Source organism: Corvus moneduloides, chromosome 2 (assembly GCF_009650955.1).
Source record: "Corvus moneduloides isolate bCorMon1 chromosome 2, bCorMon1.pri, whole genome shotgun sequence".
NCBI lineage: Eukaryota > Metazoa > Chordata > Aves > Passeriformes > Corvidae > Corvus > Corvus moneduloides.
The window spans coordinates 57100620-57242173 of NC_045477.1; the positions used below are offsets into that span (position 1 = coordinate 57100620).

The window sequence follows — 141554 nt, forward strand, 5'->3', positions numbered from 1 at the left end:
GTTCTGCCTCCTCTGTTATGTGTTAATGGTGCCCTTCTTTTAGATCTACTAATAAAAGAAACTTAAACCTCAATGTGAAAGTCCTTGTAAAGTTACAAATCAAACACATTTGTTCTGGTTCTCCCTAATATACAAGACACCGGGGTGGCTGCTGCATCGGGGGTAAGTGTCAGACCTTTGCCAGGGAGCTTACCAGCTCAGCTGCAAGGCCTGTCTGTATTCAGGATCACCGCCTCTACCTACAGGGCAGAGCTGGAAAGGAGTGTTTTACATAGCAAAAGTTCTCCTAAATGAGAAGGGAAGAGGTGGGGAAACTTCAGACAAATTAGAGATAATGGAGAATATGACATCTGGAATATGGATAGAATGATTCATAATCTGTATCACACTTTGATCATCTCTTTAATGTAACTTTTGAATCAACCCAATGGAATAAATTCATACACAGTTTCTCTCCCTGCAAGTGAATTATCCACGCTTGTTCACAGGTCTATGGAAAACTCTCAGTTACAGCCTGTAATTCTCTATACTGCCATTTTACAAAGTAGGAAAAGAGGGATGAATCTGATTTTCCCAAACTGTCCAGGGTGTCACCTACATACCGTGCAGACAGCCCAGTCCTCAAGGCACTAGAGTCCTGTTATCTTTTCATAGAGGTGATAAGTGCGTGTAGATTGTTAGAGTCTGGGCATTTTTGTAGAAAATGCGGTTCACATCACATCTTGAGAAGTCTCCCAGCTTCATATTTCCTACGGTTTCTGTGAGCAATTGCCTATTGGGAAAATTAATGAAAGAAAAATCTATAGGTGAGTGGGAAGTATGGGCTGATTTCTGGAGAAAAGTACAGTGGAAAAAACAGTAAGGCTGAATTTAGACAGATCTAGAAAATATAAAAATGATGCCAACTCTTTCTTTCCTATTGCCAAGACAGTGTGATTTTATAAATAGAAAGAGTGAGGGTCTCTGTAAGTCATTAAGAGGTGGTAGTTTGGCTCACCTAATCTTGTCTTTATGTGCTTTTGTGCAAAAGAAAGGACTGTTTGTCCCCTGTGAACACCACAGAGGTCAACTCTGCTTGTCACTAAGTGCACTCAAAAGGTGAAGTCTCAAGCTAACTTCTTCAGACAGACAGGATCTTGCTGCGGAGATCCTTGGAGCTTCTGAGGGCTGACAGGTTTCCATATGGTGTCCCCTTTGGAGCAGATAAAACAGGGGTGGTCTCAGTTTTTGTATTAATGGATGGGAGATCAAGTTTGACCCCTAATGATGTTCCAAACCCTCAGGAAAGGTTAAAGTACAGGTGCTGGTGTTCTGGGATGATGGGGCTTGAGTCTGGTGTTAAGCCCTTCTGCGTGTGTCAAACGATGTGGCAGCCCTGGGGACGTGCTGTTCATGTGTTTGGGTATGAAGTGGTATATGTTCCCAAGGACCAGCCAGGCAAAAGCAGCTGGCCACTTGAAACAGGCTTTAGGGCCAAATCCAACCCATCGGTCCTCATTTGAGCCATGCTGGTGAAGGTGGTGTGAGGTCATAGACCTGGTGTCTCTCTGAGATGGAAAGGATGTGCCCATCTGGGCCATGAAATGAGCTGCTGGAGGCAGAATCCAGTTCCCACATATGCTGTGCTTTTCTTAGGGTGGCGGAAGGAATAAAAACTTTCAAAAATGGGACAGAAAGATAAAAAAAAGAAATTATTTTTGTAGTTGGGAAAAGGCAGAGAAAGTACGAGAGAGACCTTGAATAGATCTTTATTTTTGCTGCCAGTGGTCCCAGGATGAAGGCAGGATCCTTATATATACCCATCTGGTTTCTACCACAGGATACAACAGTCGACAGGTTTCCACCAGGAGGGTTAGATTCTGTTAAAGCAGCATTTTCTCATGGAAAATATTTTCTGCTGGAACATTTTGGGCTAACTTTCGGCATGAACATGAAAGGCTCTGACAGGCATGCTACAGTTAGTTCATCCATTAACAGCACAGAGGCTCTGGAGGGGCAGGAGGGGGCTAAAGGCCCAGCCCCTACCTCTCTGTGGTGATGCTGAACATGGGCTGCCCTGTCTGCAGCTCTGGCCACCTCAAATCGCTGCGGTGGTGAAAGCCTTGGGTGCTTGCAGGCAGCGTGGGGCTTGGCTGAGTGGCGATGGTGCATCTGCCCACGCAGGGCCTGCTCCCCGCGGCTGAACCGGCCGTATGCTGACTTTCAGCCTTATTTTAATCCGATTGATGGAGTGGCCAGAGATGCTGATGGGATTAGAGCTCAGCAGAATGACGAAGCACTTCGGATTTGCCTTCGTGCAGATCCCTGCAGCACACCAAAGGGAAATGGCTGCTTCTGATTTACAAGCTGCAAGAACGTTGCACTGAGGTGGAGTGTTTTCCCCACAGTCTGTAGCCACAGCTTGGCCTGACGTGTTTTTGATGGTGTCTAATATGTTGTGCGTGGTCTCAGGCATTGGGACATCACTGTGGAGCCAGCGGGTGCTGGGCTCTGCTTCCCACGAGGTGACCTGGCAGGTGGCAGCTCTGTGGGCACCTCTCTTCTCTCCCCCAGTCAGATGAGAATGGACATAATAGCTCTTGGGGCTGCCCAGCTTCGAGGGGATGACAGTCTGGGCTCCTTGGCAGGTATAAATCACCCAGTGCTCACTGACAGCAAGGTAGATTTGCACCATTTATGAATTTCATTCATTGCACTTAAAAAGACTCCTTTTTTTTTTTTTCCCCACGTCAAAAAAGAAAAGGAAAATTAAAGCAAAGCATTTCTACACCTCCTGATTGCTTTGTTTACAGGAACAGGGTCTCTAAATGCTCCAGGCTGAAGCACCGGTGCTGCTAATAGAGTAAATTGCGCGTACATAGCAGCAGTCATCCCTGCCGCTTTCACAGGAACCGAGTGCTTCCTCCTGAGTGAGCCTCCGATTTTAAGCCCTGAAAGAGCAGCTTGACACTCTGTGACCTGCCTGGTAATGTTCCTAATCCACCTCTTTATAAATACACGTTCCCGAGGGGGGCGGTGGGGCAGCGGGGGAGGACAGCGAGCGCGGCAGGCAGCATCTCGCAGCCTCGCCGTGTGCTGTGCTTGCGGGAAGCTGATGAAGGTGGTCACAGGCTAAGTGGATTAAACCCGGGGAATGTCAGCTCAAAAATAGCAGCCGCAGCCTGACACAAAGATCTTGAGAAGTGAGAGGATTTGCTGGTGAGCAGCGCCAGGCCCCCAGAGGAAGCGAGGGAGGGTCCGGTCTCGCCGGAATTTCCTATGTTGGCTGTGGACATGGTCTGGAGATGCCCGGGGGATTCTCGGGGTATGGCTCTGCCTGGCTCCAAGCCCTGCAGCTTACACGCACCGTGCAAGATGCAGTTGATGAAGAAAAACCGAGACAATGGCCTCCAGGGGTGGCTGCCAGGGTCGGGTGCTCCCTCGCCCTGTCCTGGTTTGAGCCCACCAGGTATCTGGGCTTGTTTGGGCATGGCAATGCCTGACACCAAACCCTCTTCCAGAAGGATAACAACACCTGGAGTTAAAAATAAGATGGAGACACGTTAATTAAAAAAACCCAAAAACCAAAAAACAACCATTACAATAAGGAAGAGTTAAAAGTAGGATTTAAAAACACAATTAAAGTATTAAGAATTAGCCTCCCCTCCTTGTGCCTCCTAAAGTTTTTATTCCTTCTTTTCTTCATGCAGAGAATGATTTTCTTCATGACAGTGGCTGGTTTTACCTACTGTCTTGTGCAGTGAGAGAGCATCTCCAGGCTTTGTTAATCACAGCAATACCCAAGCTAATGACAGTTCGTGCTCCTCTATAATAGCTGACATTTTTTGACTGTTCCTTTTCTCTTCATCCCATTTATTTGCTTCACATAGAGTGGTGTTAAGCTTGTCTTTAAAAAGTAGTTGCCCTTGTAATCTAAAGTGTGTGTGGATTGACTGTTGGATAACTCAAATGCAGCTGCACGGTCTTTTGACCAAATAGTAAAAAAATGCTTACTCTTTGACCCAGTATACTCATGTTAATGATTTTAAGTTTGAAGCTACTAAGTAGGGAAGATGGACAAATTCAAGCATGATGTGAGGGGTAGTGACTCTTTCAAACTCAATATCATTACGATAATAAGCATATCTTGCTTTATATAATTTTCCTAGATTTAAGTACACAAAGGAAGCCCTGTTGTGTTTCACACACACAGGTTCTGAGCTAGAAAATGGCATCTCTGATCCCACGTCTCTCTTTCGGCCCTTGGGAAAAGTTAGCTTTTTCTTTTTGTCGTAATACTGCAGGAGTTAACAGCTTAGGGGGATGGAAACAGGTCTGGAAGTCTCTGGGAAGATAATACTTGGGAAGACAGGTTTAAGCTAAATAAGAAAGCAGATTTCATCAGCCTTCTTGGAAACAACCTGTCCAGAGACTTGTGATCCATTTCTAAATTTGGCCTTTGCGTTTTCCACATACAGGAAGTGATGAAAAAGGCAGCAGTATTCCCTGGTGAGTTTGGACACGCACATCAGGGGCTGAATGCCTTTGTTTGTTTAGGACTGCGGTAAGTTGGGTGTTGTAAACATGACTCATGACGAGTTTAATTAAGACAAAAAACATGGGAAATGCAGAAGAAGGTCATGCATCTTTCTCTGCAGCTTTGGCAGCTGAAGGTTTTTCTGAGAGATTTGAATGTGCTGCACCAGTGCAAATATAAATACAGGTTTTACACTGATTTTCTCTTTCCCAAAATTATTTTTACCCTTGTTTTTTGGATGGTGCTAAAATAGGCTGAATAGAAGAAACCTGACCTAATGCATAAGCACATTAACTTGTGGCAAGCCAAACTGCAGCTGATGAAAATAAAAGATGTGGTGAGCATGTGATAAAAGTCCTAGTCAATTTGGTCCTGCCCCAACAATGAAAAATTTACTCCTGGATAAATATGACTAAATGTATTAGACCCTCAAATACACACTTGTCAATGCAGAACCTGCCTATTTTTCAGATTTTCCAATACACATTTGGTGTTCAGATGAGCCCACTGGCTGATGGAGCGAGAATTTGTTCCAGACTAAGCTTCGCCTCTCTGCAGATGTTGTGTGGAGCCTCAGATTTTGGTTCAGACAAGTTTCTTCCTGAACCAGCTTATATGGAGAACAAAATAGTCCTTATGGGTTGAGAGCTATAGGCACAGTGTTCTTGAAAAGATGGTGCTGATACCTTTTTTGCAGAGTGGACAACAAATTCAGGTGGTGGGCATTGACCTAAAGTTTTGTTCATGGGCGGCACTTCTGAGAACTTCTGACCTGTTTGAAAATCTCAGTGATGCCCAGTCACAGCATAGTGCTTAATGCCTTACAAATAACAACATGGGATGAACTTAATCTGCCTTAACGTTGGCCACTTGAAAGCTGAGCATCCAGTTAAGAAAAGTACTGTGGAAAAAGGAGTCTGTTGGACTCTTCCTGTTAATAAAGTGAGAAAAAAAGAGGCAGTAGGAATATCTGCAGTAGATGCCTATTTCTAACCAGTGAAGCCAGACAAGGGAGCCCTGGTGATTAGCTGAGACTGGCAACCTAACTAACTTCATTAAATTAAATTAATCCCAGCCTCAGAGACAGGAGTACTTGTGCCAAAACACTCCTTCACATGCAGGGCTTGTAAAAGCACGCTTCTTCAGGACTTTAGACAAGTTTATACCAAATTTCAAAAGTCTATTATCAAATAAAATTCTCTTGAGAGTTTTGAAGTCCAAGAAGAGCAGATTCATACTGGTGTGGGCAAAACCCTCTAGGCATGTGAAATAGATTAGCTGGGAAAGAGCTTTTAAAAATGTAAGATTTTTAGGTTAACACAGCCTCTCAATTTTCCCCAGAACTTGTGGTCTTAAATCCTCCAGAAGCATTTGAAAACTCCCTGGCCAAATTAAAAAGATTAAATTTATGAAACTGGAAAAGTGAAATTTGGATTTTGAAGAAAGTTTAAGTCACAGGACTTGCAGAATCTATGCCAGGATTCAGAAGTATTTTAAAATGCATCTAGATGAAAATTTCCAAATAATTACACAAATAATGCCGATATATCTTTGAAAATCTACCCCCCAATATCTGCCCTTTCTCATTCCCTTTAATACAAAGCAGCAAAAAATCAAGTAATTTCAGATTGTCTGCTGACGTCTGTGATTAAAACATCTCATTCTCATAAAGCAAGTATTTATGTTTGAGTGAAGGTTCTGCGTAGCTTACTGTCTAAAATGTATGTTTTAGATCATCCTGGTTATGTGTATGGATGGATTTATCAGAGATTTCTCAATTAAATCACTACTTTCCCCTTCCCTTCCCCTTCCCCTTCTCTTCCCCATGAAAAAGTTTTGGCATTCATATTAAGTGTGTTTGCAAACCAGAAATTCATGCGCAGTGTGAATTTCTGGAGAATGTAATGGTGGGCAATTTTATCACCATTTCAAAAGCCTGAGTGCTCTGTTTTTTGGGGACGAGCCTGGAAAGGCCAATTATTTGCAGGGACAGAAAAACCTTGCAGGCATGGCAAAGGAAGCCCCACTCCACTGTGCAGAACTCCTGTAAAAGCATTAAGGCTCCAAAAATCAGCGATGAGGAAAGGCCCTTCCTCTGGGAGCACCACAGGCGGCAAGAGGGAATGCTCCCAGCCATTGCAAAATGTGGGTACCCGTCAGTAATACCCTCCAGTCACCCCTGTTGCAGGCTGTTGCATTGGGAATGCTGCACCGGGATTAAACAACACTCTGGAATGGATTAACCAAGGCATGGCTGCAGCCCTGTGCAGGTCCCTTGGCTGGGTTGGTGCTCCTGCCCTTTGTGCACCACGGCTCTACAGCAGCTCTTGCCAGCCTGGCTTTGCTCCCTGGGCACAGCATTTTGGCACCAATAAAGATCTGTGGAGCTGGGTGGCTTTGTCGAAGTCCTGTGTCCCTATCTAGCTTGGGATGTGTGGCAGGAAGCCCAGCATCCTGCAGGGTCCTGTCTGAGCAGCCTGGCTGCAGCAAGTGAGCTGCCCAGCACTGACTCATTAGTCTAATCAACTTGAGTGTCCTATGCATTCCTGTCAAAGCTCCTTCAAAACCCAGAGTTAAAGGACAGATGAGCCCTGTAATGAAAGGGGAAGTATCATGTTTTACTACCAGATTTGAGGAAAGTCCTATTCATAGCTCTTCTGAGACTATAATGGCTTCTGAAACATATCTTGTCTTGAAAGCTGAACCAAGGATGCAAGTCAGAATGACGCAACTTCTGTGGAATCTGCATTTGCAAAGGCAGAAGGCGGAAATGTGTATAATCACAAAAAGAGAAAAAAAAAGGTGTTCAAATACCAAGGCAAGAATGCAGAAGTAGGATTTGGTTTCACCCCTTAATTTTTATTTTTTAAAGTGACTATGTGTTGGGTTTTGTTTCTTTGTTTGGTTTTTTATTTTAGTAGGGTAGGCCTTTTAAGGATAAGAAGAAATTTTGGATGATCAAAAGAAGCAATTCTCAGATCAGAGTGGTGCCACCAGTAGGTCTGGTCAGGTTGGTCTGCTCTCATATGCATTTCAGTCAAGTGGAATGGTAATAACTAATGAAGAAAGGACTCTGAGGCTCCTACTGAGTCAGCTGAGGCAAAACTCCACTTTTCCATAAGGAAATTTTACCTGAGTAAGAGCTCAACATAGACTGTAAAATCTGGTCATGAAATCCACAGCTAAGCTGGTAAGAAACCAAAATCCTTCAGACAGACAATTAAAATAGGATTTCCAACCTCCATAGTTATTCACATCCTACTAATGAGCTGTGGCATCTGTGGCAGAATTGTTAAAGGGGTATTGATCTCCTGCAAAATTTGGTGGGTAATAGTGATTTGCAGACACAGAGAGAATATTGAATCCTCCTCCCTTGTTATTTCCCAGTGGGCTGATCAGTCAGGGAGTACTGGAAATGCAGATGGCATTTCCATTTCTCCTTTTCATCCATCAAGTGGTTATTTGATGGTCCATCCAATCAGTATGACTGGTTTTTTTTCCTCTCCCTTTTCACAAAAAATGTTATTGAATGTTGGTATTTGACACAGCCATATATTATGAAGCAAAGGTTTAATGAAGAGAGCTAGATATAAACAGGCTCTTGATCCTGAGTAGAATGAAAGCAATTTCTTTTTTGGTAGTCTTAAAAATAGCCAGGGCTGTTAAACATATTTGTATTTCAATACATATTTTTCCTGCTCTTTTAAATGCCACTGCCTCCTTTACTGAGAGTGTTACAACCTGCATCTGCAGGCAGGACTGGGTGGCAGTTTTCCAAGAAGAACAGTCAGGAGCACACCTGTACCACATTTCCCCGTGGGAGTTAGATATGGCCTTACCAGCTGATGGCACATTCAGCCAGAGCAAGGTGCAAACCCCAGGGTACCATTTCAGATCCAGCATTTCTACCCGACCCATCAGGGTCAGACCCTCCCAGAAGACTCCCATGGGATGATCTCACACACATCTTAGAAGAAAAAGAAGTTGTGTTGTCTTGAGGGAAAACCACTGCTGTCTTTTTGTGAGGGCTGCTTGTGACATTACAATCTGGAACAGGGAACTGGATTCAGTGAGCTTGTGTTGTATGCCTGACCTCTTCCCCTTCTTTGGAAAAGCTACCCAAATTTGGCCACACAATAAATGTCTATTAAAAAAATCCATCCCTACATGATTCATGGAGACTTCTGACTCCAGAGCAGGGTTTGAGCAGTAAAGATGAAGCACGAGACCATGTGCTAGAGAAGAAAAGAAGATATTGAATAGCTGCTCATTAATCAAGTGCTGGAAAGAGAGTGAGAGGGGTACAGAGGTAAAAAGTAGCAGGCAATTCTTACAATTAAAGGCTGTTTCAGGATGCAAATGTAGAGAGGGTGGTGGGGGAGTGAAGTGATATTACACAAGCAACCTTGATTTACACATGCCTCACTTCTGGAGTGCTCAACTTGGTAATTCTGCTGCTGCTCTATGGGCACAAGAGTGTTTTTTTTTCTGTTGTATAGAGCATTTTGCTGCCTTTCAGCTCCCTGTACTTTTCTGGCTTTAAAAGATGTGGAATATTTGTGACTGCCTTGTGCTGCGATGATGTGATTGCAGAGCTCTTTTCAGCTCAGTGGAAGAAATGAAAGCTTGGGCTCACTGCAAGCAGTTGCTAAGAAAGCAAGCAAGCCTATTTTAAGCTGTTCCACAGAAGCACAGACTGCCTTGATTGGTTATTGATTCCAGTTTCATTTTGGAGAAAGCACATTTTTAGCCACAAACATGTGCAGCCACATGTTGAGCTGCAAGTATGAAAACTGTAAGGCTCTGCTGTGGGCTGCACTGAGCCCAAGCATCCAAAAAGCTGAGGACCCACATTTCCCACTCTAGCAAATGGCACCAGTCTCTTGAGAAAAGTTTTCTTGGCTCCTTCAGCTATACTGAGCTTTGGATTCAATTCAGTTAGGAGTCGGTTGTGACTTGGATCTTGCAGGCTGTCCCTAGACTGTCAGATGAAACAAAGCCTCGGACTGTTTTGAGCATTGGAGCGTGACTGTCTATTCTGCAAAATTCTTGGGCTGGTCCAGGGAGTGGTGGAGTCTGCATGAATTACTGCCCTCCCCAGCAGTGCCAAGACTGGGGAGTGCAAGCCTTTAAGAAGGTGCTACAGAAGGCCCTTCTGTGCAGGATGGCTTTGGTCTCAGACAACGTGCATGGGCATGTTCAGTGTTCTAGGAAGTGGTAGGTACACTCAGATGTATGTGTGTATATATAAACATGGGCAGCCATGCTTCCCAGAAACACACAGCCAGGTGATGCCTTACAAACCTGTGTGGATTTCGGTAGGTGTATGAAGGGAGCAAACTTGTACGTGCTACCTCGGGGCACATGGAAAGAAGAGATGTTGGGGCTGCTTTTACCCCAGCTAAGCCAAAATGGAAGTTTTGTGGCAATTCAGCATAAGCCAAGGGCAGGAAGAATTTGGGTACAGAACAGGAACAAGCCTGCGGACACTGGGCTTTTGATATACCCTTTCTTCAGAGCTGTGCCAGTTCAGTCATTAGTTGAGAATAAATAACAACAAAGTACCTCCCTGAATCAATGTTTGTAGGAACAGAGCCCAAGGTCAGGCACATTTAAAAAGGGCACTTTTTCCCCTGAAGAAAGCCAGAGTCTGTGAAAATGAACAAGGGAAAGACTTGGAAACTGTTAGCTATTTCCTGAAGGCTTTTCTCATTCCTTCTCGTGCAAGTTAACGTGTGCTTTGCCTGGATGGAAGTGGGTATTTCTTTTTTTTCCAAAGTACTGGAGATGTCTTATTTTCCTTTTGTAGGAAGGTTCCAGACCCTGCAAACTTCCCCGTTTCATGGCCTGAAAGAACTGAAATGTGGTCACTTGTGTGGGCTGCAGAAGTCATCTGCAGAGGATGTTTGAGACAGACACCCCACAACAATGAGAGAAGAGAAAGGAGTCCTCTTAGTGCCTGTTGGCACTGGACTGCTACTGAAACAGTTGTTTCTGAAATTCCTGTGCTGACCTGTGGATCTATAATTCTGATAATCCATTTGTCATCAGCAGGACTCTGGCCAAAGTCTGCAGTGACCGTTGTCTGGCCTAAAGATCCAGGTATTCCTTTTAAAGTTGGCAGGAAAAGGGGCAAGTTATTGCTAGAAATTTTTCCTATCTAGGACTGAGATATGGTCTAAATGCACATCTTGATTCATATTTCACCATTGCAAAACCAGTCCCATCTCTCATTACTGTTTCCTTAATATTTGAGCAGTTGATCAATCTTCCTCTGTGGTTCAATGAATATTTAATCATGTATATAAAATCAAACAATTTCAAAATGAGAGATTTGGAGCCATTCTCCCCAGCCACAGCACACAGCTGTGTAATGACCAGTGGAGACTTCAGAGCTGTGTCAAGCCTCTGCTCTGACTCAACTCAAAAGTTTGAGCCTGGACTTCTCCACACTTGTTGTAGGGTCCCAAGCAAAGGGAGATCTTTTCTTGGTCTAGCCTTGTGGTTTCAGTCCAACCAGCTGCATTTTGATGACTGTTTCTAGGTCAGGATTTAAACCTGGCCTCCCAGGTGACAGGCTAGTTTGGAGCCCTGGGCTCAGTGCTGTTCCCCAGGATAGCAGATTTGGCTTGGAGAGAGTTAGTTGAAATGACCAAAGCAGAGCTGGGAACTGAGAAGTATTGCTGGGTTTGCAGACATCTGCTCTTTCCTAGTCCTTGGAAGGGCAAAGAGTATATCTGGCGTGCTCAGCTCCCCTCCAGCCTCTTATGGGGGTAGTCTGGTTTCTGGGCTGAGGACTGAGAATTCTCTAGGCAGCAGTGGGATGAGGAAGAGCAGGGGATTGCAATGCTAACATGGACATGAGGGCTTGTTTCTTGGTGTCTGGCCTTGGTATCATGTTAGTTAATACTAGACTCAAACACATCGGTGTTCTGGGGTCCTCTTTTCCTTGAAGAAGCAAGAGGATAGATTTTATATCAGAAATATGATGCCATTTAGTAATGAGATGGAACAGCTTGCTTGCACCATGCTGATCACCATAAATAAAGAAATTCAGACCTCTGTTTTTGTTTTGAATGTACCATAAATCTGACTCCTATAAGTGCTTCTTTTTTTGATACACTTTATGCAAGGCGCTCAAAATGAGGAAAACAGGATCAAATTTAACATCTCATGTTTCTCACTACTTCTCTAGCAGAAAATAAATTTCCAAAAGTAAGCTGAGACCACATCAAAATCATATCATACCATGTCCATTTCTGCTTAATGAGGCATCTTTGTATAGATCAGTTAGCACAAACACTTATTCGTTCATCCTTTCGCTAACCACTCAACCACAAAAATATAACAGACCTTTAAATGGTGCAGGAGGAGAGATGGGCAGGTTATCCAGGCTGGAGATAGGGCCAGTAATTCCACAGTGTAACAGGAAGGCTCTCAAACACCATATGAATTAATTGAGGCTGAACTGGAAGATATGGGTTTTGCTAAGGTTAATAACAGCTGACAGCTTGATCTATTCCTGCAGTTTACTGTACTAGCATCAGTCCCAGGCTCTGCTTGCCTCCTCTGTCTGTCTAAAAATGGTGATGAGAGAGTTGAGTGCCCATGGGTAAGAAGCAGGGGGCAATGCCAACAAGGCAGGTATCCTGGTGGGAGTCTGTTACAGACCACCTGACCAGGGCGAAGAGGCAGGGGAAATATTCTGTGAACAGGGGGGAGAAGTCTCACAATCTCTGGCCTTTGTTCTTGTGGAGGACTTCAACTTATCAGACATCTGCTGGAAATACAACACAGCAGACAGAAACAGTCCAGGAGGTTCCTGGAGTATGTGGAAGATAACTTGGTGACACAGCTGGTGAGTGAGCCAACAAGGAGAGGTGTCCCACTGCCCTGCTCTTTGTGAAAAGGGAAGGGCTGGTGGGTGATGTCATGGTCAGAGGCAGCCTTGGAAACAGTGACCATGAAATGACACAGGTTTTGGTTCTTGGGGAAGTAAGGAGGGGGGGTCAGCAGAACTGCAGCCCTGGACTTCTGGAGGGCTGACTTTGGCCTGTTTAGGACACTGGTTGAGAGAGTCCCTTGGGAGACAGTCCTGAAGGGTGAAGGGGTCCAGATAGATTGGACATTCTTCAAGAAGGAAATCTTAAAAGTAGGGAGCAGGTTGTCCCTATATGCTGAAAGATGAGTTGGTGGGGAAGAAGAAGCCTCAATGAACAGAGAGCTTTGGCTGAAAGTCAGGAAAAAATGAGGCGTTTATGACCTTTGGAAGAACGGGCAGGCAACTCAGGAGGAGTACAAGGTTGTCGTGAGGTTATTCAGGGAGAAAGTTAGAAGGGCTAAAGCCAAACTAGAACTTAATTTGGCTCTGACATAAAAGCAATAAAAAATATTTCTATCAATGCATCAGCAACACAAGGAGGACTAAGGAGAATCTCCATCCTCGTGGAGGATGGCTCATGTCTTGGACGGGTGCACTGTTTGCTGGGTAAAAACCAGTTGGATGACTGGACCCAGAGAGTGGTAGATGGGATAAATCCCACTGGTGGCCAGTCACAAGTGGTGTCCCCACGGCTCAGTTTTGAGGCCAGTCCTGTTTAATACCTTTATCAACAATTTAGAAGAGGGGATTGAGTGCACCCTCAGTCAGTTTGTGGAGGACACCAAGTTGGGTGTGAATATTGATCTGCTGGAAGGCGGGAAGGCTCTGCAGAGGTATCTGGACAGGCTGGATTGATGGGCTGAGGCCAGTTGTGTGAGGTTCAACGAGGCCAAGTGCTCAGTCCTGCACTTGGGTCACAACAATCCCCTGTATCACTACAAACTCAGGGAGGAGTGGCTGGAAAGATGCCTGGCAGAAAAGGACCTGGGACTGCTGGTTGACAATGGCTGAACATGAGGCAGAGTGTGCTCAGGTGGCCAAAAACACCAATGGCATCCTGGCCTGTATCAGCAATAGTGTGGCCAGCAGGACCAGGGCAGTGACTGTCCCCTGTACTTGGCACTGGTGAGGCCACACCTCAAATCCTGTGTCCAGTTCTGGGTCCCTCGCTACAAGGAAGACATTGAGGTGCTGGGGCGTGTCCAGAGAAGGGCGACAGAGCTGGGGAGGGTCTGGAGCACAAATCCTATGCAGAGCGGCTGAGGGAGTTGGGGTTGCTTAGCCTAGAGAAAAGGAGGCTCAGGGGAGACCTTATCACTCTCTATGACTATCTGAAGTTGTAGTGAATGGTGGTTTGGTCTCTTCTCTCCAGGCGATAGAAGAGCAAACAGCCTCAAGTTGTGCCAGCGTAGGTTTTGATTGGATATTAGGAAAAAATTATACACTGAAATGTTATCAAGCATTGGAACAAGCTGTGAAGGGAAGTGGTGGACTCACCATCCCTGGAGGTATTTAAAGGAGGTGTAGATGTGGCAGTTAGGGATGCAGTTTAGTGGTGGCCTTGGCAGTGCTGGGTTAATGGCTGGACTCGATGATCTTAAAGGTACTTTCCAACCTAAATGATTCTATGATTCTAAATATCCAATGCTGGATTTAGCCTCTGCACAGAGTTGGGAAGTACCATCATTTTTATGTTGCTTCCCAGCCCTGGTCCCCACTGCTGGGTCTGCCCAGGCACAGGGCTGGGACATCTCCACCTGGCTCCCCATGGTCCCTCATCCCTGCTGTTAGAAGCACAGGGCTGATGCTGATGGTGGAGCTAATGGGGCGTGAGTGAATATTGACGTTGGTCATGTGGATATTATAGCTCGTGAGTATGTTTGTCAGCTGTTTCTATGACCTGGAGTTAGACTCTATCTACAGGGGTCTAGTAGGAGACTTTTCATGCTGTATTTATTCTTGGGGAAAAGACATTGAAACAACATGACCTGAAACAGACAAGCGAATCTGAAAACTGTGGAGTAAATTACCACAGGGAAAAGGCATTCTCGGCTGAGTGCCTGTCTGGTAATGATGCTTTCTTGCTCTTCTGTTTGTTCTAACCTAGTGTTTCTTTGCAGGTAGCATAAGGCCAGTGGCAAAAGCATCTCACAAGTGCCCATTGGCTCCAGATGTGGATTTCACAGTTGCTATCACTGGCAGTTATCACCTTGCAGCTTAATGAGGCACAAGCCAGAGCATCCTGAAGTCTCCGGTGATGTGTATGTTTGCAATGCATTTTGAAGGCCACATCTTGAACTCTGGGTGAGGGTTGAAGGTGCGCACCAACCCTGCCAGGTGGAACCTGAAAAGTGATCCTTATGATTGCTGTCCCTATAGGAGCCACCAGACTGTCAGACTGGAGAGGGAAGGACAGGAAGGTACAGGCTGAGGGCAGCGCTTATATGGGCACCGTTCCTCTTCAGTGCCAGGGTTGGGCCTCTTTATCTAGGACAGCATATGTGCCAGGATAGCCATACAGGAGGAGTCAGACCTCCAAAGCTGAGGCAGAAATAAGGATTTTATTGTGAAATAGACCTAAGCATAGTCATGTGTGGCTGGTAATATGCAGAAGATGCTCTTGTTGGAAATCTCATCTATTTGGGTTGTAGTTTCTAAAACACAATTGCAGTTAAAAGGTTCAGCAGCGGTGTTGCAAAGGTGTGGAAAGCTTAGGTAATTATGTAGGCTTTGTCATGTCACTCATTGGCAATCCAATAAGTCTGAGGTTCTCCTTACCAGCCATGGAAAGCAAGGCTCATTTAACTGAGTTTACCTTAGAATGTGATGGCTTTCTCTCTGGAAGCATCTCTTTCCCCTTCTCAATTAGAAAAATATCCTGGAAACTACTTGCTCTGACCTGGACATGTTTCCTATAAATGTCTAAGTGGGACCAGATGATTCCTACCACCCATGTAGAAAGGAGACCTCCAATTTGAGCTAAAATAGGAGCAGTGGATGCTGGTCCTTGGCTTGTTCTGTTGATCCTGCCATGGAGCTGGTCTTGGCTTTCCAAATTGCAGCAGAAGTGCAACTGGCAACAACTCAGTGATTTTTCTTTATTACTTTACACCAGCTTGTGCTAAGCAGAAACTGCTGATGTTAAGAGATATTGTGGTTGCCTTGTACAGGTATTTTTTACTCTTGAAGACTGGTAGGCAGAAGTTTAATCTCTCTCCTATAATTATTTGCTTCCTCTGTTGTATACCAAATTGAGTTGGCTTGCTTCTCTTTGAGTCTGCACAATGTTAGGATACAGGGGCAGCAGTACAGAGTTCTGTGCTTTTGCTGTCCTGCCTCTTTTCCTACTAGTTTCAGCACTATTTCAGCTCCATGCTTGCCCCTGCATGCTCATTCTGATCTGGGACCCCTGCCAGCTGCTACAGCCATGTCCTAATGCCAGCTGGGATGTGTAGGTGCTGCAGTGAAAGGATGATGCTCATAGTATGAGACATTTATTTTTGACATTTTACAGACGATGAAAGCAACTTCTAAACAACTTCTCTGTGAGCTCTCAGCCTCTTCAGGAGCATGCTGTTAATGGGCTTACTCCCAAAGGCAAAGATCTATCCCGTCTCCCATTTTCTTGGATTTTGGGATCCCATGGATTTCTGTGAGATGTGTGGGCACTCGACACTTCAGATTAACAAGCTCTCTTTCTGCCACAGCAGATATTTGCCAGCACCCTCTGTGCCCACATGGGAAGAGCTGCTTCCAGAATTCACGCTCTTAAAAGTCTCAACCCTGTGCTGGGAGCTCCTGCAACTGGATCAGGCTTTGCATTTATTTATGGACTAAAAGTATAGTTGATTTTAGTCAGATCCTCTATGAGCAAGAAGAAAAACAAAGCTGAACATCTCCTCCCAATGTTACCAACTGGTCCTATTGTACAGTGGTTTTGTCAGCAAGTTATTTAAGATCTTAATCCCTTTCAGCTATTAGGGGGAGCTCCGAGGTAGAGTGAGACTGGAAAGAGGAGTGATTTTCACTTGGATTTTCATCTTTTCTCTAGTGCTGTAACCTGATGCAGAGGCAATGGCATTTCACAATGTGTACTCCATTCACAGCTACCTGCTTAAAATGAGGAAGGTGGAGGAGTAAGAAGAAAAGACTCCTTTAAATCTGTAGAGGAACTCTGGTGCCTGTAAGGGCTATTTAAAGAAGTAAACCCACTTTATCTTGTTAATCTATTTCTGCATTGTAATTTATGCTGCCATTCACACAGTGTCAGAAAGCTATTGTAAAACCTTGTATAAACCCACCCTGTAGACTTGAGGGGCTCGAGTCCATGGCTCTGCCAGCCCTAGCATATTGGTGATAGGATAATAGAAGGTTTCACTCTTAGAAGCTTTTTTGGAGGGGTTAATGCACAAGAGGAAGAATGGTAATTATTCCCAACAGACCACCTACTTTGCTGCTAGCAATAGGCAATCTCTAGTGTGTGCATCCTGGTAGAGGTGAGTTCTGAGAAGAGATGTGAAATACAAGCTAGGAGCTTTTGCAAATGATCTTTGCAAAGCACTTCATGAAATGCCACATCAGTGAGATATCTGAGAAGAAAGCCCAGGCTGGGAAATTGCTTCAGAGCAGCAGCTGGAGGAAAGTTACCATTTCTTTGGGCACTGCCACTCACGAGAAGGAAAGCCAGATGAAAGGTCATTCAGGAGGATAACGTGCTGGGAGCAACAGGGGAATAGACAGAATAATGACATAAAGGAAAGATGCTTGAGGACAGGCTTTGTCTCAGCTAACACTAAACATTTAGTCATCTAGGCTCTCTTTGTGGTCAGCAGAGCATGGCACTTTGAAGCCATGATTCAACTGAACTATTTTGGGCATTACCCTACCTAGGATGAGGTAAATTACACTTTATACATGCCTGTCTCTTCCTCTTGGTACTGAGAGAGGTTCAGGCACGTAGCCTAGATACAGACATCTGTATTTTAGACACATCAGGGGAGGCGAGACAAATCCTCCTTTGCACGTGGAGTGAGACAGAGAGAGGGCATGGATGGCCACACGGCATCCTGTGAATCTGGACAGCATCCAGTCACCCTCTGCCCTTGTCTTCAGGAGAGATGAGGAAGCAGAACGAGAGAGGATGGAAATGAAAAAAGGGAGAGAGAGGAAAGCGAATGGGGAACTCCATTTCAGCCATGTTGTTTCATCTCTCATTAAATGTCCTGCAAGGAATATGAGAGATGTAGGCTGAGGAGAGTAGCACAATAAATTAGAAATGGGAAAATGTGTGCTACAAGTTTTGCTAAGATGTGAGCTTCTTCATGAATAACCAACATTATTATAACTATCAACTAAAAAAGGAACAGTGACATTTTATTATTATAATTTTGATCTAAAATTGCATTCCAAAATCTTTATGGACTATCTTCAGCTTGCTGATATGTATATTTTGCACTGAAAATCAGGTTTTGCATGAGTGGAAAAAAAGAAAGCTTTTGTGATGACTGCAGCACAAATTTCTGTGAATGGTTCTTTAAGCTGCATTGCCAGAAATGTCATGAATCTGCTCAGAACTCCAAGGAAGGGAAGTGGTTTGAAATTCCTAACACTGCTCTTTCAGCCAGAATAGCCATTTTGGGTGTACTTCACATGAAGCATGGCTTCAGGGCTTGATATGTCTTCATGCTGGGCCCTGTATTGTGCCAAGGAAATTCTCAGTGTTTAACAAATAATAATAGAAATAAGCTGTGTAAGCATATGTGAATCTTCATGTTATAATTTCACGTGTAGAAAAATGATCTCATAGGCACATAGGAAATAGAGCAGATGGTAAAATGTGTGTTGGACTACACTCAGGCTGGATACTAAGTCTCCTAGACAATAAAAGCACAAATGCTGGACGGTCCCCTCCAGCCATGCACATGAAGTACTGCCTCGTGAACTGAGATAGCGGAGCAGAGATCAAAACAGATTAAGAGGCCACCTTTGATGTGTTGTTTTCTCCTATTACTGCAAGTTGCAGTACTGTGATCTGTCATTCCCTGTGTGGATATTCAAAGGTGTGTGCACATGGACAGCCCTCAGCTGGGTAACTGGGAGGTGGGTACCCAGCTGCATTATTCCAATTTTGAACATGTGCAATTCCACCCGTTTCAGAGGTGTTTCACCTGCAGTAAAACTGCCTCAGCAAGGTGGTTCTTGTCGAAGTCTTATAGCTTAAACCTGCTTTTTTCCTCCAGAGATCATTCTTGCTGGAGGTAGATGAATCCTAGTCCACACTCCTGTTTCAAGGCATGAATTTCTCTTGGGCACTAGGGCCAAGCTGCAGCCCTGAGCAATAACAAGGTAAGCTGGGAAAATCAGGAATAACCATGAACTGAGTGAGTTCAAAATTTCTGCTGGAAGAGGAAAACTGAGAAATGAGGCCATGTCAGATTTCAAGGAAGTTTTCCTCTGTATACTAGCAAAACAGATACCAGCAGAGAGCTATAAAAGCAAACCACAATGAACAAAGCCTCTTCCCAACATATGTCTCACCAGAAAGTTTGTAGGCAAACAAAAGCCGCACATGCCAGGTCTGTTATAAGAGTAAGCTGAGCTGAAAGGTTCCTTCAGTTATATCAATGTAAATATTCTAAGCGCAGATCTGGCCAGTTAGTAGCCCCTGACTGATGTACAATATTAGATTCATGCTGACCTCAGGAAAAAAATTATCTCTTGCTGTTGTGTCAGTTTTTATTCTCCTCTCAATGGCAGTGGCTTTGGCACAGCTACCTAGGATTTCATGGTAGAATTTAGGGAAATTGTGCCATGAAATTGGAGGAAATATGATTTAAAAATCGAAGGAAAGGCAGTGCAAATTTTATATTGGGATGCTGAGATATCAGTGCTGAGATTCACTGGAGTAATATGATCTATGGTTTGGGTGTTGGGATTTTTGGTTTGTTTGTTTGGGTTTGTTTGCTGGGTTTTGTTTGTTTGCATTTTTGTTTGTTGTTGTTGTGGGGTTTTTTTAATGAACAGTTAATCCATTAGTAGACCAATAAGTTAGTTTAAAGCACTGAACCTTGGAAGACAGAGTCTGGATCCTGTCTTTTCTGTTCACCCTAGTGTATATCTTGGGGAAATGCCTTTGCACCTCTCTTTTCTCAAAAGTAATCCAGAAATAATTGTGTGTGCTTATATGATTTATTTATTCAGACCATACCCAGCACCCAGAGTCCATGGAAGAGCCCTGGAATCAGAAATTGCAACCTACTTTGAAGTAAGCCACACAGAGGTTTTAACTGGTGGAGGTCAGTGGGAGATAGGGATAGAGGGAGAAGGTGGGAGGTGCTGTCTTGAGAAGAAACTGTGTTTGTGATCTCTATAACTTGCCTTCTTTACAACCGGAGGGGGATTTTCCTAATAGAAAACCTGTGAGCTATATGAGGAGGGTAATCCACTCGACCCTTGCCCTCTCCTAAGCCTTTAAGTCATCATAACATTTCATTTCTTACCAGCTGCAGGACCACTTCTTGGGATTTATTTTGATTGCAACGCAAAGACGGCATTGCTTAGCCAGGAGGAAGGCCAGAACAGGGGTGTTGGAGCAGGGTACGTGAGTGGGGACATAGCAATCATATTTGAAGAGAGTGAGAGCTGGTGGCAGCGAGGAAGACGAACAGGTTGTGTTTGTGCAAGTGACCTTATTTATTTCAGCGTGCTGAGGAGGGGCCAAATGTACTGCATTGAAGGAAGTCAGTCCACACACATATGGGAGCGGGTCCAGCACTACGTGGCTGGCACAAGCCCAGGCGCTGCTTTGCAGGGTGACAGCTTGGGGTTCTCAGGGCAGCTGCTGTCCTCAGCACTGGCTTTTGAGAGCTCTCTGCATTGCAGGCTGTGCTGAAATGGGCAGGGTGGTTATTCAGAGCTGGCGGGAAGGGCATTCTGCTCTGGCATCCCCCGACCCTGCGGCAGGCACCAGCAGGGGGGGAGGACCCACAGCCCCCATGGCACTGAACAGACCCCTGCGAGCAACTGATTCAAAATCATAATTTGTTACTTCAGCATTTGGCCACTGAATGGCTCATGGACCAATCCTGACATTATTTCTTTTTAATGCTGTATTTGCTATCCTCTGAATATTTTGGGTGGGTAATTATCCAGTGTGTACTGTGTGCTGCAAAGCCCAGGAATATTTGCTTTGGCTTTTCTTCCTGGTTAGTTAGGGTGTGCGGTTGCTGGCCTAGATCTCACGGCATTGTTTCCGAGTATGTAAATGAAATTTTTATACAAGAGAATAATGAATACAGACCAGAGAATAAGGCACATCCTGTGGCAATTTCACAAAGGCAATTTTTCTTCCTAAAACCCATAAGGGGCTCAGCAGCTGTGATTATTTACACATGTACTTAATGGTTGTGCACATATGACTGATACAGGATAACAGACACCTAGTAACCAGAGATGGCTGCGTTTGGTGGGTACCTTGAATCATCCCTGGTTTTGTCTGCTTTCTTTCCCTTTCTCCTTCCTGTTTGACTATAGAGGCGCTTCTAAGGATGAGGAAGAAAACCGCATGAAACCAAAGGCTGGGTGTAACCAGCTTCAAATGCAGACAAGAGTCAGCATGTACCTTCATGTGTTAACTGTTTCCATCTTTCAGCATATCACATGGATGGGGTGGCATTTTAAAGCACACAGAGGATTGCTGCCACACATGCAGCAATGTGTGCACACACATACACACCCCTTGGTGTACACATACTTTGCACTGCACCCAGTTCGGCTGTGGTGCCAGCAGCAGCCCAGCTGTGGTGAAGAAAGCTCAGCCTGAATGTTCCCTCATCTCACCATAAGAATTTTACGCCCTGTGCCAAGACCCACTTTGCCACAGCTGAAATGTTACCTGAATTGGCTGTTTTAAAGAGTTTATCTGCATTAGGTGTCAGTCAGAGTGATTATTCTGCTCCTTGCAAAAGCTAAAGAGTTTGCTTTTTCCAAATCTTTGAATATGGTCTTGTGGCTATGTTAAGGCACACATAACTTCAAGACATTGAAACTTTGGTATCAAATGTCACAAATATATGTCCAAGCTCCAAGTGTGATCATGGTACTCAGACAGCAGCTGTTGCTAAAGAGTTCAATCCATCAGTTCTCATCCCACAAACAAATTGCGGGCAAATGTTCCTGAGGGTCTTTTAAAAGTAAAAGAGGTCATATATAAGAAAGAAATTATTTTGAATGCATCAAGGAAATAATCTTGGTAAAACACTGGAAACCACAAATTCCACTGACACCAGATTTTATTATTTGAAGGCGATTTTGTTTACTGCCTGTGCAAGTCCAGACCTTGCCTTGGGTACACAGTGGGGACTTGCTACAAGAGGACATGAGTGGAGATGAGGAGGTAGGGATGGATGTTATTTGCAAGCTACCAAGCTCACTGCTTGTGAGAGAATGTCAAAATCGTCTGACAAAGACGATTTTGTGGGGTTTAAAGGCAAGGCTTGCTTGTCATCCACACACCAAGGGAGCTCTGATAGGAGAATATCTCGTGCCATGATCCCATCTAATCTTGAGAAGCAGTACAAGCCAGCAGGAGTGATGCCTTCAGTAGCTGCCTGGTCAGCCACAATGCTCCTTTCCAAAACTGCACCCCCTTCCTGAGATTAGGATAGATGCTGGTGTGAGCCCCCCCATATCACAGGCTGCCAGTTGCTCAGAAATCCCTGCTCTGAATGGGTGAATGGGTGGTTTCATGGTGGGTTGAAAGTACAGCCCTGTCCTCAGTGTAACCTTTAAACTTGATTAAAAAGCTTCCAGGGCCAGGCAGCCTGGGCTGCATCCTTTGTTCAAGTCTGGCAGTGGCTCTTGCATTCCCTAATCCCTGTTAACATCACTGCTTGTCAAAGAAGATTTGTGCCTTTCCTGGAAGATGGACGCCTATTTTGTACCAGCCGGGGAAGAAGGAGACGCCTCATCAGCTGGTGCCGGGAACAGTGAGTAGCAGACAAGAAAGGCATCCTGTTTTCTGGGGAGAAGGAGCCGGAGGTGGGTGAGCATCTGGCTCTGACTATTAACTCTGGCTGCTAGTGGTGCTCCTGTGTTTTCAGGATGCAACACAATCCTCTATTTTAACTAAGCATAATCTGTCAACCTTTCCTGGCAGTGTTTGTGGCCAAGGTACCAACGTAGTATCCTGGCCAAACTGCAGGACAGATTATGCTCTGCTGACCTATATTCCCCTAAAGTCATTTTCAATTAGTGTAGTAGTTAGTCCCCCTTTGTGCACCAATAAATTTCTCCCTGCCATAATGTTGAGCTGAAACTCCAGAGGCCATACTCTCTTGGGGGCATTTTTCTGCCTCTTCCGAGCAGACAGAGAACAGGTCTGGATACCCATTGCTGCTCAGGCAGATGTCTCTGCTGCTAAGCCTGAGCCCAGACCCTAGTTCTTCTCAGCCATGTCAACTCATGTCTCACCTCCCTATTAGGGGGTCCTTCCTGGGATGTGGAAGAGCCTTCTCTGGCTCAGTCATGGCAGGAACTTGGTACCACATGCTGGGAGAAGGTCTCAGCTCCTATGTTATCAGGATGCCTTTGATGTGGGGCTTTTTTTCTCTCTCCTGCCATTAGCTGCTTCATTTGCTGCAGGGGTGGGGAGATACAGGGACACTGCAGCCTGGTGCCAAGCACTAGTAGAAGGAATCACACCAGGGCTCTGGCTGCTTGCCTGCTAGGGTGACTGAGCTGGCACACGTGGGTTCCCTGGAGGGTCAGGGTTTCTGCTGGCCCAGAGGAAGCAGTGGTCAGCCGGCCTCTGCTGCTGTTTAGTGCATCCTGCACCAGCCTGCCGGCTTCAGAAAAACCACACCATCATCGCTCTGCATTCCTGCCCAGGCTCAGCCTTGCCAGCAAACCCTGAGCAGGTCAGGTGCAAAGACAGCTGTGGCTTACAATGGCACTAAGGAGAAGGATGCTCTGGGTACCCCTCGGGATATGTGTACCAAGTGCTCCCAGGGCAGGTGTCTCCAGCTCAGCACAGGCAGGCTCCTGCTGTCAGCTGGTGACAGCCAGCAAGGTGGCTTTTGCCATCTGGAATTGGCAGCAACTTCTGCTGCAATCTCCATTAGGTGGCTCAGGGAGCCTGGCGAGGGCTACAAAATGTGAGAAAAGGACCCCAAAGGCCACTTGGTCTGTCCCCCTTGGCAAGGCAGGATTACATGTGTTAGTGCATTTAGAGAGTCCTCCTCGGGAATCGCTTCTGTCACTATCCCTTTCCTGGCTACCGCCCATGCAACAGCTGAGAGGCAGCTAATATAATTAGCAAGACTTAATGAGGGACAGTGCTGTTGGTCAGTGCTTTCGGTGGAGCTGCTGAGCTCTGTTTGCATCAGGGCAGAACCCATTCTGTTATCAAACAGCTGTCTTGAAAACTGGATGAGATTTTATCCTTTGCTTTCAGGTTTAATACGAAAAGCTGTGATTCAACTTTGTGCAGAAAGCTGTTCATCAAGCTCCCAGAAAAGCTGCCCCAGCTGGGATCTCTCCCAAGCAAGCGTGAATGGTGCCTTGGGCAGTAGTGGGACAGGAGGACTACAATGGGAGAATTTCTAAATCATTACTATTGTTTATTCACAGACATTGAATATTTTTATGCTCAACAGTTTCTTTGGATCTCTGGTGTTAATGAACTGTATAAAATACATACATCATCCTCCTTCCTTTTCCATGAAAATGTGACATTTTCTCGCCTACAGATTTTGAATTTTACCTTCTTGGTTGCACAATATGAGAAAAATATGGCCTGCATAATGAAAACCAGAAACCTCATGGCTTGAGATGTTCTTCAGTGTGATGAATGGATGTGAAAAATCATTTGTGTTGGAGCCATAGCACTGGTGTTGTGCGTTATTATTGGTACACAAGCAGGCCAGCTGGCGACACAGCTTAAACTATGCTCCAGGTGGAGGAAAAAGCTGAAACAGTGGCATCAAGGGTAGTTGATAGTTCAAAGCAAAACTTCCTTATCTTTACCTTTTCTCGCTTGGTACTTGCTAGGATCTCATTGTGGTTCAACTCTAGTCAGAAACTAAGCCCCACACAGTGAGTCATTCACTTGCTCCCCACTGGGATAGGGAAGAGAATCAGAAGAGTAAAAGTGAGAGAGCTTGTGTGTTGAGATAAAGACAGCTTAACAGGTAAAGCAAAAGCTGCACACACAAGTGAAGCAGGACATGGAATGCATTCACCACTTCCCTCCACTTCAGGCAGGTGTTCAGCCATCCCCAGGAAAGCAGGGCTCTATCATGTGTGATGGTGACTTGGGAAGACAAACACCGTCAGTCCAAATGTCCCTCCCTCTCTCCTTCCCCCAGCTATATAAGCTGAGCATGATGCCATATGGTCTAGGATACTCCTTTGGTCAGCTGGGGTCAGCTGTCTCCGCTGTGCCCTCTCACAACTTCCTGTGCACCCCCAGCCCACTCTCTGCTGGGGTGGGAGGCAGAAAAGGTCCTGCCTCAGTGTCAGCACTGCTCAGCTGTAACAAACACATCCCTGAGTTATCAACACTGTTTTGGTCACAAATTCAAAACACAGCCCCACAGCAGCTACTATGAAGAAAATTAACTATCCTAGCCAAAACCAACACAGACCTTTCTACAGGTTATTTTCCTAGAAGTCCTGTTGGAAGACTTTTGCTCCTAAAGGAACAAGGCTGGAGAAAAGCAACTGCAGCCTGCTACCTCAGCATACCTGTAATACAGCTGGTATTTCTCAAATCTCTTCCAATACTTTTAGTTTTTCTTCGAGGTTGCTTTAAATTACCTGTTTCAAACCACATTGTTTAAATCTAATTTATGGGCGCCAAAGGCACATCTAAGCAATCGCTGTCACCTCTCCTTCCTGGTGCCTAAATTCATAATGCCACTTCATGAGATAAAGTCTCCAGTGTCCATGCTGACCCAAGGTGTTCTTGACACGTAGTACCTGTCCTTGTCCCTGTCCCCATGTGTGGCACTGCAGTCCCCCAGCTCCCTGGCACACTTTGCACAACACTGAATTGAACTGAGGAGCTGATCTGGCTTAAAGAACATCTGCCAAAACCCTTCCCCCTCGTCCTGTTTTTTAATCTGGATCAATTCTCTAGTCTGGCCCTGATGTTAATAGAGCTGACAGGGAAGAAGAAAAGCTGGAGGATGAGGGGTGAAAAGGTGAGAGAGTAAGAAAAATCTTCATCTCGTCCTGTTGCTGTGGTGTCTGTCCCATGAACTCTCTACTGTCAGACACCACACTGGGAGAGGTCACCCCAAACCTTTAAAATTTATTGAGTCTCTGCTTCAGCAGAAGTTACCTCAGGAGAATCTCTGTCAGGCTGTGACTACTGGAGGGATGTCAGGCAGTAGTAAGGAGAATGTGGTGAATGCTTGGGAAAGAATGAAGGAGATGTTGGAAGAAATGGTACTTTACATGAGAAAACCAGTGGGAACAGTCTAAACACCTAAACACCCGCCTTCTTAGGAGATGCACCTGTAGGAGGAAGAACGTACAAGCCATTCAGGGAAGGGTGATCACTGCAGGCTCTGTTGTGCGGTCAGGCACAGTGTCACAGGTGCATCAGCCTATGGGAACAAGACTTGCTTGGGTTTTTTTTTCCTTCAACAAACTGTAATTTTATGTATATACATATGTATTAATACAGGGCAAGCCAAATGTGGCCACAAACACCCTTTTCACATGCTCTCTGCCAAGAAATCCACCCTGAGTTGCACATGAAGCCTTGCCCCTAGGAACTATCTCTGTACAGACAAGCAGTTTACAGCCCATGACCCCAAACCATCTGCAGATGCCATTGTTATTGCCCTCAGTGTTTGCCTGCATCCCAAGGGTATATAAACTTCACTTTCCATCCCCACCCCTGTTTTAAATAGTAATAGGTCATCCCAGAAGCATGTTTACTTACTTGTCATTTTTGGACTTAAATACAGAGCAGCCCAAATCGCTTGAGACTTAAAATTTTCTAATTAACCAGTGGGAAACAGTGGAAGAACTTTGCAAAGTACAATGCACAGCTAAACCAAATGATCACCCTTGAGTTTAGGCACAGGAATGTGGATACCCAGCATTGCCACCCACAAGATTTTTTTTTCTTTATTTCTCCATTTGTGCAGGCTTTAAGAACTTCTGGTAAGTAAGATTTCTTGTAGAAGTTCAGATGTTTTCCTTTATGTAGGCATAACTGCATTGCACTGTGATGGTAGTTATTGGGATAAACTTTTCTAGAAGGAGAGTGAGGAGGAAGAGGACTTTGCTTGTCTTAGGCAAAAGGAGCATCACTGAAGTCAGACAGAGAAATAGAAGGCTACTAATTAATTGGAGGAATTTATCCTACTTAGAGATAATAGCAAAAATACAGCTCAGGGCTTTATCTCAGCCTTGCACTCTTTTCTGCATTTTGTCCAAGTCATTCATGTCTCTTCGGTGATTTCAAACTCTTTAAAAATGTTTGTTTAAAACAGTTTTGTCTGCTCTGATTTTCCTGGACATCATTTCTCTACACAGATGTCTCTGCATTGCTTCTGGTCAGTGGAGAGCTAAGACACCTGTAGCAAGGTGGGAACAGCATCCTGTGCAAGAGCCTCCAGTTGTTGCCCTTTGAGGAGAGTGGAGAGGTAAACCTTCTGGAGATGCATCCAGGACTCATGCAGTGGGAAAACCTCCCAGTCCCTGGCAGAATCAAATTTCTCCAGCTCACCAGTTGCTGAAAATGTACAGAGGGAAAGCTTGTCTTTGTGGGAAAAAATGACAGGGTGTCCCTGAAACCCCACCTACACCACACAGAGATGACTCCTGGTGCTTCAGAGGTGGGCTTGGCAGAGCCCCCAGGTCTGTCCCCAGTGCATGCCTGGGACCCTGTAGGTCTTACCACGCTGCAAAAGGAGACAGATTTTTGATACATTATCTTTTATGTAGAGGTATCTAGAGGTTATGACATGCAATGAACTGACCAGACTGAGTTTCTTGTATTACCTTGGCTGTTATATTATGTAAGGGAGGCAGAGTGTCCTCACATTATTATTATTATTGTAATTAAAGAATATTGTGCTTTTAATTTGTACAGTTCCTTCCTCAGCATTGTTTGATACAAATAGATGATAACAGACTGGTTATTGTGAGTTATTAATAACGTATTGTTTGCTCACCATATGCCTAGGAGACAGAGCAGTAAGTGGGGCTGCTGTGTCCTAGGTGTCCCTCCCTGCACTCACAACTGAGTGGATATCTTTGATCTCTCTTTGCCTCCCGAGATCTCTCTTCAGTTTGGACTTACTGCTTACCATTCCCTTTGCCCCCACCCCTGGTTACCTCTATGTTTGAGGGATTCTGGAGAAAACAAGAACAGTTTGTTCTGCCTTTGCCAATACCTCTTGCATTTGTATGGAGTGGATGCTCTGGTCTGTTTTTAATTTCCATGATTCTACAGTGCTTTTGAGTCCAAAGTGCTAAATATAGATCTAACCCATAATAGCCAGCCTCTTTTTCATTTCTGTCTTACAATGTTATTTTCTGCTTTTATCGTTTAAGCCTAATGGATTTACATTATTAGGAGCTCTCCAGTGTGTACAATGTGGTTATGACCAAGACAAATGCCTGCAAAGTTTCCAGGAACATTTGTCTGAATAAAAGCAAGAAAAAAAGTGACTCTTCCCTGGCTCTGCAGGAAGAGGACTGGTGCAGTGTAGGCACCTTCTGTCTCCCCTTTATACTGCAAACCTGTGTGTCTCCTCTGGGTAGGGGAAGCACTTCCAGCACGCTGCCTAGAAAAATGACTCTCTGGAGAAAAATCAGCAGACACCATGAAAAGTGCTGGCTCAGACACCTTGTGTTGGCAGACTCCTACCAAAATTAGTTCTCGATAAGCCAGTACATCTGTAGTCAGAACAAACTATTCCTTTTTCTTCCTATTCCTAACATAGCCATGCCCAAAAAAAATACAAGTCAGGAAAACGTTTGGGGAAACTATTAAGGAGCATGAAGGGAAAAGAATATCCAGACAAATATGGAGCCATTTGAGACAAATATGAAGTCGTGTAATAAACAGCTTGAATTTATGGCGGATAAAGCAAGCCAAACACAAGTGATGGCTTTTTGGGGCTGAACTGCCCAAGCCAGCCAGGGAAGGAATGTGGTGGATAGAAAAGGCCAGGCTCACAGGAGACAAAAAGACCACTCAGGACAAATATAGAGCCACATCTGTGTCTTTCCAAGCCTAACTGATATCAGTGGCCTAAGCCAGTAGCTGGAGAGGAGGAGGGTATAGAGGAGAATTGGTCGTTTCACTTCATTCCTGTCCAAGTGTTTTCCCCCCGGCTGTACAGGAGGCATATGAGAGAGGACTTCTTTGTGATCAGGGGATCCTTCCTTGATGAGCTTGGTTGGGGTTAGGGTCTCTGTGCAAGAACCCAAGCTGTCTGAAGACTCACCACGAGGTGCAGATGTGGAAGACTGACCTCTCCAGGAGAAATAAAGATTGGAACCTACATGAACAGCTGCCCTGGGCACAGTGAACTTCTCTTTACTTGGAGAAGCTCACCATGCTTAGCTTGAATATTGAAGTGCTATCTGAAAAGGGGCCGAGAAGCACAGTAGCATGTCACAGATCTCAGAGTGTGAATACTTTCTTGTTTTCAGGTGCCTCTCAAGGGAAACATGTCCTGGTTTGGGGAAAGGTGTGTCTTCAGTACCACCCTTGGTCAGGGTTCCTCTGGTCATTCACTTTGCACTACTAACAGTTCAGCTGGGGTTGTCTTTGGAAAGAGCAAGTTGGTTTCCTTTGAAATAACCTTCAGGCACAGCTATGAGCATAGTTCACTCCAGGCTTTGCTCCTAGTGGGTACTAGGATGATAAACCAAACCTGGCTGCCTTACAAAGCCCTCCAGCACTAAAACAGCACTCTGTGCATCTTGGAATGTGACATTCTGTCCATAAGGCCTGCTCAGCTGTGGCCGAGAAAGGCTGCAAGGAAGCTATTTGGCATATTCCCACTCTCTAGTTTGCTGCTGGAAGCGTTGCTTTTCGTGGTGCTGTCCAGAAGACCACAGGAGAACTCTGTTGCTGCTGGAAATGGCATTAGTGCTGTAGGTCTTGGTTGCTGCCAGCAGAACAGATGGCCCAGGAATGGTGCAGGGCTGACTGCTGCACTCATCCAGAAAGTGCATTGTGCAAAGCAGGACCAAGCTGGTCCCAGCTGTATCCTGGCAAAGGAAGAAAGGTATGTTGTGTAGGAAGGGAGCAGGTATTTACTTTGAGTGTGCCAATGACCATGTACCTCAGTGGGTGGGGAAGTTCAAATATGACAATTCCAGTTAGACTTAATTTTTCCTAGCAAGAAATGCCAGAACATTGATGCACATGGCCAAAGGTTTGCTGCAGCCTGGTGAAATAAATTCTTCTACATTGCTCCAGACAGTCCTGGAACCAGTTAATCGTGTCTCCTGTTTCTGAAGTTTTGTGCTATTCCTACTATTGCAAAAATAAATCCTGAATATTCATAGAGTGATTATTTTAAATGCATTAGGAGCAATGCAGGGGTTGAAAAATAACACCAAAAAAAAAAAAAAAAGAGACAGAAGGTGAGGTGAGAACATGGGCAAGAAACAAAAATTATATGATGTCCTATGGGTTCATGAATTCAGTGACAGAGGGCAGACTACGTCCTCCAGACCAGTGCTCCAAACACCAGTCCCCAGATCCTGCAGGGACAAGTGTGCCCAAGAGCAGGGACTGAATGTTGTGTCCACTACAGGTCTTCTACGGGCCCTCTGCTCAGCCAGGGCTTAAACCAGGCAGAGGCTGTGTGGGTACTGGTAAACTGAAAACGGTCAGAGCATGAGCATGGACAGTGTCTCACATTCATTCAGACTGTGTCCATTCAATTATGGACACAGTCCAGCTTGCACTCTTCCAGGCAATGTATCACCATGGTTAGCAGATGGTTAACCCACTCCCAACACTGGTCTAGACTGGAGAGGACTCAGCTTTGAGGAATACTTGAATCTGTCCTGTATCATCCCAACCACTAAAACCTGACTGACAAAGCCCTAAATCAGATCATCTTTTAGCTCCTCTTGACTTGCCCTCCTCCTGGCTAGTAATGCCTCTTTTGAGGCCAGCAGTGAATTATCTGCCAGAGGGAAGTTCTTAAAAAGCTTTATGCTGAAGTAGCCTGCCTTATGTTCTCCATTAGGCAGGCTTTATTCCTCCCATGTTCAGCGTTACACCAGCAGAAGTTGGATTAGACTTGTATTTCTTGGCTAAACAATGACTAAAGGAAGCACGATAACTATCTACAAGTATTTGATGGGTGTAAACTCCAGTGAGGAAGAGGAATTGTTTAGTGTGGTTAAAGGACTTTTGTGGCTAAGAGCGATTAGATTAAATTGAACAAAGCAAAACATAAACTGAATAGCCTTCGTAATGCTAGCAGGCTGCAAAGGCAGCTCCCAGGGGACGTGATGGAAGCAGGGATGTCTGGGTCAGTTGAAACGTCACAGGGAGCAGAGCAGCATTTACGTTACAGACCTCGGAATACCATCCCATAAACAGCGTGTCAACTTTCCCCGTCATGTCCACACCCACACCACCCTGTGTCCACATGAACACACACCCAGATGAATAAGGAGGGAGGAAGGGTGTCAGGATGGTTCAGCCTCTGCCTGCACCTGATTTGTCCCCTTCTTTTGGTGTAATATATTGCCCTAAACAATAAGATTTCATTCTGCTGACAGTGATTCTGGTCTTGTGACTCTTAAGGGAGAGCTTATGCTTCCACTTTCCAAATTGAGCCATGAGTAAGCTTTCCTTAGTACTTCAGTAGGATGGGGCTCAAGCTCCAAGCACCTTAAGCTTGCTAATAACCTTGGGTTATCACATACCTACAGGGATGCCATCCACCTTCCCTTCAGGATACACCTCTCTCAGCTGGCAGGACATGGTACAGGATGATCAACTCTGTACAAGACGGGAACAAACAGGAGTGCACAGTTCCTCTGAAAATACACTGGTGGCCCCTTATTCACTGCTGGGAAAAATGAGCTCACTCTCTCACATGTGAGAAGTAGTATGTCATAATCCCATCTTGCCACTTTTCTCTTGAAATCAAACACAGAGCAGGCAGTCTCATCCATCAGGAGTTTCTGATGGAGATCATGAACTGACCTGAGCACTGAAAACAAATGTCAGTGACTCAAGCACTGCTGTGTCTTTCAAAATCCTGCAGCCTCTCAGGGTGAAAGAAATAAGGGGATATGTGATGTTTGATGAGTCAGGATGCTTTCCCCTCGCATGACTGTTTCACTGCCTAATTACACAGACACAATAGCAAAGAAATTAGATAAGCCAGGTAAGGTTTGTTGTGGATGTCCAGGTCGTCTAGGACACAAGAACCTTATTTGCCTGACATGACTTGTAAACAAACTACCCTGTTTTCAAAACAGCATATTGCTTCCAAATTGCAGGTTATCTGCTCTGAAACAACACCACTTAATAGGTTATCTTCTCCTTTAATCAGGCACACTTGTTGACATATCATTAAATTCCACTTAGCACAAGTGTGAGAAGCCTGCTGTTAAAAGCTGCAAGCAGAAATCCAAGGAGGACACATGCATCCTCCCATGGTGCTTGCAAAAAAGGCTCTGATCTGTTCATAAAAGGTCAGGAAGGGAGCAAGGAATTCAAAAGCCTTAAAAAACGGCCTGGACTGGAGTCTTCAGTAGTGCGTCATCACAAGTTTTCTTCTCCCGAGGGAGTAATTCTTCAGATGTTTTTACATGGCCCTTGCTGGTGTTTCTCCATGTTTTTCTTCAATGGCAATTAATCTGTTTCTGCATTTATTGATCCTTCTTTTCTTAAACAGAGGCAGAGCTAATAGACTTCTGTGTATATGGGAGAGACTGAAAGGGTTAACACCACCTCCCTTTCATGTCCACCGCCCAAATGCTAAAACTACCTGGTTAGGTGTGCACATTATGGACCATGCAACAGAACAGGCATGGCATTACTGCAGTGTCTGCTGTGCTGACACATTCTTCTTCCCAATTCTGGCTGGCTGCAAAGACCTCAGATAATAACATATTTTCTGTTTGTTTTTTTTTTGCATAGGCATGGAATACCAATCTTGGTGTCTTCATTAAAAATGGCATGCCTGAGGATACCATCTTACATAGGATAGTTTCCCATCCTGGCCGAGATTTTTTTAATATAAGTGGCTGGCAGGTGTTCATGCTCATGGTGATGTTCAGAAAAGGTGAATTCTCCTTCTCATGTACCTGCTGTATTTCAGTTTCAAATAAAGGCATGAGTACGTTGTATGGGTAGAAGAGAGGAAGATCATTGGGTTTCTGTCACCTCACATGACCATGGAGGTTATTTTTAACCATTAGCAGTGGGTGATCCTAAAGCCCCTGGTGAATACATATTTAACCTGTGCCACAAGATGCTGCAACTCCTGTGCAGTCTCTGCTGGCTTGGAAACCAACCTTAACTTCACAAACTCAGGAGGTTCAGAGCTCATGAACCGGATTTAAAGGCAGGTGAGGACGAACCTGAACAACTCTAAGTAAGCAGTGACCCCATCAGAGGAAGGTGAACATTCCTTCATAACCCAGTGCAGGTTTCACAAATCTCTTTAACAATAGCACTCAGTTTAAATTGTATGTTACCCTGTCCTCTTTCCTCTGTCTTCAGGAACACAGTCCCGGAAATCTGACGTATACTAACACATGAATTCTGAGAGAATAAAATATTGAGAAATGACAACTGCAGTGTTGTCTTCAGAGTCTTGTTGTGTGTGATATGGACCTTAAATCGTACAGATGGTGTCCATAGTATTGAGAGCATCTTGACAAATACATTCTATGTAAAGTACAGCATTTTTTCAAAGATAGTCATTGTGCATTACTCCATGCATCAGCTTCTCACACTGACCCTCACAGGTCTGCCTTCTCTTTTCCTTGCTCTTGTGTCTTCCAGTAGAAGATCAGTATGCAGCCAAACAGATAATTTTGCTAGGCCAAAAGACCCAACAGGTGTTTTTAACATTTAATTAGACTTTCTTTTCAAGAGTACATCACCTATAAGGTATCTGAGGACATGACTACCAGAAATGTCACCTGGCCATTTGCCAGCTATGGAGCACATCTTACAGTGGTCACCTGGAATGTCCTTTCTGGGCAGAATAGCTCATCCTGCCAGAGTGAATACCAGAAGTCCAGCGGAATCACGGAACAGGTAAGGATGGAAGGGACAAGACTTTCTCTCTGGTCCACTGGATCAGAGATTCCTAAGGGCTGGCCTTGGCAGTGAAGACTGAAGCAAAGAAGACGTGCAGTATCTCAGCCTTCTCTGCAACCTATATTTCAAGGGTCCCTGTTCCTTTCAGCAGACGACACACATTTTCCTTAGAATTCCTCTTGTTATTGATGTATTTGAAGACCTCCTTATCCTGGACATGCTTTGCAAGATTCAATTCCAAATGAGCCTTGGGCTTCCTACTTGCATACTCTAACAACATCCCAATATTCATCCCAGGTGGGTGGTCCCTGCTTCCACCTCACGTATCTCCTGCTTTTGTCTGGGTTTTGACAGCAGTTCCTTGTTCGTCCATGCAGGTCTCCTCCCTCTTTTGCTCAATTTCCTGCCACTGGGAATGTCTTGTAGGCACTTCCTGGGCTGCATGCACTTAGTGGAAGTATTCCCACTAGAGCCTTGTTTTGCTACTTGTGAGAAGAGTACCTGGTCCCCATTTTAAGGGTAAGAAGAGCCTCAGGTTCAAAAATGCCCTGCAGTGTACCCACAAAACCTGAGGCAGCATGCCAATGCTGAGTCCAACCAAATCCCCTCCTTGCTTTAAACACTATTTATTTGTTTTACCTAATGATGCAACATATATGAGTCGTCCCTGGCACTTCTCTTTTCCCAGGGAGGGGACTCCCCTGCTATGACATCGTCACTTCCTGGCTTGCCTGCTGTGTCTCTTGGCAGCTCTCTGAGCCTTGCCTTCTCCCACGGAGGTCAGTTAGCATGTCAGAAAGACATCAGTCCCAGATTCAGACTGTGCGGCTCAGGATTGCTCTGAAGACTGGGGAGATACTCCTGAGGTGGTGGAGGACCAGAACCCAGCTTCCACCACATGGGGTGCAGAGCTCATTGTGTGCCCCATTTGAAGGAGACAGGTAGACTATGAGGTACCTATTCTTTGAGAGCAACTTCAAGAAGAAATTCTTGGGGGTGTTGGTTGCTAAAATCTGGGCATGACCTGGCAATGTGCACTTGCAGCCCAGAAGGCCAACCATGTCCTGGGCTGCATCCAAAGCAGTGTGAGGGATGTGATTCTGCCCCTCTGCTCTGTTCTTGTGAAATGGCACCTGGAGTCCCACATCCAGCTCTGGGGGGCCTAACTGGATGTGGATCTGGTGGTGTGAGTCCAGAAGAGGGCCCTGCGTATGATCAGTGGGCTGGAGAACCTCTCCTATGAAGACAAGCTGAGACAATCAGGGTTGTTCAGCCTGAGGAAGAGAAGGCTTCAGGGACACCTTTTAGGGCCTCCCAGCACCTAAAGGAGGCTGCAGGAGAGGGACTTTTTACCATGGTTTGTACTGATAGGATGAGGGGGAATGGTCTTAAACTGAAGAGACAGCAGGTTTAGATTAGATATTAGGAAGAAATTCTTTACTGTGAGGGTAATGAGGCACCAGCACAGGTTGGCCAGAGAAGATGTGGATGCCCCATCCCAGGAAGTCTTCCAGGCCAGGCTGGACGGAGCCCTGAGCAACATGGTCTAGTGGAAGGTGTCCCTGCCCATGGCAGGGGGGTTGGAGCCAGATGGTCTTCCAACCCAAACCATTCTATGATTTTATGATGTTTTCTGGCTGTTGGAGGCGTCACAGTACTCAGTGTCACATCCTATTCTTTGGCTTTCCCTTTCTCTGCATCAAGAATTGTAAGCAGTTGTGCTGCACAGCAACTACCTCGTTACTGGTTTTCCTTACATGGTGGTTTGACAAAGGGGTGCCGGAGAACAAAAGAGACATCTGTAAACTGGAGGAGATTCAGAAAACAACAATAATAAAAAGCACAATGCTCTTGGAAATCCCTGTAAGGCAGCAATTTAGAGCCCAGCTACTAGCATGCTAGGACAGACCTCAAGTGACATAAAAAGAAATTAACTTGTTAAATATCTCTAAAGCAGGCATGTAAAAAGTATTATTTTCTGTATGCTGTGTATGCTTGTGTAAACAGCCTTTTCTGCTTGGGGCTACGTCTCTGTAATTATGTATTATTTGCAAGAAGAATGCAGAGTGTGAGGAGTGAATATGTTCCAAATGTGTCCGAACCCTGACCAGGCGAAGGCTGTGATTTTAGCTCACTTTAGGGAGAGGAGAACAAGCCCATGCCTTTTGTTTATTCTTCTTGAGCTCTGTGTAACAACTGTACTTTTCACTGGAAGTGACTCACCTGGCAAAGAAGATAAGAAACCCAGAAGGACCACTCAAGAAAAATACAGTGCTGGAAACTATCCTCCAAATTTAAGGCTTACAGTCCATCTGAAACCATACTCATATTCAGACCCTTCAGGCTTCCCTAATTACCGAGAAGAACTATCATTTTTTCTAAATGTGGTGTCAGCATTTGTTACAAGCAATCAGCACAAAATTATCCAAAAGCCTTCCTGTGACCTATAAACCTGCAATTTGATATGCCTCACCCAATTTTTATTCTGTAACAAGTGAATTTTTTGCATAGATATTTTTTGCAGAGACTCTTTAATCTACGAGGCAACACATAACAAGATCCCATGGCTGGAGGCTGAAGATAGCTACGTTTCAGCTAGCAATAAGGTGCACATCTTAACAGCAATTAATTAAACACTGAAATAAGTCCTGAGGGGGTATGACAAATTCGTCACTTCTTGAAGTCTCTGAACTTCGTCTTTCCAGAGATCATGCTATACCTGAAAAACAAAGTGTGGTCTTGGTACAGGAATTACAGGGAGGGGCAGTGTTACAGTATTTCTTAACATCAGTGAGAAGACATTTTCCACACCAAAACCTCAATCTTTTTCTTTTTTCTTTTTTTTCTTTTTGACACACATAATGAAATTCATTCCTTCTTCCAGTATCAACCGGTCTACTTCAGTGTAAATCAAGAAGTCGATGCCAACTTACACCAATAAATAAAGCCAAACTTTTAAAAACAGATATACAGCTAAATTTCAAGATGCCTACTGGGCTGTAGAGTAGAATTTTCAGACACACTGCCGCCCGCTCCTAATTTTAAGCGAAGTCTCTCTTTCACTGTCAAGCCTTCCGTCTCTGGAACAATGCATTGCTATTGAAATATTTAATGAGTCACTTTTAAATATCCCACAGGAACAACAGGACATTTATCTCACGCTGCAGAGCTGTATTTTAAAAATAATTATCTTAAAAAGAAAGCCCCATGCAACAACTGAAAAAGCCCGAATCTCTTCCCCTGTCTACTTCACAGAACTTTCTCTTTCTCTGCCTTTCTCTTTTCATTTCTCATCCACTCTTCACCCATGGGGTTGTGCTGAGGTGACTACGAGGACGCCCAGGCTGAGACACTCTGTTTGCATTCTTCAGTCGGTTTGGGTTGGCCACTCTCCCCTATGTAAGCTTGGCAATATGAAGAAGTGACCTTGTGGCAAACTTGGGTGTGACCTTCTAGAACAGCAACAGCTCCCAGCATGACTGCCGGGTCTCCGAAATCTTACTCCGTGGAAAATTTGAGTCAGCTTATGCTATGTGCACTGACAAACTTAAGTTTATCTTAGGGCAGGAGCATGCATCTGTGGAGTTATGACAGCAGGGCTAACTCATGGTGTTGCCATATCCTGGTTTCCCTGCCAGGAACTTGCCACAGAGCTCTACTCTGTGCCTTCTTGCTTTCTTAATGGTGGTGTGCCAGAGCCAGATACTTGCTGTGAGACTTGGTGCTTCTGCCACTGCAGGGCCTCAGCAGCACCACCCATTTCTGCTGCTGCTGTGGCTTCCGTGACTCTCTCGCTCTAACTACTCCTTCAGCTCTGAAGAGGCAAAAGGAACTTGGAGCTGCTCTTTAAAACATCACCTTAACCTGATGCTGTGATGGTTCTCAACACATGTAAGAAGTGGTTAAGAAGGTAGCTGTTGGATCTTGCAGCTCTGCAGCTTTTTGCACCATGAGTGCAGCTGTCAGAAGACTCCAGGTGTGTGGTTTCAAATATATGAATTTTGGGGCCAAAGCAAACCTCTGTTTTCTTAAGGATAATATCCAATACAAGGATTTTGACAGCAAGGGTCATAGCTGAGTCAGAGGTCCTTGCAAAAGGGCTCTGACACACCAAGGAAAGTTACAGAGCCTGCACCGCCAAACATGAGCCAGACACAGCTCACAGAGCATCACTCTGTGTGACCATGGGTGCTCCTTTGAACTGGGAGATATTCCCAGTTCAGGATATTAGATCCGTGTATGGACCATCCCCTTAAGAGTTGGACTCAATGATCCTTTTGGGTCCCTTCCAACTCAGACTATTCTGTGATTCTGTGATTCTGTGATTCTGTGATTCTGTGATTCTGATTACTTGGCTCTGACCGTACAGGGAGTGGACCCAAAAAAGTAAAAACCATTGGCCTGCCTTGTCAGTGAATTGTGTGCCTGAGACTGCTCACAAGACTGGATTTACCCTGTTTTTATCCCCAACAGCCAAGCCGCCTCAGCCTGAGCTCCACATCCCTGCCATGGTGACACTGTGACACCAGGGTTTTCAACACACTCTGCATAGGCTGGGCAAAGCTGGCCTTTGAAGTTGTAGAGAGACCTTCCCAGCCTGGAAAGCTGGTTTGGAGGCAAGGCAGGACAACCCATATATTTCTGACAAATCAGGATCTTCCACGTTGTGCTGTATTTTGGACTAGTAACCACAATGGTCTGATTTAATCTGTGTTCAGAGAGGAACTCTTTTTCTGCTGAGGTGTTGTTATGCACACACAGATGCCCTGCTAGAGCAGAAATTGTTATGTTTTGGGGTTTTATTTTCAGGCTCTGGTGCTTCTGACAGCCTGAGGCTGGCAGGCAGGTGACAGAGTCACCGGGCTGTCATTGGTATATCACACAAACAGTGCTTTGACCTGCTCCTTCCCACTCCCCAACCCACCCACAGACATTGCTTTGCTCCTCATCGGAGCAAAACAACAGAGATGAAGCAGCTGTGAAATACACTTGCCTCCATTTGCAACCCTACTCGATTGCATGCCTTTAACTTGGCAAGATAGACTAGTTATGCTGTAATAGAAATACATTTCTTTCCTCTACCCACAGCTTTGGATCAATCAGCAGCTTGAGGGAGGGGGGGAAAGAAAGTTGTAACATAAGGGGGAAAAAATAAGAGATGGTGTTGTAATCAGCCCACTAAACACCATTAGGACATACTGTCCTGCTCAGTGGGCGTACAGCTGCACTGAACCATGACCAAATCTATTAATAGGCCATGCAGCGCTCTTTGTAGTTCTAAGAGCAATGCTTCTCAAATGTTGACCCTAGAGTTCCTTCTCTGTAACTTCAATAACCCTCTTGCAGTGTACAGTTACAGTAGTCAACTCTTCAGCAAGGATGAAAAGTCTGACTCTAGTCTCTTCAGACTAGAAGCAGAAATCCTGCTCTTCATTTTTTGCCCAGACCAGAAGGGGGAAATAATGCTGAGACTATAAACTTAGCCCTAATGTGGAAAGGAGATTGCCTATAGAGTATCTGAGTTGTTCTAGGCTTGATGGCAGACACGAGGAGCAAAGATTGGGGTGGAAACATAGTTTGGTTTGTTGTTGCTGTGTGAAAGGACCTGTTGCATCCCAGGTCCACAGGACTGGGTTGTGACATGCCTGCAGTATCCTACGCCCTGTGGACCAGCACACTTGCTACGATACTCCACAAGTTGGCTGGCATTTTAGGATCATATGCTTCCTGCCAAGAAGCATGAACACATACACAAGAAACCCCTGAGAACCTGTCTGTAACTTTACAGCAACAAGAAGAGACTTCCAGCCTGCAAGTTATTTCATTTTAGAGACATTTAAAGTTAAGGAAAATGATTTCTACCTCACACCCAAAAGACACAGGATGGGGGGACAGTGCAGATCAGACTTTTAACAGGTTTAGAGAAGCTAACTCCATGTATCAAGATACCGGGGAGCCATTACTCCATGAAAATATCTGTAACACCCTTGGGCTGCTCCAGTCTCTTTCCCCTACCATAGACTGGTTTGTGGCTGGAGCCAAAAGCCAGTGCTGCAGCTCTATGATTAATTCTCATCTTCCCCATGGCTGAGAAAGGGACTTGAGGTCCCTGGAGGCAGTGGATGCTTTCTGCAGGACATGACCTCGAAGAATTAGAGTCTGCTGAATGTCTGGAGTGCTGTCTGAAACTCTGGGGTGAAATCGTGCTTGGTGGGAAAGAGCAGCAGCAATGCGGGAGAGAAATGCTCGAGGGAGAGGGTGTACCCAGAGAACAGTGGAGGAAGCATGTGTGAGGCAGCAGCTGAGGAAACAGGCAGCAGGGAGGTAGTAAGCACTCGGGAATGAACCCTGGAAACAAGCAAAGGCAAAGCACTGTGATGGAAGGAGAGGTGAAATGACGGATATCTCTGGAAACAGCCTGGGGACAGCCCTGCATGGGGTCAGGGGCTGTCTGACTTGCACTGTGAGGGTGGTTCAGCCACTGCAGGCTGGGAAAGCCTGACTGCAGCTTCCGGGGCTTGGTGGGGCACCGCTTCAACTCAGAGCGGGGCTGCCACATAAGTCATCTTGGGCTTGGCTATGTAAATTTATTTATTTAACTGAATTGCCCAAGCCAGGAGTCGAGTCACCACCAACAAGCATCAGTAAGGCTTTCACAGCTTCCAAGGTCTCCTCTCAGCCCACCAGCAGCAGCAGGGAGGGCTGGTTGGGGCAGGAACACAGCAGGCTTGCCAACCCTGCCTGGGGCTCCTCCTCCGGTCAATGGAGCAACGGGGAGGGGGTGCAGCGTTCCGGCAATGACTCAGCCCACCAAGGAGGAAAACCGCCTTCTTGAGATGCATGCTTCCCTGCTCTGACTATAGGATGAGCTGAAAGCAAAGACAGCCTGTAGTTGAAGAATCCCAGCCAAAAAGCTCAGAGTTAGAGAGAATGAGTCTGGATATCCGTGTAGATAGAGGATATTTGTAAAAGTTAGCATGGCGTAGCAGAGGGAGAGTAGGTGAGTCATCTCGGAGAGCACCAGAGCTGCCTGTACAATAAGCACCACTTCTTGTGCAATTATAAATGCACATGAAGTGGGAACTGGTGTGTTGGCTGTGTCTCCCAGTATTGCACATTTCAGTTAACAACTAGCTGTTGGTATTAGTTTTGAGATAATGCCAGTGGGAAGGAGTGAATGACAAAGCATTGCTGGCAAGCTATCAAGCTGTTAAACAACCTCTGAGAAGCACAAGTTATAAATTCCTTTACTGTATTAATTTGACATTACAATTTAGAGATAAGGTTTACCAGGAACCTAAACAAACCAGCATCCAGTTTTATTCATAAGGTGTATCTACAAATAAGTCAGTAATACTTAATATTTGTATACTATTCTCCAACTTCTTAGCTGATGAAAGGTCGTTTCTGTTTCCAGGGCTAGACATACTATTTTGGCACATGGTGTTGTGTTTTTATGATAAATCCAACATAGATACACTCTAGTCATTTTGGACTGTAAAAATATTTCTGAAGGCAGCAGCAAGGCTGCCTACAACCAAGTTAGGATGAGATTTCAGTGGCAGTTTTTTGTCCTCTCTTCTCCTCACAGCTGTTAGTACTTCCAAACAGTACATTCCCAGTATAGTGGTTTCTCTCTGGCCTTCCCCCCATTTTTCCCAATGCAGGTGCATTGCCGAGGTAGAAGTGTAGAACCTACATCATGCAGCAGCCAAGCAGCCTGTGCCTCTCTCAGCCAAAGCCTCACAACAGCAGTCACCCCTCTGTCCCCATGAGCAGGGACCTCTGCCCCACTAGGAGGGTGTGAGAGGTATTTCAGACCCCAGAGTGGATGCAGAGGGATATGCATGGCCCAAAACCTGCTGCCTCCTACCATGACCTATTACAGTGGTTGGTACCTCAGCTGCCTTGCAAAAGCTTTCAGTGCACAGGGAGTAGAAATGCTTAAACCTACGTGGGTGATCAATGGAAATGTGTCAGTAGGTGGGTGAGGGAACATAATGGAGTAAGCAGCAAGCACTGTAGGCTCTGGATACTGTGGAGAAAACACAGGCAGTAGAGTGAGGCAGAGGATTTGACTTTGTCACATATTTTGCCTCTGTTACGCCTTCTTTTCCCCTCTTTTTTTAATTTTTCATTTGCTGGGATAATGCAATTGGAAAAAACCATCCAAACCCATCCATTCTGGCTTTCGGGACACTATTTTTAAAATAAAACTCACTATACCAGCGTTTCTGTGGAGAGCATCATGGATAAATATTTTATGCCACGGATTCAGTTTTCTATCAGGACCTGTATTAATAATACCTATAGAGGCCCAATTGTTAGTGGGCTCCTCTTCCAGTAAATGCCTTGCTTAAATGTGTATTGAAGACTTATTTTTACAAGGGCTTTCTTCTCTTTAATAGGATTTGACGTGTTGGCTGTGGTGTAGCGTGCAAGTTGTTTGCATAAAGCTTTAAAATATATTTCTGAATGGTTCTATATAAATACTGCATGCATTGAATTGTATTATTTTATTGTGAAACTGAAAGATTTCCTGTTCTATACCATAATACGATTTGTTATTTTTCCAGCGCACACATTAGCCTGCATTCAACTTCTGCACAAGGTAGAAGAACTCAAATTAAATTTACAAGCACACCTGAGCAAAGCTAGTTAGCTATGGCCAGATCATGTTTCTGTGATTAAATAATGTTGGCTATTATAACACATTGCAAGAAAATGCAGCTATAAATCCCTGTCTCGGTTTGTTTCCAATGCTTCATTGTACTATAGAAACTCTGCTATACGTTCTTGTAAGCAAAAGGCTAGACATGGGACTGAGTCACCCTGAGCAGATGTGTTAGATACTAACTTGGAGGAGATAAGGGTAACAATGCTGCTCCCCTGAGCGTTCCCCTCAAGGACATTCCCATGCTACACAAACATTAATAAATCGATCTTCATTGCGTCTGACTGCAGAGTTTATTAACTGAGGAAATTGGTTCCCAGAAAAATTTAGCATTTTGCTCAAGGCCAGAGGGTAGGTCCACAGCAAGGAGAAAGAGCTTCACTTATTTCCAGTTAGCGTTTAACAGTAGCATGTAACATGGTGTGCTGAAGGCATGACATTGCTGGGTGTTCACATTGTCAGAAATGGATGGGCACTGGTTTCAGAGCCTACAGCAAGACCCTGCTGAGCATGTTGGTCACCACCACATACCCCTGGGGACTTAGCAGGGCAGCAGGTCCCTAGGGGTTGAGGGACCATCTCCTGCCTACCTGTGGGGATGAAAAGTCCATGGCTCCATCACTGTCTTCACTGGGACATGTCAGTAGGTCTCTAGGGTTCAGGAGGATCTCTTGGGGTTCATATCTACCCAACTCAGGGAACAGAGCTGAGGAGGTCCTGGTCCCACAGTCGTCCAAGTCACACTGCAGCTTTCCTTTTGATGGAAACAAGGGTGAAAGAGCTAAATGGGTGGCTGGTGCATACCCAGCTCTGAGCTGAAAATATACAACACATGGCCGGGATATACATCTGAGGCTGGGGACACTAAGGCAGCTCAACTCTGTCCAGAGTTCAAGGTTTTTGCAGGTGGCTCTGACAGTTTTGCATTTTATTAAGATTTCTCATTTACCAGTGATTTACATGATTGCCAAAATTTGACCATTGGGAATAAAGTTGTCCAGTCCAGGTGTTTGCCTGAGGCTGAATTACTTCAGATAGGGTGGAGAGGAAAACTTCATGTAGCTGTTCCTCATGGCCAAGACTTAGATTGACGGAAAAGACTGGTTTGTAAAAAAATGATATGACTTACCCTTTGAAACTCTCCAGTGCTCTGTGAATGTAAAGATAATTGTATGAGAGAAAGGAAAACAGAGCAGACAAGGAATTGGGCTCTCTGGGCACAACTCAAATTGATGGTTACTGTGGGAAGAAGGATGGAGGGCCCGGGCGAGGTGGACTGACACAGGCAGTATACCATGATTAGCACTGGGAGGATGGGCCAAAAAACCCCAAGACTTTACAAAACTGGACTGAATTGTTGAGACTGGGGAAAGTTTGCAGTGGACCAAGTCTTAGGGAGTGAGGCAGAAGGGAGTTAGGACAAGGGTAACCATTTAAAGTTTGGCACCCAAGAGAACACACTAGTCCATAGCCTGGACTGGGCTGTTTCCTAAATTTCAGCAGTGCACTGCCATCAGTGTTTCTGTGTGAAACCACTGATGACAGCATGTTTTATCTCCCATGTATTGTAAGAGCCGGCTCTCGCCCCACAGGTGTGGTCTTTTAGCTGCCTTGGCAAATCTCAACATCATGGTGTTTACCCTGCTGATAAGTCATGTGGGTGTCATGCAACAGTACTTAACTCCCTTTAATTTTGTCTTTAATTGCACACACGTACTTGGAGTTTCTACATGTATTCAAAGTCCTTCAGCCTCATACGGTGCACCAGAAAAACATGTCTCAACTGGCAAGCACCTATTTCAATCTGTTATTTTCCAGTATATTCCTGATTTATACCATGCTCTTTGAATACTGAAATATTTTCTTCATGGGGTTTTCTATAGTGCTTGCCACTGCAGAACAAGAGCTCCCCAGCCATTAGGTGGTTCATTTTAGCAGAACTTTTCTGTGATGAGATATCATGATAGTGTCATTTGGCAAATGGGCATCTAAGTCAGCACTGCATCTGCCAAGTTTGAACCCACCGGGACTCGATTTCTCAGAGCACTTACTGTATGACATGATGGTGTGAATCACTGAAGCATCTCTCTGCCTGTCTCAGCTGAGACTGGGAGCTCAGCATTTCTGCACACCAAACCACTGCGTTTGGAAGTCAGGCACCTAGAAAGCAAAAGGACACAATTAGAACCCATCTATGAGAAGCTTGGATGAACAGTATTTCCTAGCTCTCTGGAACAAAGGATTACATCCAAGGATGTAATTTTGTACTTTCTGTGTCCCACAGTCCTGTTCCTTATTCACTTCTAGCTTTTGGAATAACATGAAGTAGAGATGCTGCCATAGCCACAAAGTGGGTCTAATTTGTGTACTGAAGGAAGGAGCTGTGTGGGAAAATACTGCCCGATCAGACAATCCAAACTGTGTCTGCATAATTCTTGTATGTATGGGAGATGAATTAAGGTATCAAAGGTAATTTTAAATTAGTTTTTTTCTAACATTTGTGTGCCTGTTCTGCGAAGCTTATTAGTATTCCTTCAAAGAGGGGTTTTGATTTGTTTTGGAATAAAGATTATTTATTCCAATTATGCATAGGAAATAACTAGCTCTATGTTCCTTACAAAATATTTTTGCAAATGGTAGGGTGCCCTTCTCTTGACGTTCCTCACCAATTTGGGTTCAGCATTTGAAGGTGATAAATGGGCATCAAACTCAGCATTTCTACCACCTCCTACCTGCTTTTGACTCTTGTTTCATTAGAATTTCAGCAATGTGCTGGTTCATGGCAGATAACCTCCTCTCCCTCTCCAGAGTGCCTGTGCATGTGTAGGGGGTGAGGGAATGGGTGTATTTCTCATCTCCTCAGCATTTATTACATTCCTCTTTCTCTACCTCCTCTGCAGCAATAAATCAATGCTACTTGTTATTGTCTACTCCTTGGGCAGTGTCTCAGGGGGAGAGGCAGGCTCTCCTAACTGTAATGCCATGTGTTTTATCAAATGCTAAAACAGAAATAAATATCCAAAGTAAACCAGCCTTGTTTTTTCAGCTTTTGAGGGGAAGGACCCTATCCAAGTCCTGTCAGCTGCATCACCCACCGAGACGCTTTGTCCCATGCAGGCTGCAGTTACCAGCCCCAGCCTTAAGTTGCCTGCCCAAGCAGAAGAGGACAGACAGTGTGTCAGTGGAGCAATGTTTTTGTTTTTACTGGAGCAATGTTTCTGTTTTTACTCTGGGAAAGAGAATTTAAAGTTTCTGGTGCTGATGACTATTTCCTGCCAGCAGGCAGCTCCAGGACTGAGATGCTAGATGAACCTGTATGTGTTGAGATGGGTGCACACTCCTTGCACTTCTCCCACCTGTTCATGGCAAGTAAAGCCCTAGAAATACGTTGTGGATGAAGTAAAATACCGCTTGATTATTGTTTACTCTGTCAAGAGCAGAAGCACGCACAATGGTACCTGGAGAAACTGTAGATGTGGCACTTGGGGACATGGTTTAGTGGTGGATTTGGCAACCTGAATGATTTTATGATTGTAAATGAAAAACATCTTCATAGTGGGACTGTGGCTTGCAGCAATTCCCTGGGGAAACTTTGCCCAGAAAGCCTCTGCCTTCTTGTTTTGTTGCCTGCTTTCTAGTCACAGCAAGCTCTTTTCCCTCACACAGCCTTCCTGATTTTCTCCTGGAAAAAAAGGCCTTCCCACAAACCTGGCCCAGAAACCAGGGGTTACATATTTCCTCCCCTCTCTCTGCTGAGGACACCCTGAAGAGATGGGTTGGAGAAATAATCATGAAAGAAATTAGTGTGGTGGAGGAGTGGGTGAGAAAGGCAGGCACATGACTTCTAGAATAGAGGTGTTTGGCTGGTCCAAGCCCAGAAGCACAAAAAAATACCTGACACACCTGCACAGGCATCCAGGACCAATTTACACAGGCAGGTTTAAGCTGGGGTTGCAGCTGGGATTTTTTCCTCCTTAACCCCTTCCAATGTTAACTGGGGTAACTCACATGGGAACCGTCAATGCAGGAGTTACTGAAGGGGTTTGCAGGCAGATTCTCAGAGGTTAAGTGCCAAAAAAGGCCCCTTGACACATTAGCATGTTTTTATTGTGGCTTTGTAGACATATTTTGCATTTTCTTTCTGCAGTGGCAAAAGGTGTACAGTTAGATCCCCCTTCAAGCAAGAAATGTACTTTATCAAACCTCGGTCTGTCAGCAACAGCACTGGTAAAAGCATGCACACACATGTACCTCTTTCTCCATGTCTTCCCTAAACTTTGACTAGTTTTTTATTAAAATGGCTGCCTCAAGGTACTGACAAAATAACGAGATGTGCTGGGTATAAAAAACCCCACCAACTTCAGTTCAAGCTCAGATTTCTTCTCCTGCTCTGACTTCACCTTTTCTCCCTGCCCCTACCTTGGTTTTCAAGGGGACATGCTGTGGTCAGGATGCTTTTTTCAGACCTTTCAGGGAAGATGGTGTCCTTGCATCAGACTTCATTCGGGCATAGCCCGCTCTGCCAGGGGGACTGTGAGGACAGACCCACAGCTTGTGCTGCAGAGAGGCAGGTTTGACATGCAGAAGGGACCCATCCCTTTCATGCTGCTTTTCGAGGCTCCAAAACCTATTGATGATGAGCAGGTAAAAATGTATTATGTGCAGAAAGGGGAGGAGTTCGTTTCTGTTTGCTTCTTTGTTCCCCTTTCCTAAAAAATATATCCCCAGCCTTCAGGCAATTGTCAGGGCGTGGACTCGCATTACAAAAGGCCTCAGATGGGTTTGCAAACACAGCACAGACTTTGAGGGAGAGCTCTGGTTCAAGAGCTCTCCTTGCCCCATGACATGGTAGGAGGGGGTAGAAAAGGGACAACCTGGTATGGAAATGGGGGAAGAACAGCTTGGGGACAACTCTAGGAAAATGGGTTTTGAGGACAGTGTGGCCACTGCTGGGAAGGAGAGGTCCTCACAGCGCTTTGGCTCTGGCCCCTCCTGCCTACTGTATCTGGGGGTCTCTCAGGTGTCCATATCCTTGAAGCTCACTTGGTTTGGAGAGTTGGTGGTTTCTCTTCCTGTTGAGGGCTGCACTGCAGTTCAGCTTATCTCTGGCTGAAGGAACCCACCTAGACACGCGACTATTTAAGTCAGAATGAATTATCCACAGCCCACCTCTGATTTTTCCACAATTCTCTCACTTGCTGATTGTAATTGCTCTTTGCTTGCTTTTATAATTTCAATTATATAACAAGCAAGCTGTACAGGAGCTGCACAGATTATCTGTTAATTTTATTTAGTTTTTAACCATTAGTTGACTTCAAATAATTCCCTAACTGTGATTGCCATTGTCCTTGGAGAGCAGTGAGCTTCATTCAGCAGGTGGACTTTCTCCGCATACTCTCTGCTTACACTGGGCACTAGTTTGCCAGTTTCCTCTGTAGAGATTATTATTTAGATTGCATAATGCTGACCAAACATCCTTAATGTGGACAAAAGGATTTCAGGGTTTATGCAATCAAAGACTGTAGGGATATCCAGCAGTGTGAATGCAGGCAACAGCCAAGAGCAGACCATTCATCACTGTCACTAGGCACTGTTTCACATGCCAGTTAGATGCTGAACTGGAAGAAGTCCAGGATCTTGCAGGATTGAGACAGAGATAGGACCAGCCCTCCTTAAGGGCTCTTATCATGTTCAAGGTAGATCAAGATCAGATACTGGGTTATATTGAGAGAATTTGCTTGTATAAAGCAACAATTAAATAATTATAAGCTTTAGGTGGAGGTTAAATGTCTCTTCTGGAGGAAAGCATGGATGACCTCATGCTTTGGCTTTTTTTTTCTCCTGGACAAAACAGAAAGAGAGAATGGCAATGGAGATTTCTATTTGAGACTCTTCTCTGTTTCTGTTGTGTAGAAGGGGTTGAACTGGGAGGTAGGGAGTATTGACTTGCTGGTCAATAAGGATCCTGTATGGAGCCTTCTTTCCTGAAATGTCACATTGGATGGAGATAGTCTTCTGCAAGAAGCAGCCTGAGAAGGACGGGTAATAGAGATGTTCAAGACTGACAAGACTATGCATGGCTCAGCATAAGGCAGGAAGTGCAATTAAGGAATCCTTTGACTGAACCTATGTGTGTAGCTTTCAGAATGAACAGATTAGGATAAGGTATATAAAAGTGAGCATGTTTTAAACCATCAAGCAAGGAACCTTTGTCTATAGTAGCTATTTTAATCTTGTTTTGAATTCATACTTGTTTGTTTTCTTTAAGGAGAATAAATTCTTATTGCTTGATAAGCACAAAGTTGCATCTCCTAAATAGGGTCTGGTTGGTTTAAACTACATTCTGTTCTTTTTTTAAATGTTAGCCAGAAGCAGAAGATATAGCAGAAGATACACAGCATCAATCAGGAGGCCCCTGATTTAAATGGTATATGTTTATTTGGAAACATAACTTTAATAATTTTTTTTAGAGCAGGAAATGGTGAGTGATCCACTCATTTTTCTTTTTTTTTTTTTTTGGTTATTATTCATGTTGGATTCTACTCCCACAGAAAGTGGAATTAAATGAATTTTAAAGCTATTTTACAAGGATGCATTTTTGAAAATGATGCAGTTGAATTGATCTGGTCCCTTGGGTTTTCAAGATTTTAGATGAATACAGCTGATCCTCTTGCCTTAGAGTCTAGAAGTGGGAAAAAAGTCCTCCTGGCTCTCCAACTCTCACATAAACTCTCAGCTTAAAGTGAATAAGATGGCAGACTGAGCTTTATCCATCTGTCAAATGCCCATGGTGAGTTTATCTGGATGCAGATTAGCTGTGCTGTGGGTGCAGAGACCTGGGCTGGCTCAGCGCAGTGCAGTTGATCGGTTCAGGTGCAGTGTCATGTGAAGGCGGCATTAGGATTTTAAGGTCAGGGAAGGTTCAGGAGGTGTATGGTTGTGTTTGCACAGGAGTGAGCTTAAGCTCATAAACTCTGCAGGGCCCAGCCTGTTTCCCTGCGCAGCTGCCCAAGCGGCTAGTGCCATATGTTCCTGGGTGTGCCTTCTTCTAGAGGACACACTCTGGCTAGCAGCTTTTATTATTACTATTATTATTATGATGATGATGATGATGAAGAAGAAGAAGAAGAAGAAGAAGAAGAAGAAGAAACAAAATGTCCTCACTGCAATACCACAAATTATATGGAGGACATTTGAGATGAATAAACAAAAGCAGTTTTCTTTCAAAAACTAGTTGAGCAGACCCATAAATTTTGCTTAGTCCATGACTTTCACAAATGTGGGGTTTTTCACCTTTCCTAAAAATTGGTAAGTGAACTTAGAGAGCTTAATACAAAAAATTTTCTTTCCTTATAACTCAAATGGTATGATTAAATGTAGTAAATTCAGGCGTTAATATGTGTTCACCACAACTTTAGAGAGGCTCATTTTTAGAAGAAGTCAAATTCCAATTTAAAGAAAAAAATTTCAATTTTTGCATTTTTTTCCCCTTCTCTCCCTTTTTTTTCTTTTTCTCACCACAAGCAGATTATGCATTTGTAGGAATTAAAAGAAGGCATGATTTTCTATGTCTGCCCATGTTTTATGTCACTGGCAACTTTTATTCTTCTGGCTTCTTTGATTTTTGGTTATCATGAAAAACGTGGAATTCTGTAAGATGGGATCTATACAGAAACTAGGAAAAATAAAAGGAAAATTGAACAAAAATGAAAGGAGTAGTAAAATTAATGGGCCAGAATTTTCTGTGCTTGTTTTCTACAACACCATGCAACCATTAGAATCCATTTATCTTTTACTAATGATCCTTTACTAGAGGGAATGTCTGATTATCTGACTTCTCTGACTTATCCTTTCTCTCCCTCTTTCCCTTCATTGGCTAGAGGGATTGGTGATGGTCAGAAATACTGCAAGCATCAATTACTCAAGCTTCCCTCAGGAAATGGAAACAAAGCACACCCATTCAAACATTTTGAACTCTCTTTAAAGTGCCTGCAGAAGTAGTGGAAGGCTTGAGGTGCAGTTTCTTAACCTGTCTAAATCAGGACTCTCTTCCTTGGCATAAATCAGGAAAGGAAAAATTCAACCTTTTGCTAATTTGTGTAGAACTTTGATGATAATTTGCCTGGAGACATTTAAGTAGTGCAACATGAAATAACAGAAACTAAAATTAATGGAGCTGGAATGGGATTGCATTGTGCGGGGCCCCCACATATGGTTACAATTCGGCGTTTCCTCTGTATCTGACAGGATCCTCACAGAAAGAATGCTTCTGAGGAACTGCTACTGCACCCACCATGAAGGCACGGAGAAGAAATTGTCTGTTCACCATTCTTTCTCCTCCCATGGTAGGTTTTATTTGTGCTCAAAATTAAACACAAGTCTGAGTTTGCTCTCATAAGCAGGCTTGTCCACTGCTCATGGTTTAAATCTTGAGGGTGGCACTGGAAGGTCTCCCTGTTTGGAAACAGTTGATACATACTCCATGAGGTCAGTTAAGTTGCTCACACAAAGCACCATGAGCCACCTGAGATGCTGTGAGACAGCTGAGGTGTTCAGGCTGATCTGGCAGATGTGGCACAGCATCTACCAGAGGCACATATCCACCTGGAGAGGCAGCCGGAGGCCAACCACACTACTGCAGGACAACTCCAGTGGCCAGTGTTTCAGAAGAGGTAGCACACACTTGGAGTCTACAGATGAGCCAGGTGTCTGAGCTCCCGGTGTAGTCAGCTGAAATCCAGCCAGTGCAGTCAGCAGCATCTAAAAGCTACACATGGAACAAAATGCTGGAGTGCAACCCAGTAGCCTAAATACAGGTATCCATTTTCTTTTGAGATATCCTCCCATATTTCAGGTATTCACATAGGACTGGCAAATATGATTTGAAAGTACTGGTTATTAATAGTATCTAGGAGGAGCAGCTAGACACTGGGTAGGATACTCAAGCCAACAAGAACCCACGTTTTGGAAAACAAATCTCCAGGTCTAAAGAGAGGCTCATGCTCTGTGGAATGAACAACAGATGATTCAAGTTTAAAACCACCCCAACAGCAAAAAGCTCCAGGTTGGCTCTTCCTGTGTTAGCTATGATGGTGCCTCAGTACACAGCATGAATGAAGAACTTGTGCGTCACAATGCTCACAAGTTAACCTTTTGCCAAGTTCTCTCTTCACCTTGTAGACAGCAGCTACAACCCCCAGTTAGCCTGTGGCAAACACTGACCAACAGGTTGGCCTTGCTGGAATGCCAGGTAAGTGGAGTGTGTCACGTTAACACAAACCTGGCCAGATACAAACCTCACTGAAATGGTGAACTTGTGCCTAAGTATTAATCTGTCTTTCATTTCACTATTTCCACTGCTCGTAATTATTACCATTGGATCAAACAGTGAGATATCCCCCTTGCTCAAGCCTGCAATGAGTCTGACTTTTTCATAACTATGCTTAATTGTTGCCAGTGTTCCCTGTAGGAGCATTAGCCTGCTTAATATTACACGGCTTGAGAAAATTAAATGATCAATATCAGGTTAAGAGCACTCAGTTGTTCTTTCTTGGCTTTTGTAATTGCTTGTGTGACGGGAAAATAATTACTATGTTGAGTTTATTGCTATTCTCATTGTCCTCGGTTGGTGATTTTGTTGTTCAGCTACAGACATGTCTGATTTAAGTTGTCTATAATATTGCTGTCTTAGAAGGAAATAGAAAGGAAAGGGGAAGGGAAAGGAAGTAGGAAAATTAAAGGCTGATCTAAGATTAACATAGTGTTTACTCTGGCTCCTGGCAAGGTCTGTTTGTAAAAGGAGACTCCCAAAGCAAAAATCATCTAAAGTGAATTTGTTTAAAGTGACACTGTCAACTTCAATATCACACTTCAGGATTTTTGGGTTTTACTCCATGTTGTTATAAGTAACACCCAAACCAATTATATCCCACTAATCCCATTGGAACACCTCAGATTACAGTTGTGAGAATAGAGAATAAGCATTTATCTCTATTTTTTGGTTTGTTTTTACTGCAATTCCTAGCACACTAGTTTCGTATTCTGAGTTGGAAGGGATTCACAAGAATCATCAAATCCAGCTCCTAAGTGAGCGGTCTGATATGGGGACTGAACCCACAATCTTGGCTATATTCTAATAGTACACTTCTAATTAACTGAGCTAATCCATGATCGCCAATTTGTATGGAAAGCTTACACACAAAAAGGATCATGTGGATTTGGGCCATGCCCAAATCTTCTGTAATTTCTTAATAGGTCTCCTTCCTTGGTGTTTATGTAGTTTTTTGATAGAATAACAGGAGAGAAAAAAACAGCACCAGTGACTTTTGAGACAAGATTTTTAAAACCAGCAGGAGAAGTAGAAAAACAGAAATCCCCACGAGTTCTCTGCAGGGAGGGGTCAGGGTCCTTGCTTTCAGCCATGCAGAGACAAGCCAGTCCCTAGTGAAAAGATGCCTACTGCCTTCAGAAGCCAGTGGGAGTGGGCTGATAAAGAGATCCCTTTAACCGTGGTGCTTATGAGTCACTGGTGTCAGCGTTAAGACATCCTGGGAGAAAGAGGGAAACAAAACTGGTTTTTCACTGCCTTTGTTTAGCTGCCTTCAGAGGTTTCAAGAGACCTGAATACAGAGACACTGTGGCATATGCCAACTGTTGACTCCATCAAATAATAAAGCAATCCCAGTGGGTATTAAGAAGCGTGGAATCATTCTAATGAGACTGGCAAAATCTCATTAGGATTAACAGCAGGTGATGACAAAATATTTGCTCTGTATGCAAATGACTTGTTTCCTTCTCTGTCTGCATGCGGTTGCATGACTGCTCAAAACAGGAGCTGTCACATAATTACTTACTGGAGTAAAGCACTGCATATGTGGTGGTTGCATTTCAAATTTATCAGTGGAAAAATGGGAAAAATTATAGAAAAGAAAGCGCCCTGTATCACCAAACTCTCAGCCACCTTCTTGCACAATAGACCACTTTGCTGGGCATCCAGACAGTCCAGCTGTCTTTCCAGAAACACCTTCAAAGCAAGGACAGATGGGCTGCAAGTTGTCAAAACTTCTCCAAGAGCTGTGAGTATAGAAAACATGATGGAAGGAGGGCAGGGGGTATGCTGAATATTGAGAACAAGGCAAAACATGGCAGTTCCTGCTGACAGAGGTAGGTTATCTGCATAGACCTGTGTCTGACCTGACCTGCTAACTCCACTAATCAATCCTGAGCTATCCAGCTGAAGGCTCAGATGTTGCACAGTAAATCACTGCTTTGTCCCCTTCTGATGCCTTAACAACATGTAGCCCTTGATATCTGTTCTGTTCCTGATGGTGTTTCTGGCATAGTGAGCTTCCATTCTCTCCAGTGTATCATTAATAATGCTTCACACATTTGTTTTTAATCACTTTGGTATTTATTTATTGCTGCAGTCCTGTTCTTACTCCTCATACATGTCAGAGGCAAAATTCTTGTGTGGGGGAAGTGGAAGTCCCCCAAGAGTCCCATTCTTCTGTGCACACTGGTAGAGAGGAGGACAGGGCAGTTGAGTCAAAGGACATTCCAGATTAAATAACCCAAGCTACACAAACACAAGTGTTCCTGCAGATCTTCTCTCCAGCTCCCGGCAGTCAAAAACCTTCACTATATACTCTCCCCATGTAATTGTGGTTTTCTCTCAAAAAAAGGAGTCAGGAATGCATTTGAAGCTTTCCTTCTAAAAACACCTTTAAGATCCCCAGGACCATGAAAAACTTCCAGGTCTGAAAGGCAAAGGAGGGTGTGCAGGATGACCCTGCACTCCCGCCATGCTCATTGGTTCTTACCTGGAGACAGTTTGCTACAGACTGCCCATCAGAGAGGGAATTAAGTAAGCTGATTATGAGAAAGAGCCATTTGCTTTCCTGCTGAAGTCCTATGGAGATGGGGTAAAAACAACACACTAAAGAGCAGAAATTTTCCTCCCTCACCATCCAGCAACTTGCAGCCAAAATCTTATGGAAGTCAGGGAAAGGGAACCAGTCCCCTAAATTGTCCCCTCCACAAAACAAAAGAAAAAAAAATCATGAGGTGAGGCTTTGTGTTCCAAGGATATTAAAATGAGTTATCTGATTTTAATAATAGTGATTATTTTAAATTGTTAACACTATTAGATACTAATAATATTAGCAATTTTTTAGTCTGTACTCTTTATCAAAAATGCTCTTTGTAAAAGTGATTTGTCAAGGTAAAGCCAGTATCATCATTTCTTCTTTCCTGAAAAAGTGATACATACTTCTAAGTTTGGGAAATCTGTAAGGATCACCAAGTAGGTCATCAAGTGAATTGGGAAGCAATGCCTAGTCCTCCTGATTCCCAGAGAAGCAGCTTGTAAGCACAGGGGCACTGGCTCACTGTGGGTCTGGGACCTACAGAGCTACTAAAGCTCCTTCTGGGGCTGGAGGTTTTAGGAATAAGTTGGATAAACATCACTCAGGGTAGCATGGGGCATGTTTGACTCTCTGGGCATGGGGACTGGCAACATCATCTCTTGAGATGCAGACCTGTAGCCTGGGATTTGATGGCAGTATCCTGCATGGAATTCGTCTTAGATTTAATAATTGCATTAAATTGAGGTCTGCAGTCGAAGTGCTGCCAAAATGACAGCAGGCCAAGAACTACATTAAGCACGGAAAGGCAGGCTCGGCAGGGTTTGCAGGGCGGCGAGGCTTGTTCTCACGGCTGGGTTATGGATGCCGAGGGAGCACGTTCCAACCCAAACCGACAGCAGTGCGCAGGGGGGTCACAGTCTGCTGGTTCTGCTTAGCAGCTTTTGCTGACCAGCAAAAGCAATGGAAATCCCAAGCCCTCAAAAAGCAGTAGTTCTTAAGCAACCACTTTTTCTTTCCTTTTATTTTTTTGCTGCCTGATTAGCCAAACAACTGAGTGTTTGTTCAGTGGGACTGACTGCAGTAAGAAAACTGGACAGCAATGACAGTGATTCATTTCAAACCTGAAATGTCATCTGATGTTAGCAGCGGTCTGTATCAGCTGACCAAAGGTCATGTACATACTGATCCCAGATACATATTGTTCTGAAAAAAAATCCTGTGGAGCCCTCCTGAACGCAGGATAGATCAGAATGCTCCAGGTTTGGCTCCCTTTACCCAAAGCAGTCCTGCACCATGCCCAAGAGGCTTTGTGTCCTCACCCTCATGCTCTAACAGCATACCCCCAGGCTGCCATGTGTCTTTGTGGGCATTCTGGAAAAACATCCCTTAGGTGAGGGAGGCACAGCTGTAAGGGTATTTCACACACTTCCCACTGAAAAAGACAACAAGCAGAAGGAAGTATTTCTCTCTCAGAATCACAGGAAGACTACCTGTTGTTCAGATGAGATCCAAGACCAAGCAGCCTAGACAGGAGAGCATAGCCCCAAGCAGTGGGGGCAGGAGTCAGTATGTGCTGCTTGGCCTTGGCAGCGGTCCTTTCCTTCTTTTCTTTAGCAGTAGAGATCAACTCTTATAGAAACAATGAGGACAGCTTACTCATTCAGACACATCTAGTGCTCTCTGGGATGCCAAAACACATCCTGTATGGCTTTCACCCCTTTCTTCCAAAGAGATATGTTGCATTTAAAACCTCTGTGGCATCTGTCTGGCTGACCAGGCCTCTTGGGTACCCCCAGGGATCTGAAATGGCACTACAAGCCCCTGTTTAAAGAATGAGACCCCCTGTGTCTGTGTGCTGCAAGGTGTTCCAGTGGCTCAAGCTCTCATTTGATTTTTTTGCAGCCTGAACTGAGCTCTGTGCTTTTGCTGCTGAGTGTGTTTGCAGTTAACAGCAGCGAGCATGTATTCCCTGCAGTCTCAGAGGTGTCTGTAGAGCAAGCCTACCCTGGAGAAGTGATAAATACCTCTAGAAAGTCTTGTTGTTCCCATAGGCCAATGGTAGTACTGACCTCCTACCTAGAAGTCTTTTGAAAATTAAAGTACTTTAATTAAAAGTGATTAAATTAACACACTGGTCAAAGTAAAAAGAGGCTGTATGTGGGAATCTTTTATCATGGGTTTGGAGTGGATAGAGAGATCCTATGCATTCATGTAATTCTCCTCATAAAAATAATTTCTGTTAAAACTGGGATAGGAGAGAGCTACCTTTTGATTTCTTTGTCCTCAGCCTCTTCCCTCTGAGAAACCAGAGCACTTTGCTTTTCTCTTCCTTATCCTTCAGTCCCAGCCACAGCCTGCAACTTCCTGACCTGCCATTCTCATCCCCACCCACCCTTCCTAACGTATCTTCAGCATTTTTCTCAGTTTGCTCAATCCTGCCTCTGCTGTATCACTGCCTCCCAAACCTCTGTAACTTTGTTCTTCCATTCACTTCCTACTCTTTCTACCTGCCCCTCTAACCTTGGCTGTCCCAGATCCTCAAAGTCAGCCTTCAAATATTTTGCAGTTCCCTGAGGTCCATCTCCCTGTGAGGTCCGCCCTGTACCTATCCTTGATTGACTTCACTGCTGCTCTTCCCGTGGCCAAAGTGCAGAAGTGCACGTTTCCCCTTTATCTTTCCCCTACCCAGGGACAGAAATCCACCCAAGCAGACCTAGAGAAAAATAGAACATGTCTGGGTAGAAACAGGTGAGCCTAATCTCGGGATGAGAAGTGCTATACCAAGATTTAGTTGTTTGTTCAGATAAGCTTCTAGGAAGTCTGGACTCTGTTGGAGCATATCCATAGCCATTTCTGTGGACAAACTGCACTGCTACCACTCAGTGTTTATTGGTAGCAAACTGTAAGTCACAAATTGCTCCGGAGCAGGCAAGAAAAGGTCCTTGAGAAAAGAACGGCAGCTAAATAAATGAACACAACTTTCTAACTTTTTTTCTCTCAGCTTCCAGTGTTGTGTTGAGTTTGCTCTCCAAATGCCTGACTGACAAATGTCCTTTCACTTTTACTTGAAGTAGCTCAGAAGGCAGATTCTTCTTCTTTCCTGTTTTTCTCCTTTCTCTTCATCTTTGCATAATAAAGTGGTAACCACTGGATTACCTAGGTATTTTTGTGGACTCTGGAAACAAGATTCATCCTGTCTTTCAGCCCATGCTGAGGCATTTAAACCAGAAGTCTAACTGCCCTTAGATACCTCCACTAATCACTTTGCCTTGGGCTGAAACCCACCTTTACATGTGTCTCACTTCTCCCATACCCAGACCTACAGAGGCCAAACATGCAAGGTGCATTTTTCTCACCCTCCAAGATGTTTCTCCTCAGCAGGTCCAGAACTCTCTGTGAGGCTGGCCCACAGGGGCCTTTATACCCTATAGAGGTCAGTCCTTTTTGGCACCTCTGCTTTGCAGGTGCTTGGGATTTTCAGAAACAGATGTATCTCTCCAGCTACATTGGTTAGCAGGGACAAACCAAGAGGAAATCAGGAACCTGAAGGCACTGTTATCCTTGTGAAGGTTGTTCTTTACCTCCTAGTGTAGTTTTTCCCTGAGCTGTGCATGCCCACACTTTCATTACAACAAACTTTGCTGGGCAGTCATAGGACACTCTTTTACTTCTTGGACAATACAGTGGCAGACAAGTCTTTGAAGACTTTTTCTTCAATTTAACTTAATGAAAACTTGAACCTTCACCTTGGTATAAAGTGTTCCTACGTGAGCTAAGAAAATATTGATGGGTAATTTTTTTTTATCTACTGATTTCTCCTGTCTCCAGAGAGGACAGAAAATCAGTTTTCTCTGTACTTGCTAACCTTACACTGACACACAATTTTTAGAAACATTGGGAACAATAACTTATGAGGTTGTGTCCTGTAAGGGAGCACTATAACTCCAAATCTTGCGTAACTGAAACTTACGCAAACTTCAGCAAGGTTTTTTTTCCATTAATTATGGAAGAACAAAGCATCTACTCTTTCATATTTAAAAAATCACCTCTTCCTGGAATCTCAAATCTAAGGTGTTTTTACTGTGAAAAAGAGCTTCATGATAATGATAGCAGAATATCAGATTACTGACTCTGTACAACAGTCCTCTGTTGGCTTCTGTCTACTTCTTAACAACATTTAGTAAAAAGCTGAATGCCTTCCAGAGACACCTTTAATTTACATGCTAAGAATGTTTATGCCTCTCAAGTGGTCAAATTAAATTGTATCAAATGAACTGTATGGGCTTGACATAGGTTCTAAGGCCCTGTTTAAACTGTTGTGTGTTCATGAAACAATTAAAGCTGAATAAACAGTGCCGAAAGAATTTCAGAGAGGATTAGTTCAAATGTTTAACTAAATTAATTTCTGCCACAGTTGGTTTCCATGGGCATTCATTTGATCTGGCAGAAATGCTCTTTCCTTAAGTGTTTAACCAAAGTCTGATTGTAAGTCACATCTGTTCTGTCAGGGAAGGTAAACAACGATTTTGCCTCCCGTGATCATTTGTAACTGAACAGCCCCATATCACACCATGTGGATAGCAGGTATCCAGCAGCCAATGTACTCAAGAAAGCTTTAGATTTTTTACTAATGGTAGATTATTTGGCTAGGTCTTTAAAAAAACTTTAAAACTGTGTGTGCATGGACTATTTTTGCAGACCACAATAATCTAGGCTCAAACACCTCTACTTCAGACTTTGCAAACTAGCCATGACTGGAGTCATGGCACCTCTAGGTGAACACTGACATTTCACCAGGTTTTGATGTCAACAGGGATAAGCAAATCTTCCAACATGGTCTGCTGAACTGATTCATTGCTCCACACAGACCCTATCTTCACTAAGTCTTCAGAAATGCCTCGAGGATATGAGGTAGGAGTATGGGAGTGTTTAAATGAAGAGAGAAAAGAGTGCTTGTGATGGTGTTACCCAGTCCCTTCAGAGTAAATAGCCCTCATGCTATACTCACTGAAACTGTAAACCTGAAATACAAAAGTAAGGTGTAGCGAGCTTAGAATATTTTGTTTACTCCCCCTTCAAATAACAGTATCTTTGCATAGGGTACTACTGATACAGTAGTTAGCAACCACTATCCCGAGCTGCTAGAGAGGTGCTCTCTCCCAGATTTGGATATGATCTCCAGAGGACCTCAGCTGGAAACACTTTTTGATTACCTGGTATCAAGGGTGCTCATACAGAAATCTTCAATTCTGACATTTGCTCATTAGTTTTGTCTATGAGATCTTAGTAGTCTAAACCAGTGCCCTTCCAAAGGTGGACAGAAGTTCTAGGTAAAGCCCAATAATTTATTAACATTTAATGCTTTTGGTTGTGCAACAAAATAGATCTTTTCTTCATGCTTTTCATAAGGGAATAGCTTATGGTCAAACTACAGGGCAGCTGGCTGGACTAGTATGGTCATGGGATGACTTTGTAACCTCTACAGCACTAGTTAGGGTTATTATCCTTATTTATCTGTTTAATCATGTTTTAACAGATATTGCCAGGACATGTCTGGAGGGAGACCTGCTCAGCATAAACAGTAAATATTGATCCTCCTGTCTCTTCCCTGAGCACAGCTGCCAATGCATCCCTAGTCTTCAGACCTGAGATCTGATACTCCTCTTTGGCACTGCACTTAAATATCACAAAAGAAACTACTACAACTGGTGATCTTTGCACTGTACTTAATAACATCAGGAAGTAATCATGGCTAATTGCTATGGCTGTAATTCCAAACCTGACAGCTGGCAGAGAATCAGACGTCTCAGTCACATTTGCTGAATGTCTCTCTAACACGCTCCACCAGATAGTTTGCGGCAGTGATCTCCAAAGCCTTGCCCTTTGACTACTTGCATTTCTCCAGTACTCAGGTAGTTGCTGCCAAGGCTGTTCTCCTCTAGGGTAATTATTTGTGCAGTGTAATTTCTTGGAAGCCCAGCTGGCAAATGCTGCTTTCATGCAGGCTGGGCTAGATCTATCTAGAGAAGGGTTGACAGCGTAAAGTTTTTAGGGGCACCTAGAGTGAATGAATAAACACTAGCTATAAAGAAAAAGCAGATGTTGTCTGCTCCCACTCAGGTAACTACTGTTGACTTCAATGGGAGTGTGACAATTTTCACAGCCACTCCATTTGCTTTTGTGGAAATACTTTCTTTAATATTAACAATTATTCAAAATGACAACCCCCAGAGGTCTGAGGGGGCTAGAGAGCTGGAAACACTGATGATGGAGTGTGGATACGTTCCCATGATAGCAGAATGGATCAGTTGACATTTAACAACAGTCTGTGTATCTCAGCAGTAGGTGCCTGAGCTAAGCTAGGTAGCATTTTCTAAATGGCTTTGGTATTATGAGAGCAGTTGTTCTCATTACAGAATCCAGCTTGGAGAAAGTACCACCAAGGCAATTACTTTTAATAGAAACCTATGTGCCAGAGGTGTGGAGATGCAGATGTGCCTCTCTCTGACCTTGGGAAAGGCAGCACTCCAAGAGTATTTGTGCTTCCTGGGATGACGTTTCCCTTGGAAATAAGCAGGTGATCTCATCCTGTAAGGTTCTCACTCCAGCAGGAGCACCCAAGCAACTTCAGAAAGCCCTGCACCACCTCTAAAAGAAACAAATACTGAAAGATGGAAAGCACTTCTGGTGAAACAGTGGGTGTAGGAAGGTCTGCGTCCTGTGCCACCAAAATCAGAAAAGAGCAAAATGCATAACTAATATTCTAGTGTCTGGGCAAATGAAGAACAACATGGTAAAACAAATCCATTGGCAGCTCTGGGATAGTGGATAAAATCTGACTAGAGACTAAAAAGTGTCATGAAGAAGTACTGGCTTGTTTTGAAAGGACTGCTGAACTTAATGTTGGCCCTTGAAATAGAATTTCAATAAAAGATGTGAAATTACTGCTCATTTTGCTAGAAAAGCCATGGAATGCTGCAGACATTGCCATGTATCACATCCTGTAGTTTTCTGGTTTTAAAAGTAGCACATTTCATAGTACAACAGGGCTGTGACAAGAGCTGTGTAGAGACCAAGCTGAGAACTGAATTCAGCTATGCATTCAACACACCCTTGCAAGTTTCACAAAGAACCTTTAGCTATGGTGGCTCTCCCAGCTTCTTCAGTTTGTGCACTGCATGAACCTGGTTTGTCTCTAGACTTGCCCAGACACATTCGGGGCACAGGCACCTGGTCAGGGTACAGTGCCTGAGTCATTGCTTCCCAGCTCTCTGCTCCTGGTGTGGAGCCTGCATGCGCAGCACCCGAGGCAGCAGTGAGGTAATACAAGGGCAGCAGAGGCTGTAGATAAGGCTTGGGCACTTGATCCTGTGTCCGAGCCCTTTACTCCAAGACCTGCATGTAGGCAGCTGGCATATACCTCCCTTCAGGCTGTTTTGCTGATGCTCCAAAGTCAGTGGAGTGTATGTGACTGCGGAAGAGGTTAAACTGGTGTAACCAACCCAGCACAATGAGAACACTTGGAGGAGAATTCAGCAGGATGCATTCTTCTTTCCTTGAGGTGTCCTCTAGGAGATCAAACCAACTGCTCTAATGACCCTCTCTCACAGACCATGGCTATTGAAAGAAATGTACATCTAATTCTGCATTTGACTCTATGGCATGCAAAACACCCCTTGTACCCTAGCTGGGCTGGTAGAGGTGAACATGATGGCCTCTACTGACTGTACCTGAAGTGTAGTCACCCTCCAAGAGTTGCCCTAGGATCCTTCTGAGTTAAAGATCATGTTTTGAGGGGAGGAAAGCTCTTTTCTCTGGCTTACTATATTGCCTTATATGTACTGTCATACCTTCCTTCCAAAGTCAGTCCCAGGCACCAGTACTAAAAGATGCTAATGGTATAAAGGTTTGTATTTCAGCATGGCACAACACACAGGGCTGGGGCAGACTGAGTTTGTGACTGTTTTCACAGGCTTTTGAGCATCTGTAATGAATAAGATGCTAAAAGGAAACTAATTCAACAATAAATGCCTGAGATTTATGTTTGTTTTCAGGAGCATGGAGAAAGCAAGTAAGAAAGGAGAATGTCTGGATGTTTACAGTTCACCCAGCTCTATTCAGCATCTTCACATGGCTGTGAAGAGCAAAGCACAGTGCACCCCTATGTTGGACCAACTAAGCTGGGCTTTGACAGTGAAATTGAAAAAGACTAGAGGACTTCAAGATAAATAAGACAGCAGGAAAAAGTAATGAAGAAATTAAACTGACCTTCTTTAGAAATGGGTGAGACAGGATAAACAGGGAGAGATCTTGTTTTGCTTTCATCCTGGAAAAAATAACATTTCTTTCTTTCCAGTTCAGCACAGTTGACTGATTTGGAAACAAATCTGTTTTCTCTGGAAAGATTTATTTGCCCAATGACTTTTTTTTCTTTTTTTTCCTTTTTTTTTTTTTTTTTTTTTTGGCATAAAGCAATAGGTTGAAAGAACAAGGCTTCTCTTGTTAGTAGGTTTAAAGGACTCAGTAATTAACTGGTACATTTGGAGACATGGCGTGCAGGATACTTGCTGCAACCTACTTTATTACAGTGTCACAGGGAAGTGCTGTGAAATGGGCAAGAACTTTATAAAAACACTGTTTATTTCTCAGGCAGTATCAGATAGCAGGATTATTTCGTTATGAAGTTAAGCCAGATCATTTGCTGAAATAAGGACACTTTGCCCTGACCTTTGAGAATGTGCTTTCATCTGTGACATGCTTTCTCTCTCCCTCCCTTCCTTTCCGTCTTTCTTTCTGTCTTTTCTAGGTTGGAAACAAAGCGACACTTATTTAGTCTAGGGACAGCATGCACTTTTTCACATCAGTCCTTTGCAATACATAGTAGGTGCCTTCTAAAAACAAATTGACATCCTGTGATTTGGGAAGTCTGTCACCAGGGTCATTTGTCCCTGAAGTCATCTCCTTTTGCTGCACAATGTTTAGCAACGTTATTCACAGCCAAACCTCTTTTACTCCCTTACATTTTTCTGCCTTATTTTTTTTTTTTTTTAATTTGGTATGATACTGCAGACAATTGCTGGCTTGAAACAAAATTAACAAAAATGTTGGTGGCTCAAAATAGGACTGTAATTCCATGCTGCAGTGTTTTAAGTCCGGGTGACTTGACCTTGTGAAGACCTAAAGATCTGCATCTTGCAGTAACTGTAAATAATGTGGAGAGCTGCTCAGCACTTCTGGAATACAGCTACTGTTAGCCCATTCCCTGAATGTGCAAGCCAAAATAGAGGCATCTGTATTTGGAAATGCAAAGCTAGCGAGTCTCTTCAAGTGCCAAACAAACCCTTGTGGGAGGGAAGAGAGTCTCTTCAAGCGTATTTCTGGAAATGCAAAAGATAAACATTTATCTTGCAAAATTATGCCTCTTGTATCTCAAGGGCAACCTAAACACTGAAAACCTCTTCTGACTCCTGTGCAAGTCCACATTTACTACTGGTACCAAGACTGAGAAGTGCAGTGTTTGACAATTTGGCAATTAACTTCTCAATTCTTGGATATATCCAAAAGTGTATCCAGCTGCAGACATCCATATATATTTCCTACTGTTATACAGAACCCTTTAAATTGAGGTCAAGATTTGGTCCTAAACATCAGTGTATATTTATTACTATATTCCTTTTTTTCTTTCCCAGTATTTCCCTTTAGACTCTGACCTGGTTCATCAAGTAATAACAAGGATCTTGGCATGGGGAAAAATTACAAGTATCTGGATATATGGGTGTATATTACACTAGGGTTGCATGGTATTTGGATCATAATCAGGTTTGTCAGAAAACTCTATCCTCCTTCCCATTTAAAGGCCAGGTCATCGATTTTTAGTTTTATTCAGAGCCCAGTGGAACAATCTGGGAGGAAAGTTGTGACTTGCTGAATCATTGTCTCTTCCTGATTTCCTCACTGCGCTGGAGAAGGACAGAGGCCTCTGCAGCCGTTCATTTTCTCTAACAGCATCTTTTTGGGGTTGCACCAGTTGTAACACTTTGTGATTGTAGTGCTATCTTTTCCCTAGCTCCTCACATGAGACCAGGGTCCCTGGCACAGGAGATGCAGCCATGCAGCCTAGTGGGTAAGGAAGGAAGAGCTATTTGCAAATCAGTATGATTTGCTTTCATGGTCTCCACCACAGGGAGAAACAAAGTGCAGAGGGAAAGGCTTACATTGAAAAGATCAAAGCAGATAGAGAGGAAGGAGTTAACAGGCATGCTTTTCAAAAGAAATAATTCTCCTGACATCTCAAGGGATGGGTGAAGGGCATATTGCCTTGTCAGTTAAACACAGCCGTTAGTTTCAAGACCATACTAATTAGCCATCTTAGAAAAACACACTGCTCAGCATTTCTAAATGCAGACTGCAGCCTCTGCCACTCCTCAGCACAGATATATTTGTCCACATCCTCTCAATGTAACATGCTGGTACAGAGGCGGCTTGGTTAGTAGTTAAAAGAGAACCCAGGATTAAGCGAGGCTTCGTCCGGTGTTTTTCTCACTTGCTGCATCCAGGTCAGTCCAGGACAAACCACTGACCGAATAAGGAGTGGGAAGCCTCCTGTGTGCTGGGATCCCATCTGCACAACGGAGCAAATCACAGCACTGCCAAGACCCAACTCACTTCCCTGTGTGACTGCTTTGCCTCGCACCTGCATAAGCAGGAGTTGTGGTCCCTAATCTCTGCTGAGTTTAACTGCAGCAGAGGGCAAGAGGGAAAATCTCACTTTTGCCCTGCACTGGAAAAGGCATGTGGGAAGAGATGGTAGTATTACACCCAGGGCCTGGGGAACTAACCCAGCGTGCAGAATGGATTGACAGGGAATCTGCTTTGCTTAGAATGGCTTTTAAAAAGCTTGGCTTTTCCTCCTGTCCTTCGCTTTCCACAGTGTAATTCAGGGCTGCTAAACCATCACTAAATTGAAGGGGCCTTGTAAACCTCAAGTCACCTGTATTGCTTGGGTGCAGCAGCGATGGCTGACCGTGGTGGTCTGTAGATGTATAATTTTAACTTGATAGAAACATTCAGTTAGGGAGTTTAACTACATACAATTTTTTTTCCCAGTAAATACGTAACTAGAACTACCCGGACAGAAGTCCATGAAGTTGTGACTCCAGACTTGTCATCTGCTCCAAGGAGTTCAGAGGCCAGATATTATTTCACCCATGGACTTTTCGCATGAAAGTAGTGCAGGCTGTAACTGTGCACCAGCATGAGAAGAGCAACAGGAATCCCTTCTCCCCTGACTGTACCCCCTCCATGGGCTGAATGGGCACAAGGCTTGTCTGACCTTCATTTCTCTTCCCATCCTTGCCCTGACGTGCATTTGGACCAAAACTTCTTCGGGACAGAAGTATGTCTTATTACCTGCTCGTGTGTATGTTCAGCTCTGAGTCAAAGTAGACCCAAGAGTCTCACTACAACAACTGTAAATATCCACTGTACTTGGGTTGGAGGTTCTTCTTAAATAACAGCACTGAACACATCCTGGAAAGGAGACCAAAGAACGTCCTTTCTTTATATGACTAGCTAATCCCTTCAGGATCCTTTCTTCTCTCTGCCTTTGTCTCACTGTTTCTCCTATCCACCCAATTAGTGGATCTTGGAGCATCCACCTGCCCTCACTCTGGACTGTCTCAGCTGGAGCAAATCTACTCTCCTGCCACAGAGCCTTCAATACCAGCATGGCTCAGCAAAAACACCTAGAGCTTTATCCAACACAACCTGCATCCAAAAACTGTACTGGTGTTTCTCATATCCCTTCCGTTGCCCCACAGGGAATCACTGTTTTTTTGTTTGCTTCTTTGTTTGTTTTCTTTTCTGTTTTGTTTTGTTTAGTTTTGGTTTGGTTTTTGATTGGTTTGGGGTTTTTTGGGGGGAGGTTTTTTTGTTGTTGCTTTGTTTTGTTTTGAGGTTTGACTGGTTTCTTTGGGGAGTGGGCTTTTTTTTTGTTTGTTTATTTGTGGTTTGTTTTGTTTTGTAGTTTTCCATCCCAAACACAGGGATTGGTTCATTGACCCCAATGACCCGAGGTGGTACCTCATGCAAATTGAAGAGGTATTAGAGAAGGGGGCAGAGGATGCTTAAAATGAACTTCATGTAGTCAATTTTGGGGGACTTCCAGTATGCACTGGTCAATCTGTTTCCTGCCTAATTTTTACTAGGACAGTTGGCCTGACATTCCTCTTACATTCTGCTGGCAAGGATACCTCTCTCTGTCTGAGAAACCCAGTGGTTGCTGCCATACATTCAGTACCTTTCTACTGGAGAAGTAGATTGGGGACAGGTTCTTCACTGACTTGAGGCACTCTCTAAGTCACTGGGCTTCCAGGAGTCATGTCCTACTGCCAGCAGACCATAGAAAAGTGGGATGAGAATAAAATTCTCTATCCTAAAGGTTATTCACCAGCATTACACATCTCCATCTGGCTGGAAACCATCACAGTTCCTGGGAACAGGGTGCATCTGCTCCACTAGAGAAGCATGGTCCAGACCATTCTCCAGTCCAGAGCTCATGACCCTCTGCATGCCTGGCATGCCTGCAGACACCAGAATGCCAACTCCGGTCTCAGGCTCAGTGAATTTAGGCTGCTTGAGTTGTGTGAGGATGAAAATGTTTCAGCATCCCTGATCTGCCTTCTAATGAATGTATAAAGTTCATTAGAAGACTGAGAACAAGCCGAATATAAAATATTAAAATATTTAACTGGAAAATAATAACATTAGATAATTTTATGAGAGTGGAAACAACATTTGCTACCTTCCTAACAACTGCTCAGTAAAAGGCCTGATTGTCTGTCAAGGAATCACAACTTCTAATTTATGTGAGGTAACTGGCCTATCCTCTGTACTATATTTCCCTTCAAAGACCTGAAGCAAGCTTGGAGGACACTGTGCTGGATCCCACAGAGAAGTAGAAATCCTTTAACTCTGAAGATCCTAAAACTCTAATCACTGAGAAATCAGTACAGTATGTCAACCTTACTTCATAGATGGGGACTTTAGTAACAGATAGATGTTAAGTGACATGTCAGAGTCACAGGCAAATGCAGTCCTGGGGTGTGAGGAAAAAGTTGGGGTTCTACTTTAGCAGTATGAATCATTTGGACACAAATATATGTGTATATTCAAAAACTGGAATGAGATTAACTCTGAGAATGAAAAAAAAAAAGCCTTAATAAACACCATCTTGAGGTTTCTGGAGCAAAGTGCTGCTGCTATTGCTTCTGTGTTACTGGAAAGATTAGCAGGGTATTTATTGCCTTTTACATTAAATTCTCTGGCTTCAGTGTCTGGGTTTGTAATGTCAAACCTGGGTAATTTCATTGCTCCAAGTCAACCAGGCCGAAAGGAACACAGCACAATAACAGGCATAGCAGTTAAAGTGGCTACATGCACTTAAGTGATTGTCTGGGAAACGGTCTGCTCCATTAAAGAACTGCTCCAGCCAACCAGAGGAATTAGACCAAGCCTCTATTTAAGCTGTAGAGAAGGTTTGTAAGTTGTCCAGGTCTTTGGGTTTCGGGGTTGGGTTTTCCTCCCTTGCCTAATATTTACGGCTTGCTAGGAGCTAGACAGCCACAAACTCACCTAAATGTTTTTCATCATCTTCCCATGAATAGAGAGTATTTGGCAAACAACAGGAGCAAATCCAGAAAGCTGGCTTACAGCTGCTGTAAGGCTAAGCTCCTGTTTACATCCCAGCTCGGTGGGACAGACCTTTCCCATTCCAAGCCAAACCAAGGCTTGTGTGCCAGAGCTGTGAGCAGCATGAGGTAGGAAGCAGCACCGACAGAAAGAGGCTCGGCTGTGCTGCGCTGCCAGTGTGGGACATGGCTGGGCTGTATGATTGCAGCTGCAAGGAATCTCAGGGGAAAAAGGGATGTTTCCCAACCTCCTGAGCAAAACCTCAGGAGCGGATGTATCCTCTTGCTCCCCCGTGGTGCTGTTTAACAAGCAAAGGAGCTGGGCCTTGATTAGCTTCTCTTTCTGCCAGCTGCACTGTCCCTGGGGTGCGAGGGTTTCCAGCAGCTGAGCAGCGGCGCTTCTCGTGCCCTGGGAGAATGGACAGCCAAGATGAGCATGAGGAGATGGGACTCTCTCCCTGTGGCTGGCACTGGTGAGACTGAGCCTCAAATCCTGTGTTCAGTTCTGGGCCCCTCACTACATGGAAGACACTGAGATGCTGGAGTGTGTCTAAAAGGCAACAAAGCTGGGGAAGGGTCTGGAGCACAAGTCTGATGAGGAGCAGCTGAGGAAGCTGGGGGTGTTTAGCCTGGAGAAAAGGAGGCTCCGGGGGGACCTTATCACTCTCTACAACTGCCTGAAAGGAGGGTGGAGACAGATGGGGGTCAATCTCTTCTCCCAGGTAGCAAGTGACATAAGGAGAGAAAATGACCTCAAGTTGCATCAGGGGAAGTTTAGATTGCATAGTAGTAAAAAGTTCTCCTCTGAAAGGGTGGTCAAGCAGTGGAACAAGCTGCCCAGGGAAGTGGTGGAATCACCTTCCTGGCAAGTGTTCAAAAGGTGCACGGATGTGGCACTTGGTGATAAGGTTTAGTGGTGAATGGTGGAGCTGGGTTAATGGCTGAACTCGATGATATTGGAAGTCTTCTCCAACTGTAATGATTCTGTGATTCTACAACTTTTTGTGTTTTATGGGACTGCCCTGGGGACTTGGTCTTTGGAGAGAATCCACTCTTTCCTTCTTCTCCCAGTCCCAAAGAGGAATGGTGCTTATCCATGAGTGGTAAAGGGGATCCTGCTGCTGGCCACGGCCTTCTGATGTGTTCTGAGAGAGGCATCAGCTGCCTCTAAGGTTCTACTTTTGTGCATGATGTTACAAAAGGAAGGAATTGATTCTGCAGATGAAATGCAATACTGTATTGATCTTTTGAAAAACATGAAAGACATCTAAAGAAGTAAACAGACCCACTGCTCCCACCTGCAAAGCTAATTTGCCAATATATCTGCACATTTTTCTCAAAATTATGTGGCCTGTGTTGCATTCATCAGTGTGCATTTCTGACTTGCTTAAGTGCACAGCTACCTCATTTCTGGGTAATTAGGTAGTCGGAAGCACCAACTAAGCCTAAACAAACATCCTTTACTGTAACAAAGCAAGTTATTGTGTAGTATTTCAGGACACAGTTTTCTGTAGAATGCAATGACTCTAATGTCTATTAATTATTTCTAAATAGTTTAAGCATTATTTGCCTTTGGGTAAATTCTTTCTCTATAGTGTAATCTAACCTGTGGGAGGGGAAAGAAAAAAATAGCAATGATTTGCCATGTCACCTCCCCAAACATAACAGATTTTTCTTTTAATCATTATCACCCTCACCATCACACACCGAGATCCAGGACCTGGAAATGGTTAGCGGGGTGGTTTCCTAGACTCTATCCCACACGTCATTGACTCACTAGTTTTAAAGAGCATATGTGTGGGGAGCCCTTTTGAGTCTCACCTCTTCTCCCATCTACTGCAAGAATGGAGCATTCCTGTTTGCTCTTTGTCTTTACAGGAGTTTAGGTATTGTATGTATCTCAAGGCTTTTTTCATGTGGTAAAGGGTTTGGTGAGATTTTAGTTTGTGAAGTTACCAAAAATGTCTCACAAGCAGACAGCCAGGAAACCCAAACATATCTACTCATGTAGAACACTCAGTTTTGTTTTACAGAAGAAAACTGTTTCTTTGTGTGAGTCTGTATGGTTTACCACTCTGTGATGTCAAGCCCAGACCCAGAATTTTATGATCAAATGTCCATCCATTAACTGAATTGTGACTCATCACTGCTGAAACAGAGTGACAGAAGAATAATTTTAAATGAAATAATTTGGGAGTATGCTTTCACTTTATTACTACACCTTTTTTAGCAACCACAGATCTACAGGAGTTGTCATCCCTTTGGCAGGACAGAGTGATGGGAGAATGGAAGAACAAAGAAAACCTGAAATCTACAAACTGGCTTCAGAATGGGAAGAAAAAGTTTTCTCATGGTTACATAGGTGAGAAGAAATCGAATTTTATTTCTGTGTAACCAGCATGTTTGTGTTCCTCAGATACAGCTCAGGCAGACCAGAATCAGCGTAGCAAACGTTACCTATCTGATTGCAGAGGAGAAAGTCCCTGCTTTCTCCTGTCACTGTTTGTCAGCACTCTGTTGCAGAGTCCCTCTGAGGGCAACGTTTCAAAAACCAGAATAGAGTCTTTCAACTTAAGCCGAGAGGGCTTCCACCTTTTCATGAGAGTTCTCTCTTGAAACATTGCAGCCACAAGGGTTCCCTTATGTGACCATAAAGCACCACGCAAGTCTGCCAGCACTCAATAAATTAAAATTAATAATAGGTCCTCAAAGAGCTACATACTGCTTCCAAGATACCTCAACATGTGGAGAATGGAGAATGGAGAATGGAGAATGGTCTCCCCACAAACGATGAAGCATGCTCTTGCCTAATGGGACGCTTATAAATAGAAGCTGTTTATTCCTATGAAAGACTGGATTTACAGCTCTATGTGTACAACCAGCAGGCGAGTTTGTCCAGAAAAAAATGCGCTTGTGCAATTTTACAGTGTATAGAAAGACTAGCAGTCACAAAGGAAAAAATAGCAACAGGCTTCATTCATATTTTGCCTCCTCTATCCAGTACCACTTGAGCAAGGAGCAAGGAGAACTGTGAGGACCTGAGTCAACCCTGACTCATCCACTGGTTCCTGAGAGGGCATTCATCCCCAGCAGCAATCCAGGTACATTGTGCAGGCACATGCTCCTTCCTGGGAAGGGCAACAACAAGGGGAGTTGTCTTGTGGTTGCTCACATTCATTCGCTGCCTCACCCGACTTGCCTGGCTTGGCCAATTCCCTTGCTACTGTTTCCCTCTTTCCACCTCTCCTGAGGCTGCTTCACACCCCCTTCTCAGAGGGCTTGCTGCTGCCAGTCCTGGCAGGACTGACTGGAGGGTTACAGCAGTGCTGGAACCTTCCCAGGTCCATGAGTTTGGGCTAAGATGGGTTGGACGCTGCAGAGGGTAGAAACAAATCCCACCTCTACTTATCTGTATTCAAACCTCCATGCAGGAGATGATTCCTAAGATGTGATGTGAAGGAGTGTGTCTGGCATCTTTACAGTCACTAAAGAGGTTGTGTGAATTGTTTTATATGGATGAGCTTGACTGGACCCATCCAATGATGTCTATGCCCAAATACATAAGGACAAATTAACAGTCCAGCCTAGGGCATGTATTCGTCTGTGTTATTCCAGCCAATGCTGAGATTTTTATTCCCTCAGGGCAATGGCTTCTCCTTCACAGTGTGGTTACTGTGGCACAATAGTTGTACTCCCATGTCATGTTTTGAGGCTCAGGAGGTCGCAGCATGGCTTGGTGCAGTCTGTGCCAGCCCTCACAGCTGCACAGGGACAGCTATGGCATGTGGCAATCTGACTCCAATCTGATTCCCTGTCCAGCCACGCACTGATGGCATGTGAGGGGCATCACACATTGCACACACATGAACAGCACAGCTTTGTCTCTAGAGAGGACAGCCCTCAGGAACAGTGTCAGGATCTTACCCTTGCGTTGCAGAAATGGACAGGCCAGACTGGAACTTACAGCAGGATGAAGTTGAGCAATTGGGCACTTACCTAAAGAGTAAAATGCTGTGTAATGACCACCTGAGAGGGTGCCAAGGCAAGTGTAGACCCTGCTAAAGCATGCTTGCTGGGTCAGTGTCCTTGCATGTTTCTGCACTCATGCTCCCTAGTCAAATCCCTGGTCAACACTAAAATGTGACTCAGAAGAGGTGTTTCTGTCAAAAAAAATTGAGTTAGAATGGAGTTAGGACATGTTCAAATTGGTCCCATGGTTTTGGTGACTGGGGGGACCAGAGCGTGAGATATCTCTTATGTATCTGTCCCACGGGCTAGACATCTAACAGGTCTGAGAGGTCTCTGGGGAAAATGGGAATGGAAAATATTTCTTTTCTTCCTGTTATCAAATTCCTATTGTCACAGAATTCACTAAATCTTCTTTGGGAAAGGACAAGGACACAGAGGATACTGAAGAGACCTGATGAGAGCATTGTGTGGGGCCATGTTAAGACTATCTATATCCACATGGCTGTAATGGAAGTCCATGGAGATAAGTCTGATACAGTCCACCTGGCTTTGGCACTGCAACCACTTGGCTACTGCAATATGGTGTTTGGGGTAGACTGCAGAGCACATTAGAGGCGATGAAAACATAATTTGCTTTTGACGCTCAGCTTTGGTCAGGAAGGATATCAGGGCCTGACAGAGCACTTGAACCTACCTAGGAATTTGCATGAGGCTGAAGAAACAGGAAAAACATGAGAAGAGCTGCTGCATGCAGTGGTTCTTGGGCTGGGAGTTAGAAACAGGTTGTGAGACCACACTCACCTTATCTTCCAACTGTGTCCCCAGGGAACCATTCTGCCTTTGCACTGTAGCTTTTACTGCAACTCTGGCAGCTTCTCACCTCCCGTGCTTGCCTTAAGCCTGGTTTTCCCAGGTCAAACCAGATATTTCTCCAGTCTACCTGCAAGTCTGTTCAAATGGCAGCTCTTTGTCATATAGGAATGGGATGCAACTCATAACTACACAGAGAATACTTAGAAAACTTCTCCAAATGAGAAAATCACCTGTCAGATCTGCATTTTCTAGATCTCTTGGAGAAATAAGTAGAAGCAACAACCACATCTGAAGGGTTTTTTTACCTTTTTACTAGCTCTGTACCCTCTCCTGAACTTCAGTTCTTGTTAACTTCAGCAGTTCTCTATGTGTGCTATTCAGAATTAAGCAACTTCAAGAAAAATCAAACAGGGCCATGATGCCAATAACAACATGCCCCAGGGCTACAAAACCACATCACCAATTGCTAACCTTCCTCCTCTGCTACTGTCCTGCCCCAGGATGAGCTGAGATTCCTGCCCTGTGGTTCATCACATTGGGATATTTATCTGCTTCTGGAAAACAGGTCATGAACAGCCATGTGACCCCTGACACTGGTCCTTAGCTGTGACTGCAGTGTGACACGTTTCTCAAGCTTGATCTTAAAATCAGCTGTAAGAGGGTGTCTGCCATCTAGATAATGTACTGCAGATCCCCACTACCTTTTCCTTCAGAAATCTTTCCCTAACAGCTAACTTTTGCTGTAATTTAAGTACATTGTTTCTCATCCAACCTTCAGTGGCCACAGAGAGCAATTTATTTCCCCATTTTGGCAGGAGGCATTTACCTGGTGACAGTCAAGGGACAGTTCCCATGTCTCCTTTTGCCTTGCCCCCATCTTCCAGTCTGTACAGGGGAATGACTTGACCTTCCAAATTTTAGAGAGGTAAATTTATTATAATGTTTGTGGGATCCAGCACCTCCTTGAAATCAGAAGCTGGTGAAATAGGAGCAAGAGGTGATCCTCCCTTGGCAGTGCCAGCAGCACACTGCAGGGCTGGGCAAACCATGACCAGGGCGGGTCTGGGCTGTTTGAAGAATAAGGATGTTTGTCATACCTCATCTGGAGGAATGCTCTGCCTATAGGGAGTGGCAAGGAAGAAGACACAAAGTCCAGGCATGAATCAAAAGTGGACTGAAAGGCAAAGGGAAATTAAACTATCGAGGTGGGAGCCGTGTGAAGCTTTGCTGCCTACAGCCCTGGTGAAGAGGGAAAGCAGGGCATGTCAAGACGTGGAGGCAGAATCCATGTCACTTGCTACTGTATGTCTACAACACGACTGTTTACATCTGAGCTAATAATTTGGATCCCTGTTGAGTCAATGCAAAGGAATACATGGCGCATTTGACATGTCGGCCTACAAATGAGAAGTCCACCTTTAGATGTGCTTGTTATTCCTGCTCATGCTGAGATACCCAGGATGCTTAAATGTAGATGTCTTAATCTGCTCAGAGACATCTGATCCAGAGAGATTGCTTTTGGGTGAGAAAAATTTGATGCCACTCTTAAAATGTTTCTGTCTGTTCCTTCCTTGTTCTTTATGGAAAAGGAGGATGTTTATCTTGCACCTTTCCTCATTCCAAGCTCCCCTAGTGTTCATGTCATGTGGGACCAACCTTCTGATGGATGTCTGAAAACATCCATCACAACACTGAAAGTTCTGGCCTGTGTTCCATGAGCACAGATCCACATGCATGCAGAGAGGAGAATATGAGAATATGCTGCACCCGTGTGTCTCATCCATCCCATGATGGCAGGGCCCTGCTTCGAAGATCCATACCCATTTTCTCTCAGGAAAACCTTAAGCTGAGTTGTGGCTGTCTCTACAAGCTGCAGGTGATGAAGCTCTGTAACAGCCAGTATGGTGCAATGATGGCGAAATGAGTGATCTTGATACCTCTTGCGTACTGTGATAACGCAGACTGTCGCCATACTATCAAACTGCTTGTAGGGAGTCACAATAAGCTGGAGATCTGTATAAAGAGGGGCCTTATAGGGGAGAGCAGGAAGAGAGTGGAGAAATGAGCAGCAGGAGGAGGCACAGGAAAAGATGAGAAGGCTACAGTAACAAGAAGAGCTGGATGGAATGGCCACCAGCTCCAGCTTATGATCTGCCTCTAGAGATGCTTCACAAATGACTTTTGAGACATCTTAGGCCACCTATCCTATTTCCATCAAGTAGAAGGAAGGTTGCCAGCAAGCAGTACATTTTTCAGTACTTTGTCCTGGCCTATGTTTATGGCTTATCCTCTGGGACTCACACCATCTTCCCCACCAGGCTCAGCTGGCAGTCTGGCAGCTTCTGAGCTATCAAGCTGTAATTTTCCTCTGCTCCATTTTGTGCTGTTACTTCAAGTTGCTCCTCTTGCCCTGTTCTCGGCAACTCTTTCCTGACCTGGTGTTTTCTCTCTGCTGACTCCTCAGTTATCTTTATCTCAATCTCTGCAAGCACCAGACACAGTTTAAAAACACGTCCTCAGAACCTCGGAGCTGTTTACTCCTTTCTGTTAGAAAGCAGACTTGGGGAGAGTGTGACGTATCACTTACACAGTTCAGAGGCAGGGCATTTCCCACATTATAAAAGAGTGGACCGCAGCCACAAAAGTTCAAACATCACTTAAAAGCTCTGCTGTTTGAGCGGGTGCGTTGCTCATTGCTGCTTAAAAGTACAAAAACACAACATTACTCAAAAAGCCAAGAATAAAATCCCTTGGCAATTTGTATATGTTTCAAAATGCTAATGGTTTTTAAACCACTTTTTAGATACAAGGATCTCTGTGCCAAACTAAGATTCAGCAGTAAAAACAAACAGATAATGAAACAAACACTATGATGACCAAAAAAAAAAAAAAAAAAAAAAAAAAGAGCAAACTTGTTGCAATAATGTACTTTTCCAGGAAAATTAACCATAACAACAGAGCTGGTGAATCACTGGGTAGCAGCTCCTGCTTATAAACATGATTTTGAAATCTTACAGTGTTGTTATTTCCACAGTAGTATTGGCAGTAGCTGTGTAAAGATTTTCTAGCACAGAAAGAAATTTCTCCTAAAAACCCTGACTAGGGCTTTTTTGAATGCTTCCTAGAGAATAACATTAAAGGGATGTGAGTTATCTACCTAAATTATTTACAAATCTTTAAGAGTCTTATTCCAGCTCCATTATGTGCAAATATTTGTAAGCTGTGAAGTTGTTCCAGAGAAATATGATGCATAAATATCCTTTTGAGGAGGGAAGAGGCCTGTAACTCAGATCTCTGTGAGTAAAGAAGGAAACCCTCTGCCCTTTCAGTATCAAAATGTGAAGATCAAGTAGAAGTAGTTTAGGTCATATTCAGCTTTTCCCCAAAAATCTTCCCAAATCCCAGTTTTGTTAGACTTTATTGTCTTACACCTCAGAGTAATCTGGGTGATCTATTTTAACCCTGTCAGGGAACTATGACCTCATTATGATGCCAACCAGGATGATGCTACACGGTGGGCATTGGAGCAGAGACTATGACACTTGTTTGGTGGACAGGAATGGAGATTTGTCACAAATTATGCCATCTGAACATAGCATCTGACTACCATACAAATCCAGGCTGGGCTGGTGTCAGCTCCAGGATATTGCCATCACAGTGCAGCAGCTTTCATGGAGGGAGCTGTGGTGCTCTGAGATCCCCCAGCTCACTTTCGCCTACACACCCGGCCACAGCTGGTGATAGGCAGCATTCCTGCAGGCAATTACAGTGGAAAAGATGGGATAAACGTAAAGGATTAACTGTTCTCACTCAGACTTTGACGTGTTCCCTCTGGATCACAGCTTTTGGCACATCTGTGCTTCTACGAGCAGTGGTGAAAGTGCTCTGTTAATGTGATATCCATCATGGGCTGTGCCTGTGATCACACACACATAAACACAGGCACACTCACTGATTCAGGGTGAATTTTTCTGTAGACAGCAGCACTTTTCCGGTGTGGTCTTCATGGCCACATTGCCAGTGCAGCAGAATTCCTTGCCATTAGGCACTGGGTGAAGCATGTTACTCTTCAGTGTTTCCCAGACCCCAGGGTGTTTACTCACAAAGACTCAAACCTCAGCTAATCTTTTTCAATGTTCCTGGGCTGGAGATTCTTCCCTGCGTAAAGAATTTTTGTCCTCCAGTGTCTACTGTATCTCTGACACTAAAAGTACAAATGGTTCTTATTAGTCTAAGAATACAGGTAGAAACCCTCAAGTTCTCAGCACTGAATTATTCCATTCATTGTTTTCAGCTTTTAAACTTTTTTTGGAAAAGCAAAAATATGCTGCTCTGAGCTGGACACACATGTTAGTTCCTGGGTCATTCATATCCTTATTGTTGATATTCCCTGGCTTAGTGACTTGGTTTGGTGCAATCGTTTTGAATCTGCCAGAGTGATACTAAACCGGCATGATTCCTGTTAATGGAGTCAAGGAAAGACAACACTCTTTCCCTCTCAGCTCGGTAAGAAATCTTACGATGGAAGTGGTCAAGTCTAGAAAACATCCTCCTATCTCCTTAAGAAGAGAAGCAGGCTGTGGAGGTGGTTTGGGTGCTGAGCTGGCCAGAGTGAGAGGGAAAAAGAAGGAAATTCTTCCAATAGCTCTTGATGTTCTTGGAAAAAGAGAGCCTTGGTGAACTGTGGAGCTGAGGACTCTACTAGAGGAAATCATGCTTCTTTCCTCAAGAGGAAGCTCAGCCACTCTTTTTGGAATAGCATGCTTGCCCTGAAATTTGGCAGATTAGCTTTCTTCATCAACCAATGTCCAGCTCTGGGGTCCACAGCATAGAGAAGACATTGACCTGTTTGGAATGAGTCCAGAGGAGGGCCACCACAGGGATTTGGGGTATGGAGCACCTCTCCACGACTGAGAGAAATGGATTTGTTCAGCCTGGAAAAGAGAAGGCTTAGGGGTGACCTAATGGACCTGAAGGGAGCCTACAAGAAAGGTAGAGACAGACTTTTTTCAAGGGCCTATAGTGACAGGACAGAGGGGAATGAGTTCAAACTGAAAGAGGGCAGGTTTAGATTAAATATTAAGAAAAAGTTCTTTACTCTGAGGGTGGTGAGGCACTGGCACAGGTTGTCCAGGGAAGCTGTGGATGTTGCCAGGTTGTGCTCAATGCCAGGTGAGCAACGCCAGGTTGGATGGGGCTTTGAGTAACCTGGTCTAGTGGAAGGTGTCCCTGCCCATGGCAGGCAGGTTGGAACTGGATGATTTTTAAGCTCCCTTCCAACCCAAACCATTCTATGATTTTGTGATCCTGTGAAATATTGAGTAGGCAGGCCACAGCAATCAGGTCACTGGCAAACATATCTGGGATTTCAAGGGGGCTAAACAAGAACTTGGAGGTGTAAAAGGCCCCATCAGGGACATCACCAGTACAAAACCTCAGTTCTGTGCATGGCCAAACATGGAAAAATCCCAGCAAGAGTCATACAGGGGCACAGGGGCCACATATGATGTCAAGCAAGAGCAGAGAGAAGGTGAATGAATGCCCAGCTATGTCACATAAAGCAGACATGCCTGCTAGCAGCCAGGAGTGAGGATGAGAGAGGCCATCTCACTGCACTGAGTGCAAAGGGACCTACTAGATTAATTTAGATTATAGATTGAGGGCTTGACAGCTAAAGATGAATAAACTGAATCCCACCTGTGAATGCCTACATGTATAAAAGAAAAGAGCAAATGGATTATTTAACGTTGTTAATAATGATATAATGAGATGCAGTGGTTAAAAGTGGCAGCTGGGCAAATTCAGACTAGAAGTAAGGAATGTTTTATAACAACAGAGATAATTAACCATTGGAAACATTTATCCAGGCTTGTGGTTTATTCTTCCATCACTGGCAATTTCCAAATCAAGACTGGATTGGTATTCAGACAGAAATATTCTTTGTTTCAAGCGAGCCTGAATGTGGGAAAGTTCTGCTTGTGACTGATACAGCTTAGTCTAGAAGTTACTGAAATGGTAGATAGAACAGGCCTGGAGGCTCAAGTGGAAGTACCTATTGTGTTACAGAGCTACTCTTTTCCTGCATACATTATTGGCATTTTACCTTTGCTACACCAGGAATCATCCCTATTATATATCCTAGCATACAGATCCAGTCAAAACTCACTCACAACAGTTCCCTTTGTGGCCTGTGTCAGAAGATTGCTGAAACATGATATTGGCTTGAGCTTCAGTCTCTAATGCCAGCTTAAATTTCCTGAATATCAGGCTAGGTTCACTTTAGGTGTATAATGACTATCTCCTCATGAACATGCCCTGCAATCATTTTCTTGCATAACAAAGGAGGATGATGGTGTCTGATGTCCCAGAGTCTGTGTCTTCTTCGCATTCCAATATTACAGAAGGAATCTAGGGGGATCTGCAGATGTATTCAGAACAGTTTTGTTTCTTTTTTTAGTACTCTTTCACATCTCATTAAGAATATCAAAGAATTCTTAAGAACAAAGTCAGCATAATAGCTCCATCCAAACAACTTCTGGTTTTTAACCCCATCACTCGCAGGTATGTGCTGAAAGGCATTCTGAAGAAATAAGTGTCAGAGTGAAACTTGTTTTAGCTGGTGTTTTTAAGGGGGGAGGAGAATCAAAAACCTTTAGAGCATAACAGCAAAACAAACCACAGACAAAGGCTTTAATCCTCCTTCTAGTTACTTATTGAAAGGTAGTTCCTCACAGATGGCAGCTAATCATGTTGTTAAATCAGTAACTGCTGTTACTAATAGGCATTAGTTCATTGTGAGACATTCTCTGTTAGTAAACATTCCACTCACTTAACAATCTGCATCTCAACTCAAGATTCAGATTGACACCAGAGTTTACAACACAAAATAAAATGTATTACTAGAGTTATTATAGCTGTGATAATACAAAACCACAGACAAACAATATTTATAGATAGTGATCACATATTTTCTTAAGACCATTTCCATTGGAAGGACTTTTTCAGCTCAAAAGCCTTTCTTTTGGTCTGAAATAGAGTGAGGTTTAGTTATTTTAGGGTACTTAGCTTGTGTACTCTAACAGCTAAATTTGGGTCATGATTTATTGAACACATACCTACACACAAGATAAACAAGGCTTGTGTTTCTGCATTTTTTCCTAGTGCTACAGCTTTGGTAGCAACAGCCAACAAACCTTCATACTCCAGAATGGGGACCAAATTTTGTTGCTGCTTCTATGGCAAAATGTTCCTTAAGCGACAGTAAAATGTCAAAGCCCATTGGGCTGGAAGATACCAACTACCCTTCACTTTACTGAGTAGGGAGCTGCTATACCAAAAAGAGTCTGAAAAATCCCCAGATTTTAAACTAATCTAAACAGCTATATCAATAAGTGAAGTTAATTATTGAAGCCAAGTTACACCAGAGAGCTTAAAGAATAACAGTTGTCCCAGAACGAGAGGTTTTGCCATGCTTGAATGGACACAGTCCATAAGCAGCAAGATATCCAAGAGTGGTTTTGCGTTATGCTTCACTCTGTCTCCAAGATCTTTGGACTTCTTCTTGATGTTCTGTTTATATAGGGCTCCACATAATAGTACAGTCATCTGAGCATTTCCAGTATCACAGCTAAGATCTAGCTCCTGAAAACAACCAAATGTGTGTGCCGCTTTATGCTGCAAGTCTCGTTGACCTGGATCTGCAGAATGAGAGCACACATCCAATCTATCCTGCCAGAAACTGTGCTGTATCCTGTCACTGCACACAGGCTGCCGACAGTAGTTGTTTGTAGCAAATTTAACCAATTTCCCGCTTTTCCTCATGTTTTTTTATTGCTATATCACTTACAACACATTTAACTGAATCTTGGATCAGCTGAAGGCTAGGGGATTTATTCCAGAAAAAATATTACTCTTCTCCCGCTGTGAGCAATTCCTGAGAACAAAGCAATTGGAAAGACTAAAACCTCAGGCACAGAGAGATTAGTCAGGGATTGGTGCCACAGTCGGGACAAGCGTTTAGTCATCCTGACACATCCTCATGCTGAGCCCTTGACCAATAAGTTCCAGCCTTGCTTGTTGTCTTCACTGAGGACAGAAATATATGAGAAACTAAAGTTCTGTGGTAGACATCTGAGTCAAGCACTTACCACATGGCTGTCACACCCACTGCTGTTTGGTCTGCTCAGACTTAATAACTCTTCCGTGCCTTACGCGGATTTCGGAAATGCTGTAACTTCAGTTGAGTTGGCAAAGCAGCACACGGCTATAAAGCAGTGGGCTGTACTCCTTCCAGCGGCCATGGTGGTCTCTTCATCTGCCCCTTCTCACTGTAGGTTTGTGGGTCTCTGCCTGCAGAAATTGCCCTGATGGAATATGTGTTTGTCCCCGGCCAGGTCTATACAATAATTTTATTTCCCACTAGAAAGATTGATGAGTAAGGGATTTGCTTTCTATTTGAACTAACTGTTTTGGTTTCCCTCTTTCTGCTAAGCTTGGGAAAATTGGCCAGGGTTTTACAGGGCTTAACATTATTTACCAAACTACCAACCCTTTTTTGCCTGAAAACTTTGAAATGTGAATGCCACAAAGTTATATCCTCTTAGAAGATCAGGCTGATTTGGCTTTGTTTGGATATTCAGCAATGTGCAGTTTCACTGCACCCCTTTCCCAGCACACCTGCGCTTATGGATACTTTTCCAACCACTGCAGATGTGGCTGTCAGGAAAGCTGGAAGGTCCTGAAGCTGCCCCTGGTGCATGACCATTGTTCTGCAAAGGCAAGAAATTCAGAAACCTGTTTTGGTAATTTCATTTAAGAAAAAGCAGAAAGAAATCACTCTGGGTGCCTCTAACAGGAATATCTCAAGGGGGAAAACAACTGTATTTTGGTTGCTAGACTTCCTAGTGTGTGTGTACGTGTACAAGTATGTAACTACCTATCTAGAATTACAACATATGGTATGTATCCCATAATATCATACCACCACAAATTTTTTTTATATTATGTTAGGCTAACAACTGAGTAGAAGACAAATGCCCTGCAGAAACTGCAATCTAAAAACCCAAGAAAAATAAAGGAGAAAGAATCAGGGTTACTGCTGTTGAAATAAAGCATAGAAAAATTGCCCACTTGTTTCCAAGACAGTTACAAGGACTATCTGTCCTACAGGTCTCAGCAATTGCAACGCTTAAGCTCAGAAAAGGAACGAGTTTCTAGGCACACAGGGAGTCAGCTCCCTTTTCCTTATACTGCCAGTGGAGACAGGTAGTAGGGGATATGAGCGATGGGCAATGTCACTTGCCAAAACAAAAAAAAAAATTGATTTCTATGTCTTTACCAAAAACCTGACTTCATGCCTTGGAGGCTATATTTCTGTGGCTGCTGAGTCTGCGAATTTGGCAGAGAAAGGAAAACAAAAAGCAAGTGGAGTGATCTGACTCTGGCATGCTGTCAGGGAAGCATCATGTGCATGGGCTGGGAGATCTGTTATACAGACATCAGCATATGAGCAATTTTCAGCTGGGCTCCTCCAGCCTGACAGTGGTTACAGCACAAGAGGAGCTGATGAGAAGGCAGAATACAGAGCTCTGAACTGCCAGTCACTGGCATCCCCATCAGCAATGTCTCATGAAGGGCCACAAAGATGATGAAGGGACTGGAGCATCTCTCATACATAGAGAGGCTGAAGGAGCCGGGACTGCTCAGCCCGAAGGAGAGAAGGCTGAGGTGGGTCGCATCCATATGCATAAATACCTGATAGTGGAGTAAAGAAGACAGGACCAGCCTGTTCTCAGTGGTGCCCTGTGACAGGACAAGAAGCAATGGACACAAATCAAATTACAGGAAACTCTTGTGGATAAGCTTTCTTGCTATGAAGGTGGTTGAAAATTGACACAGGTTGTACAGAGGGGGTGCGGTCTTTCCAGCTTTGGCGATATTCAAAATCTGACTTGATATACCCCAGAGAAACCTGTTGTAGTTGACCCTGCTCTAAGCAGGGATCCTTGTCAACATCACCTATTACCCTGTGATCCTATGAAATGGCTTTGCTCTCCATAAAGATTCCTCCTTTCCATGGGACACAACGGAACATGGCCATGCCAGGGGTACCTGCCAAGGGGTCTGCCTGCTCCTCCACCTCCCCCAGCCTGCTTTCTAGAACTGCCTGTGCAATGTAGCAGCCACAACGTGCTTCTGCCTATGTTATCTCACCCATAAGCTATGCAAACAGTGAAATGAACCAGTCACCCAGCCGGCGGAGATGGAGGTTTTCCCTGTAGCAGTGTTGGCTAAGGGGAATGGAGAGCAAAACAGGCCCTCCCATCCCTCTTGCTGTGTTTTTAAACACGAGAGCAGCCAAAGGAGGCATTAGGAAGCATGGTAGCAGCGTCAGTTTCTCTTACAGCATTGCCACTGTTGCCTTTTATCAGCTCCTCTGAAACACAAACAATTTAAAAAGGGCAGAAATAGGAAGGGTCAGTGCCCTCAGTCAGCTAATTTAATGTCCTGAATGCAGTGGAAACTCTAGCAAAAAGCAGCGGGTACACAGAAGGAAGGAAGCACCCTTCCAGAGATGTTCCAAATATCCTTATGGGCATACAAATTTGTGTGCTTTAGATTGGTAAAAAGCAACCCGTCAGAAACAACTGCTCATCAACAGGAACATGCAGCAAAAAGCGTCTTGCTTAGGTTTCCCAAAATGTTGCTTTGATACAATTTGCTGGCTTTCCTGCTTTGCAATTTTCCATTTGGCATCTTGTTTAGATAGGGCAGATTAATGACAGCTGCCTGTAGTCAGCTGAACTGCCTTTCTGGCAGGGGCTCATGAGGAAACTGTGAAGATCAGTACACAGAGCTGAAAGTGCGGGTGGCCAGGAGCTGCCATTTTTTTTGTCTGCATGTGTAAAGGAAGTAAGAAGTGCAGCAGTCAGCCCTGTCAGACAGGGGAGATATTTCACAGGAAATAACAGATGGCTTCAGACTCTCATTTCTCTTACAGAAGACTCTGCTCAGGTACCTTGGCTTCAGGCTAATTTTTGTTTCTTTTGGGTACATTGAGGTATAGATCATGCATAAAAGCATAAAACAGAGGCTGAAGAAGCCTAGGTCTTGTTTGTTTGCATAATTATATATGCTCTTGTTTTGGAGGACAGTGGATAATAGAAAGTTCAAGGTCTCTGGAATAACAGGTGTGGGTGACAAGCAGTTGCCAGCACAATCCAGAGCAGACGGGTCTGTTTCCATACGTTCATTAGGAAGGATGCCCCTGAAGGACTGCAGTGCCAGGGTGATAACTTTCACTACCACAGAAAGTGCCTGCTCAGTGTCATTTTCATGTGCCTCGCCCCTGAGTACAACTCATGCAAGCACAGGCTCTCCTGCAGCTGCAGGTCAAACTCAGATACGCCTTGCGCTCTGCCCCACCAGAAGAACTTCCTTGGCAGGACAACATGGCAGCAAAACCATTGCTGGTGGCATCTGAGAAGTGCTGCCAATAGGCAAAATAGATGGGAAGAGAGTGTTATCACAGCTTGTCTGCACTGCATGGCTGCAAGCTTCCCGGGATGTTTGCAGTGTCTGTAGGCTGAGGAAGAGAAGCTCTGTGTCTCCAAGGAGAGTGAACCTGCTGTCTCAGGAGCTGAGCTATATGAGGCCCAAACGTGACTCCAGAGAACACTATGTTGCTAAAAAGGAATTCCTATTTTGGGTAATATATATCAGATCAAGACTCACATGCACAGTGAGCAAGAAGAACCCAGCATGTGAATCACCATCAGTGACTGTGGCCTTGGGCCAGCTGCAAGTGGCTGAGGTTTGTCCTTGCTGAGGTATCACATATTTTGGGACAGTCAGGAGCAGGTGCATGTTACTGGGAACACTGTCATGGTCATTTCCCCACCCATGACCTTAATGCCTGCCTAGTGACCTGTCATTACACCCTCACAGTGACAGATGTCGTGACACACACCAGGAAAACCTGATCATGGTGGTCCACCCCTGCCAGTCCCCCAGCCCTTCCACACACCCTGGGCCGCTCTTACCACCTCAGAAGTCATTGCACAGCCTAAATAGTTCCTGCCACGTGATGAGGATGGTCAGGGCACCCCAGATACTGCAGCTTGGTAAGCCCACAGCAAACCCAGTGTCTGACAGCTGCAGCTAGAAAGGGGCAGCAAGGGAGGGCAGCATGTGAGATATACCACCCCATTTCTCCATTGCCTGTCTTCCTTGGGGCTATGCAGATTGAGCTTGTTTTGACAACCTTGTTTTTACATATGGCACTTTGCAGAAATGGAGCAGCCAGGAGATATGCAGCTCTCCATAATTTCCTTGCTGATGGCTAATATCAGATTACTTTCAGCCATTCAGTCTCCTGCTCTGCGTTTTACTGGTTATTTACTCATACCATGTTCTTTTCTCCTTGGGCTTATCCCTTGGATGTGACTGGAGTGGTTTGCAGGTGCAGGCCCCAGAGAACAGCACAATCCAGTCCTGCATGAACTGCTGCTCCAGCACTTTTACCCTTGCCAGACTGGCTTATGTGGTTGTAGGACCAGCCCGCAACCACCCCTCTCCCTACTCTTAAACAGTGTTTTTCTTTTGGCTGACTGAACAACCACCATGTATAATTTCTGTATTTTGTTGATTGTCATATTGATTTTCTGAAAAATTGTTTGGATGCACTGGTTTTATGGAATGTTTTGGGGACCCACCAGATCAGTTATGGCTGCCTTGATTTTCAGCCTGTTTTTTTTTTAGTCCTTTCACTCACTTCCATATCTTACCTTAATGGCTCTAGGGAGTAATATCTCAATAAACCATCTCCCTATGTATTTAACTTTATCTCCCCGCAAAGATTTTCACCCTAATTGACCTACCCCCACTTTCTTCTTCATTCTCCTATCTCTTCTGCTGCATTTTTACAGGAAGAAGACTCATGTTAAAGTAAGAAGATTCAATTGGGTTTTGTAAGAACCAGTCTTGAATTATGTCTGTTCAGTACTTTCATTAACAAAATAGATGAGAGACTAAAAGGGACACACAGTGATTTTGGAGATCAAAGTAAAAGGAAATACTTTGAAGAAAAGAGTTAACATTCAGAATTACCTTAACAAATTGAAGAAATGGTCTGAAAGGAAAAAATCCAAATGGTATTCAGCAGGTACAAAAGGTACTGTCCTCAGGCTAAAATAATCAACTCTGTGATTATACAGCGGTGGAAAATGAGTTGGTAGCAGTTTTGGAGGGGAATGTATGAATGTAATGGTAGATCAGAATCAGACTGTGGGTCAGGAACTTTATGTTGTTACAAAAACAGATGGTGTGGCACTGAAATCTGAGACAAGGATAGCATGCATTGGAAGATCCTTCTGAAGCTCACTGGTAAGGTATCAGCTGGAATACTTCAGCATTATACTTTAAGAAATCTTAGAGAAAAATGCAGACAAATAGACTAAATTGTCTGTAAAGACTGCTGAAAAGAAGATATGATCAGTCTCTCCTCCTCATCCATCTGGGAAAGAGTAGAAAGGTTAGACACTATCTCTGAGATAAACATGTTAATGAAGAGGGTGAAACTCTGCAAGATCTGGGAAAGTCCTGGAGCATCTGCTGCTGGACACCTTTAAGAACTGGTCAGGCATGCATCTGTGAGGAATGATCCTGACAGGGAGGGTCCAGCTGTGGGCAGAGGAATACCCTTGATTTCTTAAGGATCCCTCCAGCTCCAGGTCTGCTTCCTGCCCAGACATGAACACTCATCCTCCGCTGTTGCCTCTATCCTGTGTGCCTCCCACAGCCTGACCTCAGCCCACACTCACTGATCCTTCTGCAGAAACATGTTTGCCAACTTCTAGCAGATCACTGGAAGCCAATTCCACTTTCTGCCACTTGTCTTTCTCCTGTCACTTTTTACTTTTCTTTCCTGCTGCACTTTACTTCTTCCCATTCACTGCCATCCTCCATCCTGTCCTGGAGCTGACCCCCAGCCTTGCCCCTCTCTGCAAACAGATCAGCCACGGGATGGCAAATGTCACCTTTCATGGTAAAGCTTGTACCAAGGACATGGATCAGAAATCTCTCCTCCCAGGTCTCTGATTCATTGCTCCAGACCATTTGCCTTTTCACCCCTGCTTTGGGTACATTTGGTTAAGACTTGGTAACTCTTTTTCCCAGCTCCCGAGGATATATCTTTGCTTGTTTTTGGAGAGGGCTTTGCTTCTGCAGCCCTTGAGCTTGATGACCAGGCCAGACAGGCTTAATGTTTTAAACCAATCTCTGCTCTGTTGGTCTCATCTTTTAGGATTTTCACTGTGCCTTTATTTTTTTTTTAACACATCCCATACGTGCTTCTAACCCAGCCCAAACCCAAAAGACGTAGATTCTAAGAAGCGTCTTTGAGCACACAATGCTGAAAGACTGGGTTTATAATTAAGCCAAATGAGCAAACATGCCCATAAAAGGAGAACACAGTGGGCCAAGACTGTGTGTAGACTTGCAAATCTGCCCTGGGATTTTGATTCCAGTAACGAATCCATCTGAGATTTGCTCTCACAGTTTACACTGTCCTCTGAAAACAAGCCTACGGAGAGCGTGATGCAGCAGTTACCATAGCAGCCAGCACCAGAAGAATCCATTAAGTGATCACAGTCCCAGCTCAAAGTGAATTACCAGACTGCAGGTGAACTTTTGCACCTCACAAAGTGTCTCCTGGGGAAAATATGTTGTCGTACAGGGTGGAACAAGAGAATGCCGACTGGCTGCACTGACTCGCTGCTACATTGTTAACCTTAATTATGTCTGTGCTGATTTTTAAAAAGTACTGCACAGGCTTTTCCTTTTTCCTGTCAGGTGTTTTTCGTAATTTTTTTTCCCTGAAGGACAAGACAGGCTAGCCCAGTCAATAACTACTAATGAAATGTGCTTCAGGCCTCCCTGCATTCTGCCACAATTAGATTGTCATCTGTCCCGAGAGAGATGCTATTATCTATGTGGGTGTGGAAAATGATCTATCACTGTTAATAATTTCTATTATAGTAGCAGATAGTGTTCCAAACATATCAACACCTCATTATGATGGCTTTTTTCACACATGGGAAGTTGAAGGTCCTCTTGGATGCTCAGACATAAGGAATATGTAAATGGAGCTGGGATGTAGAAAGAGAATGGAGTCTGGTGGGTTCCTAAGAGCATAGGAAAACACACTATCTCCTCATAAACACAGCTCCTTAGACAGCCAGAAGGATGCACTGCCAGTATATGCTTGGGAGGAGCTGGTCCTGCACACAAGCTCTAGATCCAGACCTTGCATAATCTCTCCTTTTTGTCTCTGTACCGTAAAACTCTGTCCTATTACAACAGCAAGTGCTGACAGGTGTGCAAACACCTTTCTCCAAAGCAAAGTACAGCTGTGAATAGTGACATCTTGACCCACAAAAGATGACTTCAGTCTTGCAGTGGCAGAAGACCCAAGTTAAATTAGCAGAGTGGTTATTTAACCCACTGTTGATGCTCTTCCTGAAAGTCACTTGAAGCCTTTAAAGCCCTCTACACTGTGACCACCATAATAGGCACATGAAAAGCTACTAAAAACTTCCTGTGAAGGAAGGTAATGAGAAAACTATAGTGTCTGGGAGAACCAAAACAAACAAATGAACTAACAGACCCCAGGCTTTCAGAGAACTCGAGTAGAGCTTGACCTCCGTGAGGTATCATTTGCTTCCTGTTTGCTGCCAAAGTACAATAAGGTTTATATTCAGGCCCCACCTTTCAGTGTCTGGGTCTAAAAATATAACAATGAACTTGTGACACAAAGGCTCTGTCTCCTGGGGAGGCAGAATTTAGATCTACTGCAAAGCACAAGTTTTCCTCTCTTTAAGGCATAACTAATTTTGAGTAGGTGGATAGTTTACTGCTGTTTTTCTTCTTTCTTTCTTTCTTTCTTTCTTTCTTTTTTTTTTCATCTTTCTATTTTTAGGTTGCCAGACTTGGGAGGATTTCATTAGGATTAGGCCAGACTTATGCAACTGTTTGTTCTAAGTTGTTAAGTCTATCATGACTATAACCATTTTAAGGCACATATCGCTATGGTTACCTCTGTGCCATTCACCGAGTCTGAGCTGGTACATGGCTGAGAGGGCACACCAGGCCACCTGAGTGGGAACACATGTGGGTGTCTAATCTATGTATCTTTTTATTTCTGTGAAAATGTTGAGTCTCAGCTCCATAGATAAGAAAAATAGGTGAATACTTACATTTAGTCCATTCTCAGATGCCACTAAGCTGATTACTTGATGGTCTTCAGACAACTCTTGCTTTCATGTAAGAAAGACCCTGGATGACAGTATGGGAAATGCAATGGGGTTGGGGCAAAATACTTTTTGGTACACAATTTCAATACCTTAATTTTAATTCTTTCCAAAAATTTACTTTTAAACCTAATGCTGCTTCATTCTGTGCTTTCATTCCTTCTGGGAAAACTACCACTCATATCTAGTGGGAGTAGACCAGATGCGTTCTCAGTTTCTCAGCACCAGACTAAAATTGATGTTTGTATGACTCTGGCTCACTTGTTTCCTCTTCTCTTTCCAGAGTTCACTGCTTTGTTCTCTCCCTGCTTTTTCTTGAAGTAGTTCTGCTTCCCTATTTCCCTGTTTACTTTGTCTGTTATTCCTAAAGTAGTTATCTTCTTAGTGGTTATTGCAGTAGTTGGATGTGGTTTTGCTGATTCAGTGGAACCCCTCAAAAAATGGTTATTTCCGTATTACAATTTTCCAAGAACCAGAGTCTCTTTACAGCTTTATCTCACTCCATGGTTTTTCTGGGAGATACCTGAGCATGAGCTGTCCTTTTGTATGCACAGGAGTAGCTCTCCACCAGCCAGTCCTCCTAAAAAGAGAACTTGGGTGACTCCCCAGGCCGTTGTACAAGGGACTGTGAGAGACAGAACATTTCCTGATGACAGTCACAAGGACTTCTAAATGAGAGAGAGATCACTGGAGAGCTGTTGCCAAAGGGTCACACCATAGAAACCTAAAGGCCCTCATCTCTGAAAGGACATAATCATTTACCCACTCTGGCCTTTGCTAACCAGAAGATCCCTAAAACTCCCAGGGTAGATGCCTGGCTCTCAGTCTTGTCTGCAGCACTTCTCGGCCCTGGAATATTCCTGAGTACAGAAATTATTAAGTGCCTGGAGTAGACCAGCAGAGAGATTGCATGATATGGTTAAATAGCAAAAAAATTTGCATGGTCCAGCTAAAAAGTAAAGATGATGTATGGTGTGACTGGTTAGTAAAGAGGTTGAAAAAATTTAAGGAGCCAATAACCTCACCAGAAAGGCAGTAGGGATTTTTGCATGGTGCCTATTTGCAGTATGGCTGGTGCTAGTCATTTCTTACCCCAGAAAGTGTTCCCATCAGGTTTTTTCACCTTACTGAAATGAAAGTTTAGGACCTGAAAGAAATTCTGCCCAAACCAGCATTAGTGTGAGAGACAGAAATGTGAATATCAGAGGAAATTATTTTAATCAGATCTATGTGTCAAAACTAACTGATTCTCAGCGCCAAATTCTTGGAACAGTCTGGAGCCCTTCCTAGCCAGCCTGGGTACTCCAGTACTCCTGAGATGGTGACGGTCTGACTTGCTTCAATATGTCCCAGCACCAGTGTGAAGAGCAGAATATAAGTGACAGCTCATTTACATCCAGCATGTCACAAGATCTTTTTCAAGCACCGATTAAATAAAGATCCCCTCTGTCCCAGAAGGCTCACAGAGATGCAAAAACTCCTGAATAGATCTAGATACCATAGGAGTTACAAACACCCAAAACTCTTTAAAACAAAAAAAAAGCACACAACGATCTGTAAAAGGCAGTATGTGATGGGAGTACGAGAGCAACTGGATTTGCTTGTAAATAAAATGCCAATCCAAAAGTTCAGTTCTCTCAGTAGGTGTTGTATATTTGTGTAAGGGTGTCTTGCAGCATGTTTGGACAGCTGCTGCTATTAAAAATTTGTCAAGTAAATTTAAAAAAGCTGCCCTCTAACTGCCATTTTCACAAATACATAAGGAAGTTTACAAGCTCTTCTATACCAAACTGAAACCTTATTGGAGTTATTTTCAAAATATTTAAAACCTTTGAGGAGCATGTTTTTTTACCCTGTACATGTGCCTTAAAGTAATACAGACAGTAAATATATTATTAATATACGGTTTATGGTTGCATGTACATATATCCAAGAATGTTTTCTATCTTTGAGATGATGTTCAATAATATTTCACTTATTAGGGTTTTGTTGGTTGGTTTGTTTTTTTTAGAATTTATGATAAAATTATAAATCTCAGAATTGCAAAGATAGATGAAGAACATTTGCTGCAAAATTTGGCAGAGTGTGAGCTTAACTCTCTATGCTGAGCAGCACCAGCTGATTTGGGACATATTCATGGCTAAGAAAGATCGCTTCAAGATGTGTATTGCTTGTGCAACATGAAATGTAGACTTAATTCCATTGGAAGCCCAGGGGCCTTTACACTGGGTGTGGAGGCAGATGGTGAGGGAAGATATGCCCCCAGGGCTTTTTTCCATTGTGTCACTCAAGTGATTCCCCAAGGGAAAAACATTTATTCTTACATTTTCTAAATGTGAATAATATTGCCCTTTCTTTTTTCTTCCGAGTCTTCATCACCAGTTACAGTTCCAGAATATAGGGCCAGGACTGGGAGTGGGAGGAGGTGAGCCTGAAGCTAAGGACATTTCAAAGCATATTGCTTTAACTCTTTGCATGCTGAAAAGGAGAAGGGATACCACCCTGGGTTTGTCTCTAGATTACAATGGATGAGGTTGCCCATCTTCATGTTGGAAAGATTTTTCTACTGCCTCCAACCTGAATATTTAATTGCAATAAACATCTTTTTTCCAGGTCCAGCTGTAGTCCAATAATTCCCTCCCACAGGAAAGTAATGCAGAAGCTCAGAAGAAGCCCACCCTCAAGCACTGTTTGAGATTTTTTAACCCTGCAAAGACTCAGAGGTGGGAAGGTTGCTACACACCATCCTGTACCAAACATCCAACACTGAGATGCTGTTCCAAGTCAGGAATATTGCAAGAGCTTTGTTGGTCATGTTAAAGCTGCTTTGTAGACCAGCACTTTGCACAACACGTTTGCTGAAGTGTTGTGTTCAAGCAGTCTGAGCACAGGAGCAGGCACCATGCAGTCTGTGCACGAGCCCTTTCTGGGTTCTGGCACTCATCTCTTTCATACACTTTGATCAAGTTATTTGTACAGTTCTCCCCAATTTCATCAGATGTAGAATTACTTTTGTGGTGTGTGCTGACAACTATCAGTCCTCTGTGGAGGGGCTGAGGTGTTTTGTTCAACCTCCTGTGTGGAAAACACCGTGAACAGGAGGATAAAGGGCTGAAATATGTTTCTGAAAGCATATAATCAGCTTTAGAACTGAGGAGATTGAGGAGAAGCTTCTTTTGGTAGTAGGTATTCTACTTGGTCTATACATAGTTCTTTAGATTGCCAAATACTATTCGTAAGTTACACCCCTGATTTGGCCTGAGTGAGAAACAAAATGTAGTCTTCAGAATGGAAAAGAATAAAATAAAATAAAATGTTCCCTCCATGGAACTGACATGACCTTGGACCCAGATGGTGATTTGTGCTTTATGACCCACCAAACTAGTTTACCACGTGGTCAAAAATGCATTAAACATTTCTGCAGTCCTGATGCGAACAGTAAGATGCTCTTTCTGAGGGAAGTAGCTCATCCTTTGGAGATGTTTGTGTTGCTATCACCACGGCAACCAGAAAAGATGAAAGTCAGAATAGGAAAACAAAATCAAAACCGCTGGCTGAAGTATGGGTGGGCAGTGAGATTGTAAAACCAGGCATGGGCTTTTAAAGGAAATGACTGTTCTGTATCAAAGAAACAGGGCAGAATTACTCGTGCCATAGTCTAAAAATAGCACTCGCAGCTTCATTAAGTGCAACGGCTCTTATAAACCCTGTTAGAGCAGATAGGAGTGGGGGACTCTCCCTCTGATCAGAGTGATGTTGCTCCATCCTGCTTCACAGGGGAATGTGTCCCACAGCCCACACTGCTTCCAAGAAAAAACACTTGTGGTCCCACTTTTGACATGGGTTTTATGAAACAGAGCTATGAGCAGCTGTGGCACTTGCTCTGCCTGAACCATGACAACTTAAATAAACCCTGAAATCTGGGTCCTTAACATGACACTGGATCCTACTCCAGTAGACTTTGTTGAGACCCATTGTCTAATTCTGTTTGAAAACAACTCCTTGGTTAGCTAAGTCAAGATTTTGATGTCATTCCACACAGAGAGGACCTTTGCCCTAATGCCTAATTTGGGAGAATGAACCCACAGAATTCCACAAGGATTATTTTCAGGAGAAGGGATAAACCTGTATTTTCCATAGAATAGAAGAGAAGTCTGGTTATTGAAATGTAGCTAGAAAACCCACACATTTCCCACAGCTATATTCCATTTAGGCATGGTTTGGCCTTAGATTTGAACTATGAATCCCTGTCTAAAATTAAACTAAGTCTGGCTCAAAACAGTGCCTCCTCACTTGTTCCCAAGTTCCACCACAGATGAGTCCGGCAGAAAACATAATTTGAAGACAGTTCTCAAATCCATTTGCAAACCCCAGGACAGACAAATATTACCTCTTTCACCATCATGGTAGAGGGAAGAAGATTTGCCTTAATCAGTCTAAAATATTGCTTCATCTTCTAAAGGGAAGGCTGTGTAGAACAGGCTGCTTTACTATGACACAGAAAATTCAGCAAGATTCTTCCAGGTCCTCCACTTTACTTATTTGTCATAGGCTAATAAAGAGAGTTTTTTTTCTCTTGGAGAATTTAGGGATTAGATAAACAGAGCTCAACACCACTGAGTCAGATGAGGACGTGCTTGTTAGGCATTAACAAGCACACAGCCTTTTCAAGTGTCTGCTTATGGATACCTCTGCCACAGGCTTCAGGGTTGGTTTTTGCAAGGTTTTTGCATGCTGTGTTAAGCAAGCCCGGCTGTGTGCAATCACTAGGATTAGACTCCTTTGGCTCTCTTCTTCTGGTGCCTAATGGAAGGCAAGGTATCTAATTCATCAGAATAAAAAATGGTTTTTTCTGTTTTACTTTTCCCAAATGCATCCACCACAATGAGCAGGAAGAGTCACCCAGACGCTCACTTATCTTTATTGCCAGTTTATGTTATATGGGCCAGCAACACCTACTATGTAACCTCCTGGTGCCAGTGTCCTCTGCCGTGCCCAGCACACAGGACATGCAAACCTTTTGTACCTCTGAGGCGGGGGTGTCCTCGTTTCAAATGCCAGGTGTTCACCAAGGGCCCCAATACCCTCAAAATTCCCAGAGCCTTTCCTTTAGCCCTAACACTGAGGTCAGCCTCACCTACAGGCATGCACAGACCCAGTAACTGGTCTCAGACAAAGGGCCTTGTTTGAAATCCAACCAGCGGCGCTTTTCGGATTGCTCCCAAAAGGGCTGTTTCTCTGTGTGTCCTCCCGCAGCGTGGAAGCTTTGGTCTCCACACACAACCCGTAAAAACAGAGACGGTAGAAGAGAAACAAATTATGTCAGAATGGCTGAAGGCTTAATGGGAGCGCAGTGAGGCAAAATGCTCTATATTTGCATTTATTTTCATTAGTTCTCAGATTTACAGGAGATCCAGAGAAATGTAATTTCATAGTAAACCCAGTTGGTTACAGTATCCAAGCAGAGTGAAAATCCCCTCAAATTGGATGAAACTTGATGCTGCCAGCATACTCCTGAATCCCCTCCAGTGTATTTCCAAATCACATTCCTCCTTTACTCTGCTGAGTGCTGCCCGAAGAATCAGCACTAAATCAACTAACCTGCAATATACTTCTTTTTCTCTAATGCATCTATAAATTTCATGGAACTATGGGCTTCTTCTTATGAAATTTAATTTGAGTCATTTTGGGAAACTTTTCCATATTGAAAGGAACTCCTGGCTTTCATTGTACTTATACTTTGCTCTTAGTGAACTGCAAATGCTTTGATTTAAAGGAACCAAGGTAAAGCCTGCCTGCACAAAAGCAATTGGGTCCATTTCCACTTGGCAGGAAAAAACAGGCGGCTGCTGAGCTGAGCAATCTCATCTCCGCCAGCCACTTGAGGATGGGCACAGAGAACATGGGCTTGTGAGTGATGCTGACTTTTCCTCCAAGATTGTCTCCGAGATTGCTGTGTCATGGCAAGGACAAAGCAAGAGCCTGGCTGTCATTTCCAGCAGGCTGAGTCACAGAGAGAGCTGCTGCCAACCTCTCTGCATCCCAAGGAGCACCAGTGCTGACCTCTGCATTCCCATCCCTAGATTTCTGTGAATAGGGCTTTTCAAAAACATGGTTGTCTGAGTGAAATGATGGGTGCACAGCATAAACTGAGTAACACCTTCACAGCACTGATCAGAAAAAGCTTTTATTCCTTCTTCCTTTGAAAAAAAAAAAAGACCGTTCTATATGATTACAGGGTTCCCCAAGTAATTTCTGACAACCTCTGCTCCCACAGTGTTTGGTAACACAAACCATGTCAGGTGCAAATGAGTCAAATCTTGCTGTTACTAGAACAGAGAGAAGATGGTAAAGCAGCAGTTTCCAGATTATGGCTCATAAATTAATACCACACAGTCTGCAAAAGGTAGTGGACTCCAATTCATTATGCAGAAATGCAACTCGAAATGTTAAGAGGGAAAAAAATAAGAAATTACTGAAAACATCAGAGTTGGAGATTGAAAAGCGAATACAAGGGAGGAAGTGGGACTGAGGCTTATATTTAAAAGTCACTAAAAGAAAATAAATTCAGGAAAACCCCTCAGTTAGGCTTGGACATCAATCCAGTTTTCTATAAAGAAATAAGAAGGCACTATTAAGTGCTTAAAGTAAATATAGACATAGATGGTTTCTAAAATAACAGAAGAGGAAATCAGAAGTTCATAAATGCAAGAACAGAATGAGGGAGGCATAGTGGTTAGAAAAAAATGCATCTGGTTCGACTGACCAATCTGACCTCTTGCTGCTCCTGTCTTTATGGTGATTGATACTGTCCCTCCACATGGACAGGTATCACCTCTCACAGCTCTCTTAGACCAAAGGTGACATGCCAGGAGTTGCCTGAAGCACCCACTGAGGCCCGGGATTGCTGCTGCTGTGGCACACCTATGACAAAGATTTCATGGAGCTGTCCAGTCCCTGCTCCACAGGCAGAACCACTGCACAGGACAGCAGGACAGAGCCATGATGTGGGCAGGACAGGAGACTTGTGTTTCTGTCACTGCACAGAGGCCAAATCACCTTCACTCAGTGGCTCACAGATGCATGAGCACGGCCACAAAATTGATACAATCAGGAGGAGCTGGCAGAGCCTCACATTTTTCTACATCGAACCCCGAGAAATAAGGCATTATCAGGAAAGGCATTGGAAAGAAAATGACTAAAGCAATACAGCGGTCAGCTTCACTGGGTTTTGTAAGAACTGGTTAGAGGCCAGTTCTTCGAAAAATCTCTCCTAAGAGATTTTTGAGAGAGTTTGCTGGTGTCACAATAGCCTCATGAGCAAGATAGTTGCCTCTAACCTTTTATCCTTCTCTTATCGCATGTACCCGCCTCATACAAATTGAGATCCCAGTGCCATTCCTTCTGGTTTCTCACCACTTTTCCTACACTCCTGGTATCTCTCATGTTGCCTATTTTTTCAGCATTGTCTACTGAGTTTTTTGCAACTGTCTACATGGATAGGTTTATCTCAATAAATAGATGAGGTGCCTTCATGAACATCCTAGAAATGGTTTTATATATCCTCAGTGATAAATGTCACACAGTCTAGGTACACTCAAACCAGAAAATGTCTTGAGATCTCTTCCAGTGCTCCATATCCCCATTTCTGTGAAATAATGGCAGTCATCCACACACCTGAAAATGTCCAGCTACTTATACACTCTTTTTATTTTTCCAAGAGAGGCTTGAATATTTTTATTTATTCACATTTCCAATATTTTATTATTACTTTATAAAAATCCAGTTTACAAAGGAGAAATGTGGCTTCTATGAAGCAGGTACAGAATTGCCAGTGCAACCTTGGTTCGACATAGTTTTGGATATCTGGAATTATTTGCTCAGTAATAGAGTTTTACTGTTATACGATGCATTAAATATTCCCTTAAGAAACCTTTAATCAAGGAAATGCATTGTCTCGGGGTAGAATTGGTTTATGGTCTAAATCATCATATATGTTAACTAGTATTTAAAGTGTCAAAGATCTGAAACACAAAGAGTATCATTTATAACTAGTAAAACTGGCTTTCAGCTTTTTCTGGGTCATAAATTATCCTTTTACCTACCTACCTACCATCTGCACATTTTTTGCTTGCACACTGGTTAAATATTATTTGAAAGTACTTCAGCATAAATGAAATTAGCAATGGGTGAAATGGAATGACTTTAAATGGGCTACTCAGTTTCAGCTCTTAGCAGAAGCTCAAAAGGATTTTAGAAATATGACTTGATAGAACCTTATTTTTCAGTCTTCTGTAGAATGTTGTGTTTTCTCACAGGAGTGGGAATAATAGGTCATCCTCAAATGAAGGGAACCACTTAGCTAATTTGAGGCCCTTCCACTTCTGACTTGGTATACATATCATCAGCAGAAGAGATGATTGAAAAACGTCTCAGTGCCAAATGCAGTAATTAACATAATACAAATTTGGGTACCTGGGTGATGGCAAAGGAATCAGTCCTTTCTGCAAATCACTCCTAAAGTTGCTGGGAACCTGGAGTTATGAGCAGGTCAGGATCAAACTGTAAGCTCCACAGCAGTTTTCTTTATCTCACAGGAAGTCTGCTTCTAGACCGTACGCAAGCAAGCCCTGGGGCTGTTTGTTTGTGTTCCTTTCCTTTCCACAGCACAAGTGGTTTCGGTGCACATGTTCCTGTTTGCTTTGGACACAGGGGCATTGTGAGTGTGTTTACAAGTGGACTTCTCTCTAGCATGCATGCTGCAGCACCCAATACAGCTCCCAGATTTTTGTATTGCAATCAAATCCACACATAGCTGACTTTAGAGAAGTCCTGTCTTGTCTTTCCACCTTGCAGCTCTCCCAGATGTGCAATGCAGGCAGTTCTTACTGTGTGTAAAGAACTGGCAAGATCAAGGGGCTGGGCAAGATTTCTCTCCAGACTGCCACTACTGCCTTCCCAAAAAGATTTTAGGCAGCTGTACCTCTGCCTGCACTTTCTGTGTGCAATGATCTGGTGCACATTTTTGGTTATGCTGGAGCATGGCTACAGACAATTGGTGAGGTGATCCTGTGGTCAGTGTCTCAGGGCTTCGTTGTCTCAGAGAACCACTCGGGTTGGGAGGAACCTCAAGAGACTGTCAAAGCAGGGTCAGCAGTGAATTCAAACCAGAAATTAAACAGCTTGGTTCTTCTGACAATCATCATGAGAGCAGACCTGTCTTTGCCTTCCTGCCATGGAAAGGAACGGCTGTGCAAATGTTTGTGAGAAAGAGGTGGCGGGAAGGAGATATGGTCCATTTTAGGAAGAGAGATAAGAAAAGTTTCAGGCAGTTGGGCCCAAAAGCCTGCAGGGGAGGAAGGAAGGGAACATAGAAATTAATCTTGGGTAATTGAGATAAGAGTCACAGTTTCAGAAAACATAATTTCTTTTTATTTTTCAGAGCTTTAAGACTGGGAACAAAATATGATATATGTCCTAACTCTTCTGACATTTAATTTCATTCAGTCATTTACACTTAGAGCAGCTGAGTGAAGAAAAGCTGTGCTGCTGCTTGGATAATCTTGTACTTCTGCCCCAGATAGGTACAAAGGGACAGCACACCGAGTACAAGAAAGAAAAGGAGCCAGTGCACACTTACTCCACTGTGCATAACACAAAATGGTCTTGAGGAAAATCACACACACACAGATTAAACCTGGATAAGGATCAAATGCAATTTAGCCACCACAAAAAAACCCCACAAAAAACCACCAAAACAACACAACAACAAACCACTCCCCGCCCCCAACACAAAACAAGAGATCCTGTCTTTCCATGGCCTTCTTTCTTCAAGCAGAAATTGCTAACTGCTTTGTTTGACCTCCAAAGTCACTAGGTTTTATTCTACTCAGGCCTGATCTTTCAGGATGCCAGCTGAGTTAATGTTCTCAGGATAATCACAAATTCCAAAAATGTATTATTTTGAAAGGTCTGAAGCACTTGCAGAAATACAACTTGCCACTTGTACCTGGCCAGATCCAGCTTAGGGACATCATTAAAATAATTGCATCCCCTTTAATACAATTTTTATGCAAGTGTATGAGCATATAATATCTTCAAAGATCAAGAACATTTTATTGCCTGCTCCCTTTGAGTGATGCATCATTAGATCTGCCTGCCTTAGGTTCAGCCTTCAATGCTGATCTCACATAATGATTTGCAATTGATAGTGCCCCAGTTTTATGTCCCCATACCTTTTTGAGTTAGACAGTGAAAATGAGGAACTGACTCTTCATCACCTCACTAACCCTTGTTTAGTCCCAGTTTGGTGAGAGTTATATGGGTCTACCAGTCTGGGCCAAGGACCCTCAAGGTCAGGTCTTCAAAGCTCACTGGCACAGACAGGACTTGCTGGGATGCTCAAATGTTTCTGCACTGGGAAGGAACTTCAAAGGGATTTAAAGTGAGATTCTGCTATCTTTGAGAATCCCCTCTGTTCCTTGCATCCCTATAGAATCTGCTGTAGGGCAGACTAGAGGGAACAAAGAACTTGAACTATACCTACTCCCGTCATTTTTGTAATAAGAAGACCCTTTTCCATCCTTTTGTTCAAAGCCCCATGTGGTTTGCTGCAGTAGCTCTCCCCTTTGCTTAAATGGGTGATTAGCAGCACATACAAATGAAGATACATTTTGGAAAAGCAGTGACTTTTGTTCCAGTGTAATAAAAATCCACAGTTTGTGTTACAATTTTTGTCCCAAAAGTAAGTTGCTGGTGATTTTTGGCCATCTTTTTAAGCAGTAGACAGAGTTCCATTAGCAAATAACTACCTGTTCTGCACAATTATTTTTTTTTACCTTATAGATACTGACAAAGAGTTTTGTGAACTGCCAGAAAAATAACTCCTGGGAGAATGGAAGTAGAAACATGGAAATATCTGTACTGCATTTGAGAAGTCTCTAGCTGTGAGTTACTTTTGGGTGGATGGATGGGTAAATAAATCAATAGGCATATAAACAACAACAGACAGAGAAGATACACAGTTCACTGGAGTTTACAGTTCTCTGGAAAAGTAAGTCTTGCATAACAGCTCTGGGTTTGCACACAGCAGCCCATTGCACTGTTATTTCCTATGTGCTGTGGCAGGTATATCAGTCCTGAGCACAGCAGAGCTTTACAGAACATGAGCCACAAAATCAGAGTTCACCATCCTATCCAGCTTTTTCATCCGGTGGGGCAGATGCTCAGCTGATTGCTGGCAACCATTCCCTGTTTGTCACAGCTAAAATGTTAACAATGACAAAGGCTTTCCAGATAAATTTGGGAGCATTTTCTGTTTTGAGAGGTGCAGAATTTCCGTGCAATGATTCCTCTGAGGCAGAGGCTTTTAGAGATAAAATATAAATTCTGAAGCCTCAATAGACCTATATCCTGTTCCTAGTTACCCTGTGCTAAAGGGATTATACATTATCCCTACTGCACAGAGATATTTTGCAATTTAGTTTCCTCTTCTTTGGCAATTTCACTGCAAATGGACAGTCTCACAAGGGATGGCATGCTGGCTTGCAAGACCCCAAAGATTGCTCCTGTGTTCCTAGGTGCTTCCTTCTATTGGAGTATCCATCTGTAATTTCCAATGTTTGTTCCATTCCAAATACGTTTGCTAAATAGATAAAAATTATCCACACTGATTTATGTAAGATAGACCATCCACAAAGGAACAAGCAACTCTACAAGGTCACTCAGATTTTACTCAGTCAGAAAGAAAACCTGGTCTTTGTTTAAATTGGCCAGTGGAATAGCAGGGGGGATACTGTGGGATCACATTCCCTTGGAAGTGCAGATGAGAGACTTTTCAGACTGTCAGAGCTTTTGTCCAGGCGCACACCCACTGGGGACACCAGAGCCTGGAGGGGGTGGGTGGCACATAGCTGTGTTTTATTTGAGCACAGAGTGGGGGCAAATACCTCAGAAATGCTCTTGGACACCCCAGTATTGAAATAGACTGAATGCCTTCCCAACACCATTCCTTCTCCCTCACACTCATTTCTGTCAGGAGTGACATCCCAGACTCAACAGGAATATATTTTTTTCTGGTTTGATTTTCTATTAAACAAAAGATATGCTGTGGTGCTTCTCTGATTCCTACGGCTACAGCTCATGGGTTAATGTATAAGCAGCATATTCCTGAAGCATTTAAGTTGCTATTTCCCTTCACTTTGCTAAGGTAATGAGGTGTTTGATGAAGGGAATTCAGCTGCAGAACTGCAAACGTACATTCTGTAGGCTAGAGAGAAACCACAACAAGCTCTTGCATTTAATATTCTGATAAATTGGGCATTTCTGCACCTTACATCAGGCAGTGACACAATGCAGCTTTGTTAATCTACATAGAAAGTGCTCCTTCAGTAATGGAGTCTAGGCCTGTTTCAGCAAAATTAGATTTGCATCACTAATTCAAAACACAAAAAAAAGAAGTCCGAAGGATGCTCTGGAAGTAGAGGTTGTCTGCTCATCTGTTCAGATAAGTGAAGCATAAAGCCTCGACAATGTGAGGAGGTAATGGAACAAGTTGCTGCCAGCATGCTGCGCTGGTCAGTTAGATTAAAAGAGCATGTCTGGTGATGATTGTCTTCTGTTTTTTGGTTGGTTTTTTTTCTAAGAAACATAGCAAGAAGGGTATTAAAACAGTTCAAAATCACTGATGGGTTTTTTTATGAGTTGCCTGGTGTCGAACTGCTGGTAACTCCAAGACCTTCTTTTTTTTCAAGACTTTGAACAATGTAATTAAGGTTTCTTGGAAATAAATCAATACTTGATATCACCTCTGAATAACATGCTGGCCAGACAATCTCCCTGCCTTATTGAGACATGGCTTAAAGTCACTGGTGTCAGAGTTTAAGCTCTCACCTTTTTGCTTGCATGTTTTCTTTGTAGGGAAGGTTTCCTTGTTGCAGTTAAAGCTTCAAACCTTCCCTTCAGGAGGCACAGCTGCTGCACGGCAGAACACAGGCACTCCAGAGGAGCGTTGGATCTGCTCTGATTTCGTTAACCCTTGCTGCGGCTCCGCATGGGAGGTGGGCTGTGACAGATTGACTGCAGTTTTCCAGCTATCTTCAGAAGCAGTTCATTGCACAGTTTTCCTCTCCTTTGTCCTTTATCCCCCAGCAGCATACACAGAAAATGAGGTTGCAGTAGCCTTTCACATGGCGTTAGTCAGCTGGGAAGGGAATGGAGCTCCAAGGCGTGTCGAGGGAGTACTACCCCATGGCAATTATGGCTCTGCTTTTAGTTGGCCCTAGTAAACACCTCTCCAGGATGGGCAGTCATTTCAGTAGAGACTGTTTACTTTTTTTAACGTGATTTCAGAACCTGACAAGGCCTAAGTAAATTCTCTGGACTCCTGAAACTGTTTAGTCTGAATTTTAAGGGAAACAAAGTTGCACTACTGAGCAGTTAGGTCATAGGTAAGCTGTAGGATTTTTACTCTTTGAAATGGTGCTGAAATAGGAGGAATTACTGCAGTCCAGTGGTTTAGTTTAAAAAACAAGGCGGCCTTGGTACTGAGTTATCTATGCTGCTTGGCCCTTTTTTTGTCTGCAGCAAGGCACAAAAAAGGTCCAAATTGTTGATGCTTTCTATTTGAAGTTTCCTTGGGAGGAACCCCCAGTAAAGAAGCACCCAGCAGAGAGGAGAGATCCTTGTGCCGTAAGTGCAGACACAACCCAGCTCCAAGCCCCTCCGAGTCTAGCTCCATCCCACTCTACCATTTGGACATCTCAGTCTCCAGATGCACCCAAGGATGTTCTCCTGGGAACAATAGGAGACCCTCTGCCCCTTCGTACTTCTTTTATGAAATCACAAGAACATTTTCCCCACTATCAGCTGATGATGTTGTGCTGTGGGGGTAGAGGAAAATGGTATTTAGGAGGTTGCATTATGTTTGAAGACATAAAAAGAAAGAAAGAATTCATTCAGATACTCAATATCAGAGTTAAACATCCAGTGTAATGAAATCTTCAGGCCGCTCTTTGCCAGACCAAGCTGAGCTGTTTCAGCTGGGATAGATTGGAACTGAAATGTGTCTTCAGGCAGAATGGGGGAAAAATAATAATCCTGATGACATAATTGAGGAAAATCAGGCTCACAAGCCTGGATGGCGATCACTGCCAGACAGAGGTTACACATAATCTTTCTTGGCCACATCCACCAGAGTGCTGCAGGAAATCAGTTTCTTCCCCTTGGTGCACCCAGGGAACTATGCATTCAGGATTAAATGTGTTTAATCCTGTGCTGTCCTACACATGGTCCTAAGAAGACACTCTTCAAAGAAGCAAGTCTGATGAAATTCTGGTGTGATTTATGGGGTGGGAATGCACCAGACTCCAACTGCTGTTCTTGTCCTTGCACGCTTTACCAATTTTAACACCTAGTCCAATGGCCTAAATTTGGCATGTAATTTAAAACCACAATGGCTGTGGAGAGTGAGAGACCTCCAGAAGAGCAACCTCCACTGTAAGCTCCCACTGCTGACCACAGCAGGGACTGTGCTCCTTCGCTCACCTCTTGTGTGCCACCCCAGGGCAGGGATTGGACAGGGAAATCTGCACCTGGGTCTTTCTTCATCCTCATCTTTTTCTGTGGCACATATGTAAGTAGAACCTGGCTAGTTTAAAGCACTTATGGTGAAAAATGCAATGTACTCTTGCTACTATAGCACCTAACACTGAATTTAACAGCTCAGCAGAGAGGTCTCAGACTCCTGAAAAAAAGCACATCTCTTCTCTCATGGCAAAGGAGATTTAAAAAGCCGGTGAGCATGAACTGGAATTTTTCTGTTAAATGCAGCATCAAAGCCTTTCATTAGGAGCTAAATGGATAAAAACAGTGCATGAAATTGAAGTTGATAATTAGCTAGTCAGTCCCAGTGAGGAGCTCGTAACTGCTTTAACCTTCGAGCTTTGTGCAAGGGTCAAGAGGAGAAGCACATCTCTCCAGCTGTGCAGCACAACGGAACTCACATGGTTTTACCTGAGGATACGGCAATGCAGTGAGCTAAGCCCTGGCAAAAAAAAAATGAAAATTGCAGATCAAAGGTAATATATAGAAGAGATTGGTCTTAAGCTGCCTGCCGGAAAATTAATGTGAAGAGCTAATTCCCTCAGAGATGCTCAGAGCCTTGTCAGCAGCGCCCCAACATGCCACCCAGGATATGTAAGGGTTGTTTGGGTGAGGTTTTCTGAGTCTTTGTGAGTGGAAAAGACAGCACTGGTCTGTCTTTCAAGATCTTAATTTCACTTCCCTGGAAGCAAGGATATTTCTTAGGCCACTGCTGTTACTTGCTATTTCTCTAAAGAGAAGTATGTCACTGCTGCGTCGTGGCATTGGCCCACAGCCCCTGAAGCCAGTGGAAAGCCTTCCAGAGGACTTTTGCTCTGTCCTCTGGTGAGGGATGGGAATCCTGAACGGAGAAAGGTCTTTGCTCTATGATTCAAAGATTCACAGAATTTAGGATTAAGAAGAACTGTTAGATTATCTAGTTGGGCTACCTGTGTACCCTATACACCAGTTCAGCCCTATATGCTGGCAAGTGGGTCAGGAACCTGCACTTCTCTCAAGTATCTCTTCCCACCTCATGTTGCAACTAGATAGAAGCATCTTTTACTGATTTTACATAATTGCGTACTCCAGTACAGTCACTTCCCGGTCCTTTCTTTGATAAAAACCTCACATTTGCAGGCATTTTTCCCAGTCCATGAGTACTTTTTTATTGCTTTTCTTTATTGTCTCCTTCCTTATGAAATTGATGCTGAAGTTGTGACTACCAGCACCAGATATGCTTTCACAGGGGTGAACCATGTTCCTTACTCATCACCTGCCTGTTTATACAAGCAAGAATTACTTTTTTAGCTCTCCTTACCACGCACTTGCAATGAGAACTCATCGCTGCTTCCAGAAGGCTCTCCTCTGTTTCTCACGCAGGGCCTGTGTTTCTTGTAGCTTATTTTGCTGAGTTTTGCTCTTGACTTGTACTCTAATGCTTTTTGCTTTAATAAGCCTGGTGTACCAGAAGAGCCTGCAGATAAATCTTCTGAGATTTACATTTGCACCAAAATTTGTGCCAGCCATTAATTTTTATCTGTAGTGATTTCATAGCTATTTCTGGTCTGATCTCAAGAGTCTCAATTTAAGGTTTAAAACCTGAAAACATCCTTTGTTTTTCTCTTCTGTGAAGTTACTCAGGAACAGCTAGAACAAATTCACACAATAACTTTGAGTAGCAAAGGTTTTAGGATGGTTTTATGACCAGGTATCATCAAGTCAAATAGTCTGCAGAGTCAGCCAAAGCAGATGTTTTCTCCTGCAGTATCAGGATATGGTGGGTGAGCAAGAGAACAGCAGAGGGGCAAAAGCCTGAAAGGGAGCCCGCCCAGCCCACTGCCATTACTGTGCCTCAGCATGCACTGTACTCTGCACTCCCCCCAAATGCTGTGTGTAGGAGAGGCGGGGATGCTTTTAAAACAACTTTAATTGCAGTTACAGATATGATGTGTCAGTCCAGAGTTATGATCTACTATTTCCCAGACAAATCATGGTTGGTATCTGGGACATAAAATCATGTAGAAAGCAGAGGTGGGACAAAGGTGCCAGGCTTTTGCCAGGCAGTGCTGGCAGGAGTTACTGGAATATGTGTGTGAAGGAGAGACTCTGAGTCACATGAAGAAAACTGGAGTGAGAGAAACCACCATTGGCTGAATAAATAAATCTAACATGCTGTAAAGCACCCTGGTCACCTGCTCTAACTAAGCTAAAAAACCCCAAAACTAAAAAACCAAAACCAACAACAAAAAAATCCCATTTGTACCTAATTGAGATATTGCACCTAAAATTTCACCAATGCCTTCTGAAATGGCATACTTGCTTTCCTATTTTTGGTGGTTGTACTGATATGTTTAAGATTACATTTGTGTTTCTCATGGCTTGTTCACTGCAGTTGCCTTCTAGTCAGGTGGCCTTTCAGTCATTTACTTCAGAAAAGCTCTCTGCTGACAGCAAAATCTTTTGTTAATTGACTCTTGAATCACATCATATCTCATTCAGATGCTCTGATTTCTCTCTGCATTGGTAAGAAATTCTTAAATCACCAGCCACATCAGAGAGAGTGCCTCCCTTATAATGCCTTGACTTTCAATACTAACCCCATTTATGACCCAAGTTTAGACGGTTCTCTAAAACATTTCTTCTGTTAATCCCCCCCTCCAGTTCATCTAACAATTGCCTATGTAGCCCCCTTTCAAATGCTTCACTTAATTTTCTTTGTCTCAGAAAATTAATTATCTTATCAAGGAAAGGTCATTTAAGTCTAGTGTGCTGCATTTCTTCATTTACCTGCTTCCAGGTAATTCTTTTATTTCATTCTAAGGACCTGTGGTTGATTGAGATAAGAGGAAAAAGCCTGTGTTTTTTCCATGTCACTTTTTTGCATTTCTAAAACACAGATATTACCTTTGCTGTTCTCTATTTCCATAATATCACCCCTAAACTGCAAATTTTATTTAAAAACTTTGCTACCAAACCTGGTGTTATTTGGTGATCCTCTCAAAGTCCAGTGATGGAGGTTATCCATTCATGAATTCATAAACACCTGAGCTCCTTGTAGTTAGCCTCATTTGTATTAACTACTGCCTTTTCCCCCAAGCTCTTGAAAACAGAGGCAACACATTTACTTAGATTTTGGAAGCAAAGTTACAATATCTTTAATGTTCACCCCATAATGCTCAACTTTCTTGCCTCTTCATTTTTTGTATAACCAGTGAAGGTGCCATCCTTTTCTCACAACCTTTGAAGTCTAAAGTTCACTTGGGGTTTGCAAAATCTTGCTTTTACCTCTATAACTTTTAAGAGAATTTCCTTGCTTTCATTTTCCTATTTCTCTCTCTCTGTTTCCTGTTTGTTTCTAGGATTCTTCACCTTGGATTATTCATCCAGTTATGTTAGCAGTCCTTCTCTGCTAGTTTTTCTCTCTTCTTTCTTGGAATAGAAGTTTAAGGTATTTTCTAAAGTTGGTTGAAACTTGCACACACACATTCAAATTGTGAGATTAGCTGTCTTTGATAATTAGCACCCTTGGTCTGTTAAGGCTTCTTCCTTTTAAATAAATCATAAAAAAATCTTACTTAGCAGCTTTTCTTTGCCTATACTGCCTTTTAACCAAAAGGCAACTAACTCGTAATCCACCCCTCCACAAATATTTGCCATGGTCACCTGTTTTATAACCCAAGATCCCATACAACACCTCCATTCCTGTTTTTTTCACTGTCTTCCTCCTCTCCTCATTCACTCCTCCATAGAAATACCATCTGACTGGAACATCTGATTCCAAGAGCAGAAATTCCTTACCCAGTTAATGAAGCCCTGCAACCTAAGCTAAGCACATACACTGACACTCAGCCAAGGGACAAGGTAATTGGATGCATACATGGGAGCTGCATGTCAGAGCTCCTGCCACTGCCAACAGCTCCTGTTGCTCATTAACACTGGGCTCCACTGTCAGCAGAGCCTGCAGACCTGTTTGAAAGACAGGTGCAGGTGACTCGAATAGCTCTGTGCTCCTTGCTCTGACTCTGCTAGCAAAGCAGAGGCATCCAGATTCCCCTGAGGATCCCACCTATGTTTGAGATGCTTTTCCAGAAAGGTGTGGTGCTCTTGTGTCATATCTACAAGCTTAGTGAAGATGTCTTAGATGACCTCTGGTGTCATAAATAGTATCATACAGCTGCACTTAAGCAACTGAATCAAGCTCTAGCTTTCCAATAAATATGTGGGGTCCTTTGTCACCTTTTGCTCATAAAGACACCTACATTCATACGCCCACATTTTTATTTCAGGAGTCTGGAGAAGACTGAAAAAGGTTTAAGGTGTTCCTAAAAGTGTTTCCTGCATAAGAAAGTTTCTTTTACTTGCCTTCAGATATTGTTCCTGATAAGAAGAAATTTAAACTAAGAGGTGAAAGGGGAAGACTGAAAGTGTCTCTCCTACACATCCCTTTTTGCAGACTGCAAGAGGAAAGCAAAGCAAAGGAAGACACAGCAATGGCAAGGAAAGCAAGGCAAAGAAAGACACAGCAATGGAGAAAGCAACGTCAGTGGTAGGACAAATTCCCAGATGAGATGAAAAGTACAAGTATTTATGAGAAAGTGGGTAAATTACTAAGTTATGTGAGTCGGCTGAGTCATGCTACAGACCTGAGTGCAATGATGAGACATTTTTTTGTAAGAAGGATCTAGAGGATTTTGCTTAGTTCAGTGTGAAGTCTTGAAACTTCACAAGTTACATCCATTCTGTAACTGATGTTCATATATTTTGAACCAGTGAGGAGGAGGAGGGGCCAAACACAAGAGAGAGAACGGAAGTACTACAGTGAATCCGGGCATAAGAATAAATAAGTCAATAAAATGCAGGCTGGAAATTAAAGACATGTCCTTGCTTATTACAGCTGTGAAGTTGAAAATGGTGAGTTCCAGAAAACCCTAATGACTTTGCAAAACAGAACATGACCAGCTCAGGGAAGGTAATGTCAGATGTGATGGCAGAAGGCTTTCCTTTGGCAACTATTAGGGTGCGTTTTATAAGCCCCCATATCAGTCCCCACTCTAGGCAGCATGGAGGTGAAACAAGGCTTTTCATCTTGCCTGCTTTGCACAGAGATGCAGCGCAGAGTCTGATCAGGCTGGCAAGCAGTGGTGCTGCTGGCATCTTCCCTTTCATTGACAGCGGGAAAAAATCATGAACAGTATCACTGACAACACATCAGGCCATGGAGTAATGTTTATTTGCTTTTTCCATTTAAGTTACTCAATAAGGAGTGTTAATGGAAAGTTGTTTAAGCTTAACAGGAAAAAGTTAAACTCTTATTCATGGGGGTTTGGAACATTTTTGTTTGAAACTTCCTTCTTGTTCCTCTCACCCCCTCTATCTCTCCCCTTCTTTCCTATTAAACTGAAGTCAATTTCCCTTATAAAGTCCAAGGCTTTTAAACCCAGCCTAACGTTCATGATTGCTATCTTTCACTGAATAAACATAGTACTTTATACCTTCTGTCGGAGGCACAGACTTCTCTTATGTGCAGGGGAGAGTGTAAGCAACATTTTAAAAACTGCTTTGTGCACAAAGGCCGATTAAAGCAGGAAACTGTGAGAAGTGGGCTGCTCAATCCTCATCCTTTATCAGGAACCGAGGACATAATGAAACCTGACATATCTGGCTTCTTTCCTTGATCAGCTCCTGATTTCAGGGCTGCACAAAGAGGAACCAAACAAAGGCAAAATGGACCTGTCCATAAACCCAGGGACTGATCCTGCAAAACCTCAGGTAGCTCCTAGGTGCTTTATATAGAATCAGGTCCTAAGTGCCACAGCCCATTAAAAAGAGATAACCCATTCAGATAGGTAGCCAGGAGCCCTGGGCAATGCAGAAAACTTGTCCTATGAGTAGGTATGGGAATGTGACTCTGACAGACAGAATATCCACAAAGCACTGCTGAGAAAGATGGACATTCCTCATCAGGTATTGCCCTGAGATCAAATGCTCCCCTAGAGATGTACCCCCTTTTCACAGGTCACTTGGAAATGTCCTAAAGGGAGGGGATGCTACCCTGGGTTGCCATTTGGGGTAATTTAGCCAGAACAAAATACTCCCTTTGAACCTGTAAGCGCTGTGTTTGCTCTGACACTGATATGCATTCCTGAAGCCCATTGAAGAAAACAGAGAAATACAAGAGAGCCAGAGCTCCTTATTGAAATGTCTCCTTTGGCCTGTTAAATCAAAATAAAACAGAGCAGAAAAAATGCACACTAACTGAGATGCAGGAGTTTAATGTGCCCTTCTAGACACATATGTTTCCAATGTATTTTACAACAGCCACAACAAAATGCAATTACTCGGTGTGGGCAGGCGGGCCCCTGGATGGCCCAATAAAAGTCCAGACAGGCTGTGCAGCCCAAGGCTGGGGCAAGGCTGTCTGTCTCCCTTCACATTTGCATGGTTGCACCCTGTCTTTGTGTGTTGTTGCTGATACAGGGCTGGTGCAGGCAGGGGTATGAAGATGAAGAGACCTGGAGGTGATGGAGAACAGATCCCACAGTTCCCTGCTTTCCCACCTGACACCTTCACCAGCTCACAGCTGCTGCCAGCAAACTTGCATTCTGCAGAGGCCAGGCGAAGAGTAAAGAGAGTTTGAGTTTTAGGGGTGAGGCATGAGGGCTCAGCTGCATTATTTGGTCAGCCCAATGAACAGAGTCTGCTCTCTCTTCCCTGCATTAGGGAATGACTATTCACAGCAGAAACAAAGACTGCACTTAAGTCTCTTGGGCATCAAGCAATTGCTCTGACAATCTCACCTTCATTTTCTAGTAAACTGTGAGGTCCTGACCACAGCAGTAAAGTCATGTATTTTTCCAGAGGACTGGGAATGATGATGGGTTTGGAAAGGAATCTGAAGACAGCCTGTGAATTTCCCTGTCTGCAGCTGAAGAAAGTAAAGGATTTCCTTTTCCCTCTTCCGCACATAATGCTTACTTCTAAGCAAAGTGCAGATTTACTCAAATTAAGGGAGAACAGTAAGCAGCAGATTTTATGATAGCTGCACATCATATTACATTGCACCTGCGATGTCAGACTCTGATACAGTACAGAATCCTGTTTCCTAGAAAAATCAGATGCAATCCCAGGTCATGCTGACTTTCCAAATGTTCACAAGTACAAAGAAATGATGATGTGCAGTCATGAATCACATCCTATTTACAGTTCTCATAAAAGCCAAACCCCTCAATGATCTGAAGATTAAAAGCCCTTGTGCCCCAGGATAAAAGTTCTATTCAGCCAATATCCAATAAACTGATTTCCAAGGCCTGCTTGTTGAAATTAGGCTTGTGGGACAGGACTTGCCTAGAACATTGCTTATCTTCTTGGCTCTACTTGAAGACTTGGGCACTGCCTTTTATTTCAATATTTAGGTGCTGCTTTTATAAACATGCCTCCTGAGAAGTTTTTTAGTCAATAAAATCTCTTGTATTTTTCTGCTAACTAGGCACTGAAAATCCAGTCACAGTCAGATGTTCACCTCTTAACAAGAGCTGTGCTTTTGAGTGATACTTGGTGTTACATGGCCGCTGTGCACCTCTGCCTTTTTAAAAATTCATTTGAGTGCATCATTCAGCATCTCAATTCCAGTCAGTTCTGCATAATAATAATCATTCATTCATCGATCTCTGCTGCATTTCTACTCAGGGTGAATAATAAGGCAGCACTGTGTTGTGGATTCAAACCAAGACTCCAGCTCTAACAATGATTGAAAGCCCCCACGGGGGTGTGGAGAAGTCAGAGACAACAGCACATCAATTATGAAGCCCTGCACTTTATCTACTGCTGGCAAAAGAAAAGGTTAATTATCTAAAAATAAAGCAACTGTATGCTGGTGTAGGAGGGTGAACTGGGTGGAGGGCTATGGAACAAGCAAGATAAGGTTGTGATCTACAATATTTTAAAACTGAGGCTGAATAAGGAACTGTCCAGCATAACCTGTCACCCACAGGAAAATCAAATTGCATGGCTGAAAACTCTTGACTGAAATAAATGGACTACATCATGTCTTTTAATAAGCCTTTTCTGGTTATGACAGTGAAACCAACAGGTGCCCAGGAGCCACAGACATTCTCATATCCACTCTGGGGCTGTATGTGTTCAAATGAGTATTGCTTCACAGCAAGCCAGAGACCTGAGCAGCGAGTTCAGAGCTGAATTTCCTTAGTGTTTCTGCTGCCAGTTAATTTTTAGAGATATGAGTTTGAAACCATATTTCCAAAGCGCTGTTTAGTGCTTTTGCTCTAATTTTTGCTCATTATGTTCTTCATATTTTTGGTCCCGGCAAATACACATGGGCATAGGGAGGTGCTTGAGAATTCCCACAGGGTCACAAGAACACATCTGCAGGAGGGGATGGCTCTCACTCACGTCATTCCTCTGGCAGCCTTCTTAGCACGGGTGGCTACTCATCCTGTTGTCATAAGGAGAAGGAATCAGTGGGTAATACAATCCTACATAGACAGTCTTGCTCCACTGAACTCTGGATGGGAGTACTCTCTCCCTCTTGCATTTGTTTTAATTTTTAAAAAACCGTAAGTTGTCTTTCTGAACACAGGCTTTTCCCAGTCAGTCGTCTTTCTGAACACAGGCTTTTCCCAGTCAGTCATCTGGGAATATGACAAAAACCACACTTAGTCATCTGGGACCAAATGTACCATAGCTGGTGTGGTGGGCTGACCTTGCCTGGATGACAAATGCACACCCAGCTGCTCTCTCACTCCCCCTCATCAGCAGGACACAGAGAGAAAATAGGATGAAAAAACTCATTGGTCAAGGTAAAGGCAGTCATATGAAAAAAGAAAAAGCAAACCGAGATGATATGCAGAAACCAAGCAAAACCAAGGAAGACACACTACTTCCAAACAGCAGGCAATGTCCAGACACTTCCTGGGAAGTAGGGCTTCAGTATGCAAAGTGGTTGCTTCAGAAGACAAACACCTCAGTAATGAATCATCCCCCCTACCCATTTTCTATTACCTTTTATTGCTAAGCACAATGTCATATGGTATGGAATATTCCTATGGAATATTCCTATGGAATGCCTACCGGCCCTTGGGGGTGTTGGAAAGACAGCTTTGGTGCTGTGTGGGTGCTGCTCAGCAGCAGCCAACACGTGGTGTGTCACCAACACCCTCCTAGATACAAGTGCAAAGCACAGCACTTCCAGGGGGAATGTTAACCCCTTCCCAGCCAGAGCCACTACCTGGGTGTCAGTGGTCACATCATATGGGACACCTTCATTTGATATGTGTTTGGTGTGTCCCTGACAAAAGAGGAGGAAAGGAACTAGGATTAGTTTGAAGTTTTGGCTGGCCGGGATCACTGTAATACCATCCTGTGTGCATGGACAAACTCACAGTACAGGTATGAGCAGCTGTATTTTTTCAGAGGCATTTCCCTGAGAGCTGTATGTGCTCATTATGTCTGCAAATGAGAGCTCTTTTATTTAAAGACATCCTTACAGACTTAAGAAGTCATGCCTGCCTTAGAGATGTTGTCATACATGTGATGAGCTAAACCACGGCAACACCAGAATTCTTGTATGTAAAATTCCTATAGAGAAAGAAAATCATCTGATCTTAAACTTCTGCATGATTACTCATTTCATGGGAGTCTTGCTACTTGAAATGCCATATTATTTGCTAACATGTGCCTGTAACTAAAACCCTGGAAGTGTGAACACTCTCCTACTGTTCTGCTTCAGAGTTATGTCCTTTCCCAGCTAACACAGGTCGCTGGAAAGGTCCAGACAGATCATCCTCCTTCTTGTTCCTAAATATACAGCCCCCAGACTTGTGTGGAGAACCCCGCTTTTCCCATCTACATGCCCACAGAAATGAATTCAGCACACAGCTGGGGCACTTAGTGTTTAAGGTTAGGGATTGCAACAGCCATGCAACAGGGAATAGCTTTGCTGTTTGCCAGGTGCCTCAGACACGTTCTCCTCATCCTTAACACCAGTCCAACACATAGCAGACACTTGTGCCTATTTACAGAGCCTAAATGCAAACAACACCCTGAAAGGACCTAGAGACGGGGGAAGAAGACAAAAGCACAAGCACTTATTTGCTTATCAGCAGCTCAGCTCCAAGAACTTCTTTCACTCTCACCTAATGAGCCGTATCTAAGGACCCACTTTTGACCTAAGATTCATGTCTTTAATATTCTTTCCTGACAGAAAACCTCAGTTCATTTACTTCCCCTTCCTTGGGGACTCAGGGCTTCTCTTTAAGCCACTTCTCACTCCTGGGATTATCGGTAGTAATTTATTCGGGAAACATTTTCCACACTGCTGCCCCAAGGCTAGTGTCTGCCTTCAGCTGTCTAAGGATGCTGATGGCTTTTTTTGGTGGGCAGGGGCCATCCTTCCCAGCCTGGTAGCAAACAGATATTGCTGATAATGACCTGGCTGAACTGCCAGCAAATCATTAACCTTTGTTAGGATAAAATGCTTTCCCACCTGGGGAAGTCATACTCCAACCTCATACTGCAATTTACTCAGTGAGTAAGTAATTTCCTGCAACACACACACAGACAAGAACGCTTTATACAAAGAAATATAAACAGATTCAGCAGATATGTCTCATTACCAGTGCTAAACATGGCAATAATTACTCCTTTGGGGTCTTAATGGTGATACCATTTCAACCATGATGAGACTGGTCTCATCTAGGTCAGGAAATTTAGGGGATTTTTGAGTTTGACCCTTCTCCCTGTTGGAAGTCATTAGCATTTGTCTGTGTCCTGGCCAAGCATCTGCTGACAAGGGAGTTGTTTGCTCCTAAAAGAGTTTCTTTTTCTTTAGGGAAGCTGTTGATTTAGAAGCCACTGACAACCCATCAGGAACTTTCTGAGTGATGGCTAACCTTCGCTTCAGAGGCACAGCTGCTGATTTAATACTCTAGCTGGAGGCGAGAGTAAATCCACGACATCTTGGAGCCACTTGAGCTACTTGTGTGTAGTGATATTTGTGGTGTTTGCAGTGGTGCTGGAGTAGGGTGGTGACGTGGAAAAATATCCCTTTTTTTAACTCTGTATATTTTAACTAGACTTGCCTTCTTTGGTGCAGAGTGAGTATTAAACTTATAAACACAACAGTCCATATGCTTCAGCCATGTGAGCTAAATGTTTATGTACACGGGTGGGTGGGTTCATCTCACTGAAATGCGGTCATTTTAAGTCAGGCGTTGGCTCTGCCATATTTCCCCCTAAGACAAGGCCCTATAGAGAGTGGTTCACTCTGCTGCTCCCAGATACTATGGCAAGGTGGGGTGCACTGCCCTGTGAGTTGTAGATGGGGTCTCACTTGACAAGGTTAGAGAGACAAATGCTCACAGGGGTGTGTGCCTTTTGCCTGCTTTGTGGGGTACCAGCAGGAAAAAAAAAAGAACATTTCAGGGCTGCTAAAATGGCCAGGATTTTTTTTACAGAGGATTTCATCAGCCATATCCCTCCTTTTTTATTATTATTTTTTCATAATTACTATTACCAGTGGTCTTAATCACAGGTTTGCCAGGAAAATGGCGGGTCCCTGAAACAGCCTTTCTGCTGTGGGAAAAAGCATTTACAAAGAGAATTGTCCCATGAGCATGCCCTCTCCCAGCTGTTCCAGTGCCCACTGTCAATGCCAGCTGCTCAGGGTTGCATGCTAAAGCTACTGAGAGCAGGTACTGAGAGAGAGGGATTTTCCGGAGAGCTACCAGGGAATTAAGTGTCTGGATTCCTTTCACATTCCACAGGTGCCAGTCCAATGAGTTGTGCCTCCAGGTTCACTTTCCAGTTCATATACCCACTTGCCAGCTGGTCAGAGGGTGCCAAGAGCAACTTCAGCAGGGTTTATCAGACAGACGGCCAGGGCACTAGCACAGAACTATCTCAGGAATCTCAGCACTGTTACCACAAACCTATCTTGAGTTTTGATTTTGAAAATATGTTCTTCTTATGCAGAAGAAACATCACATAAACTATGTGGTCCTGCCTCTCCCAGGAGAGAGCCAACAGCCACAATAGCTAAAGGTACCTCTTGGCTAAGTATTTCGTATTTCAGTGTGGTAACAGCTGAACACTGAAATGCACAACTGAAAAGAGCTGGGGAATTAAATGAAAATGCCTCCTGATGGTCTTTTGAGTTAGAAGTCCTGCCCTTGTCATGGCTAAGGAAAGCAATCAGTGGCACCAGGTGCTGTGCATACCATTTGGTAGCTAGAGGCACGAAATTTTAGGAGGCTCCTAAGGTGCCATGTGTCTCCTTGCCTCTTGAGGAGCTCTGCTAGCCTGGTGGGGCAGCATCCAGCAGCAAACAGGATTCAGGGCACTTACAGGCTCTTGCCCTGCATGATGCACGAGAGATGGAATCAGACAACCTCTCAAACAAAAAGACTCCAAACAATACAGTTTCAGGAAGGAGCCAAGGCTCTGTAGCTGGGGTCATACAACTCATCTCCTCTGCATTGGAAGGAAGGTACATGCAGCATCTGCCCTGCTGTGTTCTACATTTGTTATTCAGGTAACAAAATGCATTAAGAGCAAAGGAATGTAAATGCAGGCAGGAGAGGATGAGCCAAAGCACTGCAGATGTACCTGTTTTTCTCCATTAACTCTAACAAAACTCACTGGTGGCCCCAGACACCAGAAAGCAGGTGAGATAAGTCCCACTCCAGCTGTTCATGGGCAATATGATACTTAAGCAAACCTCAGCTTGAAGCTGGCCATTGAAAATTGATGATTCAAAATTAGTGGGAAGCCAGGGATAAAGACAGGCTCTTCATAATTTTTGGCTTGGTCTCATAAAAGTATTGTATAGTTAGATACACTGTCGTTACAAAGCCTTTAAACGTGGTTTATATTAACTGTTTCCTCCTGAGGATGACTTGCATGTGCAATCCAAGACAGATGGGAAGGCTTCAGTACTAGGCTATGGTAATTTCAGACGGGATAGAGGAAACGAGCTTAACCTTTGTGTCCTGGAATGCAAGGTGCTACAGGGTTGATAATCAACCACAATTTTTAAAAAAGTCAATTTAATGAGTGGTGAATTTACCATGCTTTCTAATGGAATGAATCACAAAATGGTTTTGGTTGGAAGGGACCTTTTAAAGGTTATCTAGTCCAACCCCCCTGCAATGAGACCCTTCAAGTAGGCCAGGTTGCTCAGAGCTCCCTCCAACCTGACCTTGAAAGTTTCCAGGGATGGGGAATAAATAGAGTCAGGTAAGCACATTAGCCAGTTCCATTGAACTTCTGCTCAAGTTTTATCAGGTCTGTAGTTAGGCCATGCTCATACTCTGTTCTGTTTGCCATTCCCATTCTCTTCTTTCCCAGAAGCCAAAGGGAGAAACCTAATTTAAACTTTTTTCATAGAGTTTACCTGAAAAAGCCAGGATAAAAATTGCCAAGGATCTTATGACATTATCTAAGCTGTATGGGTAATGGTAGCAATTGAATGGTAGGAAATTGGAAACAGCTGCTACAAGATACACTCACATAATTCATATGCATGCACCTAACTCATATTCTAATTAAATTAGAACTTAAAACCCCTGTAGGTGTTGTGCTCAGAGCTCATCTTTCCCTGAGCAATGCAACAAATAATTTCTTTGCAAATCAACGGGAGACACTAACTTCTAGAATATAAGGGGTTTTATTCAGTCATAGTTTACTTACACACCAAGTATTTTATAATATTTTGACTACAGAATAATTTGTCTCCTAAATAAGAATGTTTTGCACAAAAATATTCACAAAATTAGAATACATAAAAAACCTCATGAAAGAATCTAAAATTAATTAACAGGTGTTAAAACTAAATTCACTTGGGAATCCAGTCAATTGATTAGGGAATTTTTAAATGCATATTCAAAATTTTCCTATAGTACATACTTCTCCAATCAGGGGTATGTCTTTAATGGTCTGTTGTTTTGGTTTGTTTTTGTTGTTGTTGTTTGGTTTGGGTTTGTTTGTTTGTTTTTTGGGGGAATTTTTGTGGGTTTTTTTTTCTTGTGACATACTTACAAGAAAAGATTTGTTTTTCTGAATAAGAACAAAAAAAAAAGTAAAAATGTGCATCCCCCCTTGGACTGGAAATCTCAGCTGTGGAGAAGGAGAGAGATTGAAGAAGACTTTGTGTGATAGTTACTATTGGATTGCCCAGTGTCTGTCTTTGGGGAGAGCTAGTGTCATACACTGATATTTGTCCTTGTTTTGCACTCTGTGTGTGGGGAACATTTGTTTACCTCCTGTATTAAGTCTAGAGAAATGCAAACACAACTAAAGTCCATGCACCAGCTCTGTGAACTCTAGATCCTACTAGTAAAGAGCATGTAACCCAAACCCTTTTAAATTTGGGGATGGGGGTGGGAATCAGTCCAGAAATTTGATTTGCCTCAGATCAGCCACAAAGCATTAAAAAGCACAAGCTTCTTAATTTATACAGTCTCAAAACTGCAGGCATTTCTAATATAATTTCTACCCTTTATTCAGCGGTGACAAGTCCTGAGGGGGTGAAGGAGTAGGATGAAGCAGTGACTCTTGGTGCACTCTCTGGCCTAATTATCACTTAATCAACCCTAGCAGTGTCAAAAAACAAATGCAGAAATGTCAATCCATTTTCAACTCTTGGCTCCCTTGAGCCTCAGAAGGCCCCTTTGTTTTAAGAATTTTAAAAATAATTTCTGGGACTCTGAGCCTTTTCTTATTACTATTTTTCATCCTTTACTACTACTACTAGTTTTTGTCCTCCAAAACATTTTGCACACATTCCTAGAGAACAACCTGTTAAAGCCCAGTGCTGCTTCTGAGTCACTTCCCAGACTGTCTCTTGACTGGTGCAAAATAAGAATATTAAGCATGATCAGCAATGAAGATAATTGAGCAGAGCAAACAAATCTTCATTTCATTTGAGAAAAAGAGGAGAGAAAATGGACTCGGGTTTACTGGATTGTAAGAGACATGAAGAAAGCAGAAAGCTATGCTTATCCCAGAGATGGAAGTCCAACACAGCCCCAAATCCTCTGGCTTTGCAGAAGTTAATACTTGCTGATGAACTTGCTTTTGTCCTGGACTACAACAGTAGCTTCTAGCCAACTCCCTGAATTCTCTGGGAAGCCTGTCCTGGTTTCTACTCCTCCCACTGGCAGTGCTGAGTCATCATTTTAAGAATGTGCAGCTAGTGTGCTTCATGGCTCCCTTGCTATGGCTCTGCACTTGGAAACAGCAAGGACTGTGATGTGCAAAGGACGCTACACTAGTGTTACATCTTCAATGGCACAAGCAGAAAAAGAAGGGTGAGAGGTTAACCACACTTCTCTTGGATGGTGCTGAGGGAAGAGGAGTGGAGGAAAGGAGTACTCACATTGATTTGAGCCAAAATCTAAGAGGCACCTGGTAAAAAAGATCTGTATGCAGAGGTTGTGAAGGGCAGGAGCCAGGTGTTAACAGGATCTTTCTGTAATGTGAAATTAAACACTGCCCTGCCCCTTGCCAGCCTTTCAATGCCTATACCATTGTTACTTTGCATACAACCTACATTCTACAGTGGATTAAAAATTACACTGGGTGAATTGAATGTGGCCTAGTAGAGTGTTCACACTGTGTTATGGAGACTACAAGAGCAGTTGTGAACAGTGCCACAGGGCATTACTTCACCCTCTCATCATCCTCCATCACTGTTCTGGAGGCTCCAGGGTCTTTCAAAACCTCACACAAAGCCCTTGAACATACATGTACATCACTTCAACATGAGTTGAAGGGTTAAAATGTTATCTAGCCTTGAAACAGACACTAAGAAAACCAAGATCTTGTTGATACTTGTTTGGATGCGGCCAATACTCTTGACTGCTGCTACCAGGAGACTTCTTGGCAGGATTGCAAGGAGATGGTGCTGGACATCATTCAGCATAGAGTTGTGAAGCTGGGGAAGCTGTGAAGGTCAGTGCCTGCTCTGAGCCTCCACTATGAATTATTCTGCCATTGTAGGAGCCTATGAAGTGCTGAACTGCAGCTACATACAGATTCAGGAGAGAAGGTGGAGCTCCAAGGCAGCTGCATAGATTTGACAACACTTCCAGGCTGTATTTGTCTCTGTGCTGAAGTCTGTTCTCCTCAGACACAAAGTGGAGCCTGAGAACCTCTGTCTTAGCCATGAAGGGACAATGATTATGCAGCAATAGCAATTTATTTTCAAACACTCACCTGCAGCACTTCAGTCCAGTACCCATGGCCATGGGCCTTGTAGTCAAAGGGACCCTGAAGAGCTTTGCAGACAGGTTTCCATCCAGATGCAGTTACAGAATATGATCTACTAACAGGCCTGCCTGCAGTAAGGTTTGCATATCCTGCAAGAGGGGATCCAGTGTTACAGCATGCTTTTTGGAAGCTAATTTCAACTAGCACCTTCCATTCCAGAGCCTTGAAGTAGCAGGAAGCATCAGGTTCTTCCCACAGAAAGCCTCGTGTGTGTTGTCCAGGTCTGTCACCTCCATGTTGGGAAGACAGAATTCAGCTTCTTTTTACCAACATTACCTATGGCTGGGTAGCATTTAAGTCCCAGACTCATTACTAAAAGGCAGCAGAGTCTTGGGAGACTTGAATTTTGCTCTGCCTTCAACTTCTGGGATTTCTACAGGCTTGAGAATTTCAGCTGAGATGGGTTTCCTGTGTTTGACTCTCAACACCTTCAAGTATTACCCATACAGGAGCCTCACATTTCCAGGAGGTGGGAGTTTTTCCTTGCATGGCTGTTCCTGAAGCTTAAACATACAGTCATCACTTTAAATCACCAAAATGAAACCTTTGTTTATTTCAGACTATCTCCATGCTTGGGAAGGGCTAGGATGAAGCACAATCCCTGGTCATACACTGGCTTCCTACCCTGAGACTTATGAACAGCTGGTCAGGCCTCCTGCCAGCATCAGAGTGGAAGACAGGACTGTCCTGCCTTGCTTTAGTCCCAGTGTTTCCCAAAGAAGTAACGCCATGGTGTGGCTGCTAACCCTCCCCATCCTCATTAAGCCCTGAATCAAGCACTCCTTAAACCTTAGTTCCTGTAAATAAACGATTACTATGGAATTAGAATTGCAAATTCTAATTACCAAAAAAGATAAGAATCCAGAACTTCGGCGGGTTATTGACGACAAAGATAAATGACCAAATAAGCCAGCAAAGCTTTAAAATGAGATGGTAAATGAAGCTGTAAGACTTACTTGGAAGAAAAGCCTTTACTAAGTCTTTTCATTTACTTTGTAGGTCTGTCTCATGGGTGTTTGGGTGATTGGAACAGCACCCACCAGATCCATTAATTGCATCAAATCCAGGTGCTTGCTTGAAGCCAATATTTAACTATGCAAATTAACATTTTTGTGTTCAAGGTAAATTCCAGCAGCTACTCACATGTACCAGCAGCTGCAACTACTCTTTGTTTTCGCCCAAACAAGTTTTTGCACGTGCATCCGTTGTGCCTTTTTATGAAAATGTTATTTATAAATATTTATTTTATATTTTAATAACTTCTATTTACACCCCTCAAGAAGACCAAATTACCACTGCAGTAACTGGATCAACACTGACAAATACTTAGGCTGAGGTATAACAGATATTTCTCTTCAGTGAATGCCAGCTTAAACTATTCCTACTGTCTTGCTTCTTCTAGAAGTATCTGTCAATACTATAATTATTTCTTTTTCTTCTGTAGCCAAGTAAATATCATTAATTAGACTCAATTAATGTGGATTGTGCCTTACACAGAGTCCTGAATTTGGATGACATCCTTACAACTTCAATTTTCCAGTCATTGTATCATAATTACCATTAATGCCTGGATCTGTAAATTGGTGCTACTAAAATTTAGATAATTTCTCAGATTCATGCAACAAGGATAAAAAAATAAAATAAATTTGCCACCTCAATAACTTTAAAAAAACTCCCACCTTTCTGAAGTTGTATCTAAGAGTAATGGCCTTAGCAGTCCCACCATTGACCCAGAGGCTAACTTGTTTTGTTAGCCAAGACACCCTTAGCTTGTCAATTCATCTTTCCTGATAGATCAGTGAAACACAGAGGGATCCACGTTTTCCTAGGGTTTTCTTCAGTGTAACAAATAGCTAGGGCCAGCTCCACCCATGCCAGATGGTGCTGCACAAGAACATCCCTTCCTTGCTGGTTATCTACAGGGACCCTGCTGCCCTGCACAGCCCTGCCACTGTTCAGGTCAGTCTGAAGAAATTTCACATTGATATCCTGTTTGTTGAGACCGGCCACGGGGCACAGGGTCACCCTGCAGGCTGCTGCACACATTTCCCTCATTTCCCTGAATGGTTCAGGTGGGAACCGTTCAAAGCACTCAGTGCTTTATCTGTAGCCGTGACTAGCCACACCTGACGGTCTCTGAGTTGTATGCAGGGTTTGTGAAGGGAACTCAAGTGAAGATCTTGGTTAGGAGAGCAGCAGAGGTGGTAGATTTATACAAACCATGTAGGTTTTATTATACTGATACCAACCCCCATTTCCAAATCACATGGGCTTTTGTGGTGACTCATTTCAGACAACTGCACAAAGTTACTTTTGAGAGCTTCTAGGACACAACCTGTTGGCATCTTCTCAAAAGCCAATTTTTCCACCACCTCGTGGTGGGTTAAAGGCTTTCCAACTAGATTAATTTTTAGCCTGAAGATGCTGTATCTGCAAGCTCCCCTTAAAGAGAACTCTTCCGTAGAGAGAACTTTTACTGCTGGAAGTAACCAGAGATTATTGGTCTTTGGGGAATTTTGTAAGGGTGGCTCTTCATTGAAACAGGCTCGTGTACGAAACTGAAGGTTAATTGAAAAGCTTGAGTATTGCTGAGTTGTTGTGTTTGAGAGCTGATATCCCTAAGAGTATTCTCCTGGTTTGGTTTGGTTGTTCTGCTATTTTAAATAGCACCAGGGTCTCCCAGGGGAGAGGATGGACTTAGTTCTCCCTGTTAATCATTGCCACTAGTAAATACCCAGTGGCAAACAACAGCTAGACTGGAGAGTACCCTGTAGACTGTGATATTCCCCAGAGATCCCACCACTGTCCACTAAAGCAGAAATATCAGTCGTTGCTGGAAAGAGCAGACTCCAGCTGTCCTGGGCTTCCCCACATAAATGCAGAGCAGCTGGACCAAGAGCAGTGGGGTCCTAGCAGTGAGCCTGTGAAGAAGCTGTGGGATGGTTGGTGGAGCTATTGAGAAGTCACCAAGGTCCAGTGGTCTCACAGTCAGAAGAGAGTGCAGGGCTGTGCACTGCACTGGGTAAACAGAAATAAGCTGGTCTGTAAGGAATGCAGGACAACACAGCAAGTCAGATTAATTCCTAGAAAGAAAAATAGGGCAAAAATCTATTTTTTTATGACTCCTTAATTTGGCAGATTTTGCACTGCAGAAGGCAATGACACCAGTGCCGGGAAAGGCTCTTCTGGTGCCTCCACAAGAAATCAGAGTGAACAAAGACAAGCTGCCCTCTCCCCTGGCTCTCTGCAGAGCCTCGGCATTGCTTCCCTGATGTAGGAAATAAAAACACCTGCGGGAGCTGAGCCGCCTGGAGACACCATCGGCTCTGCTTGATTTGTTTGCTGGCTCGCAGGCAATCTGGCAGAGCCCTTCCACCTGCCAGACCGCGGGGGCCCCTTGTGCCGTGCCAGCAGTGCCTTGAGACCTGCCAGCATCCTGCTGCTGCTGGCCCAGCGGAGCAGCTACTGGTGTGGATGTGCCGCAGCCTCCCACTGCCCACGCTGGCGAGGCTCTCCAGCATGGCCAGAAGTGTGACCTACCTCTAACTCCCCTCCGAGCTCGGGGGTGGGGACCGTTTCTCTGGTGAACGCAGAAATTAAAAGAACAAAGGCAGATCCCCTGCTTCACGCTTCCTACCAGCCCCCTCTGCATCTTCCCCATCTCCAGGAGATAGCATCCCTCTAGGAGCTGCCACCCCTGCTGACAGGGAGTGACTGGGGACAGGTGTGTTTGCCTCTGAGCACATGCCTGTGCACATGTGTTGGCTTTCTGTGCTCCAAACTCAAGTGCCACATGTGACAGCTCCAGCTGCGTCTGTGGAAGTCCCTCAGGTAGCAAGTGGGAGCACTAAAAAAATCAAGATCAAATGATTAATATAAATATTATTAATTCGCCTAGTTTATTAAATGCTTTCATCTCCACAGGTGAAGTGGAAGGAGCAGCCTCAGTTGCTTTGCAGCTGCTGCTGCAGCCTGGTCCTTCAGCAGCCTCTTCACAGTGAGACAGCATCTTGAGTGGTGTGGCATTTCAGCTCACAGATGAGCAGCCATGAGTTGCTCTCCCATGGAAAAAAGGGATGAAGGACAGGGAGAACTCTGTGGTTTCCTCAAATCAGACTGATACCTGCCTCAACTCCTGGGTTCCTCTGCAGAAAACTATCACCTGGAAATCTCACATTGGGACTATCTGAGCAAAACCTTGTTTGATAAGGAAATTGAAATATTTCAGGGTCTCTGAAAGGCAGAACAGGAAGTTTTGTAGCCTTCTGACATGCAAAATATTAATAGTATTTGAAAGTAATATAAAAATCACCAAACTTCGGATCCACTGGCAACACAAAAGCTTAATGTTTCTGACCACTCTCTGGTCAGCCAGCCAGTAGATGTTGGCTCCAAAAGCACAGATTCCTCCCCACTGCATTGTCGCTAGATATCTTTGGGAAACATGGCTCCCCTCTCTCTGCCTCCCTCTTCCCCCAGGCACATTTTGTCTCATCTCTGTGGACTCTCCATGTTCCCCAGGGAACAGTGCTCTCTTACCCATCTTAATACAGCCTCCGAAAGTGCACTGATTGCATTTTCTTGGTACTACTTATTGAAAATGAGTCAGAGAAAACAGGGTTGGAAGAGACCTTGAGAGGTCACCAGGTCCATCTGCCTGTTCCAGCAGAGTCAGATACTGATCTAACCTGTGCTGGACTTCTGTCACCTCCTGCTCTGGCAGCATGATGAAGGCTACACAATTTTCCTTAATAAACCCTTCCATGGCTGCACTGTCATCTTTGCCATGAGAAAGCTTTCCCTAGTACCCAAGCAAAACTTCTGTATTGATAGTTTAAGCTACTTCCATTTTGTCTTGTTCTCCAAGGACATAGAGAACATGCCCTTTTCCTAGCTTGCAATATTTATCTTATTTGAAAACTGGTGCTGTTATCCCACCACCACCACCTTTACGACCACCTTGGTCATTGCTCCTGTAGACTAAACAATCCCAGAGACTTCCCCCACATATATCAGTGCCAAAAGCAGCAAAGCCTTGACAATAATTTTAGTCTCACTAAAGGGAACTTTTGAATACAAGCAGACAGTGAATTTTCCAACAGTGGAATACCCAACCTGGCAAGCAGAAGTGACGAGACATATCCCTTCTACACACTTGCTGATGCCCACCACTGTCTGGCTCCACATTAGCCTGAAACCCAAAGTGAAACTCAGCCACTGAGACCTCACAGAAAGTTTGCACAGATGTATGCAAATCTGCTGGCTTTGTGCTGCTTTGCTTAGCGGCAGTTGGATGTGGGTGTGATGGCTGGCTAGGAAAGGTGAGGGAACAGCAGCCACGCTGCACCTGGACAGGGAGAGGCTATCTGCCCCAAGACTTCTGTGTGAGCTGCCTGGGCCAGCTGGCAGGGATGAGATGGGATGGGATGGGATAGAGGAAGGTCTGAAGGGCAAGGAAGTAGTAATGTGAAGAGGAACATACAACTGGAAAACCAAGAGCTGCAAGATGTCTTTGCAGGCCATCAGATTGTGAAGGGAAGTGAGGACTGCTCTGGTGTCTTAGCTGTGGTGCTTGGCTGGACAAAGGGCCCCACTTCACTCTTTCCTCTGGTGTGCATGGTGCTTGTGCTGCCCTTTTGCTCCTGCTCTGAAGTGGTGATGGAGTCAAGGTGCAACATGCCAAGGACTATGACAATTCTCGGTGATTTCCCTCCCCTACCTTCCTTGACAGCCCAGACTCAGTGCCTAGTAAAGGCCTGGGAGAAATTGGGAATAAAGCAAAACAATCCTACTGCCAAGTCAGGGGAAATGAAGCCAAATACTGTTGTAACATTCAAAGAGTACATAAATGACACCATTAAAACTCCCTTCTGTGTCTTATCTGAGGATCCAGAAGCTGCAAGACATTGTATGGAACTTGAAGAAAACATTTTTAAGAAAGAGTGGCAGTGACTAATAGCATATGAATTCACAATTACAGATGGGTATCAGACCCAGTGAACAGCAAGCTTTGAAAGGGCCAGGTAATCTCCTGAACACCAGCTGCATCCAAAGGGATCCTGGGTCACAGGACTCATGGCAAACTACCTACAGGAGTGTTTCCTTGCCATTTAGATGGTTTCAGGACAGTGTTGCTAGGAACTGGCCAACAGCAAATAAAATACAAATGTTCTGAGTTTATGTGCAAGACACGCTCCTTTTTCCTGGCATTTGCTCTCCTTTTTACCCTGAATACACCAGGGTAAGTCCTGACATATCCTTTGTGTGTTCACCACAACTTCAAAAAGAAAGTCCTTTTACTGTCTGTGTCTTGTAGTTCTTATCTAAGCATTATATCTAACACTGCTGGAACCAAACTGCCCTGTGGAAATCATGTGCTAAGCAGAAGTCCTTGCTGATGAGCAGCTTGTTCAGAGCCATAACCACTTCTGACCTTTCCTCCATGTGACTTTAGGTTACTCTGGGTTCTCAGGTTAAAAACCCTGTACCAGCAGAGAAACTCCAGATGGAAGACTGTTTGTTTTCACCTTCCTCTGAATGTCCTGTCAAGCAATTTGCTGCTATTAAAAATCCAGGCAAACAAGATAACTGCACGCACAAATCCTGTTTGTGCTGTTGGGCTTCTTTACTCTAAATATTGCTGGGTGGAGGAGCCCTGACCAATAACATAGCGGAGTCCTCTGCTTATCTGCACCACAGCCTTGGCATCTGCAGAGGCAATAAGCCATTTTCCTTGAGCTGTTCGACCAGACACAGATTTTAGGGGTATAAAGCTGAGCAAACAGTCAAAAACATTACTTGTGCTTCTCTTGCAGTCAATGTAAAGAGGGAGGGACTCCACAAAGTGGATGCATCCCATCTTTCCTGGACACTTTTTTAAGGATGGTGATGACTCCCATTTTAGTGACATTTTTAGACCTGGCTGCTCCTGCTGTGGCAGGGAGACTTTCCATCTCTTTGGCTGAAGGCTGATGGAGCCATGCTCTTTCGTGCAAATTCTCATCTCACTCACTCAATTTTAAACCTGGAAGCTCTCCATGAAAATTAAAGGCTCAATTTCATAAGGCTCTTCCAGCTGCTCAACACAAGCCCTCTGTCAATTTGCTAGTGAAGATGGGTTTACAGCAGCCTGGTAAAGAGATGCATGCTAATGTGGCTTTGACTGAGTGGACCAAATTATTTTTGTTTTCCATAATAACATAAAGTGTTCCCTTAGGAAGCTCACTCTCCTGGTGTCTCAAGAAGTCTGGCTTCTTGTTGGCTTTGAAATCACTCAGTGACTCAACTCCTTGATAGAGACCAATAGTGAGGGAGAGCTTTGGGTGGGTTTTTGTTGGATGGGGGTTTTTTTGTTTGTTTGGTTTGGGGTTTGTTTCAGTTTGTTTCTTGTTTCTTTGTTTTTCATTTGCATTCTATACTTTGACTCTATCCCAGCAAGGGGAAAGCCAACCAGAGGAGGCTGAATTTTCAAGTCTCTCTGTCTCCTCCAGAGAAGCTCAAATCCCTAAGCCACACAAACAGACCAACAGTGCAAGCAAGGCTCATTCTGTAATGTCCTCTCTGCTAGATCTTAGAAGAGTTTGTCACAATCGCCAGATTTTTGTCTTTTAACAAACATGATGTATCTTGGCTCCATTTCCTCCCTTGCTTATCGCTGTTTTGTTAGCTTGAAGATAACTTCCAGGAGAACTGCTCTCACCTTAAAGTCTGATCAAAGCAAATTCCCGGGGCTTTTAAAAAGAAGTTATAGGGGAAGAGGGTGGGTGTCTTTCTGTCTGGTAACAGTTTATTTTAATCTGCCTGTTTTCTCCTTTTGTAAGACATAAGCACTCGTGTTTTTAGAAGGTTTGCCAGTTATGATAGGTTTCCTTGACGTTATTGCAACAGGCAAGGCTAAACACAGCTGTCTGGTGCCTGCAATCCTTAGGAGTCCTGCAGGACCTGATTTGAAAAAAATAAACTGAACTTTAGACATACTCAAGCTAAAGGGCTTTTTCAGCCAACTCCTTTGTAAATAGTCAAAAATTCTAAGTAGATATGGCGAGACAAATTTGTGTCTGGGGTCACTTCAGTAGCTTTTCTGGCACTCTGCTCAGGATTCATTTGCTGCAGTTCATCCTCTACAAAAATCCTTGTGCTAGGAACAGGCAGTACATAAATCAGAAACCAAGGCTCAACTTCACAACTTTTATATTAATGGAAATGAGTAGACAAGAACTACTAATAGAGAAGGCATCCATCTAAATGTCAATATAATACTGCATTTGATGAGTTTTCATTAACCGCCAGAGCTGAAACAAACATTTTGGGAAAATACGTGCCAAAACACTTTGAAATATTCAGAGAGCACATGAAGATGCATGCTGTGAGAAGAAGATAGATGCCATCCTGTATCATCTTTGATTTTCAGTCCAGATTTTGATTGTTCATCCGGTTTTTAGAGTAGACTGATAGGCTCCTGAGTCACAGTCTGGAAGGGCAAACCAGACATTGATTATTATCCCAGCATAACACCAATGGAAAGTATGTCCAAACCTCCAGCAAGCCAAAATGCCCTACTTCTTCCCATGGTTAGGTTGTGGTGGTTTGTATCCTGGGCTTAATTTGCAGTGCAGAAGGAGAGACTTTCCCACAGATGGAGGTTCAGACGAGGAGCTGAATTCAGACACTACAGTTGTACCTGTCTTACTGCACCTGGGCACACTCCCATGCTCCTCACCTGGAGGCACACTCCAGACAGGTGCTAGTCCAGGTGCTCACCAGACTCTGAGCTTTTGTGTCACATGGCTTTCCACAGAGAGACAACCCAAACCAGGTGGTGGCAATGGACTGCCGTGAACAGGTCCCCAGTGAGGAAGGTGGGTGGTTCAAACTGAATCCCATGCACATGTGGACAAGACTGGCCTCTGTGCTGGTGTCCGGAATAGCCTCTCCTCCTCCTCCCACAGGAAAGGGGATCCTGAGGACACTGTGCTCCTATGTGCTAATGGCAGGTGATGCAAATACTCCCTCTGTGCAATCCCCTTGGCACAAGTGTAATTGGCCATCTGAAACCCTGCAAGGGGCCTGGGATGCAATGTGTCACTTAAACCCTGCGTGAAGGCAGGGAGGACAGCTGCAGAAAAGCATTGCAACTCAATGACAAATCAGGGAATGAACTCAGAGTCATCAAAGAAGGGCAAATAATGAATTGGAAAAGCTTCCAGAATTCTTCCAAGCACCACACTTCTGTTTTATTTTCAAATGTACCACATCATAGGAAAGAGGAATGGCTCTCTAATGTTCCTCCTGGAGAAACTGGGATTAAATGTTATTTTTAGGAATTGTATGTGCAGCTGTTCATCAGATATTAACACATGTTTAAGTATTAATTGCATGGGAGGTAGTTTCTATAGCAAACACTTCATCTTCTGATTCATACAGCACCTCTCCCGTTGCTGCTCCACCTTTTAAAAAATGAGTGTGTCAGTAATGCCAAAACCATACTATGTACAACTTATACAAATGAATATTTTTCCAAAATAGCAACACCTGTTGTATATGTGCTTATCCCAAAAGCCCCTAGATGACTTGGGTGAGTCCTCAGCAGGGAGTAGATATGTAACCATGAGGTTTAGGTGATGAGTACAGGTCTTAATTTGTAAAGCAGTGAATACTCAATGCAATAATCACAGTAAAAACTAGGAGAAATCTGCAGGATGAATTATGTTCCCATACACCAGCCAGTGAGTCACCCTGAACATCACAAAGAGGACTGGCTAAATTCATCAGAAATGAATGTAAAGCTTTCAGAAACCTCTCATAGTAAACAGCAGACCAGGTTGATGTTAGACCTATAAATGCACGAGCACACATGGACATTCACCATTCACATATGTGCTCCCTTCTCACAAATGGAAGTCACATTCATAATAAATATTGGGATTTTGGGAGGTTTTATACCTATCTTAATTGCTACTATGTTACCTTTTAGAGGCAGGTGAGTTCAGCAGAAAATACCATGGCAATATTTTGAAGGGCCACACTGTGTTTCTGAAAAGCATTTCTTCATTAAAAATGCATTAAAAACCACTGAAATCTGAGGTACATATCAATATTATAGTAGGCACTCGAGGTTTACTTTCCTTAGATTGATCTTGCTCCTGTGTAAAGTCTGCCTCAGTAAATGCCAGCTCTTTGGTTTTGTTGTTTTCTTTGAAATTGCTGTGCCCACATTGAAAAAATCTGCTAAAGAACATCACAGAGTAAGCAATACTCTTCTGTAGGAACTGATCTATTTCCTAGCATGTAGAAAAAAAAAAATCAAAGCTTGACATTATTCTTCAATGTTCAAAGACATGTCTTTAATCAATAAATTTATCTGATTCACTGCTAGTTTGACACCACTGAAACAGTAGAGGAGTTGCACGTTCTTGTATATGAGTTGAATTTGTTCCTAAACATAAATATGAATAAGCAGAGCATCTGCAGCTACTCCGGATGCACTGAAACGACAAGGACTATCAATCCTCATGCTTCAGGGTACATAATCTGATAACCAGCTGAGGTCAGGGAGAAATATCCCCCACTGGTATAATATTGACTAATTGGATTTGTTATAAGCCTTTTATGTCTTTCTCTAAAAAATCTTACATTAGCCACTAGATGGACCAGTGGCCTGTTCTGGCATGGCAATTTCTGCATATCTAATCCACAAAACAATTGGCAGTGGGTGCTGCTCCTGTAATCACTGAATCAGCAGCACACCAGCTGGAAGGGACTCAGCCTGCATCCCCACAGTGGCACAGAGCACTCCAGATGAGGTCTTAATCAGGAGGTGGGAAAGAAGAGGAGGCTTTTTGCCATGGTGAGCACATTTATGGAATATCTGATTTACAGACATCTGATATATCTGATGTACAGCATTTGAAGTACACATGCCCTGACCTGGAATCCAGACAAGGGTGAGAAAATCAGAATGGAATAGAATGGAATAGAATAGAATAGAATATGACACTAACCATGCCATAATTAAGCCTGTCCTGATGGGAGAGAGTTTTTAAAGTCCTTGCCAGGAGCTCGAGAGACAAACGGGACTCTCAGTCTTTGCTGCTTCTAGATAGTTGTTTATTGAGTCTTATCAGAGAAATATAGCCACTAGCATGACCCAGACATAGCATAAAGCAAAGAATGCAGGAGAAAGCCCAATTATCAAGATTACATGGCCTTTTTAAAGGTAAATTAACCAGTGGTTACTAAAAACATACATTATTTTTACTTTTCTGCCAATTATCTAGTAACACAGCCAGGAACTGTGGAATTCTTTGTCCAATCATCCCAAACTACTTTTACTGCAGAATATGGAGTAGTAGTAGAAGAAGAAGGTTTGGAGAACAACAACAATCCTCCATTTTGATGTTTTTTACTTTTATCTATTTACTACATTAACAAACCCAAAACCTCTAAATTTTACACCGGTGTAGTTTCTAATTCTTCCCAGATAGTGGGCAGTTTTCTCCAAGGACGAAGGTCAAAACCAGTGTTGTCCAGGAGGGTAAAACCCTTCAAAACAGGCAGAGAAATATTCTCTGCACTCTGGGTTCCTACAGAATAGAATAGAATAGAATAGAATAATGTAGTGTAGCATAGCAGAATGTAGCATAGCACAGCCTCAAACACATCTGAAGGTTGTGTACAGGAACAAGAATCCTGGAACTGGAGGTGAGCCAGTGCTTCTCTGTGAAGCCCTAGCTAATCAGATGTCAACCTACTTCTTTATTTCCACTGCAGAGAAGGAGAACAGATGGGTGGGCTGGAATGAAATACCAAATAAAAGCAGGCACCCATGGTCAACTTTATACAAAGGATAATCAAACCCCTCATTATATAACAGAAAGCCAAAGTACGTTAATACTTCTTTAACAGCGCTTCCCACAGAAGCAAAATCTGCATCTGCTCATTAGCCACAAGGTGCCTGGGTGATTTTCAGTGAAAGGGAGCAGAAGGCCGTATGTGATGCAATTAGGAAGGTTGCTCAGAGAGCAATTTCACTGCTGAGATGAGGTCCATGCTATCAGAAATAGAGATTCTCCCAGACTGTAAAAACTCGAAGACAGAGCAAGAGGCTTCTGTTATCCAGCTAGCTGAGTCATAGGTCAAGGTATATGTTCCATCCAAGGCCATTCTTTCTAATATGTCATACTTCAGTGACACTTGAGACTCAAAATGGAGCAATCTTGTTTGTCTGGCTGCTTGCCAGGGTAGCTGGAGACTTCTGGGCTGTGCACTGACAATGCTTTACTCGACTAAAAGCAACTGTACTCTCTTCTGTCCTTGGGAGGAGAGAAGGTTACAAAACAGCACCTTCACGTCTCTTTATGTGAAAAACACATTACTCAAAAAGGAATAAAATAGTGCACTTGGTTTCCCTTTACATTTATCATCACCAGTGAGTGTATCAGTTGGAATGAGTTTCCAGCGTCTCAAAGAAGCTCTCAGCAGATAAGCATATCTGTCATGAATCACATACACAGACTGCCCCATAACCACCAAAGTAAACACTGCCACAGCTGTCACCAAGGAGCAACCCTGTTGACAGTTGTCTTGCCATTGCAACGCACAGCAATATTCAGGTAGCTGAGGTGGCCCCAGGAGGCTGGAGTTTTTCTAAAACTTTGTGTTTTCCTCATTTGACCTATTTACTCATATTTGGAAGAGTTTTGAGGAAATCCTTCTAGAAAAATGGGACCCTGGTCTTGTTTAGACTACAGTCTATTTCTCATCTGCTAGAAGATGGTCAGCAGGTGAGGGTGGCTCACAGGCAGCTCAGACCTACCTCCTGAGCTGAGCATGTTACCTGTAAATACCTCCACCCTGTGATGGTACGAGGCTGCTGGGTCTTCTGCAACTCTCATGGCCAGAAAATGCAGTATCTCTTGTCTCTTACCTGCAAAACCCCAGTGTGTCAAAAAGCAAATGGGACATCTACCTTTCCCTTCGTGTTGACTCTTCAGGAATTGTATGTGGTGATCTATGGCTCTTGAGCACTTGGGAGAATTTCAGCATTCCGATCATAGGAAGGTGAAGCATCCTCAACAAAATGACTGGGGAAAACTGGCCTTTGTACAACAGGGACTCAGGCCCTAAGCAATACATTTTCTTTTTGCTGGCATAGGCTGTGAACATCAGAGGACAGTCAGGGGAAAAGGACCTGGCCTTTCACTCACAACACAACTTTTGAAATTGCCTTTGTAATCTGCCTTCCTTCAGGTCAGCCTCGAGACACACCTGAGCACTCATGACCTCTGGGCAATGTTAGCAACATGTTGTGGACAGAAGGGACAGCCACAGCATTCATGCCCAGACAGATCTGGGAAGGTGGACTGGAAGCACCTACAATGGTTGCGACCATCAGCAGATGGGAAGGGGCCGAACAGCCAGTCTCTAGCACTGCAGGAGATTCCCTGACCCGTGGCCTCGGGGCAAAGGAGGTGACACAGAGACAGTAGCAGGCATGTGGGTAATGTTGACAGGGATGAGTAATTACTGACTCACCAGTTTTCATTGTTTTTCAGTTTGGTTTTGGCAGGGTGTTTGTCTGCCAGGTGGAGAGCATGAGAGATTTAAATCCCACTTTTCCACATGGGGACTGGGACCTAAGGGGCTGGCATATTTGGTTTCACTCCTGAAGTCATCTACCCAAACTGAAAGGGACCACCAAGAGAGAAGTAGAGTTGACAGTTTCCAAGGTGTCAAAGCTGACACTACTGCATTTCGCCTCATTTCTGATTCAAGGGGGGATTCTGTTTCAAAAAAACCTTTGTTCTCAGGCACAGGAAAGTGACACTTGAGGCTTTCTAAAAATAAATACGTAGTTAAAATGAATCTGGTACAATTCATCTCTTAGCTCTGGAGAGGACGTGGAAGAGGGGGATGAAAGGAGAGGACAATGAATTTATAATCTGGCTTTTAGCAAGGTGTAAATTTACCACCCAGACTCCCACCCATTACGCCACAGACAGGAAACCAGCTGGTGGAGTGTGCAGTGAGTTTGTTGTTCCTCCTTGCAAAATGACTATGTGTATTATTGATTTCACAGGCCTAACCATGACTGGTATATTTTTTAAATCTTGCCTCTTGCCTTTTCATGTTTTCAGATCAGCTATGCATATCATCAGCCTCCTGCCCACCAGCAATCATAAAATATGAGCCTTTGTGGGAAAGCAGAGACGTAGAAAGAGTTTCTTATGAAATGGTGGCTGGGATTGTTCCAGACACCTCCAGCCAGCTGCTCTCCAGCTCTGTGATACAAGGGACAGTAAACATCAGCTTTGGAAAGTCAGACGGTTGGGCCCTTTGGCTGCAGGCCCACTGAACAAGCTCTCCTGACTACTGAGGCATGGCTCAGAAAATAAAAGGGCTCTTTAGTGCTAATATCTTTGGAAGTCACTCTGCAAAAGAGCTGGAATCAGCCCAGGGTATTCCTACCTGCTTTGCATCTTAGGCTTTAAAACAAATTCAAACACATCAGTCCTTTCTTGGTGCTTGGTTTTCATTAAAGTATCTCCTGCTATTGATCCTGCCTGGTCCAGCCTTGAGCAGTGCAATGTCACTGGGCTGCTTCATGGTCAGTGGTAACTAGGAGTAGATTATATCACTGGTGGAGTGGCATTATCTCTTTTCCAGCCTGCAATGCAGAAACTGTACGCATTTGCATAAATTTTACCTACAGAAATTCTGCAGCCTGTGCTTTCCTCCTGACTGTCTGTAATGTTGGCAGTGTCAGGAGCAGGCAGCACTGATGTGAAAGGCACTTTTTACAGACAAGGCAGGGCTCTCTCGTATTCTTGAGGGCCTTACAGTCGTACTATAGGAAAGGCATAGATGGAGACCAAAGGGTATCAGCTCCTGTATATGGGGAAAGTAAATAGGCTGTGATTCTCCAGCAGGGGAAGGAAAATTACGTGGAATGTAAAATCCTGCAGCTTTCCAGATAGGTCAGAAAGTGTGTAATTGCTCACTGCAGGGGAGGAGCTGGGGACACTGAATTAAATGATCAGGCAGATCAAGCAAACTAAAGGGAACACTCTTTCACACAAAACATAATTCAGGAAGGAGAGTCACTGCCATAAATTCACCACCATAAACTTCTGGAATGCCAAATGTACAAACAGGTCTATAAAAGAGAGTGTGAGCATTGGGCCTGAAAGGGTAAGGTAGAGAATAACCCCAGAAGTCCCTAATGCAGGGATTTTATTAGAGGTTAGGTAGGTCCCCTTCCCCTGTCCTCTTTCTTTTATTCTTTTCCAGTAGCTGCTCCCAATAACTGTTAAAGACATGATACTGTCTTGATGGGCTTTTGATTTGACTCAGTGCAGACATTCTTAGGAGATTTAATGGACCAGCTCCTCTTTGGAACAATTCCAATGTCTTCAATGAATTTGAAGCAGAAATGATTTCCTACATGTCTGACAATTCCTGCTTTGTTTTCATTTCAGCATTTCCTAAGGCTTAAAAGCAACTCTTAGCCTCTGAACTTTTCCTTTGAGTTCAAGTCTAGGTTCTCTCAGTTATGTTCAGTGTTACATTAAGACAAACGTAAAAAAACCCCTGCAGTATTGTTTTATTAAATTGTCACAACAAATAGTGCCAAATGAGGGGCTGAAACTCTCAGATGTCCTGGTGATAGGATGAGGCTATAATACATTACTGCCTCTCTGGACCTGAGCAAATTGAAGTACCTGACAAGACAGGGAAGATAAGCTGTAAAGGGCAGATCCCTGTAGCTGTTATGGGAAACCCCTTGAAGCACCTGTACAAGGGCTGGACACGGCTAAGTGACCATAGCCAGCTGGGTCAGGTCCCAGCCCCCTGAGGCAGCTTCCTCAGCCCCTGGCTGTTTCTGTAGAAGAGGGAGGACCTGGTAGGTCAGGCCAGGTGTGCCTGTAGCTGTGCACCACTTGCATATGGGGCACAAGCCTCCACATCCTTCTCCCTCTCTTCTTTCCCCCATTGCAGTTTCCAATGAAAGGAAACCTTGAGTGTGAGGGTCCCAGCAGATCTTTTTGCCTTTGGTTGCCAGCCTTTCTTTCACTCAGCCTCCAGCCATCACATATACCATGAATGCTTTAGAGCAGGTGCTGTCTTGTCACTTTGCATGGATACCGCCTATTGGGGCCTCGGATGTAATTTGGACCTCTTTTCCAGCCTAAAGAACAATAACCTCCTGTCTGTCTCATAAGTGTCTCCACCCTGTATTATGATAAAAGACATAATCATCCTCTATAATCATAGGAAGAGACCATCTGCCTGAGGATGGGAGTGACAAGTGCACTGCTGATCTCTCTGGCCCTCGTTGCAAGGACAAGACAAAGTGTTGCCCTCAGGCTTGCTTCAGCCTGGGGAAGCTGTGCAGTCCTTGGTGTCTGCCAAGTGGTGTCCACAGCAGTCACAGGAACATCTTGGCCATCAGGACCATGCTGCCACCTCTCCTGGGTTTCAGCCACTCCTGAGGAAGTGATGCAGCAAAGCAGAGCAGGGATGCTAAGCACTGCATTATCATCTGTTGGAAAGGAGCTATCCATTGGAAAGCTCTATCTGTCAAGGCTAATGCAATCCTTGAGCCAAGCATTCAGCACTATCCTGTACAATTTATCATGAACTACAGTATGACCCCAGTCCTCCATCTGTTTCCTGAAAACGAGCTGGAGAGTCCTTTCTCCTAGCTACTGTCCTGCTTTAAAAACAAGTCTCACAATTGTAAGGAGAGCCTTTGTAAAGCTGGAGCAGCAATTAAGCCAGAGTGTCTAATCTCACCTTGACTTGCTCTTTCACAATATCCCTTTCTTGTAATATTTGGCACTGGTAGAAGGGACTATTTATTGAGAGCCACCAAAGGCCTGACTCAAAACTGACAGCAGCTTCCATTTTCATTTGCCAAAAGCAGGGCCACCAAAAGGGCAAAGAAGATTGACGGGATAATTAACAATGAAGATGGGTTGAACTTTTAACAGGAAGAAACTGGGACTGTCCTTCTCACATCTGCCCATCTTCAGTCTCATGGCAACAGAGCAGCTTGCTGCACACTCCCAAATCTAAAATGGAGCAGTACTGTGTTGGGGTCCCTCCCCCGCCGTGTAGCCCTGGGAGAGGGGCCCTGAGGGCACAGACACGGGGCTTCCCTGCCCCTGCTCAGCCTCGTTCCCATTGGTTGGTTTGTGTTCCCTGCGCGGGCAGAAGGACCCTTGGTCCTGTGACTGGAACAGTTCCTCGGCAGAGCCCCGGCCATGCGGCTGGAGAAATAAACATCTCTGAAACATCTAGCAAGAATCTGTCTGTCCATATATATTTCCTTTCCACGGGACTCCTGGTTTGATATATGCGTGTTGCAGGATCCCCACTGCAACAAATGGTGGAGAATTGAGAGCAGAACGATCCCCGATCCCTAAGCGACTGATTTGTGTGAGTAAACCCTGGAAACTTTGGATTCCTCTTCTTGGTTTTGCTTTGCTATTCCATATCTAAACTATGGAGGAACGGTGGGAAGACTCTTGGCTCTCAGAGCCGCATATGGACATTTATCTTAAACTTAAAATGATTCTTGAACAACGATTTGTAAATTTTAGCTTGATTCAAGCTCAGAAAGAACTGAAACACTTCCTGGCATGGTTGTTTAAGAACTTTTTCTATGTTTCTTGGGATTTAATTCTTACGAAGGGCTTTTGGAAAACCGTTTGGACACAGTTAATACTGGAGTCAAAATATATGCCGATGGAAGAATATTTTCGTGAATATTATTTAGTTACCGAGACTGTTGAGCAATGTCAGCTGTGTCCTGGCGAAGGGAAGCCTGGCGCAGGGACCGTGTGGCCCAGGCCACGTGCACCGAGCGCTCTGCGAGCAGCAGCGAGGCAGTTCCTGTGCGCGGGCGGAGCCACGCGAGCCGCAGTGTCGGTGGCGGAGCGAGGCGCGGCGGGAGCAGCGGGACCCGGCGGTGCCCGCCCGGCCCAGCACAGCGCGTGGTGGAGCGAGCCCCGTGAACGCCCGACCGAGAGGGGAGGCGCGCGGGCGGCGGCTGGCGGCGATGGCGGTGGAACGGAGCCGCGCCGAACCGAAACACGCGCTGGAGCAGGGCGCGGGGGGATCGTCGCTCGGGGGCCCGGCTGAGATGTGGGTACAGCGCCCGGCATCGGCAGCGAAGCTGCGACCAGAGGAGGCGACGCGCGGAGAACTGAGCGGCGCGGCCCGGCCCGGCCCGCGCAGCCCCGAACGCGACCCCGGGAAGAGCGCGCAGGCACCAGCAGCCCCGACAATTCCAACACGGGAGCGACCGAAGGAGAGAGCAAAGACGCAGCAAGACAAAAAACAGCAGCCACTCGGAAAAAGATCATAGTAACTAAGACCTTAGGGATAGTAAAATGGTATAATGTTAAGCAAAATTATGGTTTTATAACAAGGTGTGACAACCAGCAAGACATATTCGTGCATAGAACTGCTATTAAAAAGAATAACCCTGAAAAATGCATCCCAAGCTTGGGAGATGGAGAGGTGGTAGAATTCAAAATTATACGAGGTAGAAAAGGGTTACAAGCATCGCAGGTCACTGGGCCTGATGGTGTTCCTGTAAAAGGCAGTATATATGCAAAAAATCGTAGTCATGTTAGACAATATCTCCATTGTAAGTCCCCCCTACAGTTTCCCTTTCCTAATCCCACCTTTCCCTTTTACCCTATGTCCTATTACCCCCAGTGTATTCCCAATCCGTTTTTTCACCCATGGTTTCCCTCACAAAACCATGCTTTTGCCAATTGCTTCCCCAAAAATCCCTTTCCAATGCCGAGTGGGGGATGAAAAGGGGGAGGGAAGAAGTTAAACCCTCTCCTGCCTCAGTTTCCCCACAAAGCATGCTCAGAGAGTCCTGTCTCCCTTCTGTCAGCCCTAAGATGTTCCAGAGAATCTGTTTGGACATTTAAAGACTCAGGAGGGTGGCTTGTTTTGTTTTGAAACTGTTCTTGTTATGTTTATCCAGTTGTTTTCATTCTCCTTTTATTAAAATAAAACGGGTGAGGTGTTGGGGTCCCTCCCCCGCCGTGTAGCCCTGGCAGAGGGGCCCTGAGGGCACAGACACGGGGCTTCCCTGCCCCTGCTCAGCCTCGTTCCCATTGGTTGGTTTGTGTTCCCTGCGCGGGCAGAAGGACCCTTGGTCCCGTGACTGGAACAGTTCCTCGGCAGAGCCCCGGCCATGCGGCTGGAGAAATAAACATCTCTCTAACATCTAGCAAGAATCTGTCTGTCCATATATATTTCCTTTCCACGGGACTCCTGGTTTGATATATGCATGTTGCAGGATCCCCACTGCAACAGTACTGGGCACTGCTAGCAATCAGCAGAGCTGGTCCTCTGGGTTACATCTTAGAGATCAGTTGCAATACTTTCATGAAGTTTTATCTTCCCTGGAAACTCATGAAACCTTATTGAAATGACCCCTGGGATTCTCTCTCCAAAGGATATTTGATGAAATGAAACTCATTTCTAATAGGAGACAGAAACCTTGCAAAGAATTGATGGTTCTTCAGATTTCCAGGATGTCTGATTTCATGTATCTATTTATCCAGGTGTGGGCAATTGTAGTATCTCTTTACTATTTGTGTAGGCTTGAAATTTAATTCTTGTCCATAGAATGTAATTATAAGCCTGTTCTGAGCTCAATAGTTGTGTCAATAATTTTCCACTGATGTTAATTGACTTGATTTATGTTCGAGAGTTGAAGACTCTCACCTGGCTACCTTGCCTTTCTTTGGCTCTAGTTTTTTAAAGGTAATATTTAGCTTATCCTGCATCTTATTTTGTCACAGGAGAAAATCCTCTTTTGTTGAAGTATTGTATCAACCAGATGCTCCTTCAAAAATATGGATGTTCGTCCAGAATCTGAATGGAATTGAGCCAAGCTGAATGATTCCGGGAGCAACTTTGCCCTTATAGAAAAACTCCAGCTGAGAGATTAAATATTAGATGGGTATTTACAGTTGGGAGATTAATGGCAGTGCTTCAAAATGGGCAGCTCTTTTGCCCATCCAGTTCCCACTAGTGATGTCAGAAAGTGCATCCCACACCAGCACTATCTACCTGTGAGACCTTCTGTCAAAATAGCCACCAAAGCTATTTTAAAATGAAAAATACTGCTAATGTTATCTCCTTTAGCCAGGGCTTGTACTTGCACAGGGAGTTTGAGGGTGTGTAAGCTACTGCTAATCCTTTGCCAGCTCCTGTTCATATCTCTGCTGTTGCTGAATTTCCAGCCAAGTGTTGAGACAAAAAGCTAGTTGGTTTTGTAGAGAGCAATTACCCCAGTTCCTGAAATCCTGCAAACTCAAGTCTAAACATTTGATTGAATAGATTTTCTGAAACTCTAGTAATCCTGCTATCAGCTTCTGAGCCAGCTCTCTACTGCACAATTGAGTAAGTATGGCAAACATATCTAATGAGTGTGAAGATGAGTGTGATCTTTCTGGACCTCCTCACCCTGTGAATGAGGAGACAATGCAGAGAAGGGCATTTTGAGAAGCAGTTGTGCCTTTGGAAGGGTGGGAAACCCTCCAGGCAAGACTAAATTGATGCAAACCACCATGCAGTGTGGCATTACTGGAGGAAGCAGCACTTATATTACATAGCTTTTGTTGTGCTCAGCTCAGTTGTTGTACAGACATGGTGGAGGAGAGCTATGTCTGTTCTGAGTTGCCATCAGTTGGTGGTATGTTGGACTGATTGGATGGTGTTTGCTGGATGTTTTGTTTTACAAAATTGGAGACAGATTCAGTATTTAAGTGCATGACTAAGGATGGTGGTATCTTTGCCCGTTCAGTATTGCTTACATGCGAATTTGGAGTTCTTCCTCCATAGGTACAGCACCATGTTTGTCACAGGTTATCAAAGCCAGCATCAAGTTATTGGTCCCATTTCCAAGAGAAGAGGAGCCAACCTTTATCTTTTTAACTGACACTATCTTGGAAAGGGAGTGCAGAAATATCCACAGGAAGTGTGGGAGGAGATATGCAACTAAAAATTTGGTTTTTCATATACACACAAAAATTTATTTGGCTTGACTTAGGTACATAAAGATACATGTCAGAACATATCTGAATGATGTACACTTATAAACTTATGCACACACACACATCCATTTTCATTCATGCACGTACATATGTGAGGGGTGTGTGTAATTACATGCACGATCTCCCAGTGAGTACCATGGATCTGTTTTGTTATGTTACAGGACACAGGCAGTGTTTCAAACTTTAAACAGTTGCAGACAAATGGTATAGCTTGTTGTGGAACTAATTGATTCTAACAGTTTTGCTTTAGCTGTTGGATGGCTCAATTTTAAGATAGTACTAAAAGAAATTAAACATTTATATTATTTTTTTTCTTTTAAATTTTATTTCTTTGCTCTTCTTTTAATTTCATGGATTCAGAATATATTCACCACCTCCTGGGACCCTTTGTGGGGTGTCAGTTCTGCAATTTGTCTAGGTTACAAATCAGTTTGCTTTGGAGGTTTGTAGCTTGAACCAGAACTGGGAGAGGGAAAAGCAAATGAATGAAATGAAAGAGACCCTCCAGGCATCACACGAATTTATAGCACAGATTGCCAGTGCCACCTAGAAAACAGAATGAGATCAAACAGTGATTCCTCTATGTCTGCAGGATGCTCTAGAAT

General features: G+C 43.8%; 2 long non-coding RNA genes across 3 annotated transcripts; one reads left to right on the forward strand and one right to left on the reverse strand.

Moving 5' to 3' along the window:
• Nucleotides 1-396: 396 nt before the first annotated feature.
• On the reverse strand, nt 397-62598 carry LOC116439798. Of its 2 annotated transcripts, XR_004238281.1 has the most exons (5): nt 62485-62598; nt 44404-44512; nt 43482-43502; nt 42943-43106; nt 397-3514 (listed from the first exon to the last, which is right to left on the reverse strand). It is a non-coding gene; the product is annotated as an uncharacterized LOC116439798 (long non-coding RNA). The 2 variants fall into 2 exon arrangements; XR_004238282.1 differs by lacking the exon at nt 43482-43502.
• LOC116439797 lies at nt 18200-27930 on the forward strand. The gene is made up of 5 exons (XR_004238280.1): nt 18200-18743; nt 19599-19662; nt 21702-22436; nt 23851-26573; nt 26949-27930. It is a non-coding gene; the product is annotated as an uncharacterized LOC116439797 (long non-coding RNA).
• Nucleotides 62599-141554: the final 78956 nt, after the last annotated feature.